Source organism: Brachycentrus maculatus, unplaced genomic scaffold (assembly GCF_059751285.1).
Source record: "Brachycentrus maculatus isolate JH-2025_06_01 unplaced genomic scaffold, ASM5975128v1 h1tg000055l, whole genome shotgun sequence".
Lineage (NCBI taxonomy): Eukaryota > Metazoa > Arthropoda > Insecta > Trichoptera > Brachycentridae > Brachycentrus > Brachycentrus maculatus.
Window position 1 is genome coordinate 592843 of NW_028280809.1, and position 144179 is coordinate 737021.

Genomic DNA, 144179 nt, shown 5'->3' on the forward strand with positions numbered 1-144179 from the left:
ATTTATAAAGTATGACAAGACGAATAAGACAAACAAATAAATCTTGATTGATATAAGATATTTAATCCATTGTATCTGTTGAATTGTTTCTAGGAATCAACCGTATTCATTTACCATATTTTTTATTTTACCCATTCACTATCATTTCTAACATATCTTAGTCATACAGGAGAAAGTGACCAACTGCAGTTTTTACAAAAACGTGATTATCAACTATTTGACATCTTACTAGCTTAATACTGCCCTGAAAAAAATTCCCAGAGCGATTTTAAACTTGGAAGTATAATATTTTGACTTGTTAAAAATGACTAACTGCATTGATGTTTATTTTCTTTACAAGCAAAAGTGACCAAGTGACAGTTGGACATTATTGCTTGTTATAACAATTTTCAACGCCATGAAGTTAGTTAAAGTTCTGTACGAAATAATTGACATTTAAATGTTTCTAGAGAAACAAAGTGACTAAATTCGAAGTCAAATGGCCAGTAGAGGTAAATTATTGATGAAATTGTGTAAAATTCAAGAAAGAGTGATCCATATAATGTACATGTATTAAGATTTGACGATTTGTTAGATCTCAAATCTTCTTCTAACCCTTATCCGCACCTAACGGTGCATAGGGCACTGCGTCGTATTAATGCAGTGTTATCTTGATCGTTACTTACATGAAGGCAAGGTGATCACTCCTGCGCTTCAGGGGCCAGTCCAGGGTAATATGAAATAAATATTATAGTGTAAAATCACTAATATTTATTTTCAACTCCCCCTGGGAATCAAACCCGGGACCTCCAGCACGGTAGCTAAACACGCTTACCATTACACCACGGAGGCATACACAGATCTCAAATCACAAAAAAACCGATAAAAATTAAGACAGCGAAATTGTTTCATGGCTGCAAATTAAATGCTTGCGATATAAGTACACTAGACCAGGAAAAAATATGTATTAGTTTTAGTATAACGAAGATTTTAAAATCCTGTCAGTATTTGGGTGAGGATGTTCAGTAATTTTTCCTCCATTAAATTATTTAAACAAAGAAGAACTAAGAAAAAGAAGAACTATTTGCTGGTGATACTGGTGCAATTCCACGGGAATAGTATGGGTGGCACAGATCACATTATCTAAATATTAAAGAAGACAGAGCACCAGAACCAAACTTAGATTCTGAATCTGAGTCAGAATAATACTTCTTTACTTTTTGTATATTTCATTTAAAAAAATATGTTATTTAAAAAAAAATATGTTATGTTACCAGCTAGTTTATATTCCAAAAAAAAGTTTCTTTCTTAATATAAATTAATAAAATAAAATGCTTTGAATTCAACTTTTGTATCTGTAACTAACGTTTCCAAGCTCATTCTAAGAATCAAAAGTGACTATCTGCATTTTTTTTCTAGATTTTTTACTGGAAAAAGTGACCAACTGCTTTAAGTAATTTTAAAAACTTTAGGATGAAAATTTTCTAAAATATTATTAACTCATTCAATATTACCAAACATCTCTTTTCACACAAAAATAATCACAATCGTGAATACATTATTTCTTTGTTTTTAATTGATGACAAAAGTGTAAAAACGGTTAAATGGCCCTCCTGAACATTTTACGTTTTGTCAGTTGGTCACTTTCTCCTGTACGACTACGATATATAAAATGAATATTCTATAAATCCTTGTGCATAATAGGCAAGGAATTTTTTCCTAGGGAAGTAATAAATATTATAAAAAATAAATTAAAAAGGATACTTAAAAGTAAGAAAAATAAGAAAGGTGTACTGAGATGGTTTGGGTATGTGAATCGAATGAGTGAAGCTTTCTTTCCTATTTTCAAAAAACGATATAATTGCCACATGAAGAAATAATAGTCTGAAATAAGTAACTGCCGATTCTTTATTTAACGTGAAAGTGAAGCATGGAACTGCCAAAAGAAGAATGAAAGTAGACTGTATGATGATAACGATGTATGATAGATGTACGAATGGAGATATAAGGAAATAATGCAATGCTGAGATAAGCATTATCGATAAAAAATAATGAAAGGTGTGTTGGGCATGTGAATCAAATGAGTAAAGAAAAAACAGTGAAAAATATTTACGAGGTGAATGTGGTTGGTAATAGAAGCAGAGCCTTCTTCTTTTGTTAATTCGATGCATATATGTATTTGTATATTCTATATATCGCTCACTCTTTTCAAGAACGTCATATATCAAAAATAGTCAATTTTCAGTTGTGCATGTTTTCGGAATGCCCAGAAAATGTACTATATTCCAGCAAAAGAGGCATATTTTAAACTTAATATTTACCAGCTACAGGGCAGAAAGTGTTTTTTATGCATTTTGAAGAAAAAGCATTGTTTAATTATTTTTTCAAATGTACTAAATATTTTTCAAATGTAGAAAAAACGTTCAAGTTTTACCTAAAAAAATCTTGATCTGCTCTGTGGCTTGATATTTATTTTTAAAACATTTTATTTTATTCTTAAACTTTAAAAACGATCTCCTGAAATATAAAGTTTTTTTTTATTTTACGTTCTTGAAAAAAGTGAGCGATATTTGCTTTCTTTGATAGTATTTCAGTATTTCTAATTTCGATCCAGTTCGCCCTGTGCTTCGAACAGCCTCAATCTAAAAGTATAATACATAAATATATAAGTGCACAGGTGGCGTGGGAATGAATTTAATATATCCATATTATATTTGATATTATCTTACATTACGAGTGTTTTATTTTGTCACTAGCCGTAGGTAATTACAATAATGTATGTAAATTGTAGAATGTTCCAGGATCTCGGCGCGCCTCTGGGACGATAAATTATTTCAAAGGTGATTTACAATAATATACACCACGTTTGAGTTCAGGTTTTCTATGATAGAACTGAATGCCTTTACAAGACCCGCTGCTATAAATCGGCCGTTAGGAGTTAGAAGGCGTGTGTTCCCACGGGAATAAGGAACGCAGGAGTAAGGACAAGTCTTCAACTTGGAGCTAGATTATTCGATTTGCCACCCGCATAAATACCTCATAAATCCTAGGTACGATTCCTGTTCCTTCAGTTATCTACGTCTTGTCAGCACTTAGCTAGCTACCCGAAATCTCTGTAAAAAGTAAACATCCTTTCTAATGAAATATTTTTTACATGTATAGAATCTTCATGAGTCGTTTATGGGATTAACTAGGAGACCCATAAATAATCTACATATTATATATAAGTTAGGCTCTCACATTCTCTTATTTCTTTTAATCTCTAACGCGAATAGACCGACAGTAGCCGGTTGTGATTTCGATCGAAACTCTAGTCGAATTCACTGTTCTGTAAGGCTCTTCCTCTAGGTAAGCGGTTCTCAAAGTGTGCTTTGCGAAACCTTGGGGCTCTGGGAGGATTCCGTCGCGGCAAGCAGTGTTATTAATCTACATAATATAAAAAGTGCAAAACAAATATATGTTACTTTTTCATGCCTGATATAAAACAGTAGTTACAAAATAAAAATAAAACAACTTCATGTTCCCTATTAACTAAATTTAATTTGGTCAATTTACCAGTGAATTAATATGATATTGAAATAAGGAAAGAATACAAGGCTGAAATAAGCATTATCGACAAAATGAAGAAATATGTGTTGAGAAGGTTTGGACATGTGGAACAAATAAGAGAGGGCAGTTGATTAAAATAAATTTACGAGGTGAATGTACGTAGTTGGAAATAGGAGCAGAGAAAGACTGAGGAAAACTTGGCATGATCAAGTATGGCTTGGGTGGGACATGACTAGGGTGTGGTCAGGTCAGGGGTCGGAATAATAATAAGGCGGGTATGTATGAGGAGATGTATAAATGTGGAAGAGGCGAATATAAAGACAGAGTGGTGTGGGCAAGTTAGTTTTATAAATAAATTGATAAACTGCAGCAGGGTTGGCCAATACACGACCGAAGAGCCATTCCGAATCAGGGATACTTTTCATAAATCTTGTTGAAGTTTTAACCCTAGAATACTAACTATCGTAAAAATTACGACGGCTAAAAAGACGATTTCTGGAAAAAAAAAAACATTATTCGCGTCATTCCCGCGCTTCACAATACCTTCCTAATGCATCTCTATTTTTTTCTCATTATTACGTGATTTTTTAAACCCAAACAAAGGTTACTAATTAAAATAAAAGTTCTCGATTTTCTTATTTCATCCGTTATGTTATGCTCCACATCCCTTGCATTTTACAGTAAAAATATTTTGACTTCTATCCGTAAACAGCAATATTACAATTTAAATATTTTTTATATTTCTACAGCGACCTTAGTGTAATTTTTCGACGAATCATCCTCATGTTTAAGTGAATAAAAACTCAGGTATGTCATGTTTTTTTTTCGTTTATACGAATAACATAATTTGTATCTGTAATTATTGAGTTATGGAACGTAATGGATTTATGGACATAATTTTAGACGGTTACTAATTGTATGTTTTTCGTGGTCTAGCGTCTAGTACGTAGTAGGTACGAGTATAAACATTTGAGTATAAACATCCCTTTTAAAAAAATCACCGACCGCCACTGGTTTCTATGTCGTATTTTTTACGAATGTTTAGTAATCTAGGGTTAAAAATACTTATAATATAATACTTAAATACTTAAAATATCAACGAAAGGATACGTATATTTCTAAATTCAGTGGCGAGTAGCAAAAATTAAAAGTTTGCTCACCCCTGAGCGGGAGTAAACTATTCATTTAATTTGAAATAACAATAAATCAAGGCAGTGAGTGATTTGATTTGCGTACAATTATAATGTGTTGCCAGAGTTCTTTTTGAAAGCAATAAATATTAATATCAATGACTATATTACGAGTTATACGCTGCCGACGACGCCTTAATAATAATTTAGTGTATTTTAAAGCCCGCATTTCTAAAGCTCCATGTTGTATTACTCGTATAAACTTATAGGCAATGGTAAATTATTCACACTACTTAACCCTTTAGACCGACCAAAATAATAAATATTAAAAAGTTTATAATTTATATTTGAACCACTAACTTTGTGATTTCCATTTTATAATTAAAATGTAACTTTATTTAAAAATCACTATAAATATAATTAACTAACTACTAACTAACCATCACGCCGCTTCCCTGCAGGGGTAGGCAGAGAGAATAGAATGCCACACCCCTCTGTATTTGCAAAAATTCTTCGCCTCTTCACTATAAATATTTTATTATTAACTTAATTATAAAGTCTACCGGTTTCGAAGCTAACCGCTTCTTTATCAAGACTGATACTTCGAAACCGGTAGACATTATAATTTAGTTATAATAAAATATTTATAGTGATTTTGAAACAAAGTTACATTTTAATTATAAAATAAAAAGTTTCATATTATATTTTTGGCACCTCATCAAAGATGAAGAAGAGTATGGAAGTCTGGGCATTTACGGTGCTAACAACCGTCATAGGCTAGTTTAAGTGATCACTTTACACACGTGTAACATTCACCAATTCTATCCATTATTGACAACCACACTACTCAAATTCTTGGAAGTTCTATATATCGCTCACTCCTTTCAAGAACGTCATAAATCAAAATACTTGATTTTTCAGGCGAACGTTTTTAATGTTTAAAAATATAATACAATGTATTAAAAATAAATATCAAGCCACTTATTGAACTTTTTACTATGCAACAGATCTTTTGAGGTAAAACCTGAAGGTTTTTTCTCCATTTGAAAAATATTTAGTTTGTTTAAAAAAATAATTAAACAATACCTTTTCCTCAAAATGCAAAATCAACACTTTCTGCCCTGTAGCAGGTAAATATTAAGTTACAAATATGCCTTTTTTACTGGGATGTAGTACATTTTCTGGGCATTCCGATAACATGCACAACTGAAATTTAACGATTTTTGATTTATGACGTTCTTGAAAGGAGTGAGCGATATATGAACCAATTTCGCAGAGCCGCAGTAACGCGTCGCCAAGAGAAACAAGTAAAAAATATTTATGTCAGAAAAACGTATCTACCTATTCTATTTGTAAATATTTTTATTAGTTATCGCCTTAATTTTAAGTTTTCGGTACAACTGAAAATGGATGTTAATAATATTTTTGGTTGGTATAGTAATTGTATACTACTACTACTACTACCATCAGCCGTTTCCCCACAGGGGTAGGCAGAAAGGATGGAACGCCATACTCTTCTGTCCTGACATACACTCCTCGCCTCCCTCACATCCATACATGTAGTCATACATGCTCTCCGATTACGCAGACTTTTGACACCACCAGACTTTAGGTTCTGATTGATCTGATCGTGCCGAGTCTTTTTCGGTCGTCTTCGTTCTGTTTTCCCGCTCACATTCGCCACACATATTTTCTTAGTCATTCTCTCGTTTTTCATTCGCTCCACATTTCCATACCACCGTAAAGAAATCTTCCTAGTCTTTTCAGTTATTCCTTGTTCAGCCAAGCTTATTTCTTTCGTAATTGTATAAATAGTCCTAAAATACGGGTGGGTAGTGTTGCTTGCCTGCAAGTGTAGTTGGTGTCCTGACGAAGTGACGCCACAAAACCGATGGACTTAAATGGTGAGTGGTTATTTACTTTTTTTAAACCCTTATCCGCACTCCAATGGTGCATAGGGCACTGCATCATATAAAACAGTGTTATCTTGATCGTTAACACATGAAGGAAAGGCGATCAGCCCTTCGCTTCAGGTACCAGTTTTGGGTAATATTGAATAAATATTACAGGGAAAAAAACAGTTAAATGTATTTTACCCCCCCTGGGAATCGAACCCGGGACCTCCAGAACGGTAGCCGAGCATGCTGACCATTACACTACGGAGGCGGACAAAAATAACTAACATTTTAATATTAATTGTTAATTTTTTTCATGAACATTCTAGAATGATCAAGATGAGTCAACCACTGAGGTTATAGTATTATTAGTTACCATTGAATATCTTAACAAGGTTAAAGATTTATTTCGTTGATGAAATATGGAAGTCTAATCGCTAACAGGGATAACGACTTGTCATTGGCTGATTTAAATGATTTACAAAAAAAAACTTTTTCGTTTCTCTTGAGATATCCATTATATCTCACAAAAACATGGAGTTATTACTTTGTCTTGTCATAATAAATATAGGTAACCTTCAGAACATATTTCGATGTTTTTTTTCTCATTAGATGTATGCCAGAATTTAAGCATGATCTTAAAATTTAACCTTGTCACAAAAAGTCAACACAAAAAAAGTAGTTAGGCCGATCAACGCTTCCTGTATTCCGTCTACCCTCATCCTGTCGAAATCATCATATTTTCTAGTAAATAAATAGCACTCAAGAGTCGCGTATCAAAAAACCCATAGCAAACGCATCTTTATTATTAATTTTCGTTTAGTAAAATTACCAATGATAATTTATATCCGTACTAACTCGAGCAGTATGTCATGAATTACCTTTATTTTATTCGCTTTTCTATTATTTATTTCCGAGTAAGAAATATCGACATTCGAAGCATGTGTAAGATGGAGGATATCGTGAGGTGGGGACGACAACGAAGGCGATACTGGAAGGAACATATAAACAGAATGTCAGAAGACAGACTTCCACGTATCGCCCTCCAAGGCAACCCTGAAGGACGCAGACCCCCAGGCAGACCTCCGAAAAGATGGAAAGACAGCTGGGAGTCGACATCCCAAGAGCGACATGCGGAGGCACAGACAGATCCCTAGGATCTACAAAAAGAAGAAGAAGAAGAAGCTCTTCTATTGGTCGATGGTAAATATCACTTAACGCGTGACTAGATCTTATTTTATTATTGATTATTGTTTCGATTTTACTGTGATCATTAAATTTCGTCTAATTTACCATTTTTCAATTCATGAATAATTTTCATTTTTCAATTCTCAATACATATAACATTGTCAGCCATAAAACGAAATGACAACAGTATCAGCTGACTAATGTCACTTTACGCATGATTTAACAATTTTACATATACTTATGTATTTATTAACATATACAAATACATATTTAAACATAAAATAACATATTAATCGAATTTAACGTCGTGAATAGAAATAAAAAATAAGATTTTCTTATTATTGTTTTGAGAATAGTATGGTAATTTTATATGAATATGCACATTAATTTATTCATTTTTCTACTCCTGGCCAAAATTCTATTTAAAAATCATTATATTCTCTCAATACATAAAACGTTTACAGCCTCAAGACGTATTATAAAAATATAATAGTCAACAGCTATTGTCATCATCTAACTGTAGATTAACAGGACGATAATACGTTTGAAAGGATTTTGTTTTGTCAAAAATCTATTTATTGTTACAGCAGACAGTTGGTAGAATTCCATATTGAATTGTTGGGTAATACATCCAAAATTGAACACGGTTATTGCATTTAATTCTACTTTTATTTACATATATGATATGTGACGCGTTTCGTCTTATTAAGACATTATCAAACACTGACTAAAAATATTTACTTAATGCAATAATTGCTATTATTAGGTCTAGGTCTAGGGGTACATATAATAGAGGATATTTCAGTGGGTAATGTACCCCTAGACCTAATAATAGTAAATATTGTTAGTATTATATATAAGGACATTTTGTAAACATTTTTACTCAGTGTTTGATGTCTTTATAAGACGAAACGCGTCACATATTATATTTGTAAATAAAAGTAGAATTCAATCCAAAATCCGTGTTTAATTTTGGATATATTACCCAACATGTCGAAAATCATTCGTTAACCCTGTTTTGTGAATTGGCCTAATAAAGCGAATGGTCCTTTTTTTGTAGCCATATCGTACTGGAAACCAGTTCACTATATATATATTTTAATCAATTAAAAAATGAAGGTTAGATTTCCATTTGAATTAACGTATCTCCTTCGATATCTTTATCTTCGTTAGCGAACGCCTTCGATTCTGTTCTTCGTTCTTTTGTTCTTAACTAGCGAAATAAAGCCGTGTTAATTTTAAAATACGATTAAAAAGGCAGTTAACACTGTCAAAAGAAACAACTTATGATATTTATTGCAATATTTAAATTTTGACGAAATTAATTAATCAACTCCAGATCATTCTATATCATAATAATTAACCTAAATATATATTGACACTCCCCTGACTGACTTTAGCAATTAACATTTTTATTTTATTTAAGCTTCATGTACATAAAATAAATAAGTACTGTCACACACTTAAATAAGTACACCCTCTCTAAAAACTTTTAAGAAACGTCTGAGACATTACTATTTATCATTAGAATCCTTACTGTCCATCAAACCTCATCCCTTAGTTTTTTCTCTCTACCTCCTTCCCTAAACTCCCTTTTTCCTTTGCCTTCCTTATTATCATCAGTTAGTAATTTATGTTTTTTTTTTAATATTTAAGTACTATCTACCCTCTGATTGCTGAATAGCTATATATGGTACTAACTGTCAAAACGTTTAGAAGGAGGTAGAGAGAAAAACTAAGGGATGAGGTTCAATGGACAGTAAGGATTCTAATGATATACAGTAATGTCTCAGACGTTTCTTAAAAGTTATTAGAGAGGGTGCATTTTTACAAGGAGAGGTAATTCATTCCATAGTCTAACCGCTTGGACATAGAAGGAATTACTGAAAAACGATTTTTGGGGATTTTAATAAATTATTTTGTGCACTTGCTCACCAAGTCTCCTGCTACTAGTACTGACCCTTATCCGCATCCAATGGTGCAAAGGGCACCGCATCAATTTGATGCAGTGTTAAATTGATATGATCGTTATTTATATGAAGGCAAGATGATCAGTCTTACGCTACATATGACAGTCCATTTTCTTCTTCAAACCATCATCCGAATCAGATGGTGCATAGGGCACTGCATCATATACATGCAGTGTTATCTAGATCATAAGCATACGAGTTAAGTTGATCAGACCTCCGATTCAGGTACCAGTTCAGTATAATATTAAATAAATATGAGAGTGAAAATACCATACTAGGACCTCTAGTATGGTAGTTAAATGTGCTAACCGCTACACTATGGAGGCGGACAAAGTGTCATACCTACATATCTGGTACATACTAAAAAAATCATGCATGTTTTTTTTTAAATCAATGTTAACTTCAAATAATATCTTAGTTATATACTATGTATTGATAAACATAGAAATTAAATATTTTGAAAATCTGCTTTTGAACGCATAATTCACATTTTAGATAAATATCCCGAACACAAAAAAACTGTCTAAATTATTACTGTGATTTAGCTAAAATGTGGGGAAAGAGTCGTTTTAAATTGAATAAAAATAAATTATTTTTGTGAACACTCCCATATCAAGTTAGTTATATTTAGCCGATTACCGGGTTAACCCTTTGACGTCTAGTGTATTTATTTTATTTATCTTTTTTTTCAAAGCACCCAAAATTGAATTATACCTTATAATATGTAAAATTTTGTAAAAATATTTATTTTATTAAAACCCTTATCCGCACCCCAATGGTGCATAGGGCACTGTGTCTTATAAACGCAGTGTTATCATGATTTTATCACGTTTTTACACATGAAGGAAAGGTGATCAGCCCTCCGCTTCAGGTACCAGTCCATGGTAATATTGAATAAATATTACAGTGAAAAAATTACTTATATTTACTTTACCCCCCTTGGGAATCGAACCCGGGACCTCCAGAACGGTAGCCGAGCGTGCTGACCATTACACTACGGAGGCGGACAAAAAAAAAATTTATACTTATATTTACTTACATTACTAAAAATATTTTTTCCTAAGGTAGAATGAATACAACGGTTGACGTATGGCGATATCAGTATTTTTTGTATGGATATATATTTTTTATTTTCTACAAGGTTAAATTTTAACAGAATTTATGAATACAATTACGAGTGCTTATCAATATTGAACTAACTAAACTTACTAAATTACTATCACGCCGCTTCACCGCAGGGGTAGGCAGAGAGAATAAAACGCCGCACCAATCTGTCTTTGCACACAATCTTCGCCTCTTCTACATTCATACATACTCGCTGATTATTCTGACTCCTAACCTGACCACTTTCAAGATTTGTATTATTGAACACAATCACACAATATTCGCCTCTTCCACATTCATACATTATCTCATACATACTCCCCCAATATATTTGACTCCTGACCTGACCACTTTCAAGTATTTAAAAAAAGAGAAATACTTGCGTTTTTATTATTTACAAAAATATTTCAATTTCATAGTATTTCTGTGAGCCTAAGCGGCTCATTATTATAAATAGGTATCAAATTGTGGTAGAGTGGGTTCGAACCGAAAAACTCTCACTTAAGAGTCCGCGACACTAACCACGGAACCACGGAACCACAACCCGACAAGTATTTAAAATACTTAATAGTATAGCTTTTTATTTAATGTAATTATTTAAAGAACGGTAGCTACAAATTGTTACCAAGCCTTGTTGCCAAGCGGTGAGCGAATGTGCAGGTTTGAAAGGGTTAGGCCGATAGCACCTTGAAATAACCATCTTTATAGGCAGCTGCTCAGACTTAGTGTAGGTCAGCAAGGAATAACATCATGACGATGTAGAAGATATCCTTGGTGTTAACCGTAAATACCATATGACACCTCAGATGAATCTTGGCCTAATTCTGCAACTGGTAGACATGGTGCTGTTCCGTTGCAGAGAGCCTTCATTGACCAACCAGTGTAACTCACATTTTTTTCTAAACAGGGCTTATGACACCTAACACATAAAACTTAGGCATTCTTCAGTTGTGAAGAGTAAATGATTAGTTCACTAGACTGTGTACTTGGTTTAAAAACCTCTACTATCCCAGAAAAGAAAATCTAACACTGTAGTTCGTAGCTCCACCTCAAGTCATTATTTATCAAGATATATTATGAATACCTCAACAAAAACAAAGTTTATGTCTAGAAATCTGATGAGATATGAAATAAACTGTGAGAAGTTATGAGAAAAATCTGTACTTTCTTATAGAAGACAATCTAAAACTGTAGTTTGTATATCTGCCTCAAGTTTTCATTTATCAAGATATATTATAAAAACCTTGACAGAAACCAAGTATACTTCCATAAATCTGATTAAATATGAAATAAACTATGAGAAAAACCTGCACTATCCTTTGGAAGAAAATCTAAAACTGTTCTTCTTATCTCCGCCTCAAGTAATCTTTTATCAATATATATTATAAATACCTCATAGAAACCAAGTGTACTTCTAAAAATCTTATGAGATATGAAATAAACTTTGAGAAAAACCTGTACAGAAGAAATTATAACCCTATAGTGGGTTTTTTTGCCGCAAGTCATCATATTTTACGAGTACAAAAACCTCAACAGAAACATAGTTACAGGGCTTACGACCTATCATTGGCTGGCTTAGAAAATCACTTCATACACTCGTGTAACGTTTACCATTTTGCCCATTATTGAATATCATCAAATAAACTGAAATAAAATGTTTTTTTCTTGGCACAGTTACCTCGTCAATGACGCTTTCAGTGAAACGATGAAAATAAAGCAACGAAAAACTTATAACTATATAAGTATACTAAAAAATCAAAATTACCACTACGCAACTTCTCTGCAGGGGTAGCCAGAGAGAATAAAATGCCATACCAATCTGTCTTTGCAAACAATATTCGCCTCTCATTCATGCATCTCCTCATACATACCCGTCGTTAATTCCGACTCCTAGCCTAACCACGCTTAAGTATTTGAAATACTTAATCATGCTTTTAAACAGGATTTTTTATGTGAGACTGGTCAAAATAATGAAATTAAAATTCAAAAAATGTAAATTAATAAATTGGTTGACTCTAACATGATTAAGATTCTAGGAATGTCACCTGTTGATGTGCATTATATAAAAAAAAAATACGTTTTATTTAAAAAATTACATAAAATGTCCTTTAGTGTCCTTCAAACATGTAGGTTATCCTATTATGCGACTTAGCTATGGTATTTAAAAATAAAAAACCCGCACATTTAGAAAAAAGTTTCTTTTTATCTGTTCAGTATTTCTTGGACTTACACGGATTGACTGATGCAGCCTCCGATTCGACCTCCTCGAGCCAAATCAGTTCAAACTTTAAAAATGTCACAAAAGCTGTTTTTTATTGTCGTAAGTTATTATAACAAACCACGGTCACTGCCGACAGCTTTGATCGTTATATGTAGGAAGTAACAAAAAAGATGTTGAATCGTAAAAAGGCTATTACTTTTCATGCCTTCTTCCTAGTGGCTTCTAAAATAAGATACATTATAGATTTCTCAATACAGACGAAAAAGTTTCATACGAAAATATGGTCTGGGCATTTACAATGGCTACAATCTATCATCGGCTAGTTTAGTGTCTCTGTTAGTGTCTGGGTGTGTCTCACTCTATGTGTACGTGTGTGTGTGTGCATGCGTGCGTCTGTGTCTGTGTCTGTGTGTGTGTGTGTGTGTGTGTGTGCGCGTGTATGTGTGTATGTAATAAATCTAGATCAGTATACGAAACAAACTAACTAACCATCTTGCGGCTTCCCGCGGGGCTAGGCAGAGAGAATAGAACGCCATACCAATATGTCTTTGCAAACAAACTTCGCCTCTTCCACATTTATGCATCTCCTCATATATGCTCGTCGATTATCCCCACTCCTGACCTGACCACTTTCAAGTACGAGTATATGGAAATTAATATTTTAAAACATTAGTCAAAATAAAGTATACCTAATAAAATATGTCGAAATATTTGTGATATCGCTCACTCCTTTCAAGAACGTCAAAAATCAAAAACTTGATTTTTCAGGAGAACGTTTTTAATATTTAAAAATATATTACAATGTAAGTATTAAAAATAAATATCAAGCCACTTATTGAACTTTTTACTGTGCAACAGACCCTTTTCTCCGTTTGAAAAATATTTAGCATATTTAAAAAATAATTCAACAATACGTTTTCTTCAATATGTAAAAACAACACTTTCTGCCCTGTAGCGGGTAAATATTAAGTTAAAAATATGCCGCTTTAGCTGGGATATTTTTGGTACATTTTCTGGGCATTCCGAAAACATGCACAACTGAAAATTCTCGATTTTTTTTATTTATGACGGTCTTGAAAGGAATGAGCGATGTGTGATTAAATAATCAAAATAACAGCCGATTAAATTGAATTGCATCATACACGTCACATCAAATAATAATAATCTTGCATAATTATTTTTTTTAAACAAATTATTTCATTCCGTAATTTAAAAATAATATCAATTATATCAATTATATCATATCAATTATATCAAAAAATGTATCACTACGTTATCAATTATTTTCTCGTACCAAATCAGATTGCAAACCGTTTCATAAGAATTTTAATTAATTTTAGATGTTTTAAGTAAAAAGGTAGCAAGTCCGCAATACAGAGAGCGTGAAACATTATTTGGCTGTAACATTACATGACAATTCGCTCACTCCTTTCATGAACGTCATAAATCAAAAATCGGCCATTTTAAGTTCTGTATGTTTTCGGAATGCCCAGAAATTGTACTATATCCCAGCAAAAGCGGCATATTTTTAACTTGATATCTACCCGCTACAGGGCAGAAAGTGATGTTTTTGCATTTAGAAGAAAAGGTTTCGTTTAATTGTTTTTTTTTTAAATATGCTTAATATATTTCAAATGGAGAAGTAACCTTCAGGTTTAACTTAAAAAGATCAGTTGCACAATAAAAAGTTCAATAAGTGGTTTGATATTAATTTTTAATACATTGTATTATATTTTTTAACTTTAAAAACGTTCTCCTGAAAAATCAAGTTCTTTGATTTATGACGTTCTTGAAAGGAGTGAGCGAATTGTGAAACAATAATTTTATGAATTTAATATAGTTTTAAAAAACTGCGACTTAAAGTATGATAAATACAAAAATATTAAATATATTTTACAATATTTTTTGACATCTCAACAATGATGAAGAAGCATATGGAAGTCTGGACATTTACAGGGCTTACGACCATCATAGGCTCTGTTAAGTGGTCACTTTACACACGTGTAACATTCACCAATTCTACCCATGATTGACAACCACACTGCTCAAATTTTTGAAACTTCAATCATGTGTCGAATTGGTGAATGTTACACGTGTGTAAAGCGATTACTCAACCACACATATGACGGTCGTAAACTCTGTAAATGCCCAAACATCCATATTCTTCTTCATCTATATTGAGATTTCAAAAATGTTAAAAAATAACAAATATAACAATAATAATAATAAAGTCTCGGGTTGTGGTCCCGTAGTTAGTGTCGCGGACTCTTAAGTCAGAGTTTCTCGGTTCGAATCCACTCTACCACAATTTGATACCTATTTCTAATAATGAGCTGCTTAGACTCATAGAAATAGTGTGAAATTGAAATATTTGTGTAAATAATAAAAACATAAATATTATAATCAACACAGGCCATGCCTAAAGAGCCGTAATACATATAGTAAATGTATATATGAAATAAATATGTATAATTAAATGTATCTATGTATTATGAAATAAATAATAAATAATAATAATAATAACGTCAAAAAATAAGTCCTAATTGGAGATCGTGTAGATTTGTGAACAAGTATTTGGACACACTTAAAATGTTGTAATATATGTTCCTACTTATTATCATAAGATAATTATTTTAGTACGTGACAGAACGAACATGTTACAAAATAATATCTTCCTTAATCGTTTTCCAAATCTTTTGATTTGATTATAACTCAAAGTGCGTTTTTGTAATAGTTGATAAATAGATACATTTTCATTGATATTATTTATTACATCAGGCACTGGAATTCTCTCTTCGGATGACATGTCAACATTACAGGTATCTCAACTTGATGCAGTCATACTTACAAATCTATCAAATTGTATTACAGTACCTAGCATGTGGAATGTAATCGAGATTATTGCATTTATCGCTCACTCCTTTCACCAACGTCATCTATCAAAAATCGTCAATTTTCAGTTATGCATGTTTTCAGAATGCCCATAAAATGTACTTTATCCCAGCAAAAGCGGCATATTTTTAACTTAATATTTACTCGCTACAGGGCAGAAAGTGTTGTTTTTGCATTTTGAAGAAAATGTATTTTTCAATTATTTTTTAAATATACTAAATATTTTTCAAATGAAGAAAAAACATTAAAGTTTTACCTAAAAAGATGTGTTGCACAGTAAAAAGTTAAATAAGTGGTGTGATATTTATTTTTAATACATTTCATTATTATATTATTAAACTTTAAAAACGGTCTCCTGAAAAATCAAGTTTTTTTTTTAATTTGTGACGTTGTTGAAAGGAGTGAGCGATATGTACGAGTATAAAGAAAGAACTCTTTCCATTCCTCGCCATAACACATCATTCTTCAGTAATTCCTTCTATGTCCAAGCGGCCAGACTATGGAATGAATTACCTCTCCTTGTAAAGAATGCACCTTCTCTTATAACTTTAAAGAAACGTCTGAGACATTACTATTTATCATTAGAATCCTATCTGTCCATCAATCCTCCTCCCTTAGTTTTTCCCTCTACCTCCTTCCTTAAACTTCCTTTTTCATTTGCCCTCCTTATTACCATCTTTTCTAATTTATGTTTTTTATATGTTAATTTGTAATTTATGTTTTTTTTTTATATACAAGTACTATCTACCCTCTGATTGCAAACGACTATATTTTATGGTATCAAACGTTTTGATCAATATCACTAGTCTGTTTTTGGTTGGTTGGAAGTCTGTTTTTATTGCTTTTTAGCAATAATAATAATAATTTAGCTAATATACTCATTTATTTCCTGTACATGAAGTTTAAATAGATACAGATTTACAGATTTCAAAAATTAATGCAATATGAAGGTTCAATAATGGGTACAATGGTAAACGTTACACAAACGTTACACAACGTTACGTAAAGTGATCGCTTAACCCAGCCAAATGCCAGGTCGTAAGCCCTGAGATGCTCAAAACATCCTCTTTCATGTAAAAATAAAGATAGGAGTTTCATATCAAGTTGAAATACCTCTAATAATAATACATTTTTACTGAATACAAACTACATAACCTAGAAATAATAAACGTTGATTATAAAGTGTTGAAATATATTAATGTACTTACATAAAGTAGAATCAATCGTGTCCAAGTCAACTACACTTAACAGAACTTAATTACACATATTTGTTATAAAAACAAGTGATAATATTAATTATTTATTTATATATAATATATTTTTAAAAGGTATAGATCCTTCACATAAACTTTAACCTCAGCACTGTCCGGTTTGATGAATATTAACTAACCGTTTGTGACTGAATTATTGTTACATATTTATGTAGATACAACAATTATTACATTTATTTGTGTCGAATATATTCGCCTATAAATATAGTTGAACCTCAAGTTACGACCTCAGATTGGTTCCGCAAAACTGGTGGTAACTCGAAGCAATTTTTCCGTGAATAAATAACGATGTAAATGGATCACATCAATGTTCATGGAAAATCACCCTTTATAATATTAATTCAAGATAGAAATCCCATACAAAACATGAACATAATGAAAAATGACGGGATTTATTTGTCTGAAAGAAACATCAATTGTGTTAATTTGGCGCATGAGATAAAAATAAAATAACATGGAAGCGTTAGACTAAAACGTCCAGCAAGACTACGTGACCATAAGACGAAAACGAGACGGAAAAAATATAATTTTGGTGTCAGTATTTGACCGCGACTTTCAGCTGGTCTCTATAAACCTGTCAAAATTTAATTAGTTTGCGCTGCATTCTGTCTAGCCAAAAGTCATTTTTTGTCATTTATAAATTAAAATATTCAACGCGATGCGTCACCCGTGTCAAGTTCGTGCATTGCATAGCACACTGATCGCGACTTCCCCAAAGATATTATTTTCATATTATTTTTTAACATCTCATCAAAGATGAAGAAGAATATGGAAGTCTGGGCATTTACGGGGCCTACGACCTGATATTATTTTATTATTACTCACTAACTAACCACCACGCCACTTCCCCGCAGGGGTAATCAGAGATAATATGTAGAACACCACACCACGCTGTCTTTGCGAATATTATTACCCTTTTCCACTTCTTTGCATCTCCTCATACATACCCGCCGAAATCGGCGGGTATGTATGAGGTAAATACCTAATAGAAATAGGTAAATACCTAATTTGACAAAGATTTCCTTGGTCTTCCTTTATTTCTGTTTCTAATTACATTCGTCTGATATAATATATTTGTTAGATTGTTCTTTCTTCACTCAATCATTCTACATTTGCAAACCATCTCAACTCACTTTTCTTCATATTATCGATAATGCTCTTCTCAACCTTACATTATTTCCTAACTTCACTGTTCGAACATGCATCATACTTCGTTTTGAAGCACATTCATCTGAGAGATCGCATTTGGACTGCATTCAATGCACTTTTCTTTCGATAACTCTATGCTTCACTTCAATACGTTAGGGTCGGTACCAGGACTCTTAATATAACCGCTGTAAAGCATTTAAAATACTTGATCATGCCAAGTTTTCTTCGGTTTTCCTCTGCTTATGTTTCTTACTACATTCGCCTCATAAGTTTGTTTTACCGTTTTTTCCTCACTGATTCGTTTTACATTTCCAAACCATCTAAATGCCCCTTTCTTAAGTTTACCGATAAAACTTATCAAAGCCTTGCATTCATTCCTTATTTCGTTATAAATAAGATAGCAGAATTACAGTTATCTACACTATGTAGATAATTCATCTACTTTGCACTGTAATACCAGTCTAGGAACGCAACTATGGATAAAGGGGAAGAATCCATAAACATTCAAATGTTTTGATTTAGCGGACGTTTTATACTTTAAAATATCCAATATATACATTCACAAAGAGCAGAGGTACAATACATTAGTGACACGGAGTTTAAGCTGGGACATACCTACACATTCCTCGCGTACAATAACCGTAGTAATAACAGTTGACCCCATAAGTTGGATCTAAACCCTTTGACTACCAAAATCCGAAATACAATGCTTTCGGTATTCAAGCAAGAAATACCGGATCTGTCGGATCTAATGGCGTGATTTATAAAAGTATCAAATACATTTTGGACAGTATGTAAGGGATTCCTTCAGGTTTGTGCAATTTTTATCTTATTAAAATTACTGGCAGTACATAATGGAGTTCTGGTTCCAACCCTTATGTATGGAAGCGAAGCATGGAGTTTTTGGAGAGTCAGCCCCGTAAATGGCCAGACTTCCATACTTTTCTTCATCTTTGATGAGATGCCAAAAAAATAATTATTTTTATTTTTATTAATTTTTTTATGTACATTTATTCAACTAAACTTCTTCAGATATTTTCATCTCGCAGAAGATGAAATTAAAAATCAGAATGTATAAATTATCCAACACATTTTACTTTTGAGTTATGTGTGTTTAAATCGCATTATTTTTGGCAAAGGAACTCCAAAAGTCCTGGTGACCAAAGGGTTACTTGTGTTTGTATGCAGATGCACCCAGATCATCCAATTTATTATGGGGCATACCGAGTCGTACATTGTTGCAGGGTTCAATTGATTCATTGGGGGACACTGATCTGTCTGTCGAATGAAATTAGTTACTTTCTTATTTGAGGCCTGTGATCTGCTGCTATGGTTTGATGTCGAAAATATCCATTCTCGTACCTACATACGAGAACCAAGTACCAACATTAATTTATAAAATTGACACTAATGCAACGTCCAGACTTCTCCGTGGTATAATAATCTGGAGTTCGAATTTCTCGTATCGCCGGTAATGCGAAACCATCCTTGTCATTATATTGTATTTGAAACAACAAAGTAATTTGATTTTTTTTTCTGTTGGACAAGTATTTTGTATTTTTAGTATTTTATTAACACTTTTATTCTAGTTCTAGTTCTTAAAATATCTATTGTATTCTTGACAGTGCCTTTAACTATGACCTAAATTATATTGGATACCTACACACAGGCCATGCCTTTGTGGGATATTTTTTTATTATTTATATATGTATATATATATATATATATATATATATATATATATATATATAAACATAAATTGTATTTGTATTTACATTATATTGTTTAACGCAAAAGAATTTAAAATAAAATTAAAATAAAACAGTAGACGCTCTCTTAACCGGCGCCGCTTTAAACAGCCTCTTTTTCAATTCAATTCAATCTTAATTTATTTATAATTAGTTAACATTCACATTACAGACTAAAATTTAAAGCGTATACATTGATAAAAAACGAAAATAAGCATGAATATCCTTGTTAAAGATGTAGAAGAATCCCACATCGGAATACTCTTTCAGACATATGGAACAGATCAATATCCAGCGTGATATTGTTCAGCATAGCGGTAGCTTTTCCTACAGGCATAACCATCGGCAGGTTGGTCCTGTATAAAGGAATGTGAAACAATATATGCCGACTGTGTCTTAGGTAACTATCGGGAATATACAGACCAATGCTCCGGATAATTTCGGGATTATCTATCATACATTGACAATCATAAAAGCCAATTAAATAATTCCACGTTTTACCACAAAGTTAATGACAAATAGTTAAATTTTTCCTTGTTCTTCCTCTGCTTCTATTACCAACCATATTGGCCTAAATTTGTTTATTATGCGAATGTGTGGTGGAATGGGGAAAAACTATCCTTTCTTCATTCATTCGGTTCACATGCCCAAACCATTTCATCACACCTTTCTTAACTTTATCGATAATGCTTTTTTCAGTCTTGCATTCTTTCCTTATATCACCACATCTATCATACAACGTTTTGAGAACGCATTTCAACTGCATTCGGATATTTATATTCAATCATAACCGTATTCCAAGCTCTGCGCCTTAGCTTTTAATATTTTAATATGAGTCTAATTACATTCAGCTCACTCCTTTCAACAACGTCATATTTCAAAAATCGTCAAATTTCAGCTGTGCATGTTTTTGTGGAATGCCCAAAAAATGTAGTATATCCCAGCAAAAGCGGCATATTTTTAACTATATACTTACCCGCTCCAGGACAGAAAGTGTTGTTTTTGCATTTTAAAGAAAAGGTATTGTTCGATTATTTTTTCAAATAAACTAAATATTTTTCAAATTGAGATAAAACCTTCAGATTTTACCTAATAAGATCTGTTGGACAGTAAAAAGTTCAATAAATGGCTTGATGTTTATTTTAATACATTTTATTATATAATATACTATTAGATTAAAACCAATATTTTTAGCTTTTCCACTTTATTTTTATTTGACCAGCGACCGGGTTTCGTCGTTACCGACATCATCAGACTGGTGATGATGATGTCGGTAACGTCAGACCAGTCTGATGATGTCGGTAACGACGAAACCCGGTCGCTGGTCAAATAAAAATAAAGTGGAAAAGCTAAAAATATTGGTTTTAATCTAATAGTATATTAAAAATGCAATTCCATCACGAAGTGTCAGTGGATAATATAAATCTATTTTATTATATTCTTAAACATTAAAAACGATCTCCTGATTTTTTGATATATGACGTTGTTGAAAGGAGTGAATAGTTTAAGAAAATGTATATCTTGTGATGTACATGATCACTGTCACGGAGAGAACAAGAAAAATAAAAAATAAAACGTTATGGCGACCTCCATTACACGCAGTCGTTTCAGGTCGCATTGCTGAAGTAATGATATTTTGTTTAGTCTGCAGTTTGCAATCCGCAGACATTCGGTCAAATTAACCTTCCTGGGCCTAAGAGGGGAATTTGACGACCCCCGAACAACCCTTCACTCGATAACCATCCAAGTAATTTGATTCACATTTATTGTATTCTTTATAACATCTTTAAAATAATACTTAGGATTACGATAAAACTAATACTTATAGGACAGGCGCTGTAGCGTACTGGGTAGACGCTCGACAGCAAAATTAGCGTTGCGGGTTCGATTCCCACCAATTGCAAAATCAATTCAAGAAATATTTATTTTCAATTGGTCTGGGTGTTCCCACTACCTATCTACCTTACCCACCCTTACTCTTCTTCCTGCAGACAAGCATTTAGAATAGAAGCATTACGGGTTATTCTTTTTTTTAAAGTCGGAATTTTTGTTTTAAAATATCCAAAGCATGTGATCTTCAGTTTATTTTTTTGATAAATGTTCAGTACGGTCAAATCCATCGATACGAGATCCAACGGTCTAACGATCTGTGTCATAGTGTGTTGTTTATGTTTATTCGTGATATTTTATTTATTTCACTCTAACTACTGCGCGCTACAATTGTGTGGAGGCAAGACAATAATAATAAACTGCGTTCTTTCGATCAGTCGTTCTGTAAACATTCTACAGATTCTACGTGGTTTGGCGCAAACTTCGTATTATTATTACATACCTTCTCACTTCTATGAATACGCCTATGTTTCTATGAATACGCCTGGGGTCTTTCAAATACCATCCTTCGAAGGATGCGTAATTTTTAGATACTTCAGCTTAAGAAGGTTAAATAAAATTGCAGACAATGTACAGTACCTAACTGGCGCTGCTTGGGCATTCGAGGTTAAGGTCGCTCTGCAGTTTCAATACAAAAATCTCACTTTTGTGAGAAATAGAATGACCCGACCGCAAGTACTCCAAGCAGCCGGTGCGTTTCTCCTGTAATGCTGTACATCAATTTTTATTATGGGAAGACGCCACATCTCATGGTCACACTGTGGTTTGTTATTTCTGCAGCCTTTCGAATGCAGAAACCTAAGGGGTCTTATAAGTTGCCTTCTGGAATCAAAATAAGAATTAAATTAAAAATGTATGTATATTTATATAAATATAACAACATATAGAGTGTGTCTAAATTATCTGGTCAAATTATAATCTTAAATAATAAAATAAAAAGGATGTTTTCTGGCGTTTCTCATGTATGTGATTATAATCAAGGATTCGGACCTCAAATGCAAATAAAAGAGATTCTGTTCAATAAAAAAAGCTTCTTCGTCTCACCAATAGATATCTCTCGTGAAGTTCTAGTGATTCGAGCACTATATTTCGAAATTGAACCATAAATATAGAAGTTCCAAGAATTTGAGTAGTGTGGTTGTCAATCATGGGTAGAATTGGTGAATGTTACACGTGTGTAAAGTGATCACTTTATCCAGTCTATGACGGTCGTAAGCCCCGTAAATGCCTAGACTTCCATATTCTAATTCATCTTTGTTGAGATGTCAAAAATTAATATAAATATTAAATAAAAATACAATTTTTCTTATAACTTTGTAAATATAGGTACCTATGTGTATATATAAACCGAAAAAAAATATCCTACATTAATTTAACCCTGTATGACTACACCGCCATCTCATCTCTATAATTTATAATAAATATTTGGCAAATAAGGCGACGACCTTTCTAGCGATATATTGGTGTAATATTTCAATAGACAATTTGACACAAATAGCTTCCCAAGGCTGTGAACTTGTACATCGTCCTCACAGTGTGGATAGTTCGGTATGACCGTCATTCCTTATGTCACGTCGCCCATAACCTTGACCTTCCTAATTCACTTACATGTGTTGATCTGGAAACGTATTCGGTTTGGTTAATGTTCTAGTTATGGCGTCATACGAATTGCCTCATAGTTCCGCTGCCGCGACAATGACATTGGTTTTAAATAAATTGACATTTCATGTGTTTATAGGCATGCAAAGGTTGGCTCATATGTGACGGATTGGAAACCATAAAGTTCAATCAGAGAAAATGGTCGAAAAAGATGTTAAATACATATTAATATTTGAGGCCCAAAATACGATAAATTGCAACTTATTTTTTTAAAACCCAGGTAATATTTGACGTAATTGAATTTTTCGCTTAAAATACCGTTTTTGTATTGAAAATTAAAGTTTTTATTCAAAATAAATATATGGTTTTCAAGAAAAAGAGTTGATGAAGAAATGATAAAAATATGTTTTCAATATATTTTATTATTTTTAAAAAGTGCGTGCGAAAACATGTCCGGCCCCTAGCGCGGCCATTCGCATTCTGAACGTCCTGCGTTGAAATACACCACTCGAATTGTGTCCATATAATATACATACATACGTATATACTCGTTTACATTTTTTTTCATACTTTATTTTTTTTTATAAAAACTGAAAAGATACTGTAAATTTACGGGAAATTTTGACAACTGGACATACACATTAGGTACATAATAAAAACAGTTCCCGCAGAAAAAAATTAAAAACAAAAAAAAAACTATGCAACAAATAAACATATGACTGACTGACCACTTTGCTTAAACGCAATTTACAATCAAGATAACGCTGCGTCGATGAGATAAAGTGCACTATGCACGATTACAGTTAAAAGAATAATTATACTAACTAACTAACCAACAAGCCGCTTCCTCGCAGGAGTAGGAAAAGATAATAGAACACCACACCACTCTATCTTTGCAAACATTTTTCGCCTCCTCCACATTCATACATCTCCTTATACATACTAGAAGAAGAATTAGCTTGAAATAAAATACGATAGCTGGAATAATACATATATTCAGGGGCGTGCTTTCCATATAGGCAGAAAAGCAGTACCTATCCTATCTTACCCGCGTGATATATAAAAAAAGTAATTAGTACCAGCTTACCTTACAACCTACCTCTACTGCCTACCCTAATTAATTCTCTGTGCACGCCACTGCACATATTAATATATTTTCATAAACATGCATAATCAGCAAAAGGTTTTATTCATTGATTTCTCTTATTAATTTTTAATATTTATTTTTTGTAATTCTATAAAAATAAGCGATACTGTGTGCTATTCATAGTTTCTAATCTTAATATTGTTTTTACTCTTAAATTTGCAACAAACATAAAAGTTGAAGTTTTATGAGTAAGACATTTATTTTTTACTTTATTTAACAATCCGATGACAGACTGCTTGAATCGTAGTTGAAAAGTTTTTTTTGTTTGTAATTTTTATTTCGCAGTAATTTTTTTAAAGTTATGCAGATTGCATAACGGCAGGCGCAATCTTTGTATCACAAATTGCCTGATCCAAGGTGCATGTCTAATGGCATCAGTGTTACAGATTTATCTGTATTGATACAGATTTTAGGCTGCTAATCCAGATGACAGATTTTACTCTTAGGTAGTACTTTTAGTTTATACAGATTTTTGGAATTAGACATAGTATATGATAAAACAGAAGAATCAAAATATGTATAGATTTGAGCATGATAAACATTTGATAATAAGTACTAAAACGTTTGAAGGATTAGTACTTTCAAAACAACTACAATGATCCATGCTACAAACTAAAAATAGAAAAGGAATTGATTTCTAAAATTAATAAAAATGTGTATAAAAATACATTTTATATTTTGGGTTACTGATTCTATACAGATTTCTAGACCGTATGATTCAGATTTTTTGGTTTGGCATATGGCAACACTGAATGGCATAATTACATTGCACACACTAAATATTATACTATGATAGAATAATTCAAGGGGTAACACACTAGCTTAAACAAACTTGTAAAAGTACATTTATAAAAATTCTTAACTCTACATTCATTCTTCTTTTCCTCGACCAAATATCCTTCCAAAAACAGTAGTAAGGCTCTCGCATCATATCAATTTCATTTTACTTTTGGATTTAAGAATCAAGAGCACAGGTTTGATCACCTCGCCTTTAAGTAATTGGCAAATAAGTTATCGTATCTCATTCCGACCCGGTGACCTATGCGCCACTGGATTCAAATAAGCGTAATTATATGAGTACCATTTGGTACAACAATAACGTATTTACACTTGTTTTTAAACAAGTTAAATATGTCAAAACGTGCGGAAAAACTATTTAGATCGGGAGAAACATTGATAAAATTGATTTTGTGGTGAAATGCTGCGAGATGGCGCGGGTGTTATTGTAGAATTGAATAAAATGGCGCCATTTCTCTTGCTACAACATCTGAATGGCATCTCCTGTAATATTTCTAAAAGTGCACCTAATTACGTCATTGTTGCACCAAATGAGCGATATATTAAAATATTGAACTATGGAAATAAAGCTTACAACCTCTCATGTGTATAACATTCACTTTTCTACCCATAATTGACAACCTAATTGGTACAATTTCAAAAGTTGAATATATTTTAGGTGAAAAAAACAATTCACATATTCCAATTCAAAATTCAGTATAGGTGCGACATCTATTGTTGAAAAATTAATGATAAAAATACAAATTGAAATAATAAAAAAAAGAAAGGTAAAAATAATGAACACTCTTTTTATTTCACATTTATTAATAATGGACATTTACACAATTACATTATACATTATTTATATTCTTGATTGTAATAATGAAACAAATTAATACAAATAACAATAATAAAAACAAATAAGCACTTTAGAAATATTAGACAAAGGAACTGAAGGTCTCATACATATCAATATGTTTCTCATTATTATCCCTGTTATACACTAAGCAATTTCTTTGCATCAATTAAAAAGTTATTATTGTTGACAACTGGTTTTAAAAATTTTCAGATTTACTATCCTAACAGCAAATATATGGAATACGATTTACATACAAAAAAAAAATAGCAATAATATAATAATACAGTTTATGTTATTATAGTATCCCATACAAATAAAAAATTTAAAAAAAAACAAAAGCAACGAAACCACCAATGCGTCTCAAAACTGCTGCCTTCCCGGATGATCTGATAAAAGATGGAAGATAGTTGGGAGTTCAAATCCCAGGAGACACCATCATCCCCAGAAATAACAAACCAATCTGTCTTAACAAAGTAGAAAAGGAAAAATACTAAAAGTGCTCCATCGTAGGAAAAGTTTGGCAAAACCTGCTAAGGTGGAGACTGACCGGAGCATTTCATCGTAACATTGCTCGTGGCGAGCATCAGCGAGCATCCAAAACTATGGATGGAACGCTCGGCTCGCTGTACTGACTATACGAACGCTTGCATCGTAACATGTTACGTTACAACGAAATGCTCCGGTCAGTCTTCACCCTTACATCCCAAATTCCAAAGTAAGAAATGTTTTTAACATAGTTATCATTTTAAAAGTATTCAAAAATATTTTGACGATGTCGCATAGTATATACGAGTACATAAGTAAGTAATTAGAAAGCGTAGTTAATAGTCTTTCCTGTTCCTGATATGTAATATTTCAGTTACATATTACATTACGTGCTTACATATCATAATTATAAGATGTAAAACTTACAAGAAATAAATAAAAACAAATGAATGTGTATTATTTTCTTAAGGCGATTGTCCCTTACCCGGAATTTACCGTCCGGCAGTCCGGTTTTGAAAAATTAAAGCGACTACGACAGTTTAGCATGATCGAATTTACGCGCAACGTGTTCACGCACCGATCAAGAGCACCGATCTGAAAAAAGATGGACTAAAGCACAAGCCTATCCAAGCCAATCGTTTTATTAAAACGCTAACTGACGTGCCGGACAGTAAAATTCCGTGTAGTGGACAAACGCCCTTAGAGTGTGAGATGATTGATTACAAATGTAATAGCTATATCGCTATTATTGTCAAACTCTTAAATATTTTGAAAAATTTGCATTATAAAACCAACAAAACAAAATAAAATATCAAGGCAAGTTATTTACAAGTTGTCTTTCATAATATTATATACAAAAAATATTTGTTTTCTGACAATCAATTATTATACTAATGTTTAATTCGGTTTGTTGTTACTTTCATTACATTTAAAATAGACCAATATCAACTAATTACCTTTTTACAGAAAAATTATATATATTTTAAAAGAAAATTTCCAATGTAACGTAATTCCCAGAATTGAGAATACATTGTAAGAATGGACATATAGAATTTTGATTACTTTATGTTTATGGCAATTTGTAGTTTTATACATACCAATGTTTATATAAACCTTTTTAGGGTGAGACTCTAGAGAATTTTGAAATACAGTGCAACCTCTGATAATGAGCATAATTTGTTACAGAATCTTATTTGTTAAGTGAAACACTCGTTAAGCGAAAAAAAAATGTTTTGATTGGCGCGGAAGTCCCGGCTCACAAGTGAATGTCTACTTGCCCTTTCTCTATAACTCATTATGCATAATGTCTCTGGTTAAAGGAGCAACTTTTCCATGTTTTTTTGTTCATTTTGCGAATTCTCGTTATGAGAGGTTCCACTGTATCTTTAAAAAGATTTTTTATTTATATATTATCGCATGGTGCCTTAAAATGCACTGCTGCGAAATTAAAGTAAGTACGAAGACAAACAAAGCACTGGAAAGATAATATTGATAGTAAAAGTAAAATTTCAACAATGAATTTGATCATAAAATCCTACAGTATGAACATACTACAAAAGACTTAAAGATGGGTGCAGAGGCAACAATTTTTATTTTGTAGATTTAAAAAATTGTTATTGCTTCACAATTTGGTACAATTTATTAAATTAACAGACGTGTGCACCAGTCCTAAAGAGTTACGCTACAAATGTATTATTAATATGTAATGTATCTATAAAGTGCATAAAGTGCGCCGCATGGTGCATTCAAATCATTTGTATTTTAAATTCAAAATGGTGGTACGAAATATAATATCTTATATTAATGTATTAATTTTTAAATCAAACACAGATTTTTTGAGTCTACCATGTTGTATTTTATTAAAAATTAATATTGTGACAGTTGTTTCGCCTAGTTATGGCATTTTTAAACTAGTGACAATTTGTTTGAAAATGCTATAACTAGGCGAAACAATTGTCACAATATTCATTTTTATGTTTTTTAATAAAATACAACTTAGTAGAATCAAAAAATCCGTTTGATTTAAAAATTAATACAAAAATTTAAATGGAGTTTTACAAATTAAACGCCAAATCAATAAATATATAATATCTTACAGTTGCAGTTTTTATTGTACCTGTATTAAAATTACCAACCTAGTTCATCAGAGTTCATCAGTTTTGAAGCATTCCATAGAAACATCAATGTTGATTTATTATTCGATGTTTTTTGTTAGTACAAAAACAAAATTCAGTTTCAATCTTTTTAACAGTTCCAAATCAGAAGAGTTCCTGTGAAGGAGATTTAACACACACAGGAGATTAAACAATGGTAGTGAATCAGCAATAACCCATTATATTCTTCTACTCTTCTCTGTCTTCATTGCTTAGGGTCATGACCCACCTCTCTCAAAACATTTTGTGTAGTTGTCCTCCACTTCTCAAGACACACTGCCATCGGCATTGCTCAAAGCACTGATGAACTTGTGGCAGCCTTGATTTGGTCTTTCCAACTAGTAGTGGGCCTTCCTCTTCTACTACTACCTTCTACCCTTCCCATTACCACTAACTTTTCAAGGCTTACATCGTTTCTTCTAACGATGTGTCCGAAAAACTGAAGGACTCGTCTTAAACAGACGGATGAAAGTCTGTCATCAATATTTAGCTCTTCTGAAATGGAAATGTTTGTCTCTCTTGCAGTCCAGGAAATTTGGAGCATACATCTCCAACACTAAATCTTGAAGGCATTGATTATTTGCCTTTCACGGGCTTTTATAATCCATAATTCTCCACCGTACAGGAATAAAGGGAAAATTAGTAGCCTAAGTAGTCGAGTTTTTGTGGCCGTGGAGATATTATTATCCCTCTAAATATTATCCAACTCGGTCATGGCATTCACATGGGATGCAATTTTTATTTAGAGAAGATATTTGTATTTAAACAAAATCACGTCCAGATCAAATTTTGGTTTAATACAACAAATAAAGGTGCCAGATGATAAAGTACATACATTTTTTTAAAATAATAATGCGTGAAATCAATCAACCTGTCCATTTTAATATAAATTCTAAGATCTTAAAAGAATGTTATACTAACTACATAAATCCATAGGTATTTATTTTTAACGTACTGATAATCCATTCCTTTATTTAATAATTCAATGGATGTCATAAGCACCAGGTACTAAATATTTACATCACAATAAAAGGATTACAATCACAGTATCTTATACTAACAAATATTTATGTCCATTTAATTTAATACATTCTGATTATATTTTTTGTGTAGAAAATAAAGTATTTCTCTTTGCTGCTGACTCAAGCTCATAATCAATTATTTTTAATTGTAAATAATGAAGTAATTTCAAGTATAAAATAACTATTTTTTATTCAAATGTGAAATGTAATAAAGCTTCCAAATGTTGGGTTAGTGTGATCCAAAGTTTCTATTGCTTGTTTCTGTTTATTTAAAGTGAAATAGGTATCTGCTACAAATTAAAAATATCATTATGATTTCACAAAAACAAAAAAAGTTTTACATTCTAATTGGGATACTATTTTTCCAAATCTACAGTAAGTGATGAATTATTTTGAATACAAGTTGATATTATGCACCACAGACAATAAACTAGTACTTCTATGTTATTTAATTCTATTTAATTACTTGTGAATAGAGCCATACGGGTAATACATGTTCTAAAATCTAAATTCAATAAACTGAAACCTCTATATTAGACATTAATCCATTTTCTGTCGCAAAAGATGGTACATGTATCAATAAATAGGACAAATAAATATAGTTTACAGTAGAAGTGGGAAGGGGGAAAAAAAGTATTTTTTAGAAGGAGAGACACAATTATACCATCCATCAAATTAACATCAAGTGATGGTTTTCATTTTGCTATGGATAAATTGCACTCTGGAGTTAACAAGGTAATTTTGCGACCATATAGTGAACAGAAGTGACAAATATTTAAAATACCATATAATATTTTTTGGCATCGAAGTGTCAATATCAAATCTAATATAGAGATTCCACTGTATTATAAAAGAGACTTTATGAAGATGAGAATCTTAATATCCTAATTAAGTCTTCATTTTCTAAATGTGTGATTAATTATCCATGTTATTTTTTAAAGTATGTTATATAAATTAGTACTGATTAAAAATTGTGTTTTTTTCTTCTTCAAATAGCCCAAATTTCATAAATGATGAATATTTATGTACCAGAAAGAGATACCCAGAATGGTTTAAAATTATACCATATTTACGATCGATATGGATCATGTGTGAATGACTGGATGCACAAACCGAAAGATGCAGATCCCAGTTTCGAGTGAATCTCTTTCACAAATGAAGAAGTTCTTTTGTTGATTCAGTCACGGCTTGCTAGTCAATAAAAACACCTAGAAGCCCTGAGTCGCCAAGAACTTTTGGAGGAAAAATCAAGGTTTTCTGCTGACCTTTTTCGGCTGACGATACTGATCTGAGCAAAGGAATTGATGAACGAATGACAGTGAAAAGATCCATCATTCAATTGGTCCAATCTTAATGACTGAATCTATATGCGGATATTCTCAATTACCAGAACTTACCCATCTCCTATCTACTTACACTACACACATTACGTATTTTAAATAACATAGCTACGTTTTTACTGAAAATATTGACACACCATTTGCCACAACAATTGCAATATCACATAAGAATGAATACCTAATAGTGTGCGTTTGACAAGATTTCATAAAAAATTTATTCACAAAATTATTTTAAAACAACAGATTTCATTATTCTTCAACTGTATTATTTTTTTTAATGTGATGCTTAAATATTATAAATGCAATAAATGTTATGTGCAATTAAAAAATATGTATGCACAAAGCAAAAAAATACACCTAAACTTATTTTAAATAAGTTTGCGTAAATAAAAAAGGAACCTACAAGTAAGCTAAGAACTCACATTGTGTAAAGGTAAGTTTATAGGTACATTTTTTTTGGCAATGCATCCATAGCAATATTTTACATTAAAATGGTGGCAGACCAAATAATTCTGGTTTGAAGTCTTCAAGGGACTGAAGTACGAGTGTCGCTTCTTTAGTTAAGGCTTCATCCAATTGTTTATCCGGGACCATGACCACTTGCATTCCAGCCGCGATGCCCGCTGTGACACCATTTGGCGAATCTTCAAACACTAGACACTGTAAAAATAGTTGAAAATCTTAAAAAGTGACATTAAGCACACTTATCACATTATTTGCAGGAAACGCTTAAAGCGTCTTTTACATACTTTTGGTAGAGAGCGAGAGACGCTTATGAGCATTCTATTTGCTTAATATTGGTAGAGCACGAAACATCCTACAGATCAGAATTGGGTTTGCGGTTACTTGTGATTAGTATACGACCCTTATTAGAATGATGAACAATGTGTTAAGAAATAAAATTGTCGCTTAAAAAATTATACAAATGAGTTAACTATAGAGAAATTAGTTATAAAGAAGTATCTGATGGCTACATGTAATCTTTCTACATAAATCAGTAATGGAACAACAACAAAAAATTACATATCTGTTTATAAAATGCGGTAAAAATATTTTAATAACAAAAACTAAAATCAACATACTTTGTTAGGTTCAGGTTTATCCGGGAATTTGGATGCGCAAACTAAAAATATATCAGGTTCTGGTTTTCCCTTTTCAACTTCAGGATCGGATGTACCAAATATTTTATGGGAAAACAAGTTAAACAAGTCCTGATGGTTTACAGTCTTTAGGTCTGCATTTTCCTTACTGGAACTTGTCGCCAATGCAATTGGAATATTATGGTCCGTCAAATGCTGAATAAGACGTTTAGCACCTGAAACACATCATCATTAAAAGTATGTACATTATATTTATTATATAAATGCAACATATTTCTCTTGGAACGAATGTCTTTTAACATGTTTGCTTTCAACAATTTACTATACCAGGTACTGGATTATTCACCCTATAGATGACATATTAATATTAAAGGTGTCTTAATTTGAGATGAAATGCCAGTCAGACTTCCATCTTCTTTCATATAAAAAAATATAGATGTTTTATCTCAAGTTGAGATACCTATATGATTGGTACCATCTACGAATAACCGCCATGAAAAACCGGCCCCATAAAAATGGTTGCCACGCATATCCACATGATCAAAAACTTATTTCAGAATTTCATTTTGGCATTTATTTCCTATCACTACGATTTAAATATTCAATTTAATATAAATAAAATGTTCTATACAAATAAAAAATCAAAGTATGACAAATAACAGTAATTTTATGGTGACATTCACACAGTATTAGGTGGCAATTAACATATTTATGTATTAATTTTAAATCAAACACAGATTTTTTGAGTCTACTAAGTTGTATTTTATTAACAAAAAACACATAAAAAATTATATTGTGACAATTGTTTCGCCTTGTTAGGGCATTATCAAACGAATGTGAAGATCAAATCGACTACGGTCCTTATGTAGCTATACAATTCTATGTGACAGTTTTAACAGTAATAATTTAGGTTTTTCTGCACTTAGAATAATGACGATAGGGGAAGAAGGTAAGATATTGATCATAATGAACTGCAGAATCTTCCTTTGGAATTATGTAATACTGATTTGTGCATTTATGAATAACAACAAAAACATGTGCCTTTGGAATTTTTTTAATATCCCTGTGAAATAACGCAATTATAAAAGTATTATTTTAAACCACTTTATGGCTCAATCGAGAGTATACTGTAAAATACAATAAAATAAAAATTAAATACAAAAATTAAAATACAAGGGCATATGATAATAAATTATAAAAGAAGAAATTTTTACTTCAAAATGCAAACAAAAATACATGGATACTAATGAACAGTATTAAAATAGTAAAGGTAGTTCGAGAGATGTCACAGGGTGACCACGGTTTTATGTCAATTCTCATTACAGATTACGTAGATAGTTTTCGTATCTAAAATTTAGATATTTGTTCTCCAACTGAAGTTAATAAAATATAACTTAATTAAAATGTAACTTTGTTTTAAAATCACAATTTTAAAACAAAGTTACATTTTAATTGATTATAAAATGGAAAATCACAAAGTTAGTGCTTCAAATATAAATTATATAAAATATAACTTGTTTAGAAATAACTGCTTGCTTCAATATTAATGGAATTTTAAAAAAGGTACATTTTTATCAAAAATGAACATACCTGGCATCAAAGCAACGGTGGGAAAAAGATCTTCAAAATGTTTGTGAGTTTCGTAAATGAACTCATCGATAGTCATTGGCAGATCTAAGGCCTTTATTACAACATCCGCACACTCTCGACTTTGTTTTCCCATTAGTTGAACTTTCAGGTCCCAGGTATAATCTTTTCCAAATGTTCCGACTACATTTTGATATGCTACAGTGTACAGCGTCTCCGAATCTTGAAAATAAAATTGATTGATAAAATTCAGCTATCCAATTTGCATCTGTGTCCTTTAAAGTATATTTTACTCCTAGATCTGGCAATCGGAAGGGCGCAACTGATATATCATGTACATATCTTCTCAACTACATATCTTCATGTAGTTGAGAAGTTAACGCAAGTGCCCTATGCGTCATTAAGTGCGGATAGACGTTTAAAAAAATATATTTCAAAGCATACTTTTAATGATAAAATGAAACTTATTAATCTTTTATTTAAGACAAAAATCTGATTTTTTTCTTAGTTTTTCTTTCAAAAATTAATTTATAAAAATCAGAAAAATTAAACATATTAAAAGATAACATTACAATTATGTAAATTAACAAATGTAAAATTTCTTATATTTTTAAATTCTGATTAAAAAGTTTAGTTGACAGTTGCATTTAATTATAATGATAATAATAACTGTTAATTACAGCATGACTAAGCATTATAATATGAAAAAATAAATTTACTGGTGCTTAACAAAGAAAAATATTAATGTCAAAATGTGGACTTAAGGGGTATACCCCCGAGTCGCAGAAATCACATCTGACATGACTATTAAGAAGTTCAGTCGTAAAACTTTGAATATTTTAATGGCCTTTGACATGCAACTCCGCGAAAATCAATACCCATCAAAAATCTAATTTCCTGTTACGAAATCTCATACTACCTTGGAATATGGATTATGAAAATGCTGAAATTTTGTTTCTAAAAACAAATGATAAAACACTACGAAGTCATATAAATTTCTCATTAAAAATACGAAGGACAAATAAATACTTTATTTCAAATAACTCACCGATGATGAGACCATCCATATCGAAAATAACGTGAGTTATTTTTTTATACAGCATTGTAAATAAAAAATATCAAACAAAAATATTAAAAAAGCAAGCGATTCACTGTTAAATAAAAATTTATAATAATACTTTAATATTATTATGCAACACTAAATAACATTTCCTAATTTATCTCATTTGACCATCATTTTTCATAAATAAAAAGATAAGAGCTTCGATCACACAGCTACTTACGGCTGCGCGATAAAAATTTGATTGGCTTTGACATTTGACGTTTCGTTTCTGACATGTGCCCTTCAAGTGTTGCAACAACGAAATATGTATTTTTAAATGGTATTTTGGTAATTGGTTATTCGTTCTCAAATCATGAAATAAAAATCACTCTTGGTATCCAATATCTGAAATTTACAGTTAAATTATTGAATAATACCAAATTAATCATGAAAAAATTTACATAAAAATAAAAATAAAAATATTTTTTTATATGGCATCATTAATTCATAGAAAAGGCAGCAAATAGAGATATCATAGAAAATACCAACCAAGGTCAAATTTTTGTTTACGTTGTCGGTTGCCGCTCATATTTGCGAAATGCTTTGTGACAGTTCGTAATATATATATTTCATAATTTAACCAATCGTGACTGCATAACAAAACCGGTTTCGAAGTGCATTGTAAATTAAAATTATATGGTTTTGTGTGGTTAGAAAGTGTCATGGTATCCGCTGTAATATTAAATTAAAAACATGGAGGGTCCAGGAATGAGTTTATTCAATGGTGCCGGTAGTATACATTTAAATACAAGCGGCCAGCGTCTGGAAGAGGAAGAAGCTATTGAAGATCAGAAAAGGCGCAATGAGGAGGTATTTTTGCTCTTTCCGTAATATTAAATTGTTAAAAAAATGTTAATTTGTAAAAATAGGTTTTTAATCCATGTTTTATTGTTGGCAGTTTTCAACACATTTATGATTCACATATTCTGTTTCGGATCTAGTTATCTTGCCTTGCTATATGTCATTAATTTCACGATAAAACATTTCAGCTCCAAAATGACCTCAAGAATTGTTTTGATGATTTTATTGATGACGATGATGAATCAGTCAATGACAGCTCCAATTTTATATCCATGAACAACGCTTCTCTGGCACGGTCATCCAGAAACAGTATGTTACCGAAGAAAGGTATAATATTTAATAATCTTTTACAAAAAAAAAATGCTTTTTGTTATCCAATAACTCCAATAATGTAAATGTATTGAACTACGTTTAAATATTATTATATTTTAATTTACACACTTAAGTTTTAATATTATATGATTACATAAGTTTACATACTTTTTTTAAAATACATTTTAATTTCCTCAATTGGGATAAGATGTTTTACCCAATTAATTTAAAGTGCGCCTCCGTAGTGTAATGGTCAGCACGCTCTGCTACCGTTCTATAGGTCCCGGGTTCGATTCCCAAGGGGGTTGAAATAAATATAAGTGATTTTTTCACTGTTATATTAATTCCATATTACCCTGGACTAGTACCTGAAGCGGAGGGCTGATCACCTTTCCTTCATGTGTAAACGATCAAGATTACACTGCGTTTATATGACGCAGTGCCCTATGCACCATTGGGGTGCGGATAAGGGTTTTATTATTATTATTAATTTAAAGTGCTCATATAATTAATTAATGAAACAATGGTTCTCGTTTAATTATTGAATATGGTGTATATTTGCAAATTCTTCATCAAAAATATTAATGAAAATAATATAATAAACTCAGTGGCTAGAAACAACAGCACTTTTTTTTATATTTAAGTGCATAGGATCGTCCAGTATAAGCAGGAATGCATCATGATATGCTCTGTCTTTTGTTTTAAATTTTCCCTTCAAACTCACAACAGATATTCAATTTTTTGAGGGGTAAACAGCAAAGCATTTTAAATGGTGTCAGTTTTCTTAGGTTGGCAATAGTTAGCTTTATTGGTTGCTAAAGATAAACTTTTCCCAGATACGTATAATTGAATTGGCTAATTTCAGTTCAATCCTAAATGTATATTAAAGCACTTAAAAAGTAAAAAGTTCAAACCGGTAAAGCAAAATCTTCTCTACAATACTGAAAATCTGATAGAAGTATTATATTTTTATTTAAGAGTTTCAATGAAAAAGATTTATTAGTAAATGTGTCTCCTAAAACGTGGATGTCATAAAACATCCATTATCCTTTCGTCCGCCTCCGTAGTGTAATGGTCAGCATGCTCGCCTACCGTTCTGGAGGTCCCGGGTTCGATTCCCAGGGGGGTTTAATAATATAAGTGATTTTTTTACTCTAATATTTATTCAATATTACACTGGACTGGTACCTGAAGTGGAGGGCTGATCACATTTCCTTCATGTGTAATCAATCGAGATAACACTGCGTTTATATAAAGCAGTGCCCTATGCACCATTGGGGTGCAGTAAGGGATTTATTATTATCATTATCCTTTTTTAATCCGTCGTTTTGGGATCAATATATTGTAAAAATATATTGATCCCAAAATTAGATTATTGTATAATCTTTTAGCTGCATTTTTTATATCATGATCAGTATTACCAATAAAGGTGGTGAGTGATTAAATTAGTGGACATTGTGAAATTAGGGTAAATAATAAACCTCAGATTTTAAAATTTAATAACAATCTTAAAGCACACATGTAGGTAAAACTACAAAAAAAAGAAAAAGGTTTTCTTTCTTTTTTTAAATTATAAAAAAAATCATTTACAATGTATCTTATGATAATAATAAATACGTTGTAAATACGCTGTGATGTCAAAAACCACAAAAACACCCTCCCCTCATCACTCTCATAACCTTTATCCACACCTGATGGTGCATAGGGCACTGCATCATATAAATGCAGTGTTATCTTGATCGTTAACATATGAAGGAAAGGTGATTATCCCTCCGCTACTGGTTCCAGTCCAGGGTTATATTGAATAAATATTAGAGTCAAAAAATATTATACTCCCCCCTTGGGAATCGAACCCAGGACCTCCAGTACAGTAGCCGAGCTTGCCGACCATTACCCTACCTAGGCAGACACTTCAGCGGTTAATATAGGGGCTACAAAGCTGGAGGAAAAGGGAAGATTGTTTTAATTTCTTGTTTCAACCCCTTTCGATTCCAGGTTTTGAAAATAATGCACCGCTAAATTTACAAGCCGAGCTCATGCAATCGGAGATCGCTAAAAATTACAAGACCAGCGAACAACGAGTCATCACCAATCACAGTGGAGAGAATGCTGATGTCGGCAATGGAGGCATGCACCAGATGAACTTGGGAGGTCACCGATCTTCCCAGAACACTCTGCGTGGTCACAACGGGTGCGGAGAAGGGAACAGAATACCGGTGACCAATTCACCAGTTTACTCGTCACCTCATACCGGTCAAGAGCACTTTCAGAATGAAATATTAACAGAGCACTATCAGCATTGCTATCAAGCCCCCATTACGGGAGGATATGACAGTAAGATCTATTTCTTATATTATAATTATTTTTTAAGCTGTCAATTTTTTTAAATTTAAAATAAGAATTTTTACAGCCATTTAATGTAACAAATTTCTCCTATAATTTAATTTGAAGCACTAACTTTGTGATTTTCCATTTTATAATTAAAATGTAACTTTGTTTTAAAATCACTATAAGGTGAACTTATTTGTTGCCGACGGATGTTAGAGGTCAAAATAAAATATGGAACAAAGGCAAAATAAAGGAATGGGTAAATGATCAAGAGTTAATTTTATGAAAATTGTAAAATGTATATATTCTTAATTTTTCTCTCTTTTTTGTGTGTATATTAGGTTAAAATGGTTAAAAACAATAAAAATGTATCAAAAAAGAACTCCAACGACAAGACACACAAGAGGGGCTTGGTCTATGCAAAAAAATGTTAAAAATTAAATATGTAAAAAATTATGATGAATTTAAAAAAAATATATGAAGTTACATTTTAATTATAAATATCTCCTATTCTATTCTAACCCTTGTCCGCATCCAATGGTGCATAGGGCACTGCATCTTATAGAAGCAGTGTTATCTTGGTCTTTAAATGCACAAAGGAAAGGTGATCAGCCTTCCGCTTCAGGTACCAGTTCAGGGTCATGTTAAATAAATATTAGGACTGAAGATTCACTAATATGTAATTATTTAGACGCTCTTGGTAATCGAACCTGGGACCTCCAGCATGGTAGCCTAGCACGCTAACCACTACACTATGGAGGCAGACGGAATGTAACAAATAAATATGAAAAATCTATATGATAATATAATATACAACATAATATATATAATATAATATATTTTTTCCCGTGATATGAAAAATTCATATTGTAATATGTAGTGATTTTTCTCTCATTGTGATTAAATTGAATAATTTTCATTTTAAGTCTACAAAGATTTGAGAATATTGATTAATATGTGCTTTAGGACTAGACAACTTCAAGAAAAAATTTAATGTAGTAGAAATCATGAAAAACTATAGTAACTGTTTTTTTTTTTTTTTACGAAATATGCAGTATCTTACACTGCAATGACACGTTGCTCTAAGTTCATCTCTGTTCTTTATAGAGTTAACACACTAAGAACGGGAAAGGTATTTCTACCCATTAGGTCGATTGATACTTAAGGATGGGAATGGTATTTTTACCTCCTGCACTGGCATCATTTCAAATTCAGAAAAGAAGTAATTATTTAACGTTTTTATATGAACATTATGTACCAATCTATTTATATTATCCACTGACACTTCGTGATGGAATTGCATTTTTAATATATTATTAGATTAAAACCAATATTTTTAGCTTTTCCATTTTTTTTATTTATTTGACCAGCGACCGGGTTTCGCCGTTACCGACATCATCAGACTGGTCTGATGATGTCGGTAACGGCGAAACCCGGTCGCTGGTCAAATAAAAAAAGTGGAAAAGCTAAAAATATTGGTTTTAATCTAATAATATATTAAATGTACCAATCTCTTTGTTAAGGTCTTAACTATATGTACACGATTATAAAAACACCCTTCCTTAGTGCGTTTGTGCACTACACGGAATTTTGCCGTCCGGCACTTCAGTTAGCATATAAAACGGATGATTGCCTTGGACTGGCTTGTGCATTTGTCTTTCTTTCTTCGGATCGGTGTGCTTGATCGGTGCGTGATCACGGTGGGCGTAAATTCGATCACGCTAAACCGTCATAGTGGCTTTTATTTTTCAAAACCGGACTGCCAGACGGTAAAATTCCTTGTAGTGCACAAGCTGCCTTAGTGTGTTAATAATTCCGAACTTTATACAAATGTCTGTTTTTATAAGCATTTTTTTACTTTTTATTATTTATATTGTTCTATTATTTAAATTATATTTTTTTGTCATTGATGTAAATATCTGAAAAGAATTATTTATAATAAACTCCTAAAATTGACATGTTTTCTTCATTCAACATGAAGTTTGATTCTTTAGAACAGATAGTAACTTGACTCAAGAACTGACTATGATTAAAAATTTTTTTTTTCAGGATAAGAAATCCCATTTATTCATTATATAATTTAACCATTCTTTTTATAGCTTTGCGACACCTTCTTGCTCAAAGCAACTCCCATCTTGTATCTGAAAACCCGAGGCAAAATGAGGACCAGTTACATGTTTTGTATCAGGTGAGAGATTTAATCTTTCTTATGTTGCATGCTTTCACATTCACCATAATATTTTTTGTTACGTCAAACTAACTTGTGCAACGATAAGGATGCATTCATGGGAACTTTTCTGCATGTGCCCTTGTGATAAGAAAACCGCGGAAAACACATCAGGAGAAGATGCACTATTACTAGCTTTGCAACACAATACCAATTCTTCCACTCCAATTTAAAGTGTTATGTTATTGTGTGTCATGTTAAGTAGGTTTTTAAGAGATATTGTTTTATAGATGAGAGTCCAGGAGGTCCAGAGGTTGAGCGAAGAACTGGCAGCTTGTCGGAGAGATGCAGCTGCAGCTCATGATGGACTGTATGCCAGACTGGCCGTAGCCGAAGCGGAGAGGGAGAGAGCTCAACTCTCCCTGCAGCAATCGCAAGAACTAGTCGGTGAGCAAACAAAACAATTTTTTTTTAATGTCTCTGTCACTACCAGCTTCTCAAGACTTCTTCCTTGTAATATGGCAAAAATAGAAGAAAATTGTCTTTAATACTGATCTAAATTTGGAAGCGTGTAGACCAGTTCCTCGTGTCTCGCAGTCAATTACTGAAATGTTTTCAACACATTGCTTACGGCGTGCACATATTTATGCATTTCAGAAACCTTATGTTGCGGCGGTGTGCACATTTTTGTGTATTTCAGAAACTTTATGTTGCGGCAGTATGAACATTTTTGTGCATTTCGATTACTTTCAACTTCATATATAAAAAAACACGTAACGTCTAATTCCTTGTCATGTTTGCTTTGCTGTTTAGCGGATAGGTATCGCTTTAATACAAAAATATAATTGATATTATTTTTATTGATTTTTCTGTTATCATTCTTTCAATGCGACCTTATACTGCCTTCGTCAAATTACATTTCTTTAACAAACTTCATCTGTAACCAATGTGTTACTGTAGAACGGGGCTACTTGAACTTTGATGTGTTACTTGAGCCCAGTACAAAAAAAAATGAAATCTGTATTTGGTCTACAATAATGAATGTGAATTGTGACAATAAGTGTCCCCTGTCAGGGAAACAATGAATCATGTCGATACGTTCAATATTGTAGACCAAATACAGATCTAAATTTTTTTTTTGTACTGGGCTCAAGTAACACATCAAAGTTCAAGTAGCCCCGTTCTATGGTATGTTAATTTTAACTGGTAAAAGCATCTCAAATGTTACACATTAACGGTAGTTGAATTTCTTGATTCATAATTTTTGTCGGAATTAGAATTATGTATGATTGCATTATCGTCCTCATAAATCTGTTACTTTTGTGTGTTTTTTTCCAGCCAACGGCAAACACCGTATAACCGAACTGGAACACCAAGTGTCCAGTCTGAACAACAAGTTGGGTATGCTGACGGCCAGGAATGAGGAACTCAATGCCGAAGTTACCGCCACTACGGCCAGCCTCATGGATACGCAGCGGAGACTGCAAGCTGCCAAGATGAATAAAGACTCCACTCAGTCCACCGATGCACTGTTCAAAGCCCAACAAGAAAGGTAAGCTTGCTTCCGCTTTGGTCGACTCGGATGTAAGATTGCATTTGCAAAATGCATTTTTATAAGTAAATAAATATTTTTCTTAAATTTACTTTATTTATTTTTATTCTTCTAACCCTCATCTGCACTCAATGGTAAATGGAGCATTGCGTCGTGTCGATACAGTGTTATCTTGATTGTTAATTACGTGATGGCAAAGTGAACAGTCCTGTGATTCAGGTTCCAGTACATATAAGGTTATATTGCTCACTCCTTTCAACAACGTCAAATATCAAAAAACTTGATTTTTCAGGAGAACGTTTTTAAAGTTTAAAAATATAATACAATGTATAAAAAATAAATTTCAAGCTACTTATTAAACTTTTTACTGTGCAACAGATCTTTTTAGGTAAAACCTGAATGTTTTTTCCCCATTTGAAAAATATTTAGTATAATTAAATACATTTTCTATAAAATGCAAAAACAACACTTTCTGCCCTGTAGCGGGTAAATATTAAGTTCAAAATATGCCAGTTTTGCTGAGATATATTACATTTTCTGGGCATTCCAAAAAGACGATTTTTGATATATGACGTTGTTGAAAGGAGTGAGCGATATGTAACGTTATGTTCTTACTTTTTTTTTTAAACACTTGTTTATTCTTCTGTTTCTAGGTACAAAGAAGATACAAACCAATTAGAAAAGGATCTAATGAAGGTTCGAAACAAATTGCAAGAGAAGGTAACAAATTCTGATGGTCACATCGAAATACAATGATTTTCATCCAAATTCCCATTTTATTTTATTGGTATTTTTCTGTATAGGAAAATGATAATCTGGTATTGGAGTCGCGCTATCGGGACTTGGAGAGGTCAAAAGAAGAGCTGCTCATTGAGAAAGGGTCCACAATCAACAAGTTGGCCATGGAGCTGGAGGAGGCCCAGAACAGGTTGGCGGCTAATGAATCCGCCGAACTGAAGGAGAAAATCTCGCAGCTAATTGTGGAAAGAAACACGGCTAGAATGCAGTTTAAAGACATGGCGGTCAGTATGAACATATATACTTTATAATTAAAATACAAGTTTCTTTTAAAATTACTATAAATATTTTGTTCTCAATATTATTAATATTTAAAGCATTTACTTTGTGGTTAGTCATTTTTACTTTTTTTTTCACAGAAATGTTAATTATATTATCATAAAATAATATATTAAAATATAATAATATTAATATAAGTATATAACGGTGAGTGGTTATATACTAATATTATTAACATTTTTGTAAAAAAATAAATAAGTATAAATATTTTATTACAACTTAATTATAATGTCTACCAGTTTCGAAGCTGACCGCTTCTTTTTCAAGAGTGATAAATACTAAAACACTATCTACTTAACAAAATTCTAAATATTTTGGCCGCTAGGCAAAAGGGGTATTTGATTGCATGTCATAAACAATTTTATTTTATTTAGTTATATAAGTAAGAATCATAAAATGTGCTCTTAGTCACGGGAAAACTGAGTGAAGGCGTTTTATTGTAATTTGAAATTATTCTGTATGATGAAATGTGTAAATAAATATATAAATATAATTCCAGGAAAATTCCATGAAATGTGTAAATAAATATATAAATATAATTCCAGGGAAAGCTGGAGGCGACGGCAACAGAACTGGTAGATTATAGAACTAAATATGTCAGATTACAAGAGGAACAATCTGAATTAGAAGCCGTTTTGGAACAACTATCAGAGGGAAAGGAATCCGACTCGTTTGTTCAACTCAGATCTTCCAAAACTGGTAAATAACCGGCAAAATTATTTATTGCTCTAGGAAAAATACAGTGGGACCTCTCATAAGGAGTAATTCGCATAATAAGCAAAATAAATGTGAAAAGGTTGCTCCTTCAACGAGTGACATTTCGCAAAACAAAATACAGAGAGAGGGAAGTCCCTTTTTCACGATATGTATTCACTTGTGAGCCGGGACTTCCGCGACAGTCAAAACAAAAATGTTTCACTTAACGAGTATGATTCTGGAACAAATTATGCTAGTTATGAGAGATTCCACTGTAATATGAGAGATTCCACTGTTTGATTCTGGAACAAATGCTAGTTATGAGAGATACCTCTGTAATATCAGAGATTCCACTGTATGATTTTGGAACAAATTATGCTAGTTATGAGAGATTCCACTGTAATATGAGAAATTCCACTGTTTGATTCTGGAACAAATGGTAGTTATGAGAGATATACCTCTGTAATATCAGAGATTCCACTGTATGATTTTGGAACAAATTATGCTAGTTATGAGAGATTCCACTGTAATATGAGAAATTCCACTGTTTGATTCTGGAACAAATGGTAGTTATGAGAGATATCTCTGTAATATCAGAGATTCCACTGTATGATTTTGGAACAAATTATGCTAGTTATGAGAGATTCCTCTGTAATATGAGAGATTCCACTGTATGATTCTTGAACAAATTATGCTAGTTATGAGAGATTCCATTGTAATATGAGAGATTCCACTGTATGATTCTTGAACAAATTATGCTAGTTATGAGAGATTCCACTGTAATATCATTAGAAATCAAGTTTATTTATTTTACTTATTGTTTTATTTCCAGGCAGGGGTTTTTCTTCCCAAGCTGACAAAGTAGCGTTACTCCGTAACGAGTTGTCTAAAAATGTAGCCGCACAAAAACTCAAAAAGGAACATATCGATAAATTAAATAAAACACTTCAACAAAAGTAAGTCTGTCGTCTGTAATGAGGAAAATAACAATCAAAGAATGAAGGGTTCACCAAACTTATAATTTGAAATTGAAAAAATAAAACTACGCCGCTTTCCCACAGGGGTAGGCAGAGAGAATAGAATCCCTATACACTACTTTGTCTTTACAAATATTTCCTTGCCTATTTCACGTTCATACATCTCCCAAACATACCCGCCGATTATTCCGACTCCTGATCTGACCGCTTTAAGTAATCAAGTTTTCCTCGATCTTCCTCTGCTCCTTTTTTCAACTACGTTAGCCTCATAAAATTATTTTACCGTTCTTTCCTCACCTTTTTAAAATTTTATCGATAATACTTATCTCAGCTTTGCATTACTTCCTTATTTCACCATTTGAACATCTATCATACATTGTTTTGCTGCTATTTGTCTGAGGGATCCGATTTCAAGTGCATTCAGTTTATTTTCATCATTCTTTTGCCAACTCCATGCATGAGTAATTTAACTCGTGTGTGTTTCTTATCGTTTGTAATATATACTTGCTTCATCCCCCTGTAAATGTCATATTCCCTTCTCAGAAAACTGCTCTGTCTCTGTTAAGATATCTATAAAAGTCCTGAATCATTTCTTTTTATTCCTCCTACAGGGATCAGTTGATAGAAACCTTCAAAGACGCAGAATTAAGGTTCAAACGGGAGATTGAAAATTTAAAGGATGCGGAGCGTAAGAAGTCGACTCAGCTGAAATCTTTACAAAGGGAATTTGAAGAACACAAGTCCGATTGCCACCCGGAACTCCTGGATGACCTGAAATTGAAATGTGCCGAACTAGAAACGGAACTAAGCAAAACAATGTCTGAACTATCATCTGTAAGTTAGCTGTTATTTTCATTATCTTATATCTAATCCTTAGCACTGATTGATAATATAAAGAGCGATATTCATGGTTTGTCGTATTACTGGAGTTCTGAAAAAAAGCTTTGTTTTTCAATATTTTTAACCTGTCCGGTAGTGAGTTTCTGCACACAAAACTGTATCTGAGGAGTGAATGTCAGAATTATCACCTGTAAGTTAGCCGTTACTATCTTTTGCTTATATCCTAATCCTTAGCACTGATTCATAAAATAATGGCAGTATTCATGGTTTGTCGTATTACTGGAGTGCTGAAAAAAAGCCTTGTTTTTCAATATTTTTAACCTGTCCGGTAGTGAGTTTCTGTAGACAAAACTGTATATGGGGAATGAGTTTTTTTTTTTACTTTTTGTAATTTTTTTGTCATAGTCAATGTTATAAGCAACATATTTTACAACATTTTTAGTGTGTCCAAATACTTTTCACAAATGTGGATTATCTTTGCTTAGGAGTTATTTTCAACATTATTGCCATCTCAACATAGATGAAGAAGAATATGGAAGTCTGGGCATTTACAGGGTTTACAACTATCATAGGCTCGGTTAATGATCATTTTGCACACATGTAACATTCACCAATTCTACCCATGATTGACAACCTGGTGGTTGTTGATTATGGGTAGAATTGGTGAACATTACACATGTGCAAAGTGATCACTGCACCTAGCCTATGACGGTCATCATGAGGCACCAATATTTAAAAGAATGAATTTAGGTCTGATTGGATAATATTTTACTGATAAGTATTTTGAAAACCACGAAGTTGAATGAAAACCTGAAGGATAGTACATTTTATTATTAATTTATATTAATATATCATTGAGTTAAAAGAAAATATATGAGATAAAATACAACTTTGCTTTTATTTTCTATCGATTGGAGCCATTTTCTAAAAAACTGAATTTTTTAACATAACGTGGTTTGTAAGTGGACTACTCATATAGCTTATTTATGTTTTTAGCTACTCTCCAAGCACTCTAGCTTGGAAGCAAAGTATGAAGAAATAAACTCTGACATGAATCGCAAAAAATCCTTAGATAGAATAACTCACATGGACATTGTCAAAGAAAGAGACAAACTTTCCTACCAACTCAAAGACGCTCAAAAACAAATAGATGAATTCAAGAATTTGTATGTTGAGGTTAGTATTAGGTATTTTGATACGCATCTGCTAATAGGGATGTGCCATCAGCTCTGATGATGAACAGTGCAGTATAATCTGGAATATTGGATAAAAGTATTGTAGCACACATGATACAATAACTCTATCAGCAAAATATTTGTGATATTTGTGTGTATTACTAGATATTCATTGGTGTCGCAGACTCTTGAGTCAGAGTTTCTGGGTTCGAACCCACTATACCACATTTTGATACCTATATTTCACTATCAGAAATTGTATGAAATTGAAGTATTCTGTAAATGATAAAAACACAAATATTTCTCTTTAAAAAAATACAGGAAGATCCAAGTCTAGATATGTATTTACATTGATTATGACCTGTCTTAACTTGTTCATGTGATTGCTTTAAACACTGTAATATTCACCATTTTACCCATCACTAAAAACTAAATTTGTTTAAACTTACCAGATATTTCATAGCATGCCTAGATTGTTTGCAAATCTTTGTAATGCTTTTTTATGTCTTTTTTTATGTGCTAAATAGCATAAAAATTTAATCAAAATTTTCCATATACAAAACATTGAAAACTGAGTTTTTTTTTGTTTACAATACTTTCATATTACTGTTTTGACTCTATAAAATATGTTTCTACTTTTTTTTCTCAGATTTGCGGGGTGAAAGATAAATTAAACAAGGATCTGAATGATTTGAAATCTCAAGACATTTATGAAGATCTCAAGAAAGAGCGTGCTCTTATCGAAGAACTTAAAATTCTCTTGGAAAAAGAGAAATGTAAAGTTACGGAACTGGAGCAAAATTTATTGGAACAACAAGTCAAGCAGTTTGATGACCATTTTAAAAATTGTAATGACACATTTCATTTTAAGCTATTCCGTGAATGTATTTTATTTAGGTTACCGTAGAACGAGGCTACTTGAACTTTGATGTGTTACTTGAGCCCAGTACAAAAAAATATTAAATCTGTATTTGGTCCACAATAATGAACGTATTAGTGTCACCTGTCAGGGAAACAATGAATCATGTCGATACTTTCATTATTGTAGACCAAATACAGATCTAAATAAGAAAAATGTACTGGGCTCAAGTAACACATCAAAGTTCAAATAGCCCCGTTCTACGATACATCAAATAAACAGTCTAGATTATATAGTTCTTCTTCATATTTAAAATCAATTTCCTTTTTTTCAGATCAACAATCTATGGAAGCTTCAAATATGACATCAAAGGAAAAAAATAACATTACTGAAAAGCATTTAGAAATAACAAATCAGGTAAATATTTTTACAATATTTATGGGCAACATATCGCGATTCCAATATCTGTTTTATTATTAGTATTTATCCGCCTCTGTAGTATAGTGGTTAGCACGCTTGGCTACCAATTCTCCGGGAGGTCAAAATAAATATGAGTGATTTTACAAATTTTTATCTGATATTTTGAACTAATGTCCCAAGCACAAGACTTCATGTAATTAACAATCAAATTAATATTGTTTCCATTTTCAATTTATGTTTTACTTTGTGAATACATACCACTATGTCTTAAAATGTATTGTGATTTATGTTTCGATGCATTCCGCATCATTTTCAAGTATCTTCACCGCATCAAAACACGTGTCGCAATAGATTTTAAGAAATAGTGATATTTACCAAGTAAAACTTTAATTTTTAAATAAATATTAGAGAGTAAATTCACTTAATTGTTTTATTTTCACCCCTCTCTGGGAATCGAACCCGGGACCTCCAAGCACGGTAGCTAAACACGCTAACCATTACACCACGGAGGCACGAACTTGTCCCTGAAGCGCAGTGATAACCTTCTCTTCATGTATGTAACAATCAAGATAACACTGCGTCTATATGATTAAATTGAAATGGATAGATATTACCACAAAGTGACTGCCGAATCGATGAAAATAACATTGTGTCTCCTGACCCAGTTCCCTATGCACCATGGGGTGCGAATTAGCGTCTGAAGATGTTTTAGTATCTGGTATTTTTAATTGTTTTTTTTTCAAAGTGAAATCTCAATATATGTTACTTTTTTTCAGTTTAAAGAAGAAAATAAACGCCTCAGAGAGTTGTGCGAAGAGCAAACTCTTCAGTTGAATAAGCTACTTCTTGAACTAGAGGAATCTAAAAAAATGATCATAAAATTGAATACAGAAGTTGGTAAGTCAAAAATGCTGTTGTTAGACTATTTATTTAATTTTCAAGGTAAATTCTTTGCATAATAAACTATGTACTAAATGTTCTTTATGTTTCATAACTTTTTCGTCTAATCGAGGCCAAGTTGCCGTACCACACCTAAAAATGTTTCACTTCAAAAATCTCATAAATAAACTTGTTTATAAATCAAGCCTGCGATATGTGCAATGTAATGCTATATGTACATCAATAATGTTTCTTTTAATATGTTTAAGAGAAATATTGTTGATGTTTATTTGACTAGTTGTAAAAGAAAATCAGTATTATTTGATAAAAACATGTAATGTAAGTTTATTATGTAGTTATACTTTTATATTATTTATTGATTCGGCATTAACTTTGTGGAATGACATGATTATTTTAATAAAAATTAAACACTTGAATAATCCACTGAATTGAGTTTTATTTTTATTTACGACTAGTTTCGAAAACGACAATTGTTTTCATCTTCTGGTACAGATTAAAACTCAATTTAATTTGTACCAGAAGATGAAAACAATTGTCGTTTTTGAAACTAGTCGTAAATAAAAATAAAACTCAATTCAGTGGATTATTCAAGTGTTATACTTTTATGTACATGACAGTTTATTTTTATTTTTAGATTACTTTAGTGAAAACCTCTAATTGGAATGTTGTTTTTAAAATTTTATTATATTATGTTATTTTTGTTAAATATTCTGTTGGTTTTCCAATAAATAAATAAATAAAGTGATATGATCTAGACTTGCATATTCCCATCTCAATATATTCATCTATTTTTAGAAATTCAATAAATTATTTATCATCTTTAATAAACAGTAAAGTCATGATAAAAGCCAATTTCATTTTCATTTTAAAATTTGATTTCTTTCAGAATTACAGAGCGAGAGAGATAAACTAATTGCCGATCTGAAGGAGAAAGGGAAACAGTTTGAGCAGTACATACAATCACAGCAGGCCAAACTAATGAACAAAAGAGACAACAGTACTTCGCCAATGCCAGTTGTTAGGGATGAAATCATAATTACTACTAACCCTACCGCAATCAACAACCTCGGCAAAACTAATATCACTCAACAGGTACCTAAAATCAATTTCATTTGTTTTGTATTATTCTTTTTCTTCTTAATGAGCCCTCTGATCTCCACTGCTGGATATAGGCCTTTCCCTTCTCTTCATTTCCTCTGGTTGGTTGCTGCTTGCAGCCAGTTTTTACTCCCCACAGCGACTATGTTGTCGGACCATCTCTTTTGGGGTCTTCCGACACCTCTTTTGTTCTCCCAAGGTCTCCATTGTAGAATTCTTGGGGTCCATCTTGTTTTGCATTATAATCTTTAAAAGGTTTTGTGACCTGTTTAATAAACATCATCTGTTTTAATCCTCAGGTCAATGTGAGAATGGAAGAAATAGTTAGGGAAGAAGTCGCCCAACATTTTGCCAAGGAGATTAAAAAAGCAGAAAATCACTTCAGGGAAAAGCTATCCGAACTAGAAGAACAATATAGTAGCAATGTCACTCAACTCGGTGATGTGTTAAAACTCAAAACCAGAGAAGTGGCTTCCCTACAGGGTGTCATTGTAACCGAGAGAGCAAAACTTCAAGAAGTTTTTGCTAAATTAGAGGAATATGAAAGTATGAATATCAGAAATGAATTGGTAAAAGAGGAGTACAAAAGAAGTTTGGAAAAATATCATCAACGAATCAATACCCTGAATACCGATATAGAAAATATTAAAAATCAAAAGAAGAATATAGTTGAAGCTACACAATTAAAAGATAAGTTTGTAGAAACTCTTAGAGATTTTGAAAGGCTGAAAGAAAAATATAGAATATTAAAGAAGACAGCTATTAAATATAAGGTACTGATTTTTAAATCTACATTAAAACCATTTATATATATTGAAAAATTTATGCTTCAATCTTTTAACATTAAAAAACATAAATTGAATGATTATTGATATCTGGTATTGGACATAATTTTCAAGAAGGTTCAGGATTTGGGTAAAGCGGTGGGTCAATCCAGATATGATAAATATATTGTACATAGTTAGTATTATTAAAGGTTAGTATTATTAGTTAGTATTATTGAGTTAGTATTATTGAGGAGAGTGTTGCACTACTTGCTACTTAGTGAAAACCGTTTCAAACATACTTTGAAAGGCTGCTCATTTAGTGCTGGTAATAGACAATATAAAACGCCCAGAAATGGTTAACACAACTCCTCTGGCAACATTGATTATCACGGCTAATGATGATAGCATGTAGCAAATGGATGGCATAATGGATTTGACAAATGTTAGTAGATATAAAATAACAGTAATCGTAAATTAATCCCTTTCACTGCCTAAACACCGGGGTACTTTTAGAAAATTTGGTGACAGATTTACAAAAGTGTATTTATTTAGATTGGCAGTGACAGGTATATTGAAAGCTTTTAAATGTAAATTCACAGTAAAATCGGGATACAATTTTATATTGTTTCACATTTTCAATAAATTTCGCAACTTAGTTTTTTTTTTAATTGCTTAGCAAGAGCAGATCTGTCAGGAAGCCTAGATGCTTCTGTATCAGATCTGGGCATGCGGTGGGACAGCTTTCAATATAGTAAATTGAGGACTCGCCATATACAAATTTGATAAACAATTATCATTAGTATGGAGAACTTCTTTTGCATTTTTTTATTATTATTAATCTCTTCATTTTTTGTTTTTAGGAATACATTACAGAGAAAGATAAACACGTGGAAAGTGAACTAAAGAGAATTAAATCTAGTTATGAAAATTCATTAAGGAAAATGCAAGAAAGATTAGAAAATTGTTTAAGCGAAAAAAATGAAAAGGTTTCTATCACTCACTAAACGTATTCATTATGCACAAAAGAATTAAATAATGAATTTATTCTTCTATTTTTTTAGTCCACGCTGATGAAATTGGAATCAAAACATTCTGAAAAAATGCTTCAATCTCAAAATGGAAAAAAACAACAATTTAGCTGACAAAGGACTTTAATTATCGAGTGTTTGATACATAAACTATGTTTGATTTTGTAGGTTATAAGTTTTTATTTAATTATATACATTAATTATTTAACAATGGTTTTTATTGCTTTTTCACATAGTACTTGGCTGGTACAAAAGGCATTTTAGAGATACGACATTGAGTGTTGGCATTTCGAATGCTCACTGCTATTTTTGTGTTTAATTTCTTGAAACTCTCTTCGACATATCCCATTGCGATATTTCCCCCCAGAGAAGGGCTAGGACAACCGCTGGTTACTACTCCTATGACTTCAGAGTTGGACGGATTCAAGATTTGAGCCCCTCGACGAGCCGGGGGGCCCGTTTCTAACCTCAAACCCACCCGACGCTTGGAGACTCCATCCCGGATTTGCTTCATCACAGTTCCAGCCCCGAGAAAATCACTCTCTACTCTCCTCCTCTTTGCGACCAGCCATGCGAGATTAGCTTCAATCGGTGTGACTGTATCGTCAATATCGTTGCCATACAAGCATAATCCTGCTTCTAATCTTAGTGAATCTCTTGTACCTAACCCTGCAAGTCTCATGTTTGGTGATTTTAATAACAGCTCACAAATTGGCGCTGCATTTTCAGCCGGGATAGACACTTCGACGCCATCCTCTCCTGTGTATCCGCAACGTGTAACCCTGCAGCCTTCGATTCCTGCCACTTTCATTTCGAGAGAATTCATGAAGTACAGGTTGGAAAGATCTTTAGTGCACAAATTCTGGAATGATTCAACCGCTTTAGGGCCTTGAATCGCAATCAGCGCTCGCTCCGAAACATCTAAAAATCTCACATGGACATCTTTGCCTTTAGCTTTGAATATGTCCAAATATTCTGTCATGTGATTCTTGTCATGTTCCATCCGCCCGGCATTCGATACGACATACAAATTCTCCGCGTCTACTTTTGTAACAATAAGGTCATCGAGGATTCCGCCACTTTCATTTAGGAAAACTGTCAAGGCGCTGGAACCATTTTCCATACCTTTTAGATCCACTGGACACAAGGTTTCAAACCAGGCGAGGCAATCTTTGCCTTTGATGAGGGTTTGCAACATGTGCGAAACGTCAAAAAGTGAAGCATCATTCCTGGTGTAAAGATGAGAAGCAGCTACTCCCATGTCAGAGTATTGTACAGGCAGAAGGTGTCCTGCAAAATCCACCATTTTACCACCATTTTTTATGTGAAATTCGTACAGTGATGTTTTCTTAGATTCAGCGCTACTTGTTGAGTCGCACAATACATTACTTGTATTTATTAATCTCGAGAGGGGTCTGAATCCCTCCTTTTTGGATATAATTTCAAAACACTTCCTTCGGATGAACATATTGTGTAAGGAGAATGGTACATTTAAGACTGTTTCCAAAAACTAGTTGTGTATGTTACATTGATTGATAAATATATATCTCGGGTCATGGGTTACAAATAAACATTGTTATCTGAGGAAACGAGTAAAATATTCAAAATATAATCATTGAGCCTATTATTTAACTATTTATTTAATAATGTATCAAACATAATATGCAGAAGTAATTTATCAAAACTCATCAATATATAATACCGTACATTTTGGGAAATCAATAAAGACTTGTGGGTTAGTCTCTTGATTAGATCCTCACTTTATTAAAATAAAAGTTGCTGGACTTTTTCGAAATTAGTAGCTAATTTGTAAATTTATTTGAATTAGAAACATCAATTTTAATGAAAAGAAAAAAACACATTTTTTAATTGAATTTTGAAATTAATATATTCGTCATTCTCTAAAAAAATAATCATTATACTAGGTGTAGATAATCGAGTATAAGGCATATATATGAAATTCCTACGTTTTCTTATAAGTAGGTAGGTAGTTCTGGTCAGCTAAATTTTTAAACGAAAATAGTTCTGGTCAGCTAAATTGAGAAAAAAGATTTTTTATAAATAAGCTGTATGGGGTTTTGTCCGCCTGCGTAGTGAAATAGTCAGCACGCTCGGCTACCGTACCGGAGGTCCCGGGTTCGATTCCCAGGGGCGGTAAAATGTAATATTTATTCAATATCATCCCCGGACTGATATCTGAAGCGGAGGGCTGATTACCTTTCTTCTTTCGTTATCGATCAAAATAACACTGCGTTTAATGGTGTAGTGCCCTATACAACATCGGGTGCAGATAAGGGTTTGAAGTATGGGGATCTCTTCCTAGTTCATTAACATTTATGCCGCCTCAAATAAAATTCAACCAGCTACAAATAAAGTTTACGCTTTTCACGCCAAACCACTCCAGTAGGTACCTTTAATAGGTTATAGTCGATTATAGTCTTTGGTGATAAATATTATTGTCTACTTGTCTATGATCAATTTGACAGCATTATTTTTAATAATCGTCCGTGGTGACGTCTATCGTGGAGATATCATTTTTTTATATTTCTGCATGCTCTTTAAGTAAAGAAAATAGTAATGCATACAGATTTATCGCTGCACTTGCATACTGAAGAGTGCAATAAACTCATACAAGCCCTAAGCCAATGCCACAAAGATGTAAGTAAATATTTCGAGGTTATGTTATTGTCAATATATGTCGTAATACACATTTATTTTGCTTTGCCCGCATTTTTTAAAAAATTAATTAGAAAAAATTAACATTGTATAAATATTATTTATTCAAAGTTATATTTAAATGACAAATTTCTGAAAACTTCATGGTATCGATTTTTTTTCTTTTTCCCGCCTTATGTGCATGGAATAATGAATAAATCAAAGAATAACATAAAACTATTTAAACCAGTATTCGATGAATCGCAACTTAATTTTCTTTAAACCCAGGTAACATTTGACGTAGTTGAATTTTTTTCTTAAAACACAGTTTTTGTATTGAAAAAATAAGTATTTCATCGAAATAAATACATGGTTTTGAAAAGAAAAGAGTTTTATAGAAAGGAGTTTAAAAAATATGTAAAGTTATTTTTCCAATATTTATTCTAAAAAATAAAAACAAAAAATCCAATGCATATTTTTTTTTAAATTTGCGTGACCTTAAGTCCGACTCTCTGCGTTGCCGGGCGCAAACTGAATTATATTATTGTAAACAAGGCCTTAGGTGAAAATGTCATAAATTTTGTTCATCCCAGCGATCCTGAAACTTTTATACAACAGGCTAAATTTGTTAAAATATTATCTTCCATTGTTTTTTTTTTCCAAATGTATTTAACCTTGTCAAATGTGTCGAGTAATACCATTCTTGTAATTTTTATTCCAGAAACAATTTCTCAGATTTTTAGGAGCCTGTAACTCAATTGATGCTGACATGGTCAGATGCTTAAAACAAGAACGAATAAGAAAAAGAGATAAGAACTACGAAGAGTCGATAATTCGCCAAAAAGCCATACTTGAACGCATGAGAAATCATATGAAAGACACTGTTTAGTATCAAAAATTTTCCGCAATGTCTTACCACAGTGAAGAATGCTTAGATGATCAAGTCAACTGTGAAGTGCCCAAAATAATGGATTCGATTGACGTCAATAATGTATATAAATCCGTAACAGATCGTTATTTTTCTCGAAGGTACTGTACTAATGTTAAAAACATTGTGGGCAACGATCATCTCTTATTGTTTCATTCGAATAAGATTTGCGTCATCACCTTGGCCCCCTCTCATCCTATTTTCAATAAAGGCGAGTTTACAGTGGACTATCTGGTCGGAAACACGGACAGAGCCAAGAATGCAGTCAAGGGAAAGGGAAAAAAGGGAGGCCAGATTTTAGACGTGAATTCTACACTTTGCAAGATTAAATGCAAAGACGGGGATGAGTTTGTTGTGTCCAGCTGCATTCGAGGCAAACTGATAGAAGTGAATGAAGCCTTAGTTCAGAATCCCGACCTTCTGAGGACGGATCCAGATTCCTGTGGTTACATCGCCGTAGTACTCACACTCATTTCGACTAATGTGAAATCCAAAGATGAACTTCTTTCCTCCGAGGAATATGACGCTATTTTAATGAATAGAAAATCACAGTAATTTTCGTTTTTTATTTTATTGAACTTATGTATATGAATAAAATGATTATTTGAGTGCTTAAACAATCTGAAGTTTTATTTTTGATTTTATATGTATATATTTTTTTAAACCCTCATCTGCACCTGATGGTGCATAGGGCACTGTGTCATATAGACGCACTGTTATCTTGATCGTTTAATACATGAAGGAAAGGTCAGCAGCCCTGCAGTACCAGTCCAGGGTAATAAATAAATATTTGAATGAAAAAATCACTTATATTTATTTGACCCCCCTGTGAATCGAACACAGGACCTCCAGTACGGTAGCCGAGCGTGCTGGCCATTTCACTACAGAGGCGGACTAAGAGAATCTAAATATTTCAAATGCAGGCTACACACGGGCAAATGTTTTCATGAATGCATATCGGGTTGAATTCGTTCTCTCTATCTTATAGCATTATCTATATTGTTGCCTGTCAACCATGCATTTTGTAATGATTCATTCATTTTCAGTTTGTTGGTGTTCATCAGTGTTGGAGATCAATCCATATACATATGTCATGTCATGTCACTGCGAGTTTTCGTTATATTTGTTTACAATTTATCATGCGGACTCAGGCGTAGTGATCGCCAGGTTGGTAATTCTCTTTATCCATGGTTGCCAGGCTGTAATTCTAAAAATATTTGGCAGTCAGCTTTCATGAAGTCATTTGTGTGTCTGTACCAACCATTGGACTAAATAATAAAAATGGTGTTGATCAAAATAAGATATCAGAATCTTGGGAATGATAGGTAAAAGGAATAACACAATGGGCCCATTTTTCATTTTTTTTTATTTAAAGGTTGTAAACCTTTTGTAAAACTTAAGGTATTTACATAACAAATATACATAATATAAATAATATCTTGGAAAAATCACTGATGTATTTGGTGGAGGAACAGTTACTTACTATCTACATGTAAATAATAAGTGGTTCATAAAATGCTGGTATAATAAAAAGCAAATTCAAAATATAAGTAAAAGCTTCAATAGAGTGAAAAGTATTAATTTTTCTTTATGCGAAAAGGATGATGATGAAATGATTTTTGGCAGATGATAATTTGTATTCGTTTTTAAACATTTTTCTCTTTTTATTAATATCTTACATATTAAATTTACGCATTTTGTCAACTCAAACATACCAATCAAACAAAGCAATGAAAAGGAGGATAACAGAAATTAGTTAATAAATACTAAAGTTAACGTAAAATATATATTCAATAAATAACAAAAATATCTATTAGGCGATAGTGATGTCTAGACTTCTTTACAAAATACAACTTTAACATTCTCTTTTTATGCTTTAACAACCATTATTGACTAGACGTTGTGTAAACATGTAAGTATTCAGTTTGTTGGGAAAATCTAAATTTCGAGCAGCGAGATGAATTTTAGCATTAATACTTCATTCGAACTTTGACGTTTTGAAAAACATTGTTATCGTACTGCGGTTCACACATTGTAGTTTTTTTTACGATAGCAAGTTTTCACATTTCTTCGTAGTTAGATCAGCTCTTGGGCATCCCTTGTGGGGTGGACGTTTCCACCATCTTCTTGTACTTACCGACGAGCTCCGGCAAGTCGTACGCAATGGCTACATCTAATCTGTTGATGGGGCAGCCCCGGAAGTACGTACATGTGGCAGAGAGTTGCTGGAATTCATATAGAGGATTCAATCTGAAGAAGTCGCGATAGGTCTCTGGGTCAGGGAGATCGTAGCGAGAGATATTGGTGAGAGTGCTCAATCCCTCGTAGATGTGGTAGTTCTGGGGGTGCTCGATAATGGCTTCGGCCACCACCCTTTTGTTGCCGAAGATGGTTTTGTGATTGTAGTATGTAGTCAGATAGCAATCCACCATCTTCGCGTGGTTCCTTACTCTTACCTGTAAAGTGAATATTCAATATCAGTTGTATTTATTTGTCATTTTGTTAATAACCCAAATAAAAATCATAGTTTTGGAATCTATGTTTTAAAACTTAGATCTGAGGCTTAAACTTCAGATATAAAGTAATAAATATTATACCACTCTTATGTGACATATACTTATATGTAGTAAGATTTAAATCAACTAATTTCTTGTGCCATAAATCATGTTATGGAGAGGTCTCGCTCCCACTTATGCACCTCATAGGCAGGCAGTTGATAATAACACTACAAAGTTCATAAATGCAATTGAGATCTTCTATAACATGTTTTATGGACAGAGATATCAGTTGATAAAACTTCATGGTAAGTGAGTTCTCGTGAACTGAATCGTATCTGAAGAATGATAGTTTATAACACAATTTAGATTATTAATAAATTTACAAATATTGTGAGTAAATAAGTGATATGTATTGATCAATTTGATAAAACTGATAACTAGTTTTAGTAGCCAAAATAAAGAGGCATTTGATCGAAATTTTAAATGTGAAGTTAGTATTATAGATAATCCTTCAACAAACCATTATGAGAATTTCATAAAGTTACTACAAATCTTATTTATTTCTTAAATTTAATAATCCTTGAATTATAAGTACAAATTTAATATTTTTCCTACATTAATTTGGTGCTAAATATACTTTGATTATTAGGATTGGCTTTATTATCAGGAAAGTTTAATATTACTATTACACAAAATATACCTTATTATAGATTCATCAGTTAAACACTACACAAGTATTTACTTACTGCAAATCTCCTTGCGCTGGCAATTTTGTTCTCAACTCTCCTGTCAATAGCGGTTCTGAGATCCTTCAGGAAGCTCCTCTCCTGGGAAAGCAGCAAGCGGGCGGGGGCACCAGCCTCGTAAGGCAGAGACCACAGTGATGTAGTGTACATAACGGGCGGCTGCGCTGAACTCATCAGGGGAGAGATGTTCCATATCAAGGCACTCTGGACCCTCATCAATTCTTCTGGTTTCACTTGGTCAGCCTTGTTGAGAATGATTCTCGTCTGCAAAAAAGTATCATTGTAGTGTGGTGAATTGTTACTAACATATCGCTCATTAAGATTAGCATTGCATCTCAATATCTATGATTTTTCAGGAGTTGGCATTTTAAATAACTTGATAGATAAATGTTTTGGTAACATGTTAAGGTACATGCAAAACCTATCAAAGCTATAGTGATTCTAATGTGTCTTGTAAAAAAATACATATTTTGAGTTGTTACAAATGAGAGATATGTGAAAATGAGTTAATTTTTCAAACTGTGTAGTGTATTCTTACACCCTACATATGCCAAAAAAGATTCAGTGTCAAAGTCTCCCTTTTGCAATATTTACTAAGCTAGTTTTTATTTTTTGAAATACATTTTTTGAAACAAAGAAAAATAATATTTAAGTCACTTTTTGCACTACTGTGACGATATACAAATCAGCTGCAGAATTAATCAAACAAACAATAATAGCAAAAAAAAACAATGGACACATATGACATAATTTTAACAAAAAGCCATCACTGGGACCCAATGAACTCTTTTTTTTTACCCTAGAAGGTGAACAACTGAAATCTGTTAATGTAATTTAATATTATAAGACTTTCATAGACAGGTCTAGTGAGTGAGATAGAGAAAATAGAGGATTAAGCTTGCACGGACTGTGTTATGTATCAAGAGTATTGTTTACCTGGGCTTCCCTTCCCTTAAGTTGGTCCAAAATGGCCTCAGTCTCTGGTCCCACATCCAGTTTGGATGGATCGTATACCAAAAAGATCACATCAGCTCGGTCAATGAACCACTGACAAGCATCGTTGAAGGGGAACACACGAGATACTTGCTTGCGGACTTCAAGGATCCCAGGAATTTCCACAATGTTTACCTGTCAACATTAGAAAATTATCAATTATTATTTTTGACACTTGAATTTGATTGTAAATCTCCCATATCACATTTATTGTTGCCATGGCGGGTGATATAGTCACAGAATACTGAAAATAAACTATGTGACTATACATAAGTATGCTTTTTAATTTAAATCGATTCCGAATTCCATTTATTATCTACAAAATATTTAATTTTGTCATTTATACTAAACACAAGTCATGGAAGTATGTACATAAAAACTCCATTAATTCCAATAACATAATCATTTATATATTATTCAGTTCTTATTATTCCAACGATGTTTTTTAATAAAACAATATACTACACATAATATAATCAATATTTTAAAAAAATATCACTATTATTGAATGAAAAAATAAATAATAAAAAATGTCCCTTTCCAAGCACAAGAGTCTGTGCTGACTCTTTTATGGAGAGGCACAGCGAATCGAAATATAAAAGTTCTCCATATGTATAAATGATTCAAATGTATTATGTTATAAATAAAAATGTAAATATATTAAATGAATAATAAAAAAATAATAAAAAATGTCCTAGAAGGGAAAAGTGGATTTTTTTTTTAATTCATTAAAATACCAATTTTATTCATGATTTTAATATTTATTCATCAACAAAAAAACAATTTCATTTGAAATATCGCTGGCCATCAATCAGTGTATAGTTTAGTTGAAAGAAGATATTTTTAACAAAAAAATACTACACAGTAAGTATTAAAATATCTACCAAATTAATGTTCCGCCACTACCTTTTCAGCAAATATAGTAGAAAAAACTCTTACTGTGGAATAATATTGTCTGTGATTTATTATGGAAAAATAGCAGGTACATATATTATACATACACTAAAATGGTTTTCACTTAATAAATAGTGTGAGTCTACCTTTTCTAGTAATTTATTGGGTAATCTGAGTCCTCTAAGCCGTTCCTCGAGGCCTTGTCCAAACTTCTGCAAGCCAGAGAAAGTCCAATCAGCAGCTAGTTGAGTTCCATCCAATACTTCGGGCTCAGGTCCATGCATCAGAATATTGAAATAAGCTGGCGATGGTTCAGCACCTATTCAAATCAAAATAACTTCACTGAATTTAAACCAAAGACAGTTTCCAGCTAAGCGAAATGTTGTCGGATGCCAAATAAAAATGAAATTTCTTTACCAGTTCTCAGAGACCACTCGGTGAATTCATTGTCAGTCAAGTAGTTGACCAGAGATGATTTTCCACCACTCCACGGTCCCATGAAGAGGACCAGGGGCTTGGAGAATATTTCTGGGTCACCAAAGTGCCGGTTGCTCAGGTCGCGATACTTGTACAGTATTTCCAATGGCTTGATGGCAGTATCGTAAAGCCTTTTGAGTTCTCGCAAAGTGATGTCGGCGGATTTTTCAACTGTCAGCTCTGCTTCCGTAGATTCTTCATCCAAGCGCAGTAATTGAGAAATATGTTCACGAGATCGTAAGTTATCTGGAATGTCGATTTCCTGAAAATTTATGGTAAAAATTAAAATAGCAGCGAGTAATAGTTCATTTAAGTTGTGATCCTATAATAAGTTCTGCGGACTTAGAGACTAGGTTCAAGCCTACATATTTTGTCTTACGAAAATTATGTAAATACATATATTTTAATTCTTAAAAATAAAAATGATTGTTATGTCTGTAAGTTGCGATTTGAGACTCTCCCTCCAAACAGAAAACATACAAACAAAAAGCTTGAGTAAAACATGGGTCATTTTTTTAATTATACTAACCTTAAAAAAAATTAAAATAAAGCCTTATGTACTATGTCCACCAAATTCCATATTACTCTTAGGAACAGATTTACAAATAATACAGGTTCCAACTTGTAAAATAGTTTATATTCTTAATTTTTCTCTCTTTTCTGTGTGTATATTAGGTTAAAATGGTTAAAAACAACAAAAAAAATCTTTTCAAAAAGAAGTCCACCGACAAGACACACAAGGTGGCTTGGTGAGTCTCTGCAATTTTTTATTTTTTTTAAATATGATTAAAATTGTTCTTTAAATAAATGTATACAATTTTTGTTAATAAAAAAATATAAATAATCGAAATTTTAAAAGATGCTTACCATTAAAAGATCTTCTTCAGGCATTTCACTAGATTCTTTATCATCAGCCTCACCTTCTCCCTCTTGTTCTGAGCTAGAAGTATCTTCAGCTTCAGCGTTCACTTCATCAGCCTCTTCCTTTTCAACTGTCTCCTGCACCGGTTCATCTTGTTGTTCGAGAGAGTCTGTTTTCTCATCTTCTGTATCAGCAGCTTCTTTGGAATCTTCAGAATCTTTAGAATCATCAGCTTCTTTTGAATCATCAGCTTCCTTTGAATCTCCAGCCTCCTTTGAATCGCCAGCTTCCTTTGATGAATCGTCAGCTTCTTTGGAGTCATCACCTTCCTTAGATTCAGATTCGTCTTGTTTTTCGGATTCCTCTTTAGAGTCAGTTAAATCTTCAGCGGAAGTTTTGTCTTCTTTAGAATCATCACTTTTTTCTCCAGAATCACCAGCCTCTTGAGAACTAGCCCCTTCCTTTGAATCGTCTTGTTGTTCTGCTGATGTTTCTTCTTTAGTTTCATTATCATCTTCTTTGGAGTCATTCTGTTCCGTGTCTCTCTTTACCCTTTCTGCACTATCATCTACTCCCTCTTCCTGTGCTTCTTCCTCTCCTTCACTCTTTTCGCCGCTCTCACTAGATTGGTTCTCCGCTTCTTCTTCATTTTCACCCTCTTTTACTTCCACAGAAGCACCATCATCTGATTCGGCTGTAATGAATATTTAAATATTCTGAGTACATCACTTCACAAATCTCAACAATACTCAAATATTACGGTAGATATATGCATTTATTTGGTAAATGGTAAAAAAATTCATGTAAATTTAGTAAATAATATTATATTTACATTTTGTTTAAGCTAGCGGTTAATACTAAATATATTGTACAATACTATAATCCATTAAATATTTACTAGGCCTACTAAAATCAGTTATGATGTACTCATATTGATTTAAATTATGTGTAAAAAAAAATCAAGCAAAAAAGTGTGGATAAGTATGTATTATATGTTGTTTCTTTATATTTTTATACTACCACACATAGAAAATTTCTACTTGGGGAAATTTGTTCATTATTACTATTGTTATTTATCTATAAAGTGCTACAATCGCATCGTACTGTGATATTCCCAACAGTACTAACTAAACAATCATATTAATGAGTTCAAAATAATGTATACAGAATTGTATTTTTTACGGATGATATTTTGATGATGATACAATACAACTGGGTAATATTTTGTTTTAGATACTAACCATCTTCGGCTTTGGTATCTTCAGCTGATGCTTCGTTGCTGTCTCCGTCTTGGTGTTCAGTTTCCTTACTGTCATCCTCCTTGCTGCTATCGTCTGAGGCGGCTTCGTCTCCCTGAACATCTTCTGCACTGTCTTCCTTGGAGTTTGAATCATCTGAGGGTGCCTCAGCTTCATCAGCCTCGACAATAGCTTCATCAACATAGGGTTCATCTGCCAACTCGACGGAAGGTTCGTCCTGGCTCTGGTCTTCGCTGGAATCCGCGGCTGCTGGTTCATCAGACAGAATTTCTACACTACTATCTTCGTCTACGACCTCTCCTTTGGTGTCTTCTTCTGAATCGGCATCAGTGTGTTCTGATTCTTTACTATCTGATTCTGTTGATCCTGAAATAGATACATGAAAATATTAACTAAAAATTATGGGTACATTTTCCATCAAAAATAAAGACTAATTTACTAACTAAAACTTCTCTATTTTGAAAAAATGGTGTTTTAAGTACTAAAGTCTCTTTTTGTTTGGGACTTATAAGTATAAGCACAACTTTTTTTTCCATCTAACGGTAGAACGGCATTCCGGCACCTTTTTCCAAGGATATATTTCTTTTTAATATTTAAAATAAATTTGTGGAAACAATGTTTGCACTTACGTAATTACAATCTATATTTATATAATTCGTTAAAATTATGAAATGTGGTTTTGTAATAAATATGTTAATGATATTTAAATATATATTTGTTTTAGTACTTGACATGAAGTGAGTTCCGGGACATTTTTTGTTTAAAAAAAAACCCTGATTGTGAGGATCATAATCATGTCGACCTATAAAATGAGCATTGTGAACCGGCTGGAGGCATTTGAACTAGGACAGACATGGTCAGCAATGCAAGAGGTCTCCAAAGTACCAGAGTGAATAGGGAACTAATATCGAATAACAAAACCCGGAAAGTATCCTATTTGGGACATGTGCTCAGAGAAAAGAAGTACAAGTTACTGCAACTAATCATCAAGGGTAAGATCAAGAGTCGAAGAGATGTCGGAAGTAGGCGGATCTCCTGGCTTCATAATATACACGAGTGGACAGGTGTACAGAGCATTGAGAAGCTGTTTCGAACTGTTCAAAATAGGGACACATTCTCACAAGTGATAGTCAACGTCGAAGAGACCCGACACAACACGTAAAGAAGAAGATATTTATGAGGTATTACAGAAATATTCTTTATGAAAATAATAAAGTAAGTATGTTTTAGTAGATTGCCAAATGTAAGATTTTTTAAGTTTCTAAGATTTACTGACTGACAGAAGTAACTAGAGAAGTTGTTTACTTGTTGCATAAAATAATTTTGAGAGAAACTCAAAGACGTACGTAACTTAAAATATCTTATTTAAACATTATTTTTTTGACATTTTCGACTAACATAATTGTAAATTTACAAAATGTAAGTTGAGAAATGTATTATAAGATACTTATTTATAGCAGTAGGAAGACCTTCAATGAGCAATTCATTGATGCAAACTCAAACCCCCAAATTTCTAATATCCTAGATATAACATATATTTTTTAAAGGAATGAACGGGAAAAATATAGCGTGTTTTACCTGAGTGTCCTTCTCCTTCTAAGTCTTTGAGTGCTTTTTCAATGTATGGTCTACATTGTGATTCTGAAGGAATATCTTGCTCGTCAGCGCTTACACCTGTAAAATACACAATTCAATTTAACAAAGACAATGATTAAATATATGAGCGTGCAAAGAAATAGGTTTTGATAGACAAAATGCAAATAATTATGAATCATAGAAACGCTGTTTTTTCATAGAGATTATTACAATAAACTCTACTTGCAAATGATATATTTACAAAATAAGATTCTAACGAATTACAAAGATTCCAGATTGCAAAGATTACCGTGGCGTCTAATTTCATTAACATACTACTAGGTACTAAAAACCCACCATTTTTATTTTATTTATAGAATAAGTATTAATTAAATTTAAAGGTTTTTGATAGCAGTTAAGTAATGCAATAGATTTACTAATAGATTTACGACTATTTAATAATAGATTTACGACTATTTAATTTGTTTAAAAATTAAGTATAATTTTACAAATAGGTCATTCGTAGCTTTAGAATATATTACTAAATAAATATTTATGGCATATTACTTTTAGATGTCCCTTCACATGTAAGTAATAAATAGTAATTATAAAAAATAAATGTGAAATTTGAGATTTTTAGTAAAAAGTAGTTGATATTTTTCATATTATGTCTTCATGCTTTTAGAGTACTTATTTATAAATTAACTTTATTCAATCGAATCCACTTCAATCATATTTATGTTTTGCAGCTAAAAAATTCTAGAATAATTATTAATTTTATATATAAGTAACCAGGGCTTTTTTTCCCATGGAACGGCGTTCCGGTACCTTTTTTCACGGATAAATAAAGAAAAATTAAATTAAAAATTTGAGAATTGGAAAAAACTTTGGAAATCACTATAAACCTTTATTCAAGTACATAAGTATATCTATGCATATATTTAAAATTATGTTTTAAATTTAGTCTTATTTGTACAATATATTTCAAGTAAAATGTTTGTATTTGATTGTTTCTTTAACTTATATCATGTCTAAAATAAAAATCTAAAATATTTTTTGTGAGCTTCGTGTCATAGGAAAAATTGCTTTATGTTTTATTTAAATGAAATTTGAATATATTTTTTAAAGTAAAAAGCTTGATATGAAGTGAGTTTTGGAACCTTTTTTGTTTAAAATAAAACCCCTGTAAATAACTAAAGTATTATAATATATAGATATATATATATATATATATATATATATATATATATATATATATATATATATATATATATATATATATATATATATATATATATATATATATATATATATATATATATATATATATATATATATATATATATATATATATATATATATATATATATATATATATATATATATATATATATATATATATATATATATATATATATATATATATATATATATATATATATATATATATATATATATATATATATATATATATATATATATATATATATATATATATATATATATATATATATATATATATATATATATATATATATATATATATATATATATATATATATATATATATATATATATATATATATATATATATATATATATATATATATATATATATATATATATATATATATATATATATATATATATATAACAAATAAAACCCCTGTAAATAACTAACTATTTAAAATAAATTTAACATTTAAACTAAAGATTCTTAAGCATCCTATTTTAGAACAAAATTTGATGAATTTGAAGTGTGAGAGTAGATAAAACATTTATCAAATCAGGACAAAAATAAACACCTTGTTCTGCCTAACACACTAACATATTTAATGTAATGGTCTTGTGACTCGTGACACATTGCTTGGCGCCTACACACTTGAGCACCGCAATCTTACCAACACAATGTCGCGAAAAAGTTTTTTCAAGTTTTACTCTGGAAATGAAATATTTTTAGATTGATGATTCTCTCGTTAAATAATATTACATCAAATCCGAATGCGTTCGTAAGCAGACTGAGGTCTATCAATTAAACGTTCATATTGTATTATCAATATTTTATTATTTTTTTTAAGGAAAGAGCGGTTAAACAAATTTATGAGGCGAGAAGAAGCGAATCTCACAGAAGCCTAACTAATGGTTCACAAAGGAGAGGAGTGCTTGTTCCAATACCGATGTATGCCTACACCTGGGTACTTCTAGAAAATTTGGTGACGGATTTACAAACTTGTGTTTATTTAGATTGGCAGTGACAGGTATATTGAAAGCTTTTAAATGTAAATTCACAGTAAAATCGGGATACAATTTTATGTTGTTTTCACGTTTTCAATAAATTTCGCAGCTTAGTTTAAAAAAAATTGCTTTGCAAGAGCAGATCTGTCAGGAAGCCTAGATGCTTCTGTATCAGATCTGGGCATGCGGTGGACAGCTTTCAATATAATACCGATGTATGGAAGTAGACTGCAAGACGTTGCAATTTATTTTCCTCAATGCCAAATTTTATTTTCTGAAATAATGTAACCCCTCGCGGATGGAAAATTCTAATTAATAGATAATCAACGATTAGAAATTAAATATTAGATAAGATAAACAGTTAGGAAGTTATTTTTCTATTTCATTATTATTTTCTATTCATTTCATTTATCTCAAATCATTTCATCGTTGTCAAGTTATCGACTTCACTGTAATTTACATTAGTATTTTGTTGGTAAATTTCTCAGGGTTTTTCGCAAATATTTTCTCGTTTATTTATGAAGTAAAAGCATAATTAAAACAAATTAATCTCGAACAACATTATTTAGAAATAGCAGACGGCGCAACTCTCAAAGATATCAACTAGTTATATAAATATGTTACAATAATTATTTATACATAAAGAGAATTTCTTTTACAACTAAAGTTAAGTACTCAAGTACAAATCCATCGAAGTATGAGGGTCGTTTAGATTGAGTCAATGCAGTTAGGGCTCCAGAATATCTAAAAGAGCTGTGTATTCCAGATGAATTGGTCTATAGACGTCTCACGCTTCGATCGGCTACAACAACTGCAATGGGCAAAGTGATCTTACCAGCTCGCAACCAGCGCACTAAATTTGGCGAGCGTGCCTTTGCTGTTGCGGGACCGATGGCGTGGAATGCTCTTTGCCACGAATGGTTAGAAATAGTGAGAGTGAGATGATCTTTAGAAAAAAACTAAAAACACATTTGTTTGGTAAATCATTTCCACCATAATATTTTCCCCAATTCATTCACAGTGAAGCGCCCTTGAGGTAGTATTTTACGAAAATGGCGCTATATAAGTTATTAATTTTTTTAATTTTTTTATTATTATTATATAAAATAAATTTTGTCGATTACTAAACCAAACATCGGATAACAAAGCGTCTTCAAATTTTTAAGTCATTAAATTAAGCCCGATTAGAGTAGACGCCAATCAATAAATTAAAATTACAAAGCACGACGATGATTCGAATGAATATACTGTTTAATCCGTCGACATCAAAGCTAAATGGGATGGTATCTGCTCCCAATTGTTAAACATTCAACCGTTCAGCCATTATGAGGTAGTGAGGAACAGCTGATTAAATTGAAAGTTTCATATCCAATCTCTCTAGGAAGTTTGCCAACTTCCAAATGACTCAAACGCATATTATGTCATTACTCTGTTATGTGTTGTGACATCAACATGAGACTAATGCAGATCCGGAATTAGACTTAGTAAAATTTAAATTAAAATAAGTGAAAGAACGATATTGTTGTGAACTTTATGAAATAAAACAACTTTGTTTTAGCCACTTTTTATTGGTATACTTTATCCAACCGGTTTCGACAAGAACCTTGTCATCATCAGGGTCTATGTACTTAATTCTAAAACATTGAAATACTCATAGTTAATTACCCTTCCCTTACCAAAAACAATGCTTTAAAATAACTTGCCTTACTTTCAATGTTTTAGAATTTAATACTTATGTATTTTATCAGGGTTTATACCCTGATGATGACAAAGTTCTTGTCGAAACCGATTGGATAAAGTGTACAAATAAAAAGTGGTTGAAACAAAGTTGTTTTGTTTTATAAAATGTGCCACAAGATATCTGCGAAAATCTGATATTATTGTGTTTTAGATTCATTTCACAAAGTGTCTGAAAATGTAATACATTAGTTTTACATATTTTTGCTGATTCTATATCAATTTTGTATTGAACTGAATGATACATGAAAAAAAAATCGTGAAAAACACAGTTCGTATATTTGCCTTCCTTAACTTTAATTTTTTATTCGTGCATCTATTTTTAGCGTTTATTGTAGTAACATTTCAATGAAATATTTTTTTAAATGGCAGTTTTATAAAATAAAAAAAATACTAAGATAAAGCATTAAATTCCACTTCACACGTCCGCCTTATCACTGTAGTGGTTAGTATGTTTGGCTGCTGTGCTGGAGATCCCAGGTTCAATTCCAAGGAGGATCAAAATAAATATAAGTAGTTTTTCACTCTAATATTTATTTAAAATTTCCCTGTACTGGTACCTGAAGCGCAGGGCACATTTACTTTGTGTATTTAACTATGAAGACAACACTGCTTCTCTTCCTTTTTTCTCTCACTGCGAGCTTTCTCGCATCTCTTTACAAAAACATCGCCACAAATTCTTTTTTTCCGAGAACAAGAGTTCATTTCTTATGTTTGTAACCTTCATAAATGAAACGTCGAGTTTAATGAATTTATGAATTAAAAATAACAATAAGTTATGGTATTTAATATTAGTAGTCAATCCTTCCAGTGGCAGCGTAAAAATTTACAATAATTATATTATCATATCGCTCACTCCTTTCAAGAACGTCATAAATCAAAAAACTTGATTTTTCAGGAGAATGTTTTTAAAGTTTAAAAATATTATACAATGTATTAAAAATAAATATCAAGCCACTTATTTAATTTTTTACTGTGCCACAGATCTTTTTGGGTAAAACCTGAAGGGTTTTCTCCATTTGAAAAATATTTAGTATATTTAAAAAAAATAATTAAACGATACCTTTTCTTCAAAATGCAAAAACAACGCTTTCTGCCCTGTAGCGGGTAAATATTAAGCTAAAAATGCCTCTTTTGCTGAAATATAGTACATTTTCTGGGCATTCCGAAAACATGCACAACTGAAAATTTACGATTTTTGATTTATGACGTTCTTGAAAGGAGTGAGCGATATGTGAGTTAAGGGGATACAATGAAACACAGGGAATACAATGATCTTTAAGAACAGTGTCCGTCGATGGTTGCTTCTCGTTAGAATAGACAAGGTAGAAAGTGAATTAATTAAAGTCCAGGTGTAATTATTTCATTGTAAAACCTTTAAACTGGAAATTGTTATTGTATCTATCGTATGTAATGTGTTTGATCTAATAATAATAATAATAAACAAATAATAATAAAAATTAAAATTGTATTAACATGTAAGTATTTCGGCTCAACACAGACCGTGCCTAAAGAGCCGTAATATATATAGTAAAAAAATTGTATGTTTCTATGAAATAAATAAACAAAATAAAATAAATGAGTCACGAGAGTTAAGGGGATACAATGAAAGACAGAATTCAATTAACGGCCGACCGCCGGAGTGGTTATCCGCCGAAAGCCATATAATTATGTATTTCGAAGAAACTTATTTTGTCAATGCAAATACTGTGTTTTAAGAAAAAATCCATTACATAAAATGTTCATATATTTTTGTTTTGACATCTCATCAAAGATGAAGAAGAATATGTTAATAAATCCTGTAATTGGAGATAATCCAGATTTTGTGAACAAGTATTTGGACACACTCAAAATGTTGTACATAAAATGTTACCTGGATTTCAACTTACGTGCAAAGGTTACTTTCCTACCTGCCTAGACTCTGAGCCAATAGCACATTCGTCACATGGAGATCTATATATCTCTGTGAAGTTGGCTATAAGAAGCGACAGTGGAGAGAATTAAGATAGATTTGCTCATTGACTTAGTGGATAATTTATATGATAATGAATTATTGTAAAAAATAAATATAAATAAAACTATAAATTATATTTGATGCACTAAGTTTCTGATTTTCCATTTTATGTATGTATAAATAAAACTGTTGGGTAGACGCTCGATTTCGAAACTGGCGTCGTAGTTTCGATTACCGCCAATTGCAAAATGAATTTGAATAATATTTATTTTCAATTGGTCTGGGTGTTTGTTATGTAATTTTCAATATCCTTAAATAACTTTTCTCAATCTTTTCAATTATCCCTATTTTAGCCTTAAATTCGTTCCTTTTATTATTTATTTGAAGACGCCTAATTTATAATGATTTGTTATATATATTTATTAGTCATAAGAAGAGATCTATTTTTTTATAATTTCATTTTTTTAAATGAATTGCCCAGATTGAGGGGGAACTCACAAACTGAATTATTCAGTAAGCGATCGGCTGCGTGACAAGCTAGACGTGTTTCTGCGCACATTAAAAAAAATATATTGGAATTTGATTTTTTAGGATATATATTGAAAAAAAATCATATTTTTTTAAAAAACTCCTTGCCATAATAACTCTTTTTTCCAAACTATATATTTTTTCATTTTTTTTCAAATTTCTTGCTATAATAACTCTTTCTTCAAAACTATATATATATAGAGAATAAAAACTTATTTTTTCAATACAAAAATGGTGTTTTAAGAAAAATAAGTTCAATAACGTTGAATATTACCTGGATTTAAAGAAAATTTTGGTGCGGGCCATTGATTACTGGGCCTTAATAAATTAAACAATAAGAGGCGATGGGTAGCAGACATGCAGCTGCTATCAGTGCAATCTGTCTAACAATTTGGCACTGAATGATATGCTGCTGACCAGGTCTTGGATCTTGGCAATAGAAAGGGGGTAACTGCCGTATTATATAAATAGGTATTGTCGCCAAACACGCATTACGAGAAATGGTACACGTCAGCACCGGTTTGTAGTTCAACAGCTGAAGTGTCCAGTTCGGGTTGCCCGTGTAGTCTTTTGGATTACAGATGACGGCACAAAATGACAACTCAATTAATGAAATGTATATAATTAATAGTCTCAGACTCTAAGAAGCTCCAAATAAAATATTTTTGGTACATCATACGCTTAGTCATGATTATGTTGCATCTTCGAACAGGGATTAATAACGGTTGCAATATTCGATAACAAGGATTAATGACGTTATGTTGAACAATATCTCATTGGATATTGATCTGTTCCATGTGTCTAAAGGAGTTATCCGAAGCGGGATTCTTCTACACCCTTAGTAATAGTATTCTTGCTTATTTTCTATTTTTGTTAATATATACAATTTAAATTTAAGTTGGTAATGTGTATGTTAATTATAAAAAAATTAATTGAATTGAATTGAATTGACTTGTATTAAATAAAACTAAGCTAACTAACCACCATCACGCCGCTTCCGCAGCGGTAGGCAGATAATATAGAACCACATACCACTCTGTCTTTGCAAAAATTCTTGGCCTTTTCCACATTCGTGCATATCCTTATACATATCGCTCACTCCTTTCAAGAACGTCATAAATCGAAAATCGTCAACTTTCAGTTGTGCATGTTTTCGGAATGCCCAGAAAATGTACCATATCCCAGCAAAAGAGCCATATTTTTAACCGTATTTACTTAATATTTTTTGTATTTACCCGCTACAGGGCACAAAATGTTGTTTTTGCACATTGAAGAAATTTTTCAAATGGAGAAAAAACCTTTAGGTTTTACCTAAAAAGATCTGTTGCACACTAAAAACCTCAATAAGTGGCTTGATATTATTTTTTGACATCTCATCAAAGATGAAGAAGAATATGGAAGTCTGGGCATTTACAGGGCTGACGACCGTCATAGGCTGGTTTAAGTGATCACTTTACACACGTGTAACATTCACCAATTCTACCCATTATTGACAACCACACTACTCAAATTCGAACTATATAGAACTTCCAAGAATTTGAGTAGTGTGGTTGTCAATAATGGGTAGAATTGGTGAATGTTACACGTGTGTAAAGTGATCACTTAAACCAGCCTATGACGGTCGTCAGCCCCGTAAATGCCCAGACTTCCATATTCTTCTTCATCTTTGATGAGATGTCAAAAAATAATATGAATATAACTCCTGTAATTGGAGATAATCCAGATTTTGTGAACAAGTATTTGGACACACTCAAAATGTTGTAAGTGGCTTGATGTTTATTTTTAATATATTGTATATTTAAACTTTAAAAACGTTCTCCTGAAGAATCAAGTTTTTTTTTATTTATGACGCTCTTGAAAGGAGTGAGCAATATAAACCAACCGATTCTTCCAACTCCTGACCTAACTACTTTTAAGTATTTGAAATACTCGGTTTTCCTTGGTCGTTCTCTACCTCTATTTTAATTTTATTCGCCTCATATATTTGTTTAACTGTTCTTTCTAACATAACCTAACAAGTATTAAACATACTTGATGATTTTAAGTTTTCCATGGTCTTCCGATTGGAAATAGGAGCAAACTCCTATTTCCAACCCCTCAAAAATTTGTTTTACGGTTATTTTCACAGTCATTTCTTCCACATGTCCAAACCTCTCGTAATTTTATCGATAATGCTTATCTCAGTCTAGCAATCTTTCCTAATGATATCTCAAATGTAAAAATAATGTATTGAAAATAAGTTTGTAAAATATATACCTTATTTTACATTTAATTTTAATGTCTTTTCGTTTCCAGCTTCGATGTTTATTATAAAGTATTATTGCCTACTGATAGGTATTGGATACGATAGATACGATTTATCTTTCAGGAAGTTATAAATTATTTTTAAGTCAATAAATAAATTTTGTTTAACTTGTAACCAAACACGCGTCAAGCTAATAATGTTCTCAAGCACACAAACATCCCTGACGCAAATAAAGTGTTTTATTGGGAGAATATGATGAAAGGTTCCTATAACGTGGGTTGGCGGACGTGAAACATTTTGTGCGAAGTTATTTATTTCAAAGTTTCTTTGTGCGAAGTTATTTATTTCTAAACAGTTACCTAAATATAGACCATTATTAATTTGATTCTTCCGTTTTATATTCTTCAGTCAATAATATTTTTATATTAATTCATTCGGCAGTCAGTTTGTGGTAATATCTATTCATTTTCAATAGTTTTACTAGGTAATACCACTAAATAGTGGTACTTACCAAGTAAAACTTAAATTAAAAATAATAATTTTACTGTCATTCTAATTATGATGGAGAGGTCGATGTATTTTTGTATTTTTAACTCAATTAATAAATGTCTTTGTATTTTTAACTCAATTAATTTGTCCGCCTCCGTAGCGAAATGGTTACCGCGTTTAGCTAACCTAACGCGCTGTAGGCCCCGAGTTCGATTCCCAGAGGAGGTCAAAAGAATTATTTATAATTTTTCTCTCTAACATTTCTTTAATATTATCAGGTTTCGTCATCTTGCCTTCAGTTAGCCAAATATATAATGAAATATATAATAATGTAATAAACATCGAAGATAGAAAACTTTAAAATATTTTAATTGAAAATAGTGTATTTAAAATAAATACGTAATTTAAATATAAGATATCCTTAGCAAAGGTTGCAAGGCCGAGTATAGAGTTGGAAAAAGAAGGATGAAAGTAGACTGAATGCTGTCCCTTAAACAGATGTGCGGCAAAACATTATATGATGAGTGTTCGAATAGTGAAATAAGGAAATAATACAAATCTGGGGAAAGCATTATCGATAAAATTAAGAAAGGTGTGTACCGTGGGCGTGTACCTCTGGGGCTATGCGAATCACTAATTAGGAAACACTGATATAGTTACATTTCTATCTACCCTTCAAAAGTATTACATTGATTTTTTTCCCGAGACAACACCAAATCTACCTAATTCAAAGATGCATTGTATGTTATGTCGCCTGAGGTCTGGGCTTGCTAATTGCCTGTGCATCTCTATAAGATAAAGTATGTTACATCATATATCACAATATTGCGGATGTGGACAAGATATAGGGGATGCAAACCATACGTTCTTTCAGTGTCCGCTCACAACAGACAAGGAGAACTTTCTAAAAAGTTTAACACAGGCAGGAATCCAACTCCCCACTCAAGTATCCACCCTTCTTTATGAACCTTATTCTAGAATTGCGGTCATAATTTCTAAAATGATAATGCTAAACGCATTTAAACTATGATATTTGGTATTATTATTTTGTTTATAAAAAATACTTGACACTGGTAGAAACATCCTTTCACTGCGTGATTGTCAAATATATTTTTTAAATAATAAAAGATTAAAAACTAAATAATTATTTGAATAAGAAATATTTTATATAGTAAAGGGAATAAACGCCGAGTATATTACGCACTACACTGAACTGAAAAGCGATTTAGAAAATAACCGTAAGTCAACTTGTCTATATGTTATGTTAATATTTTACTGCATTTTTTTATTAACAGTTTATAACATACTTTCGGTGGTAAACATCCTTTGTAGTATTTTTGTACAAAATAACAAGTTGAAGGTAAAATAATTTTTTTTTTATCAGACATGCTTTGGGAACGCGAAAATATTTACAAGAAGTAATAACCGACACTTTAAATTACGGAAAATATGTACCAAACGTTGCGAAATTTCACAGAGCTTCCAATTTTACGACATCGGCATGTTAATTAATATTTTTGCGCCAAGCTTTTCTTAATACAGGGTGTTTTAAAGTTCATAAGCACTAACGTAAAAAATACAAATCCATTTTATATAATGAAGTGCATAGTAGTAAACAAGCCTTACATTGATTTATCTTAGGTCTTTATTTGAAATGTATAAGCTAAATATCAAAACACATTCTCCATCATTGAAAACATTGGTTTGTTTTTTGACATCTCAACGTTGAAGAAGTAGAAGAAGATGGAGAAGAATATGGCAGTCTGGGTATTTACAAGGCTTACGACTCGTCATAAGCTGGTTTTAAGTGATGGTTGTATAGTAGTTGTGAATATTACACGGTGCATAAGTGATCACTTAAAACCAGTCGTAAACCTTGTAAATATTCAGACTTCCATGATCTTACCTCAAAATAAACTTATTCATGTATGTATGTATTTCTCATAAAAATTATAAAAATCTTTATAATTTAAATAAATTGATTAAATTGAAATAATATATATTAATGGAGAAATATTGACAACCACATTACTTAAATTTCGGAAATTGTATTTATGCTAAAAATGTAAAAGATCGACTGCATGTTACTTCTTCGGCGACATTTATTGGTGTTTCATTAAATTTTTTTATTAGCAGAAACCTATATAAAATGCATGTTATGTTCATTCACGAATTTTCATAAATATCAGGAGACACTCAGAAAAAGCAACATCGTCTTAAATTTTTGTTTCAACCGCCCTACACATTCGAACGTACGTGATACGCGCGGTTTTTCTTCACCATTCCTCGCTTACCCGTATGACCTACGCACACGAGAAAAGATATCGGTTCCAAAAATATTTAATGCGTACCGGATACACTGACAATTTTTTGTCAGGTTTCACTCCTGACAATATTATGTGACAACAAACGTTGTGTTTTTTTTTTGCTTATTTATAAAGAATATGCCTGAAAATAACCCGAAGGTAGGGTGGTTAACATTATCTCAAAAATATAATATAAATTATTTTAAAAATCATTAAGGACATTGGCGAACGATACCCTGACCAATAAAACTAAAATTATGTCTTTAAAATACGTACATATTTTGTAGACACTATCTATATTCACGTATGTAATATAAGTACTTTAATCAATCTAGGGTGTTTTAAACAGTCAAATAAAACCATGTCTTTAAAATACATAGTTATTTATATATTTACGTATTTAATATAAATATTTCAATCAAAGATTTTTTTAAGCAGGCAAATAAAATGCGTTTTTATTTTGTAGACACCCTATATTCACGTATTTAATTTAATTATTTTAATCAATTCAACGTTTTTTGCGCAGACGGTTGTATACAATATGAAAATCATATTCATACATATTTTTGAGAATTTATTTCAAAATAATGTTTTTTTTTAAATGAAAATAAAATACTGAGAGTGATGTATTATTTTTTGACATCTCATTAAAGATGAAGAAGAATATAGACGTCTGGGTATTTACGGGGCTGACGACCGTCATAGGCTGGTTTAAGTGATCACTTTACACACGTATAACATTCACCAATTCTACCCATCATTAAAAACCACACTACTCAAATTCTTGAAACTTCTATACATATGATTTCGAAACATTGTTCTTGAATCACTAGAACTTCATTAGAGACATCTATTGGTGTGATGAAAAGAACCTTGTTATTGAGCAGAAACTCTTTTATTAGTATTTGAGGTCCGGATCCTGGATTTGTAAACAAGTATTTGGACACACTCAAAATGTTGTGAAAATTTGGACACACTCAAAGGGATATACGCTATTTGGGGCGGACGAGGGAATACATGAGATAAGATCATATCACTTTTTTAATAAACTATTTTTACGAACAAGTCACGTTTTTACGAGAGCCAAGAATATTATTTCGATCCCAAATTTAATATATAGTTTTCATGAAATCAATTCTAAAGATAATCCTGAATACGCAGAGGCGCTTTGTACATGTCAACTTGGATGAAACGTTTGACGTCATAAGTGTTCTCCAAAAGCTATTTAGTTTCGGCAAAGTTCGTCCGAAATGGGTCACGGTCTCGACGTCTGCTGAGGACATTTGTGTATTAATCGAGATAGTGAAACTAATTAAAGTTTAAAGTTTTTTTTCTTTCACAAATTCATTTATTCGTTAAAAATATAAACGCACATATACGCACATACATAATTTTTTTTAATGCCACCATGCCGACCTTTTGTGTGTCTTGGTCGTTCTAAATTTCTATTTTTTTTTCAAAACTGCATTTATTTGCTAAAAATATATACGTACATTGATACATTCATACGTACACTTAACCAGAAAAAAATAAAGGTTAAAATAAAGATTTTCATTACTCAAAATATAGTTTTTTCATTTAATAAAAAAAGTTATTTAAAAACAAAATTGGATGATTAATTTTGCGCCACCCTAAATTTGTTTGTATCCTGAAGCTATCTCTAGTTCACAAATGTCAAATATGATTGACGTACGACACCATTTGCAAAAAATATAACAATTTCCGATAGAGTGATTAATGTTGTGCCACCCTGTATTAAAATATTCTAATATATAAAATAAACAAGTTGTAAAAATAAAATTTCTGGATTTACTGTTTGTTTTGTGATTTCAGTGTTCCATTGCAGAAAATGTTTGGGAAACCCTGCCGTAAAGAAAATTGTGGTACCTTTCACGGGGTGGTTCATTCCATAACTATCGTAGCTTGAACGGAAAATGAATAACATCGGAACATCACGTATAATGTGCTACAAAATGAATCTTAATATTTTATTCTTATTACTTGTGACGTTATAACCACCTTCAAATTATTAAAATTAGAAAATGTTTGGGAAACCCTGCCATAGATAAATAGTGATTTTTCAGAAAATTATGGTACCTTTCACGGGGTGGTTCATTCTATAACTATCGTAGCTTGAACAGAAAATGAATAACATCGGAACATCACGTATAATGTGCTACAAAATGAATCAAATTATTTTATTCTTATTACTTGTGACGTTACAACCACCTTCAAATTATTAAAACTATAAAAAAATATATATAAACTATTAAAATTATATAAACTATTAAACTGTATTATAGGGACACATAGATGAAGAAGTTATACTCTGAAGCGACGTGAAGACAAGGCAGTATACTATCCATCACAAAACACAAATAAGAAAGAAGAAAGAAAAGTATTTATAATTAAAATATATGCATTTGCTTTATTCAATAATAAGTTATTAATTTGTCTAGAAAAAATTACAATGATTTTTAAAAATATTATAGGATGTTTGTTATTCTCAATAGACATATGAAAATTTAATTTTGTCTTGTATATTAATGAGCGTAAAATTAATCAAAAATATAGAAACATTTTCAGAAAAACTTGTTAAATGAAAATCACAGGATTTCTAACTGCCGACATTATTTATTTTCCCGCATGAATTAATCAGTATGTAAAACATTTTGAGTGTGTCCATATACTTGTTCACAAATCTGAATTATCTCCAATTAGGAGTATTTTTTACATTATTTTGTAAGCCCTGTCAATGCCCAGACTTCCATATTCTTCTTCATCTAGACGTCAAAAATAACGTTATCAGTATGTACATTTATACATAGTGGGATTATTTTTTATAAATTATGAAATACAATAAAACAGTGAAGAAAAGTTCGAAACAATATTATTGGGTGCAAGGTTAGAAAATGTAAAAAGCTGCGGATATACGAACAGTCGTTTTAAATAGGTTTTGATGAGTTATCCCTTTTTACTGGCACATATAATACATGTATCGCGTTTTCGCGGGCATTGAGATTGAGTTATTTCAGTACTTCACGCGCGATTCGGCGCTTGTGAAGGTTCATCTAAAAGTGACAGCTAGACAAGCTCATTGTTAAATGTCACTTTCGTTCATCCTTCGGCGGGAAAGTGATTGCGAATTCTTTATTAGCTCGTAAAGTACGCCTACTTGGTTCGGGTCGCCCTCGAACGCAGTTGCCAGGCTATTACAGAATAAGCGGAATAATCTGGCAACATTCGTCTCCCAGGCGCAACCGAAGCGCTAGTAGGTACCGAAATAAAATGTCTTTACATAATTTCATTGCGGGATACCTTAAAAATAGAACCACGATAAAGTTTCAACGCTCGATATTTTTTTTTATTCTTCCACAAAATTTTAAAAAAGTTTTGGATATTTTCTAAAAATTAATAGACACATGATTTGATTTATTTCCAAATAAATACACTGAACTTTAGGAAAATATCAAATTTTCTATAACACTCACCTTGGAGACACACTGCCAAGGTCCCCACGACAAGGAGTGAGCACAAAATAAACCTCCATATGGTACACTTCTTAGTCCACATTGCCATTTTGTAATTATTTCTTGGTCGTCCGACCAACACTACACACACTCACTCACTCGCACGGCCGCCTCAAAAAGCGCTGGGTTAACATTTACAGAAACCAAATTCCCCCAGAATAGCCAGACTGCAATATTAATAGGAAAATTTCTAACTTCGAGAGTCTTAAAAAGTCGATTCGTAATTGCAGTTTGTCTATTCCGAAAGAATTTGTTTTAATGGACAGATTAAAAATAAAACGGTAAAGTTTAAAAAGCGATCCGATTTAAATCAGCTGGTCGAAGTGCGCGCATGAGCGGTATTTTCATTCGGCCATATTTTGATTTCCCGCGCGTTACGCAACCGATAATGACAATTTGCAAGATGGCGGCCGATGCCAATGATATTTAATAGTAAATACGCCGGGGTGGGTAATAAAACGATACGCACTTATATGCGGAGACAGCTCTGCATCGCTGGTCGGACATGTACTGCTTCTTCCCGAACTCGGATACCCCCCGAGACTCCCTTCCCACGGTCCATTTCTGTTGCGAGAGTTTTCTCGGCCGGGCGCCGCAACGGTTATTTACAAACAGGCAGTAAACCGAATCACTTCGGATGTCCATCATTTAAGACAATTATTCACTTCTGTCATAATTCCCAACAATTTATACAATCAGGTACTATATAATAGTTCAAATTAAATTTTACGTAAAACCGTAAATTTTCCTTCGTCGATTCACAGCGCCTTAAACGAGTCGTCTTTTTACAAAAGCCGTCTTCACCGCCTCGTTTAAATAAAAAGAAACTAAAATTGAAAAAAAAAGTTAAATTAGTTGTGTTAATTTATTAAAAATATTTTTCAATTAATTTGCCCTCTCATAGGTGCAATACCTAGTGAGAGAAGCCCAATAAATAACATCGTTAATACACTCCTTTTTCTTCTCAAAGTAACAACTTTCAGAATTATATTGAAAAAAATTAAATAAGTTACTAATATTTTTCTATTGAATAAGATATCGATTAAGATTTATGAAAATAAGTGCGCTTGTTTTTTGTTCACTCGTTTTGACATCTCATGTATCTTACAAATATAATCTTAACGACATAAATATAATCAACTTTAGAGAGTGTTTTTGCCTAGAATTTTCACTCGTGAATTACGTGAAATACTAGTAACTTTAAATATAAAGAGTAAATCCACTCCCGGGTAGGTATAGGCTACAAAACTTATAAAGTTTAAGCCTAAGTAGGGCCAAGATAAGCGGTGTTGTAGAAGCCGTAGCTAGATTTCAGAGTCACCACGACATTAGGTAATTAAAAAAATATAAATAATCAACTTTAATTTATTTGGTATGTTAAAATTCATTGCCCATGTTGATGTTGAAATATATTAAGTATGTTAATACTCAACATCAGCATGGGCAATGAATTTTACAGATATTAGAGTTAAAATAATGGACATTTACGCAATCCACAATTTCAGATTTATAATTGTGTGGGGTTGTGGTCCCGTGGTCAGTGTCGCGGACTCTTAAGTCAGAGTTTCTTGGTTCGAACCCACTATATCACAATTTGATACCTTTTTCTAATAATGAGCCGCTTAGGCTCACAGAAATATTTGTGTAAATAATAAAAACAGAAATACTACCCTTTTTTTATTAAAATTGTAATTAAAAAATTACAGAAATTTGCTCAGACTTGGAAAGGTATATCGACCGGCAACACAAAATGTAAAAAATAAATCAATTATTATATAAATCAAAAATATCCATAGCACCCGTCAGACAGTAAATTGTACAAAAAACTTTATTTAAAGCCTTCTAATTAAAGCAGTAAATGGCTTTTAAAAAGGGCACACCTCAATATCTTAAAATTGTTGGTACCTACCTTTATATTTTTACTGACTTGTAAAACAGTGAGGTAAAATCAACACACTTTGTGAAAATAAGAGTAATTTTATACCTTTCAAATTTACTGCGATCTTTATCCAAAAAAGGGATTTTAAATTTTAAAGAAAAACAGAAGAACAAAGTGCATATATCGTGAATATTTGTGTATTTTATTTAAAATTTGTCATAAAAACCTGACCTATTTTTTGTGCTCTAAACTGGGTTAAAAGCTATCGTAATCCATTACATAAATATTGAACAACGCCTTTGCCAAATAATTGCACTACGGACTTTTGTTGGAAAGCTTGATCTTGATGCATATCACAGATTCTCAGCTGCGAGACATTAATTTGAAAATATACATATAATAATACATGTATATGGTATGTATTAAATTAAAGGCACCATGTCGAACCTGACTATTTTTCCATTAGTTTTTTAATGTCACTTCCCGGAAACGATGTTAAAGACGCACATGAACAAACATTATATTTTAAGGGCTCAAAATCAACAAGAGATATGTATGTCTCAAAATTTTGAATAGCTTGCGAATTATACAAAAAAATGTATAAAAGTATTACTTGATTATAAATACGTATATGTTATTTCATCTTTATAACTTTAATCGTAGAACATTTCTTTATATATTAAGAAAGTATATTTGGCATGAAAAAGGCATGGCACGACCAGATAAATCAGAACCTTAAATATGGTGGTGTCAAAAATCTACGAAATCGGAGGGATGTATGACTAGATTTGTGGAAGTGAAGGAAGCTAGCTAGGGGTGTATGTCAGTACAGAAGAGTGTGGCGTTCTATCCTCTCTACCTACCCCTGCAGGGAAACGGCGTGATAGTAGTAGCAGTAGTAGTAGTCAAACATTTCAAACTGTGAGTAACCAGCATTTTAAATATTACAATATTTTAATGTTCTGATGAAATACGTCATTGGAAACAAAAACTGCATAATACGATGTTCGGGAATGGACGGTTCTAGAAACCAAAGTATGCGATAAAGTCGAATCATCGGATTATTTTAATCCCTGATATTTTGTTGTTTATAAATCTCTGGCCAAACAAATAGTTTTTTTTTATTGTTTTTTTATTATTTCTTTAGTTAGCTTATATTACATTTCATACAAACTTTTATTTACACATCATTTACATCACATATATTACAGCTTCTTACAGTAAACAAAACATTTATTTTTAAATTCTTTCAGACTCTTCATTCTTCATACATTCAGGCATCTCATTATACATTATCAAACCCTTATACATTAAATAATTTTACGACTCTGTTTTTTTTTAATTGCAGTCTTATTTTATCCTTATTTCTAGTACTATGAACATGAAAATTTTTGTTTATAACTATTTTATCCTTAGAATATTTGGGTAATTTATCGTTTAAAAATTTATATATAAAAATAAGCATATTATATATTAGTCTCTTTTATTTATTAGTCTCTTAATAGTTATAAAACTACCCATCTTCGTCTTGTCCCTTGTTGCGTACATCGTAATCGATTTAGATAATTACTAAATAAACTGTGTTTTTGTATAAAATCCGCATACTTTAATATTAAACAAATAATATTGCGAAAAAACTGATTTAATGAATGGAATAAAGAATTTTCAAGATCTGTAGACCGAGGTGCGACCTTCTTCAACTAAAAATACTTCAGTAAGATAAATTAAAAATAATTATTTTTAGTTACGAAGGTGTGCAATGTCACCTTAAAGAATTTCGTTATTTTAATACGACTTTTTTCTGTAACCATTCAACAAGCTTTCTTATTAGTTTACTAATACTGTATATCATCAAAATATATTCACCTAAAAATATTTTTTACACAGTTTCATTGCAGTGAAATGTTTTCCAATATTACTTCTTCCTTCTTCAAACCTTTATCCGCACCCCAATGGTGCGTAGGGCACTGCATCATATAAATGCAGTGTTATCTTAATCGTTAACACATGAATGAAAGGTGATCAGCCCCCCGCGTCAGGTACCAGTCCAGGATAGTAGAGAATAAATAATAGAGTGAAAAAATCACTTGTATTTATTTGACCCCCCTAGGGAATCGAACTCGGGACCTCAAGAACGGTAGCCGAGCAGGCTGATCATTACACTACGGAGACGGACTCCAATATTACAACAAAATAAAAATATATAATGAGAGAGTGTTATTGTATTATTATAATAAGTAAATCATATATATTTATAATTACGTTAATAGCGAAATATTTCGACGTGAAATATGAACCGCCCGGAAAATGACAAAAACAGTAAAAATAAAATTAAAAAAAAACGTACTACTACTTGGGTAAGGTGGGGAGAAAAGTGCCATTACATTACGATATTTCAATTATTTTAGTAAAATGATTTTAAAATGTTAATTAATCACTTAATCCATTAAATCCATTTCATTATTTTCTCAATATTATCAATAGTTGCAACAAATTAACAATTAAAAGTGACTTTATTTTTCAAAAAGCGCCTGGAATGAAGGTGATAATAATTCTAGACGCGAATTCCGATTTACTTGACAAGCACTCTATTTTCGGCGACGTACAAATAAACTTGTATTTATTGGAGGTCACAGCGCGCACTTTTCAGTTTCAGCAAATCGGCGAAAAAGCTCAAAGCTGGCACAAGGATTTAACGTAAATTATCGAAGTTTCACTCCCGCATCAGCGACGTCTACCGATCTTACACGTCAAATTAATCAATTTAACGAGATGAACGCGCTTTAAATCAGAATTTTAAAAATAATATATCTCGGGATAATCTGTCATGCTATTTCTGTATCCGACGTCATTACACGCATAAAAAGAAAACCGATTACACATTGTAGTTCCGCTTTAGTATTATGGTACAGGCTAGACATGGGCAATCTTATTTAAAAATGAAATAAATAACAGCTTATTTGAAATTAGTCGTTATTTACTTCATATTATTTTTTGACATCTCATCAAAGATGAAGAAGTATGTGGAAGTCTGGGCATTTACGGGGCTAATGACCGTCATAGGCTGGTTTAAGTGATCACTTTACAAACGTGTAACATTCACCAATTCTACCCATTATTGACAACCACACTACTCAAATTCTTGGAAGTTCTATTTGGTATATATATGAACCAATTTTGAAACATTATTCTTGGATCACTAGAACTTCACTAGAGACATCTATTGGTGAGATGAAAATAAGCTTTTTATTGAGCAGAAACTCTTTATTAGTATGTTACATGTTAAAAAATAATATGAAAAATAACTCCTATAATTGGAGATAATCCAGATTTGTGAACAAGTATTTAGACACACTCAAAATGTTGTTATTTACTCCGGTTTTTGGAATCGATCAAATTAAACTAATCACGTTTGGTTGCGTATTTCTAGTTCGTGATATATTTGACAATTTCACATCAAAAACATAATCTGAAAAATATATAAACCGAGAAAAAGTAACGAATAACATTCAGATCGGAACAAGTAACAGTTTTTTTTTTTAAATTTTGAATTGCTCTTTTTTTCTCTTACTAATTATGTCTGCCTCCGTGGTGTAATGGTCTGCGTGTTAAGTTTCCGTGCTGGACGTCCCGGGTTCAAGATCAAGATATCAATATAACACTGCGTCAACCCTATGCGCCATTGGGTGCCGATAAGGGTTAGAAGAAGAATTATGTACAAGGGCTGTTAACCCTTAAAAATACAATAACAATAAATAAAAATACAATAATAATAATGAAAAGTAGGTTCGTTAAATTGCTCAGATCACTATGTATTCTGATAAAACTGATCCGACGGATCCTCCACTTATATTTATTATATTTTATATTCATTTTGACCCCCCTGCGAATCGAACTCAAACTTCCTGCGCGTTAGCCAAATACTTACTGTATCCAATACACTTTAAGACGGACAACTTTTTGGTTAAAAACCAAACTGATAATTTTATTTGATTTTATGTGTTATGTTATAAATTTCACATTTATGAAACATTCATGTTTAGAATATATGAATACATTTCAAATTACCATCAGCATAATATTTTTAAATTAAAGCTATTATTTTTTGGGTGTTTTTCAGAAAAAAAACATTATTAATAAACCATCAAGTTTGGAAAACTACGTTTCTCTATCTTTAAATGCCAAAATAAACAAGAAATCTGATTAATTTGAAAAAATAAGAAAAACATATGTATAATACTTTTCTATTTCAATAAATTGAGGTGCCATTTCGCTATTAAAATAAAATATTCAAAAAAGAGAAAAGCATTATTAAAAACATTATTTTATGGAAAAAAATTGGACCACATTAAAACAAATGTGAAGTTAACTTATTACTAATGTCAATGATTGATAAAAAATACCATATATTTTATGGCCACACTATTTAAAATCGTTCATCAAAAACTTTATTTATCCTTCAAAAACCCGGTTTTCTAAGTTATGCCGTTTTGACATTAATCAGTATACATGACAAATACGGCTCGAGTCTTTCTTTATTAAGGGTGTACTCTTAAATATGCTAAGTCAGTACGCAACCGGCTGCGTGAAGCCACACGTGATGTTTTTTTTAGAATATGGATGGAATTAGGCGAGTATTTTTTTACCATTTTTTAACTCATATTTTCAATAAAACTTTTCTTTTCAAACCATATACTCATATTTATTTCGAAGAAGAACTAATTTTTTCAATACAAGAACGGTATTTTCAGGAAAAAATACAATTACGTAAAATTTTAAGTGGATTTAAAGAAAATTCAGTTTTAGGCGATTATCCATGATGATGCATAAACAAAAATATATAAAAAATAATAAAATGGTGTTGATACGTGTAAGAATGAGAAGGATTGTGATAAAAGTTTTTTTTTAATTTCTATTAATACCAATGATTTATTTAATATATAAATATGTTACGTCAATTTACTATCAGCTATGATGTAGGGGAAAACCTCTATGAACTGGACCCTAAACATATTAAACTAATAATAAGATTATACTAAAGTATTACAATGAGAGTCGATATCATACAAACCAATCAATAATATAATGATATATAGTATAATTCTTTTTTTATCATCTTTCAATCATAGTATGTTTTATTATTTTTAAATCTGACATGATTTTGTAATAGAAAATACAAACTTTAAATATTATAATAAAACAATTTTTTTATTATTAACTGTCTTAATCAATATAATTAATTAGTATTTTTACAAAAAGAAACGATCGTTATCTCATTTTACAAATAAATTTCTGCGGCGTAAGATCGTCACTTTACAAAACCCAGTGGACAAATTCATCTTATTTTTCGAAGTAAATATTTATTAACACTTTCTCATGTCGATTATATCCTGAGTGTTATTTTGGTTTGTTTTTAACATCCATCGTTAAATTGATCTGTTATTAATGTCATGTTTAAAAAATATTTATTTAATTAAAAAAATTTTTTCTTTACTCCAGCATTTATAAATTGGTGATTCTTTTCAAGTTATAGAAAAAAATCTATGTAACATTCGTTATTTTATACCATCAATCAATTAATTCATTAATCATTGACATAGAGATTTCTAAAAAAGGACACATATTTTTAATTTACGTAGGATTTAAAAAAAACAATGTTGCATTGTTTTTATTTTCGAGTTAAGCCTTAAAAAGATACGAATGCAGTTTACAGTTATTAAAAAAATGTTTTCATAAAATGTATCGAACGGATTTTATTGTTTGTTTTAACAATATAGGCTTGTCAAATGTATATATATTTTTTAATTTATCTTTAATATTGTTTTGTTAGATGAATGTAATTAGGTATTAAGGTTACGATTTTTTTATGTATATGTCAAGCGAGATACTCATATACAAACATTCGAGCAGATTTATGACAACATATGTGTAAGAAGGAGATTAATGGGGGGGTTTTAATATGAAGTTATATATTTATGTTTAAATCAGCCTAACCGCTGTTAGTTGAGTTGTTGAAATCGAAATGTTGAAGTAATTCGATAATTTTATTCACTTTATTGTGAGAATGTTGGATGAACACGAAAGTAAAACCTCTGTTTTAAAATGCAGACTGGGTGTAAAGAATGCCGCGAAGATCGCGCGTGCGGGAAAACGCGGCTACTGTCACGCCGCTAGTTTATTCCTGGCGCCGCCATATATGGCCGCCCAACACTGAGCGGTCGCATTTCCCCTATCAGAGATAACTACTCACTCTTAATAATAATTTTAATTTATTTCAATATTTAATACTTACGATTTTTTAAATGCCTTATTAAATACTACAATAAAATAAGACTGAATTTGTACAGATAGTACGTACCTACCAACTAACATATATAAGTATTTCTTTCCAATATCATTTCTCAAATCTTAGAAACCTTAGAAATAAGTAATTCTTTAATACGTACTTAACAAAAAATATTTAGATTTACAAAAAAGATGATTGTGATTGTGCTTTAGCTGTAGCTCCTAGTTGTTATGCTATCTTTTTAACACTCAAGTTAAAAATAAATTGTTACAGGCGCTTTACAAAAATATAAACTCGCAAAGAAAAAAAGTAAAAATCCATATGATGGATTGGGTGGAATACACATTTTGTCCCAGAACTGTAAAACATCAACAACAAAAAAACTTTTAACACTGGTAAAGGTTGACTCACAACTTAAAGATTCATAATTTTGTTAAAAAAAAATTTAAGCTGGAATATTTCTTTTTATTGATATTGAAAAACAAAAAAAATGGGTATTTATGTATTTTTATAAGTACCTTTTTGCCATAAGTATACAACTAACCCCGAAATTTAAAAAAAAGTTCTCCATAAAAAATCTCAACGAAATTGTTTACAGCTGTGATTGTTAACCTAAAAATTTTGACACTGACAGCTTTCTATATAAACATTTTTAAACCTGTAATAGATTTTTTTGTTGGATTGTATCAAATTCCAGTTTGATTTCGATATTAAATATAAATGTTTTTACAATGGCATTTAGATCTATGTTCAAATTTTCTAATTTTCTAAAACGGCAGCTTAATTATGTTTCACCTAAATTTTATACTCGCTGTATCAGAATATCGGCATTTGCTTTTACAATAGCAAAATGCGAAACTACACCGCATAATTTTAATTGGGATCAAGAAAGTTTGGGACATGAATTTTTAATAAAACAAGCATGCACCGCGAATGTAAATTCCGCTAGTCAATTATTAACTGTGACTATTGTGGCAATTCAAGATACAAGTCAAAGGTAAAAAATACTTTGGTTAACATTTAAATATTAACGGCAACACCTCTTATCGTGTTATTTTTTACCCTTTTTTTTTTAAATTACCTAACGTCCAAGTGACTCTGAAATCTAGCTACGGCTTATGCAACACCGTTTATCATGTCCCTACTCAGGCTTCAACTTTATAAGTTTCATAGCCTATGCCTACTTGTGAGTGGATTTACTCTTTATGTTTAAAGTTACTATAATTTCATGTAATTCATGAGTGAAAATTCTAGGCAAAAACACTCGCGTTATTTTTTACCCCTTCTGATGTGAAAAGCGACAGCTTAATTCGTTAATTTTAAGAAAGTATATGGATATTTTTCACAGAATGCGGGAATCACTTAGTCGAGAAATTTCATTAGTTCGCCAAGCCCTCGAGTGGGGAGATAGTGGAACACCTGATGAACATTGGGAACGACTTGTTGCCGTGAGGGGAGACCTTACAGATCTCAAACACAACCTAACTACACTTACAAGTAAGATTTTTTTAATGCTTCAAGAAACTTTACAATAATTTTAGTTAGTACTCATCTTTGGTAGGTACTGTTCATCACAGATATGAGCAAAAACCATCATTTTACTTCCGAGATTAAATGAAACATGAATTTTGAAAATGTCTTCTTCTTCATGAGCCCTCTGACCTGCTGGATATAGGCCCTTTCCATTTCCTCCAGTCGGTTGCTGCTTGCAGCCAGTTTCTACCCCCTGCAGCGACTATGTCGTTGGACCATCTCTTTTGGGGTCTTCCTACACCTCTTTTGTTCTCGTTTGAAAATATGTAAACACACTATCTGCGGGCAGATTCGCGCTCATAATAGAGATGAACATCTCTGAAAAGAAGTGATAACATTTAACCATACTGTATACATCGATACGAGATCAAAATATGCCGCAAAAGTCATTCGTAAAAATAACTTACACGCAATTTACGATGAGTCGAGTGAAAAGGTAAAATTACCCTTCCCACAGATAGTGTGTTTAATAATAATAAAAGTGATGAGCATTAAACACGAATCTTTTTCATTTTGAAAAATTGAATTAAATTCAACTGTTATCTTCAGTAGGTAATCAAAATGTTTATTGAATTTTTCAGTATTTTGAAAAGGTTAGTTCTATCATACTCCTTACTGCTGAGGGTGGTGACTTCTGGATTGTCCCTGTATCCTTGATATCTCTTCACACCATACAATCCTATGCCCCTAAGAATCCTTTTACACAACCTAACTACACTTACAAGTAAAACTTTTTTTTTTAATGCTTCAAGAAACTTTACAATAATTTTAGTTAGTACTCATCTTCAGTAGGTATGATGAACAGCATCACAGATATGAGGAAAAACCATCATTTTACTTCCGAGATTAAGTGAAACATGAATTTCGAAAATGTCTTCTTCAGGAGCCCTCTGTCCTCCAATGCTGGATATAGGCCTCTTCCCTTCATTCCATTTCCTCCGGTCGGTTGCTGCTTGCATGCAGTTTCTACCCCCCACAGCGACTATGTCGTTGGACCATCTCTTTTGGGGTCTTCCTACATCTCTTTTGTTCTCGTTTGAAAATATGTATCAATAATAAAAGTGATGAGCATTAAACACAAATCTTTTCCATTTTGAAAAATTGAATTAAATTCAACTGTTATCTTCAGTAGGTAATCAAAATGTTAATTGAATGTTTTAGCATATTAAAAAGGTTACTCCTTACCGCTGAGGGTGGTGACTTCTGGATTGTCCCTAAATACTTAAAAGAGATATCTCTTCACACTATACAATGCCCCTAAGAATCCTTTTACAATCGTGTGTAATCAGTTGTGCATTTTAGTACATCACTCATTGCATTGCAAGTGTGCATGACCATTTTCCCTCCGCAATTAGCTCCTTCAAGGCGTCATTATTCAATGTAGCCGAAAAATTAAAAGGTGTATAACTGTGTACGATGATTAATTTTCAATAATTGTTTGCACACTTTGATTGGTTTTCACCATCGAAAATTACAAAACATGTAGTATATTTTTTTTGTTCTGATGAAAAAAGTTCTACGGATAAGTTTGTTAAAGTGTATATTAAAATGAACTAGCTATTAATCAGGACTCGGACTTTAGTGTGGACTGAAGCAAATTTAGAATGCGCTCTAATGCTGTTTTTGTTTTCCCTCTGACTGTATAACACATTTGGAAGACAAGATGGTCACCCTACACTTCAGGTGCTGCTCCAGCATATTCAATAAATATTCATGTGATTTTTATTTTTATTTATTTTTACCCTGTCGAGCATTGAACCCAGGGTCCCATCATCATCTAAACACGCTACCTCTACTCCATATATAGGTGGCCATACTTTTTTTTATATCATAGATTTTTAGGTCTTAGTTCAACAACAGAAATTAATTTATATATTAAATGTTAAAAATCAAACACTGATTTTTCGAGTCTACAAAATTTCATTTAAAAAACTTTTAAAAAAATATTGTAACAATTGTTTCGCCTTGTTATGGCATTTTGCCAAGAAAATGCCATAACAAGGTGAGATAATTGTCGCAAATTAATTTTTAAGTGTTCAAAAAAAAAATTCCAACATAATTTAGTATATTTTGTATATTAAAACCATTGTAAACTTTGTCTTTTTAAAGTGGTATTACACAAAGTGAACGATGAATGATAAGGAGTGTTACAATTTAGTAGACTTAAAAAATCAGTGTTTGATTTCAACATTTAATATGTAAATTAAAATGGAGTTCTACAAATTAAACGCCAAATCTATAAATAATAGAAATTAAAATGCAATGGTTTGTGTTTTCATTTATTCCATAAGAAAATTTGTATTCATATTAGTGATACATACATACATGATTATAAACTTTTATTACACACCCCTCTGACAATTAAAAACAAATTTCTATCCCGATACATTTACAGAATGCCACATTTTTAAGCTAACAAAACATAAATTCTACTATGCTTCACGCAATATCCGTTATATCTTAAACGCTAACTTTTAATAAAAATATTTACATAATACAATATTTTTACAAATTCAAGTGACAAAGAAAGATCAAATATATTTTGTTTTTACCAAAAGATTTCTCCAAATTCATATAAATGTAACATAAATTGTAAGAATCACAGAAATATCTCTATATTATAATTTTAATACAGAGAATGTAACAAAAAAATATGTATCACACAAATAATAATACTTTTTTTAACCTTTCCGTAGTACAATAATATGTCCGACTTTCTCTGGTGAGTGGGTTTTTTTACATTAAATATATATATTTTTTAAATAAAATCTTTGTATTATGACCATAGAGATTATGTAAAAATAATTTAAATAAAAAATAAAGCTCACCATCTCTAGGTTTTATCTTGTGACAAAGTTAAATACAAATATCCACAGATGTCATTACTATACAAATTACATCTTACCAACTGACAGATAGACTTCGACGTTCATTAACGTCGATACTTCTTTAAGGAAAATTCGCACCGACGCTCATTTATGTCCATACTCCCGGAAAGGTTAAAATTGTATTCAATTTGAAATCTTTCTGCTATTTCTCTTGCCCTCTACATGTATTGCATTTGGTTCAGTAATGCCACATCCTTATGTTAATGTTTGTATGTAGTAAATAGATTTAAGTTTTCTAATAAAAATTGTAATAATATATTCCCCTTAAATAAAACTCTTCTTTGGCATTTCTGAAATCAATTTTGCTGGGTAATCGGAAAAAAATGTATTTTTTATTTATTTAGAATGCCCTTTCTGTACTGGAATAAGAAATATACACAAGAACTGATGAGGATGAAAGTAGACTAAAGGCAGTGAAACCTGATCTCTTAGACGAATGTGCGGCAAATGATGTAAAATAGATGTTAAAATGGTGTTATATAAGGAAAGAATACAAGGCTGGGATAAGAATTATCGATAAAATTAAGAAAGATGTGTTGAGTTGGTTTGGGCATGTGAATTGAATGAGTGAGGAAAGAATGGTAAAACAAATTTATGAGGCAAATGTAGTTGGTAATGGAAGCGGAGGAAGACCGAGAAAAACTTGCCATGATCAAGTATTTCAAATACTTGAAGTCAGTCAGGTCAAGAGTCGGAATAATCGGTGGGTATGTATGAGGAAATATATGAACGCGGAAGAAGCGAAGATTGTTTGCAAAGACAAACTGGTGTGGCGTTCTATTCTCTATGCCTACCCCTGCGAGAAGCGGCGTGATGGTTAGTTTAGTTTTGAGATTATTGCAGATGTATTTATATCATCATTAACCATCCAATATTTTATGGATAAATAATGTTCAACAGCAAAGAAAATTTATTTAATTTTTAGTCTATACCCTAAAATGACACAACATTGGTCACCAACCAACGATATGTAATTCATTGACTTACAATTTAAAAATCCAATTTCTAAAAGCTAGAAAAAGTTACCCTCCTTTTTGCACATTAACTTTTATGAAAACTTTCAATTTTATATTTGTGACAGTAAAAAAGATCCAATCTCATTGGTTAGCCGCAGTATACTGCTATGAAATCCAAGAGACTCATTTGTCTGAAAGATAGATATTGATGATTAAAGTTTTTCTTTTTTTCTATTAATTGAAACTGGAAATTAATATTTAAATATTTATAACATTAATATATAATTTTGTCCGCCTCCGTAGTGTAATGGTCAGCGCGCTCGGCTACCGTTCTGGAGGTCCCGGGTTCGATTCCCAGAGGTGGGTCTAATAAATATAAGTGAATTTATCACTCTAATATTTATTCAATATTACCCTGGACTGGTACCTGAAGCGGAGGGCTGATCACCTTTCCTTCGTGTGTTAACGATCAAGATAACACTGCGTTTATATGATGCAGTGCCCTATGTACCATTGGGGTGCGGATAAGGGTTCAAAAAAAAAAAAAAAAATATATATATATATATATATATATATATATATATATATATATATATATATATATATATATATATATATATATATATATATATATATATATATATATAAATATCCTAAAATGATAAAATGTTTTATTATTATTGTATATTGTATTATATATCCATGTTACTTTACATAATTATTTATTTATTATTACAATAATAAAATAAAGGGTAAACATAGAAATAGAATTACATTACGGCATACTATTACGTATTTATAAAGGTTATTGATAAACATACAACTTATTTGTATACATGTTTTTTTTAAATAAATTTCACAATAAATATGTATATGCTACATGCATATCATAAAATATAATATAAAATACAAATCATACACTGCAATCAATAAAATAAAACGAAACAACTGTCTTTTAAAGAATAATATTTAGTATGACGCATGCTATATACATATGCATTAGATGGTGGAGTTAAATAAAATAAAATAAATAATCCCAAAAACAAACAAAAAAATTAAGAGAAGAGCAAATTATTATTATTAATTATTTGATATAAATTTCATCACTACTTTTGTTATGTTGACAGCAAAAACAGAACTTTCTTTGGCAACATTGCCTCGCAAAAGTTTGTGCGTGATAATTTTTTTTTTTCAAATGTAACTCAAAATTCGAAAGATTTCGAATTTTGATCCTTAAAATTTTCCTTCAAGGGGCTTTAAATGTTGGTTTCTTCACTTAAATTGTATTTTTAATACAATTTACTCTAACAATAAAGAACACTTAATCAGAATACATTGTGAATTTAAAAAAATTATATTTGCGACATAAATCACTAGTATGAATTAATTAAACATATAAATCAAGAAAAATAGTAAAAACTATACAAGTTTTTAGAAGGTTCGGTATTGGGAAACATAATGTAATATTAATCACATTAAAGGTATTTTCAACTTTTGGTATAAAATTACAAATTAATATTATTGATATAAAATTTTGTAACTTTCACAAAATTTGAAGCAGTATAATTTTAGCTTAACTTTAGAATTCTGGAGCTCTATATTAAACTTACAGAAGTACAAATTGGAAAATAAATGTTCCTAAATCATCTCAATATTAACAATGGTAAAACAATAACAAAATACTTATGGGCCCAAAAAAAACTGAACGTGGATTTCATTTAAAAAATAAAAGCAATTCAACGATACAATAAAAAATATCAGGAACAAAATAAAACATTTTTTTATTAGTACAAAGTGAAATTCTTACGTCATTATCACAGTTTGTTAAGATTTTTTTTGGACCCACTGTACATATAAATGCCAAACATTAAATAAATCATACAAATTATTGTTTGGGTCTCTTTAATATACAATTTTACAATATATTTTTTTAATGTTTATAAAGCTCTATACTTACTTACTAATATTTAAAAAAAACGTATAAAACTTATTTTTTCTCAATTTTGACAATATCTATCTTTTCTATTCAGATAAACACTATTTTTTTAATTAAAATTTGCTAAGAGACTCGTCATCGTTTTCCTTCATATGTGTAATGACATCTACGTACATTGAAAAATGTGTTTTATGTACAAAAGCAATACAATATAAAATAGAATTTCTTAGATACTCTTTTAAATAAGCGCCGTCGGTTCCACCCCGCTCCGCAAGCGCCCCGAATCTAACAAACCGGAAGGGTTATTATGTCTATTTGCGAATTTATTTGCCTAATATTAAGCAACAATTATATGAGGATAGGTATTCAATCTCTAGGGAAAATGACCACAAACGGCATATGAAGGTTGGTATGATTATTATCAATATAGTTGTGACATTTATTTTTAAAAATAGCGACAACCAGGGCTTTTTTTCTCATGTAACGCAGTGGAACGGAGTTCCGGCACCTTTTTTCACAGATATATATATTTTTAAATTTTCTACATCAATTATATGAAACAATGTTTCCGCTTACGTAAATACAATCTATATTTATATTATATAATTCGTCAAAATGATAAAATATGGTATTCTAATGAATATTTAAATGATATTTGAATATATTTTTTTTAGTAAAAAGCTTGACATGAAGTGAGTTCCGGGACCTTTTTTGTTTTAAAAAAAGTCCCGACGACAACCAAAACACATTGGAATTTTATCACAATTTCCTAAATCTTGCGGATAAATTTTCAGGTTACATGGAGTATGCCGAAAAACTTGCAACGGTGGCCGCAGAGATCTCCTACCTTTCTGGCAACACCGCCGCTTCGGACGCCATCTGCGAGCGCATCGATCAGGCCACCAGAGTGTACAGGAGGGAGTTGGAAGCCAACCGCGTACTCCAAGCGGAGAGTCTGGGACTGCAGCAAACTGCCATAGCTAACTCGCCGCAAATGGAAGAGATCATGAAGGAAAAGGATGACCGTCCTGAACATCCACACCCTAGGAAAAAAGACAACATTGCCAATAGTTCTGTAAAATTGAATGACTGATTGTTTATTTAAAAAAAATCATATATTCTTAATAGCATCTATTTTGTACTTTTAGTGCTAATAAGTCTTAAAAATGATGATAATACATATGTAATAATATGAGATATGATGTAATAATATGAATATAATACTTTAAAAAGTATGATAATATATCGTAGTTGTACAGGAGAAAGTGACCAACTGACAATACGTAAAATGTTCAAGAAGGGCCATTTAAGTCACTTTTGCTTGGCAAAAAAAATTTAACATCAATGCAGTTAGTCATTTTTAACTAGTCAATATATTATACTTCCAAGTTTAAAATCCTTTGGGATTTTTCAGGGTAACATTAAGCAAGCAAGATATCAAATAGTCAATGATCACATTTTTGTAAAAAAATGCACTTGGTCACTTTCTCCTGTATGACTACGATATGTTTGATAGCATCTATTTTGTACTTTTAGTGCTAATAATTGCAATTAAAAATTATGATAATATGTAGTAATATGAGATATGATGAAATGATATATGTCTTTAAAAAATGCTTGAACAGATTTCAGAAAAAATTCTACGAGTGTTTATGTAAATTAATTTGATTGATATCCTGAAAAAGTAATCATACCTGTATGGGATCGGTCATTACCGCAGTTAGTATGGTTTGGCATCGTTACTGAGATGTGTTTCAATATCCACCCTGCATATGGGGCAGTGCTTGTTGGTGGTCAGCCATTGGTCGACACACTCCATGTGGAATAGGTGCATACACGGGAGGCGTCTGAAAACATTGTTCATCGTCAGCATTGTTTATTCTTCAATGCAAGATACTCATCAGATAAAATGAGGAGCATCTTGCTGCATACTATATTAACCCTTTCCACTCCGACCATTTTTTCTCATAACGGATCAGCTACTCTGATCAAAAAAATGTGACGTTTTTCTACCATTAAAATAAATATTTTGGTTCCCTCATTTTAGGACACTCTGTCTGGCAATTCGTATGACCATGTTAATTAAGATTAACTGTATTTATCTGAAATATTTTTTGGTAGAATATACTTGGGTGATAGAGAAATCAGTGATTAAAGTTATACCTGCGCCGGGCCAGACGTTGTGGCCCACGTAGCTGCCTACTAGAATCATACGGGCCAGAATGTCTGGCCTACAGAGAGGTATGAGTTAATTATATGATCGTATTAATTTTAAATGTTCTTATTTCCATTCCTTTCTCAATAACAAGACGTTAGATCCGTCACTGGCTGTATACGCTTGTCATTAGTTGAAACATATGTACATAATATATCTATCACAATAACAGCACAATGACTGACTGAAAATCTGACATTTGAGGTGCAACAACCTGATAACTGAAAATTTTTGTACCTACTTACTCCAATAATTATGAGGGGGATAAAAAATTTCAATATCCCCGGGAGTTCAAAGTAACCAAATCGATTGTTTGTCTACAATTAATCAATATTTAAAGTATTATTTCACAAGATTTATTTTACCTTTTTCATTAACTTGTTGAGTGACAGTAATTTTATAACATTTGGAGTGTGTCCAAGCATGTGAATATAATCTCGCATACAAATCAAAACGTCTCTGCTTAACACATTTCAGACGGAGTTTTTTTACGCCTGCGGACTGCTGGCGACCGGATTTTATAATTATGTACATATAGTAAAGACCTTAATAACAATATTGATTTATAATATCCATATAAAAATATTGGATAACTTTTTTTTTCTGACTACGGAGAAATATAAAAATTCTGAGCTAGTATGTATTATATTTTATATTGATATTCTCAATTTGTAGTAAATACATATCACCGGGAGGGGAAGGTTAAGGCAATAGTAAGGACACGGCATGTTAAGGTGTACCTGCAATCGTTGTCGTTCTCGAAGACAGACAGACAGATGGTGCACTTCTCGAGGGCGTCGTCCTCGCTGAGGCCCTCCGCCACGGTCCTCCTCTTGTACTTGTGCGAGAAGGTGTTGCCCTCGATGACGTCCCTCGTGGCGCCGTGGTGCGCTATCACCGAGCGGTGCGAGTGCAGCACCCGCATGAAGTGGTGCAGGCGCGGGTTGTTGCTGCGCGGCAACAGCGGGGGACTGTTGCCCGATCCCTGGAATTCACAACATAACGTTGGCTTAGGCTTTCCGCAAATTGAACAGTTCCACGGGAATAATTTTTGGGATACAAAATTCACATTTTGAAATTTTTGAAATTTTTGTTAAGGACTAACCCGCAAAGCTTTTACTTTTAGAGGCATTGTCATTCGCGCATATATCGTAGTCGTACAGGAGAAAGTGACTAACTAACAAAATGTAAAATGTTCAGGAGGGCCATTTAAGTCACTTTTGCTTGGCAATAAAATAAATATCAATGCAGTTAGTCATTTTTAACAAGTCAATATATTATACTTTCAAGTTTAAAATACTTTGTGATTTTTTCAGGGCAATATTAAGCTAGTAAGATATCAAATAGTCAACGATCACGTTTTTGTAAGAAATGCACTTGGTCACTTTCTCCTGTATGACTACGATATGTAAATATGATATCTCGTTTACTTATTCGTATTGTTCAATTATTTGCACCGTTGTTAAAACGCATCGCAAGGTTCATGTGAGGAATTTGGACAAGTAATGAAGTCACATGTAGAGATGTCACAATTTATATGCATTTTTTTTAAAAGGAATATCCCGCAAAGCCTTTATTAGAGGCTTGTCTGCAGGTAGGAAAGTAAGAATGGGGAAGGTAAATGTGAAAAATACATCACTAACACCCGCACCAATTGAAAATAAATCTTTCTTGTATTACTCTGCAATTGGCGGGAATCGAACCCGGTTGCGCCCGGGCTTATTACATATTATTATTATCTAAATTTTTAAGTTTTCCTACAATTATCTGTGATGCCGACTCCACAATCTATATTTGAATAAAATACCTATTTGCTTTGACAAGAGAGATATATAAATCATGTTATTACGCAAAATAATTACTTAATGTATAAAAAAAAACTCACTCCTCAAATACAGAACAGTTGGCAAGAACTTAGTCATCGAGAGAATTATACATCTGTCACTAGTGACTAGAAATAACCAAAAATGGAAATGACTACACATTTAATCAAGTAAAATATATCTTACCATTCGTGTTGGCTGTATGGAGATATGTAGGTGGTGCGGCGGCGCAACATAATGATACAGGTGATGATGAACATGTTCACTAAAAAAAAATTACAAATCTTAGTTCATTTGCAATTATAAAACTCAGTAAAATTAAAGCATTTTATAAACAAAATATTGTTATTTTCATGACACAAAATTTTATGTACATATAAAAATTAGTTATTTTGGGGCATATTACTGAAAACTTTTACATGGGTAAAAATAACATGCATGGAGTATTTATTTTTGAAATACATATAAATATTTATGAGTTATTTCATTTTCACTGTTATCTATTTTGAGACTAAGCACACATCAACTGCTGAGTATACATTGGCCGCGTACTGTGCACTTAAGGACCGATATATACATTAAAATGCAACTTAATTTGGCATTTGACGTAAATTTTTTTTTAACACCGTTTTTATAAGTGATAACATTACTAATGATAAAATAAAAATATTTTTATTTCACACATGTTTTCGTTTAACCTGTCAAGATTTTCTTTTGATATATTTTTACAATGAAAAAGTGCATTTTATTTTGTACATTCACATTATATTTTTAAATTGTCTAAAGATTTCAAAACATTCCGTAGATATTAATGGCATGCTAATCTAGAAACAAATTACCAGTGCTCTTATGTAAATACATATTCCTTTAAAGTACTACATAAAAGATTATGCCTCAAAGTACACTCGAATGGCTTAAACTAGTGAATTTGTATTTATAACATAAGTAACTTACTTGAAAGTAGACATTGGATTTCTGTAAGCTCCTTCGTTGGAAGGATTCATTTCAGATTGGTCCATATTTTCCGGAAGCTGGAAAATACAAAATTATTTTAAATGATATCGGAATGCTGAAAATATAGAAGAGCGGGATGTGTTAATTACTGGGATAAATAAAAAATGCGGTGACTCATTACTTTGCTTGTTTCTTTAGGTACATTATAGTCACGAGTAGGTAACTAAAGAAACAAACAAACCCACCAGGTTGCCCGCACTGATAAATCTACCAAGTACTAATAGGTTATTTCCTGTTTATTTGTGCATGTTACTTACCGTCATCAGGGGATGAACAAGGTCGGGCCGGGTGTGCATGATTGGCTGTTGATGTCCCATAAGGGATGCGGAATGGGCTTCAATTGTACACGGATTGGTGTTCACCATACTACGACGCTGTAGCTCCTGCAAACATAACGTGTTATGTTAGTTATTGATCATTTGCAAAGCGTCCATATTGAAACAGAACACCACCATATGTAGGAAAAGCTCATTAATTACAAATTGAAGGAATGCAAATTTGAATAACATTTCAAATTAGTTCACACTTTTCACATACAAATTAATGCGCAATTGATTTTCACAAGTAATTCAGGTTTTGTCAAAAATATACCAAAAACTTATTTAATCAGTTCCTAGTCTAGCCTGAGCGCTTCTCAGGCAAATCGTATTCCGTTTTGTCAGTAGTGATTTGCCCGAAACAAATATTTTGATGTATTTGTTTTTATCCACTAATCCGAACGGTATTTGCGCAGTCTTGTATCGACTTGATGACGTTTTCGTGTAGTGACAAATTTTCTCGCCTAAATTCAACTGTTAACACACTTCGGACGCGAAAGGACCCGTTCGGTCAATTGATGATTTAGGACGGCAGGAGTATTTTTACCTTCAGCGCCTGCCTCATTTCAAAGGCAGAAACGAAGGAATTTTCCAATGTTTTTTTATGAATATTATATACCAATTTCTATGTGAATGCTTAACTTAATGTACATAGTTATCAAATCCCGTCGCCAGCGGTCTGCAGGCGTAAAAAACACTCCAAAGTCCTACCATTTAACATAGTGATAATTCGTATATTTTTTTTATTCTAAAAACATTTAAATGCAATTATCTCAGCTTGCCAATCTGTGGGTTGGATGCTTTCTGCATAACTAGGTCCATATCAAATTAGCTCACACTTTCGATATACAAACTAGTGCCCAGTTGATTGTCCCGAGTAATTCAAGGTTTGTCGAAAATATACCATAAACTTATTCAACCCTTTGCACTTGAGACTTATTACAACTTACGTTTTTAACTTTTTTACAACAGGAACACACCCAAATGCTAGCAAGGACATTGAGCAACTGGCGGGACAGAATTGTACCTGCGTTAGTATGTATCCCAGCCTTTTATTATTTAAACATAACGGTGCATAGTGGCAACATATAGTCTCCAACCGATTTACAGGGGAATTTACTATGACGACATATTATCGCCATTCAAGTCCAAAAGGTTAAATCTATATCTGCTCACTATGTGCCGCAGAAGAAGATGTTTTGTTGTCATCCACGGGTGATAATTACCTGCATGTGCTGCTGCCTGTGCCACAGGCGCTCGTGCACGGCGTAGGGGGGCACGGGCATGGCGGGCGGGGGGCTGAAGCCCGAGCGGGGCGCGGTGCGCGCGGCGCCGCCTCCGCCGCCCATTACCGAGTGCCCGATGAGCGCGGGCAGCCAGGGCGGCGAGGCGGCCCCGTGCGAGTGCGCCAGCGGCGGCCCGTGCAGGCTGCGACGCCGATCTGAACACAACAGATATATATTTTTCTCATCACATCATAGATGTTTCGAGTTCCGTGTCTGTCTGCTGCGCTGGTCGGGGTTGTGGAGGTGTCTCAGTACCGGCCAATGTCGGATCGGAATCTGATCTAGCTAACTAACTGAACTAAATTTTTGGGTAATATATCTAAAATTAAACAAGGTTATTGGATCGAGTTGTACTTTTATTTACATATATATGATAATATGTGACGCGTTTCGTCTTATTAAGACATTATCAAATACTGCTGTTTGAGTCACATATTATCATATACATATATGTAAATAAAAGTAGAATTCAGTCCAATAACCTTGTTTAATTTTGGATATATTACCAAAATTTTAAAATGGAATTCTACCAACTATCTGCAGTTACAATAAATAACTAAACTACTAATCACAGTCGTACATAATAATAATAATAATAAAACCCTTATGGTTATTACCCCAATGTTGCAAAGGGTACTGCTTCATATAAACGCGGTGTTATCTTGATCGTTTACACATGAAGGAAAGGTGATCAGCCCTCTGCTTCAGGTACCAGTCCAGGGTAATATTGAATAAATATTACAGTGAAAAAACCACTCATATTTATTTGACTCCCCCTGGGAATCGAACCCGGGACCTCCAGAATGGCAGCCGAGCGTGCTGACCATTACACTACAGAGGCGGTAATTGATAATAATAATAAAGGCTGTAACTTACCCAAATTATGGTTGGAATAGTGCGGGGGGTGCGTGAACACGTGCATCCACGTCCTTTGCGGGTGGTTGGTGTGCGCAGGGTGGAGGTTCGCCCCTCCCCCACACGGCCCCCCTACCGCATTTCCACACCCATGTCCCACATACACACACGGGGACAACCTGACCCTGGAACCATCCCATTCACTTAATGCAATTTCACACAACGTTACAGATGCAAAACCTACACTGGCAGAATCAACAGCAAAAGCTGCATCTTAGGGCGCTTATGACCGGCAATTCATTGATAAGCTAAAATTAGTTTACAACATTTTGAGTGTGTCCAAATACTTGTTCACAAAATCTGAATTATCTCCAATTACAGGAGTTATTTTCATATTATTTTTTGATATCTCATCAAAGATGAAGAAGAATATGGAAGTCTGGGCATTTACGGGGCTTACGACCGTCATAGGCTGGTTTAAGTGATCACTTTACACACGTGTAACATTCACCAATTCTACCCATTGGTGTGGGTTGTCAATAATGGGTAGAATTGGTGAATGTTACACGTGTGTAAAGTGATCACTTAAACCAGCCTATGACGGTCGTAAGCCCCGTAAATGCCCAGACTTCCATATTCTTCTTCATCTTTGATGAGATATCAAAAAATAATACTAAAATTAGTTTTATGTTTTATGAGTGACCATGTTATCGCTGGTTATATTAGTTTGAAATAGATTTGTGAGATTTGATTAGTGGCTAGTGGCTAGAATATTGTACGTATTACAGCGCCATCCATGTATCATGATATAATGATCTCTTGACGTATCACAGTATTTGTACCTGTGACTGATATACTAGGAACACCTCTATTTGTAAGGGTGATGCAATGGGTTTAAATGCAATATTTATTTATAAGCCCCGGAGGGTTTTATAATAAAAATGTCCAGAATAATAACATTGACAAAACTCAGACGGATGGTATCTTTCCCCAAGTTTTCGTCGAACTATCTTTCTGCCGTCTGGACCAAAAAGGTTGAATTTTGATTCATCGGAGAAAATAACATTTTGCCAATCCTCCAAGGTCCAATTCTGGTGCTCCTTTGCCCAATCCAGTCTAGCCTTCTGCATTTTGTTAGTCAGTAATGGTTTCTTTGCGGGACTTCGTGCTTGGAAACCATGCTCCAACAGCCGCCTGGACAATGTTTTTACTGAAAATGTTGATTTGCTGGTAGATTGCACCTCTGCGTGTATTTTAAGTGCCATTAAAAATCGATCGCGCGTAACAATTTTTTTTATTAAGCGATCATCTCGGGCAGATGTCGCGCGTCCTCATCCGCTTCCTTTTTTCCGTTCTATGGATCCAGTTTCTTGGAATTTTTTTAATAAAAACCTTACTGCACCTTCTGAATACCCAACTCGACGAGATATTTTACAATTAGATATGTTTTGTTGCGACAATGTGATTATTTTGGATTTTATCGCAATCGACATTTGCTTTGCACTTTCCATGATTGTTGTGTTATGTTCACTCAAACGCGGGTAAAACAAAATTGTTGAGACATTTTAAAATGTAAATATTGTAGAAAGGTGACACAAAATGTCCTTAATTTATTGAACAAAAGAAAGAGGTATCGAAAAAGGATTTCTTAGAAAAAGAGTTCAGTAAAGTCAAGGCGTGCGGTAGCAAGTAAACTCATAATTTTTTTTGTCCTGCGGTGTACAATCACGTAGTATAAAGTTATTCATTTGCAGGAACAGAAATAAATAATTTGTAAAAAAATTGGGGATAGAATAACTAATACACAAACGTTTCTCAGTGTGTGCGTGTGTACCGTGCTTTGCGTGCACACGCACACGGCTTGACACTGTTTTCGCCAACCTCTTTTTAGCAGCGCACAAATCATCCTTCGGGTGGTTGTGCAACTACGTCAGCTATGGCAGCTACATGCAATGTATTTTTTTCTCGTTTTCAGATACTAGAGCTAACATTACAAAATTGTGACATTTCTACTTCAACTATGGTCAATAAAAGCAACATATAGGAATATTCCCTTTTTTAAATCAGATTTTCATGTGGTGTACAAAATACATATCACCGTTGCACGTAGAAGTTTTTAGCACCATAAGGGAAAGGTTTAATGTGACATTTTTAAATCACATTTTCATATGGTTTACAAAGAACATATCACCGCTGCACGCGGAAGTTTTTAGCACTGTAAGGGAAGGCTAAACATGACATTTAAGTATAACATCAACAAGTTTTTACCATGTCACACAGTACATGGTAACAACCAACATGATTCTGTATAAAGACCTGGATCGCTGGACATTCAGGTGGGAGGGCAGGACCACTTGCGGGGCGTGGCGGGATGGGCGCGGCGGGGGTCCCCTGAGGAACTCAGGCACCGTGGGGCTGCCCATGACCCCCCGAGTGGAGCTCGGAGAGCTCGTCTGCGCGGGATGTTCCTCATCTGGCTCATTTGTGAGATCTACAATTGCCTGAGCCAACTAGAAATAACACCAAAGGTATTCATTATATGCATCAAGATTAGACTAGTACCTTCAGTACGGAAACGATTACTCGAAGCGTACTTGACTTACCCTAGGTGCGAGGTTTTGTATAACTTGCACATCGTCATCATCGTCGCTGGAAGCCACGTCAGATACCCAGTCCAACTGCAGATCGGGGGCGAACAGTGCAGCGCTACTGGCCTCACTTTCCGGAACCACATTACCCTACAAAACGAGCAAATCATTATGCAAATGTTCACTTAAAGTGTCACTTTTCTTATTAAGTAGTCAAAATACAATCTCACATTATCACAGCATCTTCCTGCGCAGGAATTAAGTGTGCAGACTCCTCTACTTGTGCCTGGAGTGGCTTCGATGGCCTGAGATTCTTGGGTGGAGTGGGTGTGTTCCGGGCTTACAGCCGGCTTGGGACTCTCTCGCTTGATTCTTGCAGTATTATCACATTGCTGACTGACCGACGGGTTGGCGTCACTGTCTACCTCTTGCTTCACATCGACATCCATCCTTTCTTCTTCCGTATTTTCCACATTTGACATCTCCGTTTTGACAGCGCTTGTCGATGGTAAGGCACTTTGGAAAGGCATTTGGCATTTGTTGCAACAGGTCTGCGTCGATGGTGAAGATTCAACTTCTCTTTTTATGGAAGTCGACGGACCAGCCGTAGGATTGGGGGGAGAAGATAATCTCTCTTGTTTTACAACAGGTATTTTATCTCTGTTGGGTTCTAATTTAACTTCGTCCGGTTCGATTTTAATGTGAGGCGCGTCACATCTATTGACAGAGGTAAATGTAGGTGGAGAAACACGGTTGGATTCCGAACCCTGTAAAATATTATTGTCTGACCGAGTAGAGTGCTGATGACTATCGAGCGATTGGGGATTGGTTTCTAGATTATTATTCTGGGATGTGGATGATTGATTTAAACCGCAAGAGCACATAGTCTCGTTAGAAGCGTTGGGCACATTCGCATAAGAGGGGTAACGATGCGTGGACAGGCATTTCCCGTTAGCGGAGTCTAGAGGTAAGAGGCCGTGTTCTTGTTTCACGACAGGTTGGTTGTCTTCACCGTTAGAGGTGAGAGCCATCAGAGGTGCGTGAGATCCCGAGGAGCTCGCGGCGGCAGAGTCCGTAATTCCGTGAGAAGGTCGGGAGTTACGTGCGGAGCTAGGCAAAGAGGGAAAACATCTTTGGCACTTGCAAGGCCTTTCTTGGCAAACGGGGTCTTCGGAATTGTGGCACTTGTGAGATGCTTCTGCGGACCGGCGACGTTCATGAGGCGGATGTCGCTTACAGCTGTGTTTCCATTTGTTGTTGCAGCAATTCAAGGGCTTCTGAGCAGTTCCTTTGGAGCCCACGCGAGGCTCCTGTTTAATTTTAGGAGCACTTTGGCGAGGCGGAGTGTTTCTCTCCAGCTTGACCTGCAAATCTCCTCCGTCAGAAGGATCAATAGCGCCAGAAATTCTCTCCATTTTGTTAATCCTAGCCGCGATCTTCTTATTGTGGGGCTCGCGGAGAACTCTCTTCCTGGGAGTGAGACACCTCTCGTCTTCCTCTCCGGAACTGACTTCGATGGGAGGGAATAAAGTAACGATGTTACTGTCTGCAGAGGGCCCGGAATTAGCCGTCTCGGGGCCGGGTATATCGGCGAGAGCGTAGGGGTTGGTGAGTTCGTCGTTTCTGCGTAAGTAATTAGTATAGTTGCTGGGACCGGCGTAATCGCCGGCGGCATCTCGCAGGCGCGAGTTGTTACTCAGATTGAGAATGTTCTCGTTGTGATAGGGCAGGGGATGGACTCGGCGGCGAAAACGGTCCGAGGAAGGGTCTCCGTAGCCGATTCCGGCGAAACGAATCCGACGCGGGGACTGATTCATCCAAGGATCCGGACCCTCGGTATCGGCGAAGGCTCGACTGGTGTAATCGGCATCCAAGTCGTCCGAGGGAGGATAGTCCACCACTCGGGTAGTCAGGAAGTGCACGGGATTGCCACGCGGGGGGGCGGGGGGCGGGTGTGCAGGATAGAGGGAGCCGGCGGGCACGAGGAACTCCCCGCTCGCGTTGCGTGGCAAGTTCTGGTAATACAGATGAGAGTTGGCAGCGTCGAAGGAATAGGCGTTGGGAAACTGGAAGATAGGGGTGGTGTCCGCAGGAGTGGTGAGATTGCAAGGAGCCCTCTGGATGGGAGGCTTGCGGCCCGTGGAGCCGGCAGTGTGCTCAAATACCTCGATGTCATCGTCACTCACCGCAAACAGCGGTTCACAATCCATATCAACTGTAAAATAAATTATACATCATCACAAACTAATGAAGAGTCATTACGTAACTCTATTGGTATTAATAATATTTTGGTTCTACTGCCACTTGATGAGACAAACATGGCTGTCATTGGAAATTTTTTATGAGAAGAGAATTTGTGAAACTACAAATCAACCTCTGGGTAACCCCTCTATACGAATACATCTTGTTTTTGTTGTTGACAAAACAACATTAATGACAATAATTGAACATTTTGGTTATATTATTTATATTTTTAATGCAAATGAATGATTAGTATTTAATGGAAAATATAATATTTTGAAGAAGCACTGATAAGGTTACCATCCAAAACCGTATGATTATAAAAATAATTAATATTCAGAATACACTATAAAACAGGGTTTAACATTTTTTTAAAATTTTATACTGATTATTAGCAGGATTCAGTAATATTTGGCTTCCCAACGAAAAGTCAATACAAAAAAGATATTAGGCTGGTCCTCACTCTCTGTATACTACTCTCATCCAGTAAAATCTCCTTTTGCTCTCAGTTTTAAAGAGGTCTGGAGCACTGGTACGTAACTAGAGTTTATGATGGCTTTAATTAGACGAGGGAAGCATACAAGGGGTAAGAACCAATCTAACAAATTTTTACTGCAAGACATTTGGTTGCAATGTCAAAATTCAAAAGCAATTATGAATACGCGCATATCAAGGGCAAAGTTGACATTTGGAAAAAAAAATACGTCTAGACCAAACTTTTGCATAAATACTGGTAGCATCTAATTATATTTTAAAGAATAGCGACAAAATAAGCAGACTAGAAAACAGAACAAAGGCTATAATTACCCGCTTGCGGAGCCTGATCAACAGTGGACGTAAATGCAGTGTCAAATATGTCTGCTAAAGACGAATTTCCCGACATGGACCACGAGCTGCTTTCGCGAGAATCATTTTTGTTATCCATCTAAAAACATCGAAACATGTCTACAAGTACGAAATACCTAGCATTAATAGGTTTTTTTCAGTATAAAAAATATCGACTCACTGTTCCGCTGTAAAAGGAAAAAAACACCTAAACCAATTGTCAAAAAAGCTTCAAGGGCAATAAAGCCATGTACATTTTGTAGATTGTGCCGCAGACGCACTCAGGCAATTATATCTCCGGGCATTAGTCCCAATCGCGGAAAATATAATAAACTCACGATCCTACTAACGCGCACATCTGACACATACAAATAGAATATCAAAGACCAAAGACTAACTAATTTGTAGAATATCCTCAAATCGCATACCATCACAGGTTCCCAAAGTTGACTGGGCTCCAACCCATCTAACAAAAAAATCCAATCTTGGGACCCACCCCTTAGCTGTCTTAGAGAAAAGAGGGCATAAATAGCTGAATTAAATACCAATTTATCACTTCCTATTTTTTAAATTCATGTATGCAGTGGCGAGGGCCCACTCAATATTAGCTCGCAACCCACTGGTCGGTCACGACCCATAGTTTGGGAAACCATGGGTATACCTATTCACAAGTCACAAACCATCATGAATATAGGAGATGGTTACGAACATAATAATAACGCCTGTTCATAAATGTATCTTTGTTTCTCAATCCGCCCGTCGCTTAATTTTTAAGTTACTAAGCAAGTACTTATCACATACGTTTAGTACGCGGAATCGCTTATATTTTGAACTTTCCACATATTATGTCAATATTATCACTTGAACATATCTGAATAGAATTGATGGCATTTGTGATTAATTAAATTACACTATTGCGTTGTATTTTTTAATTGGGTTATGGCATCATAACAATGTTATGTGTTTTATTTTTTTACAAAGGTTCTAATTTTCAGCTAAAGCTTTAGCTTACACCCCATATATACCATGAAAATATAATTATTAAAAAGATTCCTTAGAAATATTAATTAATTTTACAAAAAAAAAGACTACACGTAAACTGAAGTTTTTTGAACAAAAGAAAGCTTTAAGTGCAAGAAATGTAGAGTTTCCGAATTTCCTTTATATCGCCGGTGGAAATAGCTTTTGTAATTTTGAAAAAACATGGGATACTTAGCCATGATAATTTAAAAGGATAGTGGTAGGATACAGGGGGCGGTAATTGGCATAAATCCTTTTAATATAAACTTTTCGTTACAAGGTTAAATATTTGCGTTGTTTCTAAATACTGGTATATTTTTTAATTTTTATATTTATTCAAGAGGGACAATAAAAATGATCTTTGCTCCTTGATAGCAGCAACTGGCAACATTCTCCAGTGACACAATCTGTCACTCGTCATCTGTCATTTTTACAAATTCGCGTTATTTGGGTTCAACGTTCAATGTCAAACTACGAAGTTTAATACAAAATAAAACATTTATATGATCATGACGCTCACGTCAATGGTGCGTTAGAACTTTCCATTTGATTCTTTATATTTTAAGAACATATAATGTAATATTCCTTTATATTTTAGTTCACAAAAATGGCTTCAAAACATTTGCCGTATTTCGCGAAAGGAGAAGTAATTCAAGGCTTCGGTAGAGGATCTAAGCAACTAGGATGTCCTACAGGTAACCAGATATTGTAACGAATTTTAACTCTTACTGCATGTTCCCTTATCTCTATATATATCTTATATGAGCTCATAAATGAGTGTCTTATGTCTTATATGAGGCGGACTAACAGTCCGTGGCGCATGTTAATGTTACAATTTGTAGCGCGTGTTCTGGAAGGTCAATATATGAGATAATACTCTCAATATTCCATGCAAAAATCACATTCTTCCATGATGGTAAAAAGATTGTTAAGACGGTTGAAGGATCACTTTAATTTCTTGAGACTTGAAAACAATAAATAATACTGTTTTATAGATGTATGAAATAGCGAAACATAAGAAACTAACTGAAGAAAGTAAAATATCTGAATGTCAAGACCTATACTAATTCTGTAGGACCTATATTAATTATCTTTTAGAAAAATATTATTCAAATAAAATTCATTGAATTTTCATTCAAATTTATGTCAATTTTTTTAATACTTCTTGACATAATATTTTTAAGCAAATATATGAAGACATGATCAAATTAAAATCTAATTTTTATTATAAAAAATTTAATACTAAACAATTTTTTGTTGTTGCATCACTCTATTACTAGTCAGTAATTCCACATTCATCAGCAACAAATTTCAATCAATGATAATCAGTTGATGTGGTAGCAATATATATATAATAATCATATTTGACTTATGTATTTATTTTTAAATCAAACACAGATTTTTTGGGTCTACTATCAATTAGTTTTTTATTTAATCTAGTTTTTGAGTTTTTTAAATAAAATACAACTTGTAGACTCAAAAAATCTGTGTTTGATTTAAAAGTTTATACATAAATTAAAATGGAGTTCTACTAATTAAAAGCCAAATCAATAAATAATATTTTACGATAGCTTTATTATTGAATATGTATCACCGTGTATTTTCAGCGAATTACCCTTTAAATGTTGTTGATGCCCTGCCGAAAGATTTTCCTACTGGGGTTTACTTTGGATTGGCTTCGGTCAATAACGGACCCATTCATAAAATGGTCATGAACATTGGTTGGTGTCCATATTATAACAATGAACATAAATCTATGGTGAGTTATGATTAGATAAATAAAAAAAAAAATTATGGATGACTTATCTTTTGGCGTTAAATTGTTAATATGTTTTATTTCTTTCACCCTGATTATAGGTAGTAATGTTTATAAATTAGGGAAATACTCAGAATCCTAGCTCAAGAACGAACCAAGATAGCCCTTAAAGTAAGGGACTCAATAATAAAGCTAGCAAAAATTTATAGACTATACACACCAAACTCAATTTTGGTCTATGTGTTACTAAACCTTACAGATTAACTTAATTTATTGGTTCAAACCAATTCTATATTAGTTCTTACAAATCATTTCATCCAAAAATAAGTTTATTTATAAAATTTATATATGTACTTAAATATATATTTTATATTATTTTTTGACATCTCAACATAGATGAAGAAGAATATGGAAGTCTAGGCATTTACAGGGCTTACATTATTCTTTATCTATGTTTTTTTTACCCCCCTGCTTATAAATACAAGGTCATGCCACGAATAAGGGATCGTTACACATTTACTGTAGTGTTTTCAAATATACATTATGTGGGAGAGAAAAAAAGAGGGTAGAGCAGCGTTCAGCTGCTCCACTCCACCACACTTTGGCTCCATAAATACTGGTAATAGTTGTTCTACATTAAGTTTTTTTTATTCTTCATCTATGTTGCGAGTCAAAAAATAATTTTAAAAATCTACTACTACTACTACTACCATCACGCCGTTTCCCCGCAGGGGTAGGCAGAGAGGATGGAACGCCACACTCTTCTGTCCTGACATACACTCCTCGCCTCCTTCACATCCATACATCTAGTCATACATGCCCTCCGATTACACAGACTTTTGACACCGCCAGATTTTAGGTTCTGATTGATCTGATCGTGCCAAGTCTTTTTCGGTCGTCCACATTCTGTTTTCCCTCTCACATTCGCCACATATATTTTCTTAGTCATTCTCTCGCTATCCATTCGCTCCACATGTCCATACTACCGCAAAGAGCTCTTTCTAATCTTTTCAATTATTCCTCGTTCAGCCTTACATTCCTTTCTTATATCTTCGTTTTTAATTCTGTCATACAATGATTTTCCACACATTCGTCTGAGGGAGCGCATTTCAACAGCATTCACTCTGCTTTCATCCTTCCTTTGCCAGTTCCATGTTTCGCTTTTTTTTTTTAAAAAATAACTCCTATAATTTAAGATAATCCGTATTTGTGAACAAGTATTTGGACAAACTCAAAACGTTATAGATATAATATGTTTATTGAAACATAATAAATGGTATTAATATTTGTAGCATTTACAAAAATGTTAGTAATGTTAGAATATACATATATGGTGAGCGGTTATATACTAACATTCTTGTAAAAAAAGTAATAAACATGTGTTAATTTCAGGAAACTCACATTCTTCACGAGTTTGATGAAGACTTTTATGGATCTGAATTAAAAATTTGCATTCTTGGATATTTGAGAGGTGAAAAAAATTTCGCCTCTTTGGATGAATTGATAGACGCCATTAAAAGTGACATACATAATGCAGATGTGGAACTAGATAAAGAAGAATATACAGAATTGAGATGCCACAACTTCTTCACGGAGAAATAACACTGAATCTACTAGATAAACTTGAAATTTCAATCAACAGTACTTATTTTATTGTACAAATAGTTACCTAGACAAATTTTATCATGACAATATGGATGTATTTTTATTGAACAAAGTAGATATGTAAGAAGTATCTATGAAAAAATTAAAAGTGCATTTTTTTAAATATAGCAAATGTTTTACAAGTGCCTTGTTAAAACACAAAGATGCTAAGAGTCAAATGCAACATGCACATATTTGAAGAATGAATTAATTACAAATCAGAGTAAAAATAGAAACATGCGATTACTAAATTTAATTGAAATAATGAGAGTAGAAAGTAGTGCTTAAACCTGAGTTATGGTTGCTCAGGTTTTTTTCCTCTCAAATATTCTGTAATTATGTACTGTATGCCTGATTTGTGTAAAAAAAATATATTAAATGTGTAAGTACTTAATAATCATATGCTCATGTATGATATAAACTGCCGTGCTAAGTAAAACTATATCTCCAAAAAGTTAACGGTTAAAATTATTTAAAAAAAATTATTAATAAAATTACTAAAAACATTAGCAGTTTTTTAGTAAAGATGGCAGATTCTATTATGACTTCTTACATTGTTACAAATCTACTTATTTTATTGTTAAACAATATGGGTAATAATCATATAGTACCCACCATTTTTTTATGAAATTTTTTATAAAGTAAATATAATTTATTCCATTAAACATTACTTTATTTTTATTTTTAAAGATTGACTTAAAATGTGTACATAAAATATTATTAAAATAGCTTAATGTTATTCCCATGATATTGAGTTATTGATAACCCAATATTATTAACTAAACTTCTACAATTATTTATTTGTGATCTAATAATTATTGTGTAAAATAGCCAAACCGTACATTGTATTGTGCTACAAAAAAAGGTCTGAAAACAATGCCAAATTCTAAGGGAAAGTCCTGAGCTTACCACAAAAAATTCAGACACAATAAAATTGTTTCTCTATGGATAGAGTCCTTTTCTAACCTGAATTATTACAATGCACCTTTCAAAGACATTTTGTGTATAACTAGGCATATTTTGACTTTTTATGAACTGTCCCTGCATTTTGTTATTTATTTATGTTCTGTTTGTAGAGTTGATATTATTAAATAAGTACATAATAAAAAAATAAGATTTCTCCCTTTAGAAATAAAGACAAACTTACCTGTTTTACAACTAATATAACTTGTATGTTTTTGTTTTTGTTGTCTGTTTTTATCATGTAATTTTTGTTAGTAAATTTATTTACATTATTTTATTTGAAAAGTTAAATTATGAGATTGTGTTTAATTCAAGGCTGTTATTAAAATATATTATGAGTGATTGAAAATTCTCTTGATTTATTACTTATTATCCCTTTACTGAGAAGAAAGCTAGTTTTGAATATAAAATAGTATTTTCCTTATTTTATGGTATTAAGCTATACCCAAGCATTACTGGTGTTTAACGCAATTCACGAAATTGCACCAATGTATGTCTCAGAGCTGAGACCATCAGCAGAAGACAGGCAACCCTTCAATTCAAAACGTTATTCCAATACAAATTTTACTGATATGGCCTTCATCGTAGTATGATAGAATTAAAATCGAAAATATAAGAAAGGAATGTAAGACTAATCATTGTATGACAGAATTAAAAACAAAGATATAAGAATTGAATGTAAGGCTGAACAAGGCATAATTGAAAAGATTAAGAAATGTTCTTTAAGGTGGTATGGACATGTGAAGTGAATGGATGACTAAGAAAATAAATGTGAGGAATGTGAGCGGGAGAACAGAATGAGGACAGCCGAAAAAGACTTGGCACGATCAGATCAATCAGAACCTAAAATCTGGTGGTGTCAAAAGTCTGCGTAATCAGAGGGCGTGTATGACTATACGTATGGATGTGAAGGAAGCGAGGAATGTATGTTAGGACAGAAGAGTGTGGTATTCCATCCTCTCTGCCTATCCCTGCGGAGAAACGCCGTGATGGTAGTAGTAGCCTTCATCGTTGTAGGTCCCAAAGGGTGTAACAACTTACAAAAATAGGCTTGCCATTAAGGGGGCAGTTAAATCGATTATTAATATTTGTTACTGAATTTTAGTCCAAAAAACATTAATATTATTTTCTTATAGTGTTTCCCACGTATCTGGGTTGGGATTTTCTTTAGAAAGATAGCAAGTTTTTTCATTTTTCTAGAAATTTTACAAACTATGTATAATTTTAATATTTTTTTTTAAAATTATTTAAACCATATCTGCACCCTAGGTGGAGCATATAGAGTCCACAAACTGTCTCCAGGTTTTTCTGTCGACTGCCAGCTCCCTTGCATCATCCCAAGTCAGATCCGCGTGCGAAGTTCTAACGAGAACTGCCGACGAATTGTCAGCAGTGGTCGTCCTGGGCGGCGCGAACCTTATACCTTGTAAAAGAGACAAGCTTGATTAAGGCTCTCAGGAAGCATGCGGAGTACATGGCCAAGCCAACTGAATCGCCTTTTCTTGACGACTTTAAAATGTACTGTTAAATCTCAACCAAAGTTTGCTATAACAGTTTGCTCAAAGAACCTGAAGAATTTGCTACATCTTTTGGAATTAATAACCTAAATCGTTAACTAATTTGTCGGTAATCATCCAGATTTTAAAGAGTCAAAAATAAAATTAAGCAGTTTGATAGCACTAGACATGTTCACAATAAATTAATAAGAATTAGAAAAGCCAAAACCTTCATTACAAATACAAAATTAGTTTTTTTATGCATTACTGTGTATTTGAAATTAATTTATATTATAACATAAAAATCGATTTTTAAATATTGAAAAAATCAAAGAAAATTTAATTATTCTTTAATCTTGTGTCATTAATCCAATGTTTAATGCTGGTTATTCAACCCTGAAATTTAAAAATGAAAATGTATATATGTAGTGCGGTCTTACCTAACCTTCAAACTGATAATTTTAAAAGCAACATTTTGAGTGTGCTCAAATCTGGATTATCTCCAATTATAGGAGTTATTTTTCATATTATTTTTTGATATGTCATCAAAGATGAAGATTCAACTTGAGATAATCCAGATTTGTGAACGATTATTTGGACACACTCAAAATGTTGTAAATAAATTAACTGGTCAAATTATAAGCTAAAATAATAAAATTATATTTTCAGGCGTTTCTCGTGTATGTGATTATAATCCAGGATTCGGACCTCACATACTAATATAAGAGTTTCTGCTCAATAAAAAGCTTCTTTTCATCCTCCCACCAATAGATGTCTCTAGTGATTCAAGAACAAGGTTTCTAAATTGTTTCATATATATAGAACTTCCAAGAATATGAGTAGTGCGGTCAGAGTGTTTTTGCCTAGAATTTTCACTCATGAATTACATGAAATTATAGTAACTTTAAACATAAAGAGTAATATTCTCAATATTATTAATATTTAAAGCATTTACTTTGTGGTTAGTCATTTTTACTTATTTATTTTTTTACAAAAATGTTAATAAAATTAGTATATAACCACTCACCGAGATTTTTACGTCTACCGGTTTCGAGACGTACCCGTCTCTTCGTCAGGACAATCACTAACACAGCATGCAAACAATACTACCCTTCACCACCATAGCACCATTTACACACTCAAAACTACACAAAATGTCTAACACATGCGATTTTTGGTCGACCCGAAGACCAACATGCACTATAGTTTTCAATACAGACATGCGTTACGAGCCGAGGTTAAACGTATATTAGAATTAGACTAGGAATCGAATCTACTTATATACTTGTAGGATGAGAGGAGTGGGGGGGGGGGGTTCGAATTGGATATTGACGAATCGTGTTTAATCGATGTCGAATCAAATAATGGACTATATGTAAAATTTATTTGGTTGTTAATTAGAGGAATATTATTTTTAAGTGCTTTCCTAATATAAAAAAATCTCCATATTATTTAGTTTTAACCCTTTATTATTAGTGTTTAATATTTTTACTCCCGTGTCTTTTTTGAAGACGTGATTTGATTCTATGTGGTGATTGGCAAATTCGGAGAAGTTATTATTGTTTAGACATCGTATGTGTTCTTTTATTCTGGTATTAAAATTACCCATTGCTAAGCCTGAGGTTTGATTATAAACTTTATTATTAAATTGAAAGTAATTTTGGTTTAAACAAATGTTGAAAAGACGACTTAAATCATTAGAAATGTTTTCAGGTAATTCTGAAGTATTCAGAATATCTTTTATAATTATTTTTGATTGTTCTATATTTACGTTCGTAAATAAGTTGACGACATCGAATGACACAAATTTTGCATTTTTGGGGAGTACCAGGTTTTTAAGTGTGTTTTTAAATATTTTCCAAACTAAGTATACAATTAAAAACTCATTAGAACTAATAGACACAGTACACGGCTTAGCAATGGGTTCTCCAATAAGCCCATTAGTTGCGGACATATTTTTAGATAGTATTGAAAATAGTATATTTAAATCTAATAATCAATTAATTAAAAACATATTTTTATGGAAAAGATATGTAGACGATATCTTTTGCATTTGGACAGGAACAGAACGACAACTAACTTCATTTTTAAAATTTATTAACACCTTTAACGATAATATTAAATTTACGCTTGAAATTGAAAAAGACCATAAATTAAATTTCTTAGACTTAACTTTAACAGTACTAAATAACACTATAGACTTTAATATTTTTCGTAAGCCAACTTATACAGATACGGTCATTAATAATATTTCCAATCATCCAATTTCCCACAAACATTCCGCTTTCCACTCGATGATACATCGCTTAGTGAATGTCCCGTTATCCAAATCTAACTTTGACACCGAGCTTAATACGATCAAACAAATTGCGTTAAATAATGGTTATAATGTAGAATTAATTAATTCTCTTTTAAATAAAAAAATTAAACAAAGAACCTTAAAACAGTTTTTATATCCCAAAATAATTAATGATAATAATAATAATAAATGGAGAAGAATAATGTTTATAAATAATATAACGAATAAAGTAACTAAATATTTACCAAAAAATATAAGACCGGCATTTTATACTAATAATAATATTGGGAAAATCCTTTTAAATAATAAAGATAAAAATAATATCCTAGACAATTCTGGTATATACCAATTAACTTGTGATTCTTGTCCTTCGAAATATATTGGTAGAACGTCGCGTAATTTTAATACCAGAATAAAAGAACACATACGATGTCTAAACAATAATAACTTCTCCGAATTTGCCAATCACCTCATAGAATCAAATCACGTCTTCAAAAAAGACACGGGAGTAAAAATATTAAACACTAATAATAAAGGGTTAAAACTAAATAATATGGAGATTTTTTTATATTAGGAAAGCACTTAAAAATAATATTCCTCTAATTAACAACCAAATAAATTTTACATATAGTCCATTATTTGATTCGACATCGATTAAACACGATTCGTCAATATCCAATTCGAACCCCCCCCCCCCACTCCTCTCATCCTACAAGTATATAAGTAGATTCGATTCCTAGTCTAATTCTAATATACGTTTAACCTCGGCTCGTAACGCATGTCTGTATTGAAAACTATAGTGCATGTTGGTCTTCGGGTCGACCAAAAATCGCATGTGTTAGACATTTTGTGTAGTTTTGAGTGTGTAAATGGTGCTATGGTGGTGAAGGGTAGTATTGTTTGCATGCTGTGTTAGTGATTGTCCTGACGAAGAGACGGGTACGTCTCGAAATCGGTAGACGTAAAAATCTCGGTGAGTGGTTATATACTAATTTTATTAACATTTTTGTAAAAAAATAAATAAATAAAGAGTAAATCCATTCACGAGTAGGCATAGGCTATGAAACTTAAAAAGTTGAAGCCTGATTAGGGTCATGATAAGCGGTGTTGCATAAGCCGTAGCTAGATTTCAGAGTCACTTGGACGTTAGGAAAATTGGTGAGATGAAAAGAAGCTTTTTATTGAGCATACTAATAAAAGAGTTTCTAGTGTTTCAAGAACTGTGTTTCAAAATTGGTATTTAGAACGTCTAAGAATTGGAGTAGTGTGGTTGTCAATAATGGGTAGAATCAGTGAATGTTACATATGTGTAAAGTGATCGCTTAAACCAGCCTATGATGGCCGTCAGCCCCGTAAATGCCCAGACTTCCATATTCTTCTTCATCTTTGATGAGATGTCAAAAAATAAGTCATTAACCTTTTCATAGCCGCAAATAAATTACGCCGCAGTGATCAACAGGCCAAGTATTTTTTTGAAAAAAAAAAGTTGTCTAAAGATTTTTTTTTTTGTTGTTTTTATTGAATTATAATTTACTTACCAAATATTATATCCCGCATCGATTGTTAGAGTTTTATTCTTGAAGTTAAACCAGTTTCAAATTTTCAGGGTTGTCACACAAGTCGCACACGCAAGTTTTTATTAAATTTAATATTAACACACAACTATTATTTATCAATGGAATATTTTAAAATAATAAGAAAAACACAAAAAAATTGAGCAAAATAAAAACCCCTGGCGTTCAAAACAATCGATTAAAATAATCAATATTTCAAGTGGTTTGAGTGGTAGCCCTAATGACATCTGTCAACTGTCAGCTGAAAGTGATACTGATAAATCACTTAAAAGTATTTAAAAACTTTATAAAATATTTTGTGACAACTTCAACTGATGGCAATGTATGTTCCGTTTTTGACAGATTGTCAATATGAGTTAAAACTGCGGAGTAATACGTCATCAAAAGTACTGACGAGATATCTCGTCTCTGGCCATACGGGCACTCCGCCATTTGCCGAGATATCTCGTCTCTGGCAACCATCGGGTTAAAAACAATGTAGAACTGGTTTTTAATTATAATCTACTTCTTTAGTGTCTTGCAGGGTCCCCCGACATTGACGATCACTTGAGAGAAATCTTGTCTGTCCTGGGCAACACGAAACAGCTCCTTCACACCTCTCATCCCAGTCCACTCTCCAATGTTATTATATAATATAATGTTATTATAATTTTCTTTTTTGGTTAAGATTCATGTTCGAATAATAAAATCCATAAAATATCAAACATTCGGCTGTTGGGCTCAGTTGATTTCAGCTGACCCATATTTAAAACTAAATTTTTAAAATTGTCAAATTATAAAAGTAAACAAGAGTCTTGTAGTAAGGTTTTATTGTGATTTTAAAAATGGTACACATCTTAATAAGATCTGCTTAAAAAAACACTTAAATTAAAATTATATAATATTCTTTTTACTTATTGATACACTAGACAAAGAAAACCGGTTTTTGGAAGTTTAACATTAAATAATGTTTTTTTTTTCATAATGAAAGTCGTAAATCTTTCGGATGAGCCTTTATTACTTTTTTTTACATAAAATTGTAGAGTAAATCAAACATACAATGTATCAACATCACATTCCTTCCACCTCCCTCTCCAGGTAGGCTTTTAGTGTTGCTTTTTTCTGAAGGAACATCCTGGAAAAAAGATAAAATATTTAGCAATTTCGATAAGTAAATTTGAACTACCCTTATATACACAATATTCATCCATTTGCGCTGACAGAATTAACAGAATTATCTTAATTACATGAAAACAAGGTGATCAGTCTAATTCTTCAGGTGCCAAGTCTAAAATAACATCTATAGTTCGCCTATGTAGTGTAATGGTCAGCACACTCGGCTACCATACCGAAGGTCCCGGGCATAATATTCATTCAATATTAATTACCCTGGACTATTAATTACCTGAAGCGGAGGGTTGATCACCTTTCCTTCTTGTGATAATGATCAAGATAGCACTGCATTTATATGACGCAATGCCTTATGCACCATCAGGTGTGGATAAGGGTTTGAAGAAGAAGAATAGTGAACATATAAGAGAACCAGACTCATGTAACACATTAACAGATGTAACACATATGCTAATGTGTTTTGTTTCAATATTTGGATCAATATATGATAGTAAATCGAGATATGTATGTATGTTTGTGTCCATCCTCCTCTTTCACCACAAATATAGTGCACAGGGCTTATTATAACGCTTAGATTAACTAATTACTTGAACCATATTTCACATCTGGTTTCAGTCTATAGTAATATGAAAAAAAATACAGTTTCCAATTGGCCTAGTTAGGTATCAAATCCAAGACCTCGTGCTATCCTAATTTCCTAACCATATTTTGGAGTCTATAATTCAGTGTTTTTATTTTTTGACAATACAGAAAAAATGTGATTTCTCTTCTAACTTGTCGATTTATATCAGTTATATGTACCATTATTGTCCGCCTCTGTGGTGTAATGGTTAGCGTATTTGGCTACCGTGCTGGAGGTCCCGGGTTCGATTCCCAAGGGGTGAGGTGTGAAAATAAATATTGCTGATTTTACACTCTAATATTTATTTGCTATTACCCTGGACTGGTCCCTGATGCGCAGGAGAGATCACCTTGCCTTCATTTAAGTAACCATCAATATAAAACTGCCTCAATACGATGCAGTTGCCTAAGCACCTTTGGGTGCGGATAAGGGGCATTTGGCAACTATTTGACCATTAACACTATGCTGTCCGATGACAACACAATGGCGTCACTATCGAGAACAAACAACAAAACTATCGAGAAAAAAAATCTTACATATCACTCACTCTTTTCAACAACGTCATATCAAAAAACTTGATTTTTCAGATCGTTTTTAAAGTTTAAAGTTAACTTTTCACTGTGCAACAGATGTTTTTAGGTAAAACCTGAAGGTTTTTTCTCCATTTGAAAAATTTAGTTTATTTAAAAATAAGATAAAACAATACCTTTTCTTCAAAATGCAAATACAACACTTTCTGCCCTATAGCGGGTAAATATTAAGTTAAAAATATGCCGCTTTTGCTGGGATATAGTACATTTTCTGGGCATTCCGAGAAAATGCACAACTGAAAATTGTCAATTTTTGATACATGATGTTGTTGAAAGAAGTGAGCGATATATCCTCGAAATTTTGTGAAAATAGATGGACAGGATTGAGAACTAATGATAAGATTAGTAAAAATTGACAATTTATCATCCATTCGAAAACCTCGAAAAACCGCCGGCGACAAGGGAAATGATTTGAACCAGTTCTACCGGCCCAAAACAACAGACTTCCAATTAGAAGTGCAGATGGCTGAAGTTTTAATGGTGTTAAAATATTACGCATTAAGATTATTTTTAAATGTATTTTTCCCCCCCCAATATATCATTTTATTGAGTTCATAATCAACAAATGAATACCTTATTCGCGATAATCTTTTTATTCAAGAAAATCAGCTGTTGGGCTGAAAATTATTGCACCATATTTTGAAATTTCATCTATCACCCATATTGCACAAATAATAAGAAATGCAAAAAAATACCAATTTTTATTTAGCAACAATAATGATTAATCTAATATATCTTTAATTTATAATATTATATGTAACTATTGCACCATATATTGAAATTTGAATTGTCAAGTACTACAAAATACAAAATTATGTATACCAGTTTTTTATTTGGCATCAATAGCGATTAATCTAATAACATATTATATATATATATATATATATATATATATATATATATATATATATATATATATATATATATATATACATATATAGTAGAAAATCAGCTGTTCATACTAATATAATCATTTTATCAAAGGCTAAGAATTGCACCATATATTGAAATTTTTATTGTCAAGTATAACTAAATACATAATTATATCTGTTTTTATTTGGCATCAAAAATCATAATCGTAAAAGATAAGAGTATTCCTGATATGGGAGATACTGTTATAAGCCTTGAAATAAAAAAAAGATGTAGATTTAAAAAAAAAATACGTGATAGATGAGTCTTGTTTAAATAATATATATTATTTTTACCTTCTGTTAGTCTGGCTCGTCCTCCAGTAGGCTGGCACAAGATGGTAGAGCATCCTGGGCAGATTACTGCGTTCTGTGCATGACTAAACACTGTTGTGATTTTGTAGCATCCTGGGCATTTGACATCCATGAAATAGGAATTGGGATGCTGCACAAGCCTCTTCAGCTTGTGTCGCCTCTTCTCTGCGGCCGGCGAAGGGTGCAATAGATCTACAGCGAGCTAAAACAAAAAACGTTTTCGTCAATAAAACTCGGGACGTAAGGTTAGGATTCATGAGTTCGTTGTCCGACCAGACAACAGCTTCATCACTACTAAACAAAGCACAAAAACTATAAAAATGCAACACCACTTAAGTTTTTAACTGGATTCTATTAATATTGACACTTTTTTTTCATAAACGCAAAGGCATGTCAAAAACTGCCATGTGTAAAGACGGGGAGATAAGGAGGCCTATTATAACGTTAAAATTGTGCGCGAAGATGGATTAAGTACTAATTATTTTAGAAGACGTGCAGATTGATAATTAAAAACACTCTAATTCTGAAAAACCTTGTATTAAGTACATTATTTTTAATAAAACGATATAAGTCAACACGAACCGGCATGGTCTCAGCTCAGTTGCAGAAACGGAAAAGGAAGTACGATTGGTCATAGAGAAAGTGGACTACTTGTTTTATTTGGATGAATTCCATAGATTTATACAATTCATTTTGTATGTCAAAATGTCAATATGTACTATCATAAAAAAATATAAAAGTAGGTACTTCTAACTAAATGTAGAAGCTATGAAATCAAAAAACACCACCGTACAAAGTATTAAAGTACTTTGAGGTCACAAAAATCATGACCAACATCAGGTTTTTGGGGTGCACTTGGATAGTATGACTCTACGACATTTATTAACTTCTCTGAGTGTCCTACAGAAATTGAAGTCTCCTCCTTTCCTATACCCCGAAGATGAATGCTGCATCAAGACTCGATTCCTCTTACTACGGGCGGCCTCGTTAAATAAAAAAAATTACTATTGCCTGGATTCCGAGCCACTGCGGCATAGAGGGAAATGAGAAGGTGGATACCCTGGCAAAGGAGGCCGTCCTTAGCGGGGGCCCAGAATATATGAATGAACTCAGCATCGATGACCTCCTCGTTATTGTAAAGAAAAGACTTTTTCACTCATGGCAGGAATATTGGGATACCTCTGCCCAAATAAAGGGTAAAAATCTGTATTAGGTTAAAATGATTGAAAACAATAAAAAATGTATGCAAAAAGAACTCCACCGACAAGACACGCAAGGTGGCTTGGTGGGTCTCTGTATTAAAAAAATTGTGTTTAAAATTGTTCTTTATAAATGTATACAATTTATGAACAATGCATACAATTTTTTTTATTTTTTTTATTTTTTTATTTGAGATTTTTACAGCCACTAGAAAACAATATACAACAACAATTAACAAATTTACAGCCAATTAAAAAAAATCCACTGATAATACTATTCTTATGAAAGTTATGTGAGTGTGTGTGAGTGTGTGTGTGTGTGCATAGTACCTATTCCATGTCAACATAAATCATCCAACAAACAGGGACTATAAACAGTTGGCTTGTTGAAAAAACGCCAACGATCAATCATTCACCTAATTTCCTGCTTAGTTCTTTTTTATGGAATCAGTGCTTTTCCCAAAAATATCTAAGTCATTAAACATTTTATTATAAGTATCCATAATGCGGTTAATTGTAGTATTTCTGGCAAAATTTAGTATTACATTTAGGTACGTGAAAAAGTTGATTAGACCGCGTTTGCCTTTGCGGTACCCTAAAATGGATGCGGGTAAGCAGTTCTGGTGAATCTATTTTATCAGAAAGGATATTAGCCAGTAAAACCATATCGGCTATCGTACGTCTATCAGCAAGAGTTTGGATTTTATGGAATGAGCACGCTTCGCGGTAGTCGGCAAAAAAAGATGTTGTTTACGATTTAAGATTTTTACGATTTTTTTATATTCTTTCAAATTTATCCGAGTGATTTTTATGAGAAGGATACGTAAACTACGCACATAAGAAAAATATACAGTTTTAAGAGAGATCCTTTTTTAAAAAAAAAACATAAAAAATAAAAAATACAACATAATTATTATTTTTAATTTTCTTCGTATATGCTCCTAGTATTTTATGAAAATAGTGCCATATAAGTAGCTCAAAACTATGATCATTACAGGCCAAATCTTTCCTACTGGGGTAATGGTCTAAAACTTTTCCTTACCTAATTAAATTCCTAAAAAAACCTTAGACGTTACCGAATTTGATTGCCTCTTATTTTTTGTCAAAATTAATAACTGAGAACACATGCTTTCTCCACTTTCAGAATTACCCGTACTGTTCTTTTTTCCGCACGGAAAATATTTCAAATTTGTAATTTTTGTGTGTGGGGGAGGGGCTTCATTAGTTTGTAATTTTAAATTAAAAAAACGTGCGAAAATGCATATTTATTTTATAATTATTATCCATTTTTCTATATTAAATGAATATTTGATACAGAACATGAACAGCTTTATACAAGTAAAAGATTCGCTCTTCATCTAGGTCTAAAGCGACTTGATTCGATCTGCTCCGATAGTGAACGTACGACGAACATATAATGAAGATGCTGCAGTTGTACAGAATAGTTTATGTTCGACAGACTATTTTTTTATATCTGATTTTTTTTCGTTAGTAGGTAATAATATCTTAATTATCTTTGTAATGACAACATTCTTCCATAATACCAACTTTTGAATGGTTGAATTGAATTGTGTCATGAACTACAAACTGTACAGAGAATTCCTAGGAGGCGCCACGATCGCATTTTTAATACAAAACTGATTTTGACTATCCAAAAAGTTAAAAAAATAGTATGACATTCTTTTAGTTCTAAGGGATATCGTTTTTCAGATAAGTTTGTCAAAGTGTAATTCACATCAGTGAGTGACAAAGAGGGACAAAGAAGAAAAAGAAAAAAAGAGTAGTACATTTTGTATGGGCACGGGTATTATTGTATTTACGCAAATTACAAATTACGTTTCGGATACGGAGGCAAAGTAGATCGAAGGGGTGATTCGGGGTGACGGGTTGGATTTTCGGTAACTTTCAACCTTTTTAAAATTGCAACCAACCTGTTTAAATATATCGGTTGAAAATTGTGTTTACAAGAATACTGTCAAGTGAACCAGGATTTCTCGAAAAAAATCTACCGTTGAGTTTTTTTGTATGCTATCCAACGAACTTCAACGATATCAATGTCTCGATATATGTTCTGGGGATAAATAAATGTGTTGTATTTTTGTATAAGAAAAGTTTATGGAATCCAGAAAGCAAATGGGTAAGATATTTTTTCCTCATTTATAATAAGTTACTTGTTTTACCTATGACTTGTTGATTCATCCGCTTATGGTAATTATTTTATCAGATGTTGTCTAGGCGTTCGAAACATATTGAACATTGTAATAATTGAAACGATGAAAAGAGATACATACAGTATTAAAAAAAAATATGCAGTATTTTTCGTGAAATCTGTAAAAATATTGTTTTTTTTAAAGGTAATTTTCGGCGCTGTCTTTTATCAGTTTTAAGATAAATCAATTAGTTTTCGAAGGTCTTTTATACGTAATTCGCGTAATTAATACTATCAGCTGCTAGAATTTTATTGTATGTCAAAATCGTTTAACCCCGAAGGCCATTTCACTTCGTGTCTGGCACCGACGAGTACGGCAGTTTGACATGTGAACTGGAGTGGGTGGCGTCATATGAAATTACTCAGCTCACTATACAGATTACGTCTTATTTTTTAATGTTAAATACTGCTTTGCAAAAATATTCTTATTAAATCACTAGTCACTGCTCAAGCTAGTCATTAATTATTTTGTGGTAGCTAGTATTTTAAATTAACATCACAAATATAATTGAACTCCCAAGTAAGGAAATGGTTATGGATTGAGTGATTAAAAGACTTGTTTGGTACAATTTTATCTCGCTTTTCTTTTATTGTAGTTAGACTTATTTAACTTCATCATTTATCTCAGGTAAGCTTTAACTAATAATTTAAATGAAATAGTACTTACTGATTGCTCACCTTTGTAAATCTAAATATTAATTAATATTTTATTTTTATTTACCTCATTCTCAGTTTGAAATTTAAAAAAAGTTGTTTACATAACATGGCATGTAATACATAACTGTTAACATACTCAGACTTGTTTTAACAATTGTATATCACGCATTTCATTGCTTTAGAAAATATATAAATATTTAGTAAAATGAAACAAAAACTTATCACATCATCCATTTTTTAAAATCTATCATATTTGTGCCTTAATGATGAATTACAAATAAATAAAATTTATTGCTAGAATGTCATTCAATGTTTCTATGACAACCTTGTACTAAAGAATCTAGATTTAATATATTCTGCCTATAAATATAATATAAAAAATGTTTATGAACTTCATTTTGGACTGTCACAATTTTCAATAATAATATAAATTATATTAACATGTAAAAAAATCATTTTATAAAAGATTTAAAAAAAATTCTTTTCAAGACAAATCAAGATACGTTTTAGTAGAATCATATCGACGTGCCCTGCGCAAAGTGCTCTAACTGCATTTTTGTAAATTTTGAGATATTTGGTGTATGTTATCAACTGACCGTTATCTACAAATATAAAAAACAAAAAAATATATATTTAAAAAATGAATTACGCCTATTTTTCAGGCGTATAAGACGTATATCTACATCGAATTTTCGAAATGAACTGAACTCCTAAAACGCTAACTACTTAATTTTGACAAGGCATAAAGTTTTAAAACGATTTAATAATTTTTTTATCGTGTTTTTGAATGAATAATAATAGTTTAAAATTTCAGTTTTAACCGTTAATTATTAAAAAAGAATGTGTTGAAAAAATCTTCTAAGCTCTCTCCTGTAAAGTAACAGATTTGCAGATAGAGTACTTTGCGTAGGGGCCGTCGATGTATGGGTGCATAGCTAAAAATAGAAAAAAATCTCTTTTCTGTTTTGACCGGGACTGGCACGAAAGGTGGACGGTGCGGACAGCATCTATTTGCCCATACCCGTTTAAGTTTAAGGAGTGCGAATTTCAGTTCTTGCTCAGAGATATACTTTGCTCGATGACACCCCCTTTTTTTCTTGATTTGCTACAAAAAAATAGACTTTTTTTTGAGGTCAAGGAATCTTGCATCCCTTATGTCACTGCGACCATATTAGGTCTATTGTGACCTCCCTCTGTATTACAGCTCACTGCCAAGACCTATGTGAGTCATGTAACTCACGACCTGTCCTGGTGGTAGGAGCTTCACCTTCTCGGAGTCCAGTAGAGGTCCTCCAAGGATGTGACTTCGTTTGCGAGCGAGTGCGTCACAATTGTAGAGAATGTGGATTGGCGTTTCATTATCCTCTACACAAAATCTGTATACTGGGGAGTCATGAAGTGAGATTATGTCATGTGTTTCCTCAGTCTGCAGTGTCCTGTCAAGGTCCTGGTTAGGATCCTTATTTGTTTTTTGCTAAGCTTTAGAGCTTCTGTGGTGAATTTCCGCGAGTACCCTAAGATAGAGACTTACTTAACATGTGTTATTTCAGACATGAAGTACCCTTCGAGAGCCGCCCCGCCACCCCCGATCTCCAAGAAATCCCCCTCGTCATGGGAACAAGATTTGTTTGCCGACGATCCTTTTGGATCAACGAATAATCCCATTCAAAAGAAGAAACCGCCACCCAGACCTCCACCGCCAAAGTTTGTAAGGAGCTCTGCGCCCAAGCCCGATGTCCCGCAGAGACCGGCACACTTTAATAGGAAGCCTACCATACTATCGAGTTTGATAAGTCGAAGGCCGAAGTACAGTACGACGGAATCGGCTAATAGTGAATTCCAGTCCCATGTTATATTACCGCCCCCGAAAAGTAGTCAAACCAATAACACGGCGGCATTGATCGATTTCTCTTCTCCCCCGAGTTCGCCAACGTTGACAACGAGATCGAGCAGCGATGGAGTGAGCGTCGACAGTTTCGGCTCAGATATAACCACTTCAACGGGGCATAACAATCTCAATGGAGGCAACACATCACAAGCTGAAAGTGGATTCGAGGACGATTTCGATCTTTTTTCAAACTCCAAATCTCCAAATAGTGAAGATTCTTGGGTCGGTTTCGACCCTTTTTCGCCTCCGAAAAATGTTCAGAAAACAAATGTTCCGAGACCGATTTACGACTCTGACTTTTTAGACCCTTTGTGCAACGGTAAAACAGTTCAATCGAGTGTTCAGACCCACAAGATACCAACCATAATTCGGGCTAAACCCGCAAGGCCGAAAACCCCAAAGAACTCGGCCCTGTTATCTGGCTCTCTTGCTGGTCTCAAGCCTCCATCTTCCTCCAGCAGTAACAGCCTGAATATCCAATCTCCAATTGAGGTGAGTCTCATTTCTTTTTATATTCTGATTTAAATTTCACTTGGTCTTCTTCTTCTTCTTCTTATTGTAGGCCTTACGGCCTGTTTTTAAGAGGGATTAGCCTCCTGCGACGTCGATTCCCAGCTATCGGCCCATCTCTTTGGTGGTCTGCCCGGGAGTCGTCTACCATGGGGTTAGCCGTACAATGCGATGTGGGGGAGTCTGGATGGTTCCATTCTTCTCATATGCGCATACCATTGTCTTCTTCGTTGCCTTCCCCACCTAACGACATCTTCGATCTCGCATATTTCCCTGATCTTGGCATTTCTCAGTCTATCTCGAAGACTCTTGCCTGTTATGCTTCTCAGAGTCTTCATTTCTGACACTCTAAGCGTGTTTTTTGTGGCAGCGGTGTCTGCTCTACTTTCACTTGGTAAATATCGATATTTCTAAAAATATATTTTTATATGTGTTTTAAAGCATTCCGGATCATTTTCAACACCATAGTCTCATTTACTCTATATTCTTGTGTGTCTTAAATTTCCTGCTTATAATACTTATTTTGATCAAATGTTTTCCATATAATTTATATTTGAAGCACTAACTTGGTGATTAATTTATAGTGATTTTAAAACAAAGTTACATTTTAATTATAAAATGTTTTCCAATTTATATCTTTAGTGAGTCGCATATCTTTGTCTTCCTATTTTTGAACTCTAAATGTGCAATAAGAACAACAATTTTTATTGTTTTAAAACAACAGATACCAAATAATTACACTCTGTTTTAAAAATATATTTCTTTTAATAATTAATTTTGATACGTTAATAAATTGACACGTTTTGTCATGCCATACATTGTTAATTTGATTTCCTTTTTATTGTGATAAAAATAATGATAAGATAGTCACGATTTTTGATATCAAACAACATTTCAATGGTTGCAAAAAATAAATAAATACAAGCATAGTTCTTATTACAATATAATATTAAGTGTTGAACACATATGAACTTAACTTATCAACATATGAACTTAAAATTAATATGTACTTTTTCTTTTATGTAGACTTGAATATGTCTTCTAACCCTTATCCGTACCCAATGGTGCATAGGGCACTGTGTCATATTGATGCATTGTTATCTTGATCGTTATCACAAGAAGGCAAGGTGATCCTGCGCTTCAGGGACCAGTCCAGGGTATTATTAAATAAATACTAGAGTGTAAAATCACTAATATTTATTTTCACTCCCCCTGGGAATCGAACCCGGGACCTCCAGCATGGTAGCTAAACACGCTAACCATTACATCACTGAGGCTAGAGTCGAATTCAAAAATATGTATCTGGAAAATGGAACTCTCCATATTGGTCTACATACTGTAAATGTTTTCCACTGTGAAAATCTCATTGGTTTCATATTGTCAAAGTATTTTAAGTAATTTTACCTGTTTAAATAATCACGTGGTAAATATTTATTCATCCACTTTACACAGTTGTAATATTCTTTTGTTTGTGAAGTGCTGGCGTTTGTTTACAAGTATGACCAAACATTGGCACGAGAATCTGTATTTTTGGCCTGCCTACTTGCCAAGAAATTGAACTTATTATGGACATGTAGCGGAGTAATTATGATATTCAGTCGAAGGAAACAAAGTAGTGGCAAAATATATTTCTTTTTATTATAAGATTATTAATAATTATTTTCAATACTGTCTACCTCTGTAGCCTAGCTACTGTTGCATTTTAGCTATCGTAAGGGCCCAGGCAGTGCCGGATCTACATTATTTGGCCCCTGGTGCAAAAAATTTTCCATTCCGTTTTAATTAACTAGCAATGAATAGTACAAATGTGGACAAAAAAAACAATATTGAACAAAAAGCACCAACGGGGTTGAGAATTTTTATCACAAATAATCTTATCGATGTTGGCAGTCAACAACCTAAAAAGAACATTACAAGAACAATATCAAATTTAACAAAGTACCAGCAAACGGCTTCCCGGATTTACCGCTAAGCAGGTTATTTATGTTGAATCAATGCTGCATAATCAGTAGATAGTATTACACCCCATTCCATTTAGGCCAACATACTTTTTACCGCCGATAACTTTTCAACTTGTAGATCCAAACTCTGCCTCCAAAGTGTAATGGTCAGCACGCTCGGCTACCGCACTGGAGGTCCCGGGTTGGATTCGCAGGGAGGGGGAGGCAAATAAATAAAAGTGATTTTTCCACTCTAATATTTATTCAATATTACCCTGGACGGTACCTGAAGCGGAGGGCTGATCACCTTTTTTTCATGTGTTAACGATAAAAATAACAGTGTTTATATGATGCAGTGCCCTATGTACCATCGGGTGAGATTGAGGGTTTGAATGAAGATCCAAACTATACAAATTTTAGTTTGGCGAGTCATACAAAATCTAATTAATGGTAAATCTTGTGAGTGTTCCTGCAATATTTTTAAAATGGCAATGCATTTCATGAGATTTGCTGCGCATATCTTCTTCATTTCAATATAATGATAATAAAGAATGTCTAGAAATGTATTCGTAGTTCGGTTCCACCATGTTTAAGGTTCTGGTCCAATCTCTCGCCGTGTTAAAATAATTGGTGCCTTTTCTTTGATTTGCATGTGAAGTTTAAACAGATTACCTCACCTTACAAACATAATCATATTTTAAATTAATGTTTTACTTAGTAAATACCGCTATATCTTAAAATCTACTGTGACATGTGTTTGCACCGAAACACGTGTCATAGTGGATTTTAAGAAATAGTGGTATTTACTAAGTAAAACATTAATTGAAAATGGATAGATTTTACCACAAAGTGACTGCCGAATCAATTAATGAAAATAATCATTTACTAACAATAAAATTTTAAAAACAAAATATTTTGATGCATCATCAGATAACATTATATTATCATCTAGTGATAAAAAAAAAAACAAATAAAAAAATCCACATTTGTTTTTTTATTATGACTAGCTATAATGTATTTGCTTATCATTAAAATGAAAACATTATCAACAAAAGTTTATTATGATTTTTATTCTAAAATATCTTCAAATATATGAATATTTTTTTTTACAATTACAAGTAAAGTGGCAATTAGATTAAATTACAATTAAAACATAATAATACTCCCACCATGATTGTAAGGTTTTCACAAAACACGAATCCGCCCATTCACCAGAATTTGCTATCAGCTGTGACGCTGTGACTCTTATCTAAAACTATGGCGTATAATTTACCAAACAATCTACACATGTCCGCATTTAATTCAAACCATTTCCTGATTAACAATAATGATGGAGCTGTAATACGAATGTGGCTACATAATATTTATGGAAAGATTTTCTTGTTATGCAAAAATACTATTTTTCTTCACGCCTAATAAAGTCTAATTTGCATATTCAATATTTTGCAAAATGATGATATGAAGCATTCTATTTTTTTTTTGTTTGTAAAAATAAAATAACAAGTAAGAAATGTTTACATGTTTTAAATTTTGTATCCTTATTCTATATGTTCGCTTCGAACAATAGACTAGCCTATAGCGGATGTTTTTCGCGATTAGCGCAAAAATATATTGCTTTCTTAAAATTTATACAATTTTTAAACCAAATAATATTTTCGATTGAAATTTCAAAGAAATCATAAATGACATTTGATCATCAAAAATAAATTATAATTGCTTTGATTACATCATAATTTTTAATTAAGTATTGCGTATTTCACAATTTTAGAAGCATTGTCTTCTTCTTCTTCTTCTTCTTATTGTAGGCCTTACGGTCGAAGCATTGTAAAGTCTAAAAAATAATCTTCCCCTCCGAGATATCATTCCCCATACAATGCTAATATATTCAAATAATAAAATATCAAACAGTAAACAAAATAATGCGAGCGGTATGAAAAATAGTCCAATGCCTGAAATGACTCAAACTAAACTGGAGATTGAGATCGCATAAAAACGCTACATTTCTGGCGACGCCTTTAGAAGCGGCACACTAGCCAATCCGGATAAATAACTCAAATAAGACATCTCAAATAACGTCGGCAGACTATCGCCTAGCACCCAGATAGCAAATAACCCTTCAAGGCGTTTTATTTCACGCTGATAACAAACCCGTATATTGCCGTTTCCCGCCGAAAACCGACAGTCGACAAAAACGGCATTTGCCGTGTCCTGCAGTTGGCCGACAGTCCGCGAAAAACGGCAAATGCCGTGTCCCGACTACAATGTGTTAATATAAATTAAATGAAGCAATTTAAATGTTAGTATATAACCACTCACCGTATATTAAATACTAACATTACTAACGTTTTTGTAAAATAAATGTAAAAACGACTTGTCACAAAGTAAATGTAATAAATATTAATAATTGTAGTTTGTAAGTTTAAAATAAAATCCATCTTAGGCCACGAGAAAAGTAACTAGTGATAATTTTAGTAACATTTAAGAAAAATATATATTAAATTAGGGAACCCATGTTAAGCTGGGATGATTTTTGTAGTATCAGTTTATAACGGTCATAAATTTTTCATAATAGGGATATGTTTTCATTAATTGATTTGGCCGTCAGTTTTTGGGTAAAAATCTATCCATTTTTAATTCAAGTTTTACATACTAAACACCACTACACATTTCTTCAGAAATAGTGGTATTACTAAGTAAAACTTAAAGGGTATGTGTTTCCTTTAAAATTTTATAAACAAATTTAATGATGTTTTTATATGATGCCCTTAAATGTTCCATAATTTTTTTTTATTGAAAATTGCTTGAACACAAACTCTAAACAGTTTCTAGTGATATCTTAAGTAAGTTTTATGATAACAGATCTCTAATTGACTGTGAGATTGATGAAAAGTATATTTTTCTACAAGGTGTGTGCAATGTTTTTGGATGGCTGCTGCTTTAATACGCTAAAAGATGCGATAACATAGGTTAGAATCTAAGGTTTTTGCAAGCTGAGTTTTGAGTAATAAAATCAACACAATGACTGACTGAAAATACTATTTGACGATAAAATATGGTAGGGACTGAGTGATTTGTTATTTTGTATGGAGCGATAGAAAAAGGTAACTTATAATGCAGGAAAGAAAAAAAAAAAAAATTTAATATTAATTATTAAATTTAAAAACATACTACAAATGTAGATTGATATGTTTTTTTTCCATATTAAGATATTGAAGGACATTCTACCTTAAAATATTTAGACCTGTATCCGGATACAGGTCCTTTGTGCTTAAATTAAACTTGAGGAATTTTTTTAAATTATGCATTGACACACTAAGGACGGGAAAGGTATTTCTACCCGTTCGGTTGATTGATGCTTAAGGACGGGAAGGGTGTTTTTACATTCAGCGCTGGCCTCATTCAAGTCAGAAAATAAAGAAATTACATATTTAATTTTATAAGAGTATTATGAACCAATTTCTTTGTTAAGGTTTAACTATATGTACATAATTATCAAATCCCGTCGCCAGTGGTCTGCAGGTGTAAAAAATACCCCTCCGAAATGTGTTAATACTTTTTTGGAGTACGTATTTTCTACACTGGCAACCTGTGCCTAGAAACAAAACATAATAATAATCCAAATTTAAATTTTCAGGAGAGCTATCCGGAGAGAAGTATATTTGAAGACGGTGATTATTCCCCTCCAATGCCGAGTGTGCCTCCTCCCCCCCCTCCGCCCATAGTCCAGTGTTCCGAGGATCTGGTGGATGAAGCATCCTCCCGCGAATGGACTCCCGATGATATCGCCGTCCCTGTGCAGCCTTCATTCGACAGTGTGACTGTGACAGAAGAACCGTACGGAATCGCACTTTACGACTTCCCCGGGACGCATGAAGACGATCTTCCGTTCAGAGTGAGTCGTCCTTATCCTAAATATATTTATGTACCTTTTATTCGATCAGTAAAGTTACAGATGTTTTCTTTATCTTGATAGTGAAAAATAGACACGGATGATCATATAAAAAAAAAAAAAACATCTTTAACCTTTCACTCCCGGTGATATGTATTTACTACAACTCGACTTTAAAAATGAGAATATCAATATAAAATATAATAGATACGGACTCAGAGTTTTTGGATTCCTCCGTAATATAATTACGTATTACATAAAGTGTGTTTAGAAGCGACAGTGTTGTCTTGCGCGGCAGTCATGTCGTTACGCCAGCTATGGCGGCTACTTGCGATGTATATTTTTCTCATTTTTTCAGATACTAGAGCCAACTTTACAAAATTGTTACATTTCTACTTCAACTATGGTCAATAAAAGCAACAGAATATTTAAAAAAAATTGTTTTTTGTTTTTTAATCACATTTTCATATGGTTTACAAAATACATATCACTGTTGCACCCGGAAGTTTTTTAGCACCATAAGGGAAAGTTTAAATAAAGTCATTTGATTTAAAAACATCCATGTTCAAGTAAATTTTTCAGTTTTGTTATGGCTTCCCTCATTCAAATGTCAATTTTAAATCTCAGGATTATCAATCGCCATTGCGAGTAAATACAACATGTGTTGTCTGAAAGTGTTTTTATTTTTTATACATAAAAGAAATGATGGATTATTAGTTAAAAATGTTTTTATGATTCTTCGTCAGTAAAGTTTGTTAGCTTTGTAATCTGTCACATTTTAGTTTACGCAGATGTTATAAATTAATAGCCACCAGGTTGCAAATATTCCTCACATCTTGCACTACTAGTCATGTATGAAGGACATCTTGTTTGCAGTGTTCAGTATATTACATAAACATATTATTGCAATTATTCGCGCATAGATTACTTTCTGATATACGGGTTTCTTAAATATAAAACGATTCAAATATAAAAAAAGTTTTTTTTACACTGTTTAAAAAATATCTTAACAAGGCTAAATCATTCATTGTTTATTATCCTATTTAGTCCTATGTATGCACTTAACCTTTCCGGGAGTAAATTTAATTGATGTCCGACTCTTTGGAGACTGGATTCTATTAACATGAATTTTTTTTTCACAAAATCCATGTATAATGAAGATAGAAATTATTTAAAAATATAAAACTTACCATATCTAGGTTTTATTTTATGACAAAATTACATCCAAAAGTCCACAGATGTCATTGCTATACAAGTTACATCATACCAACTGGCAGATGGACTTTTGACGTTCATTAATGTCGATACTCCTTTAAGGAAAATTCGGAACGACATTCATTTACGTCCATACTCCCGGAAAGGTTAAAAATACTGGTTTTGCCAAATGTGTAAAATATTTTAAAAGTAAAATACTCAATGGAGCGATTCAAAATTGTGCTATAACGATTGCAATGCTAATTTGTTTGATTTTCAAGGCGAACGATAAGATCAGACTACTCAAAAAACTCAACGATGAATGGATGCAAGGAAAACTTCGCTGCGGAATGGAAGGCATGTTTCCGGCCAATTTCGTCCAAATTGTAGTCCCGCTTTCCGAGGCCTCCGACCAACCTTCAGTACCATTGCCGCAAGCCAAACCGCAACACTGCACGGCCACTGCCATGTACGACTTTGTACCTGAACAGGAAGGGGACTTGGGACTCTCAGCTGGCTGTCAAATAATTGTCATCTCTAAGGTAAACGACTCCTGGTTGTACGGACAAATTGGAAATAGACAGGGACAATTTCCAGCCAATTATATTGACAACGTTCCGTCTGATTTGCCAACTAAACCTTGAAGTCGTTTATTTGATTTTGTAACATATTAAAATCAACGTTTTTATTCAAAAGGAATTGAAATTGCCTTCTCGACTTTTAATAATAACTTCATAACGTACCAGTTTTTTACCAAAAATTATTGGTCTTATTACATTATATTGTTTTAAGTCTCTTGGTGAATTACTTACCTCTCTTTCAAAGAAATAAATTGTTAAAACTATGAATTTAAGACTTTGAAGTTGTTATTTGATAACATATTAAAACACCAATAATGTTTTTATCCAAAAGGAACTGAAACTGCCTTCTCAATTTTTAAAGATAACTTTAAAACATCCCAGTTTTTTTTTACTGAAAATTATTGATTTTATTACATTAAATTCTTTTTTTTTTAAGTCTCTTGTTGAATCACTCACCTTCCATTCAAAGAAATAAATTGTTGAAATTATGAGTTTAAGACTAATTAATTAAAGGCATAAATGCAAAAACATAATATGTTTCAGTTTAATGTTAATACATATTTATTTGTAAATTTAGTACTTGTATATTTTAATTTGAGCAGAGTGAAAAATAGTTTGCTTTCTAGTAGAAATAGATAAAAAAATGTCTTGTGTATTGTAATAATCTGATATGCATTCCATTTTCCTTCTCATACCTTTTTTAATGAATAAAAATGCATATTGTTTTAAATGTTTCTTGAGATTTTAATTTTGTAGATCATATATAAAATCTTGGGCACAATTTAATGGAATCCAAATGACGATTGACACTGTAAAATTCAGTCACTGTGCCTCTAAAAATAGACTGAATCGTTATTTTCTTTTAATATCATAATTTTTATAAACAGTTCATTTCAATAGGGTTTTAGACCCCTGTCAAATAGCAAAAATGTGAATTTTCTTGTCAGGCAATAATGAATATTGCTTTATCATTTAATTCTGTTTATGTTATCAGTATGCGTATGTTTTAGTTCACTGTTTATAGGGTTTTGAAACTATTGTATTAACACATTAAGGACGGGAAAGGTATTTCTACCCGTTCGGTCGATTGATGCTTAAGGACGGCAAGGGTATTTTTAGCTTATGCACCGGCCTCATTTCAAAGACAGAATAGAAGGAATTATCCAATGTTTTTATATGAATATTATATACCAATCTCTTTAATAAGGTCTTGACTATATGTGCATAATTATCAAATCGCTTCGCAAGCATAAAAATAACCCTTCAAAATGTGTAAGTAGATGGGTATACTTTTTCCCTAAAGCACTTTTTACTACAGAAATATCTAATATTATATAGCTTCTTAGAAACCTGTGACAACGACCTGAAGATTGAATCTCTATTTGCTATGGCCACATAACTGTTTCCACGTGGATAAAAATATTCACATTGGTGATAAATAAATATTAAGGCATGTAAGGAAAACAATCCAAAATACTATAAATTAATGCTGAAATAATTATAAATTTAATGACACTTTTTTTGTTGCTTATTCACTGAAACAACCAAGCTTTGTATGTAAAATGACTTTTGCTAGTATTAATAATAATTATCTTTTTAATTTATAAGTTTGTAAAAATTAATGTTTAAGTTATAAAGCTGTTTTTTAAACATATCGCTCACTCCTTTCAAGAACGTCATAAATCAAAAATCGACAATTTTCAGTTGTGCATGTTTTCGGAATGCCCAGAAAATGTACTATATCCCAGCAAAAGCGGCATATTTTTAACTTAATATTTACCCGCTACAGGGCAGAAAGTGTTGTTTTTGCATTTCGAATAAAAGGTATTGTTTAATTATTTTTTTAAATATACTAAATATTTTTCAAATAGAGAAAAAACCTTCAGGTTTTACCTAAAAAGATTTGTTGCACAGTAAGAAGTTCAATAAGTGGCTTGATAGTTATTTTTAGCATATTGTATTATATTTTTAAACTTTAAAAACGTTTTCCTGAAAAATCAAGTTTTTTTATTTATGACGTTCTTGAAAGGAGTGAGCGATATATTTTTATTCTATTGTCTATTTAGATTTTACATTAGTGCTAATGAAAAAAGTCTTTTTTTGCTGGTTAATTTGAATAAATTAATTCAAATACCTTTTGCAAAATTGGATCACACATTTGATAATGAAGTCCTTATAAATGTCAAATGGTACAAATAATCTACCAATTTTATAAAGTACCAAGTAAAAGTTTTTTTTTTTGATACATAAGTAATTTTTGGTCAATGTTATGGTGGATACTAATTACTATTAAGCAATTAGTTGTTCAATTCTGGTGATAAAATAAAGTGGAGGGAATGTAACACGCTTAATAATTCACCTTTTAGTGCCTCACTGCTGCTCTTTGATGTTATGGAAATTTTCATTCCCACTTAGTACAAGCCACTATGCTGGTTCATGCAATTTATGAACACTTTATTCAAGCTTGGGTGCAGAGCATGATCATTAACCTTTTCATAGCCGCAAATAAATTACGCCGCAGTGCTCAACAGGCCAAGTATTTTTTTGAAAAAAAAAAGTTGTCTAAAGATTTTTTTTTTGTTGTTTTTATTGAATTATAATTTACTTACCAAATATTATATCCCGCATCGATTGTTAGAGTTTTATTCTTGAAGTTAAACCAGTTTCAAATTTTCAGGGTTGTCACACTAAGTCGCACACGCAAGTTTTTATTAAATTTAATATTAACACACAACTATTATTTATCAATGGAATATTTTAAAATAATAAGAAAAACACAAAAAAATTGAGCAAAATAAAAACCCCTGGCGCTCAAAACAATCGATTAAAATAATCAATATTTCAAGTGGTTTGAGTGGTAGCCCTAATGACATCTGTCAACTGTCAGCTGAAAGTGATACCGATAAATCACTTAAAAGTATTTAAAAACTTTATAAAATATTTTGTGACAACTTCAACTGATGGCAATGTATGTTCCGTTTTTGACAGATTGTCAATATGAGTTAAAACTGCGGAGTAATACGTCATCAAAAGTACTGACGAGATATCTCGTCTCTGGCCATACGGGCACTCCGCCATTTGCCGAGATATCTCGTCTCTGGCAACCATCGGGTTAAAATGTAGTCGTCGAATTTATTAAGCAAAACATGGATAAAATTTATTAAACAAAAATGTAAAGATGAGTTTATTGCAAATAATAACAGTCTTTCAATAGGAGACAAAGTGGAATATGTAATACGTATTGGCAGAATGGATAGTTCTGTTGTGATGACTTACTAAGACTTAGGAAACAGCGTGATATTTGTGTCTTCTAATAACTTAAATAGCTTTGTAATTTCAATTCAAACCCTTATCCGCACCCCAATGGTGCATAGGGCACTGCATTATATAAACACAGTGTTATCTTGATCACTAACACACGAAGGAAAGGTGATCAGCCCTCCGCTTCAGGTAACAGTCCAGGGTAATATTGAGTAAATAAATGAGTGAAAAAATCACTCATATTTAGTTGACCCCCCTGGGAATCGAACCCGGGACCTCCAGAACGGTAGCCAAGCGTGCCGACCATTACACTAATGAGGCGGAGGAGGAGGCTTTGTAATTAAGCAAGCAAAATAAAAATATTAAATATTCCGTCGAGTCATTGAAAGGAAAATATAATTATCCTGTGGTAAAACAATATTTTTCAATTCATAAACAAAATTAGGCAATTGCCCTTTTGATTCGCGAGGTCAATTTATTATTAGTTATTTATAATTTACTAAAAATAGACAATATTCTATGTAAGTAAATGTGGTATTATGGTAGGGACCAAAGGATTTGTGCCGGCAATTTTAGCCTGAAGCTTTGTAATATGTAAATATAATGTTCATAAGTACTGTACATGTCTTAAATGTACCGCCATATCTGAATTAGTTTTATATATTTTTACTAAATTTGTGAACAGTTTTTGTATATATATTGTGTTATAAATATACATAATTCATACTCCCATACTTTCGTCTTTTTATTTCAAGCCATATTACAAGTGTTGAATAGGATAAGTATTTACTAATAAATAATATATATGTAGAGATCTAACTACCGATTTTCCCGAGTCAGCAATTAGTTGGCCTAGCTGACTACAGAGTCATTGCATCACAATAAAACTTTATTTTAAAATATCGTAGTATTTTTAAAAAATATAAAAATCAGTACACATTGCTTTATTAAGGTGGAGACTGACCAGAGCATTTCATCTTAACGTAACATGTTACGATGCGAGCATTCAGGCAGTCAGTACAGCGAGCCGAGCGCTCCATCTATAGTTTCAGATGCTTGCCGCGAGCGATGTTATGACGAAATATTCCGGTCAGTCTCCACCTTTATTAAAGCAGCCAATTTTTTTTTAAATGTTCATGTAACTCCAAATTTTTGTGTAAACGATCAATTGGTTACATCAATGAGCGTCAGTGATGTAAAAAATTGCTAATTTTATTGATTATCTCCAGGCACTTCATGTTGGTCTTGGTTGAATGTATGTAATTATTTTTATTTGGTTATATGCAGGTAACCTTGGCTGGTATGCCTACATCTTGTACACTGTATTTTGTCAGCCGTCTTATAATATTGAAAAAAACACATTCAATCAGTTTTTTACTGTAATTTAGTAGACGACTAAGCCTGTGGAGTTATTTCAGACTGAAATTACATTCAGGGACAGGAAGTTTTTCTTTGGATGGAGGTGGAATGCAGGATAATAGTTTCCGTATGATCACCGATGTGCCGTTGTAACTTGAATGATTTGACAAGGTAATAAAACAAGAATGAAATATTTTTCAATGGTTATATTTATTTCAAACAATTTTTATTCATCACCGGATAAAACAACACATCCCTAACTGTTTAAAAAATATATTTTTACATCATCTGGAGCAGAAAATTAACGGCAAAGCAAAGGTTAATTGTGTAATGTTTCAAGTCTCCATTTCACCTAGGGCATTATTTGCGATATATCACTATTATTAATTCAACACCAGTCCCTCGTAATCTGGAGGTTCTACTTGGGTGGACGCGACATATTCGCACTGGACAATCTCAGGTACAATTCTAATTATTAACATTGATATGCAAATCCTAAACAGATAATCACCAGAGTTATTGTTCAATAAGATTTCTAAGTTTATCCGTGAAAACAGAGATCTTTTATCACGAAATAATATTTTTTTAATGTATACATTAGGAGTTAATTAGAAAATCGATTAAAGCCTCAAATAGCATATTAAATATATATATTTCAAACAAAAACACTCTTTTAGTGGGCTATGCTTAGAGAATAATCAAAGATTTACTTCTAATCATTAACAAACTTGTCGATTCCTATCACATTGTAGCCGTACTGATGAATTTATTTTATAAAGTAGACAAGGGTCGCTGGCAAAAGTAACAATACACATTTTAAAACATAGACATCTTGTGTGTATTAACACAATTCATTGTTGGCACACTATTAAAATAAATTATTTAGGAAGATAATAAAATAGTCATCTAATATTATAAATTATATTCAGTTTACTATACCAAATTAAAGAGAAAAATTATATAAAAATGAGCAAATGATTAATACATTATACGATAGCAAAATTGACACTAAAATAAAAATTAAATCACATACAAATTATATTACAAATTAAGCCCAGTCAACGAGAGATTGAGGGAGAAGAGCGATCTCGGTTACTTTAGTGAAATGAAATGAGTTTCGAGATAAAGTGAGCCTAAACATGCCGTCTAACTATTTTGTCAATAAACCAGATAGAATTTCAGCCATTTTAACCATAAAACAATGTTTCAAACTTAGTTCCAGCTAATCTTAAGTATCTAAATTAATTAAGCATATATACAAAGCGCTTGTCATCTGACAATGCGTACAGACATAATTATCACTAATATACAGATCAACCTAACTACTATTATTTACATGTCATATTATCGAAAGAGAAACCTGATTCACACAAGAGCAAATGTAAATTACGTGCAGAACTTTTGTCTTTTGAAAGCGTTATAAGCGGCGACATTAAGTCCACTTTGTTCAGAAATTAAAAGTGTTGTACCTATCTCTCACTCCTTTCAACAATGTCATAAATCAAAAATCGTCAATTTTCAGTTGCGCATGTTTTCAGAATCCCTAGGGAAATGAATGAAATTTTCTAGAAAATGTACTATATCCCAGCAAAAGCGGCATATTTTTAACTTAATATTTACCCGCTACAGGGCAGAAAGTGTCGTTTTTGCATTTTGAAGAAAAGGTATTGTTTAATTTTTTTAATTATTCTAAATATTTTTCAAATGGAGAAAAAACCTTCAGGTTTTACCTAAAAAGATCTGTTGCACAGTAAAAAGTTCAATAAGTGGCTTGATGTTTATTTTTAATACATTTTATTATATTCTTAAACTTTAAAAATGATCTCCTGAAAAATCAAGTTTTTTGATATATGACGTTGTTGAAAGGAGTGAGCGATATAGTTATTCAGATCTCCATCTAATTTGTATTTATCAAGACAACGAATTATATTATTTTCTAAACATGTGAAATAACAGTATTTTGAGTATGTGTAAATCTTTGCCCACAAACACTGGACTCAGCCCCCGAAGGATTTTTATCAAGACATCTTAACCGAAACAAACTCATTAATAGCAAGGTAATACGGAAGTCTGGGTACTTTACCCAGATGTCCATATTTCCTATTCAAGTAGTTTTGATTGTTAATAATGTGGAGTATACATTGAATTTTTTCATATGTTAAGAAAAAATATTGTTAGATATTCTAGTAAAAATGTCTTTAAATGGAGATGTTTGAATAACGCAGCAGGGTCATAATGCACATTTTATTAGCTCAGTGTTAATAACTATATGTCTTTATTGATTGAATGTTTTGCCAATGCATTAATACAATTTAGAGTGAGATTTGTATCAGCTAAGTATTAAAATCTCAACTGTGTGCTTTCGATCCATATATATAATTTCTAAATGGACAGTAAATATATACTTCATAGAAAGGACCGACTGGAAATCAATGTTTCGCTCCAACATAGTATGGTGAATAGACTACAGTAACATACTAAAAGTAA

At 32.4% G+C, this 144179-nt stretch overlaps 10 protein-coding genes and 1 long non-coding RNA gene across 19 annotated transcripts; 6 read left to right on the forward strand and 5 right to left on the reverse strand.

The window, feature by feature from the left end:
• Positions 1–29202: 29202 nt before the first annotated feature.
• Positions 29203–35409, reverse strand: LOC148311829 (pseudouridine-5'-phosphatase-like). Its single transcript, XM_088278047.1, has 4 exons — positions 35105–35409; positions 34060–34278; positions 32452–32684; positions 29203–32029 (listed from the first exon to the last, which is right to left on the reverse strand). The coding sequence occupies exons 1-4, from the start codon at positions 35157–35159 to the stop codon at positions 31856–31858; spliced, it is 681 nt and encodes a 226-aa protein (XP_088134173.1). The 5' UTR covers positions 35160–35409; the 3' UTR covers positions 29203–31855.
• A 239-nt stretch (positions 35410–35648) lies between these two features.
• Positions 35649–52352, forward strand: LOC148311830 (uncharacterized). Its single transcript, XM_088278048.1, has 19 exons — positions 35649–35968; positions 36148–36286; positions 38267–38605; positions 40699–40787; positions 41057–41213; positions 42105–42318; positions 42972–43038; positions 43122–43340; positions 43941–44094; positions 44924–45047; positions 45680–45902; positions 46905–47084; positions 47733–47931; positions 48277–48359; positions 49139–49259; positions 50149–50354; positions 50660–51133; positions 51988–52113; positions 52189–52352. The coding sequence occupies exons 1-19, from the start codon at positions 35852–35854 to the stop codon at positions 52267–52269; spliced, it is 3312 nt and encodes a 1103-aa protein (XP_088134174.1). The 5' UTR covers positions 35649–35851; the 3' UTR covers positions 52270–52352.
• Positions 52267–53694, reverse strand: LOC148311831 (aminomethyltransferase, mitochondrial). Its single transcript, XM_088278049.1, has one exon. It carries the CDS (start codon positions 53621–53623, stop codon positions 52373–52375), a length of 1251 nt encoding a protein of 416 aa, XP_088134175.1. The 5' UTR covers positions 53624–53694; the 3' UTR covers positions 52267–52372.
• Positions 53695–54639: 945 nt separating this feature from the next.
• LOC148311832 (COX assembly mitochondrial protein 2 homolog) lies at positions 54640–55699 on the forward strand. Its single transcript, XM_088278274.1, has 2 exons — positions 54640–54813; positions 55532–55699. The coding sequence occupies exons 1-2, from the start codon at positions 54733–54735 to the stop codon at positions 55697–55699; spliced, it is 249 nt and encodes an 82-aa protein (XP_088134400.1). The 5' UTR covers positions 54640–54732.
• An 18-nt stretch (positions 55700–55717) lies between these two features.
• On the forward strand, positions 55718–56358 carry LOC148311833 (protein Abitram). The gene has a single exon (XM_088278273.1). It carries the CDS (start codon positions 55718–55720, stop codon positions 56291–56293), a length of 576 nt encoding a protein of 191 aa, XP_088134399.1. The 3' UTR covers positions 56294–56358.
• Positions 56359–57085: 727 nt separating this feature from the next.
• On the reverse strand, positions 57086–80578 carry LOC148311834 (uncharacterized). Of its 4 annotated transcripts, none has more exons than XM_088278050.1 (10): positions 80536–80578; positions 80028–80177; positions 65046–65141; positions 63450–63833; positions 62214–62902; positions 61287–61608; positions 61016–61188; positions 59919–60110; positions 58983–59246; positions 57086–58194 (listed from the first exon to the last, which is right to left on the reverse strand). In XM_088278050.1, the coding sequence occupies exons 2-10, from the start codon at positions 80113–80115 to the stop codon at positions 57820–57822; spliced, it is 2583 nt and encodes an 860-aa protein (XP_088134176.1). In that variant the 5' UTR covers positions 80116–80177; positions 80536–80578; the 3' UTR covers positions 57086–57819. The 4 variants fall into 4 exon arrangements, with proteins under 4 accessions (XP_088134176.1, XP_088134179.1, XP_088134177.1 ...); XM_088278053.1 differs by having other exon boundaries at positions 80028–80188; XM_088278051.1 differs by having other exon boundaries at positions 80028–80233.
• Positions 80579–90471: 9893 nt separating this feature from the next.
• On the forward strand, positions 90472–96776 carry LOC148311835 (uncharacterized). Its single transcript, XR_015839301.1, has 2 exons — positions 90472–90488; positions 96339–96776. It is a non-coding gene; the product is annotated as an uncharacterized LOC148311835 (long non-coding RNA).
• LOC148311836 (uncharacterized) lies at positions 96449–109387 on the reverse strand. Of its 5 annotated transcripts, none has more exons than XM_088278056.1 (13): positions 109254–109387; positions 108691–108808; positions 105873–107857; positions 105658–105792; positions 105371–105564; positions 103076–103239; positions 102140–102354; positions 100854–100979; positions 100537–100613; positions 99769–99847; positions 98500–98744; positions 97239–97391; positions 96449–96587 (listed from the first exon to the last, which is right to left on the reverse strand). In XM_088278056.1, exons 2-12 carry the CDS (start codon positions 108806–108808, stop codon positions 97265–97267), a joined length of 3465 nt encoding a protein of 1154 aa, XP_088134182.1. In that variant the 5' UTR covers positions 109254–109387; the 3' UTR covers positions 96449–96587; positions 97239–97264. The 5 variants fall into 5 exon arrangements, with proteins under 5 accessions (XP_088134182.1, XP_088134183.1, XP_088134180.1 ...); XM_088278057.1 differs by having other exon boundaries at positions 103076–103233; positions 109137–109256; XM_088278054.1 differs by having other exon boundaries at positions 109137–109256.
• Positions 109388–110098: 711 nt separating this feature from the next.
• On the forward strand, positions 110099–114440 carry Rfk (Riboflavin kinase). Its single transcript, XM_088278275.1, has 4 exons — positions 110099–110255; positions 110327–110423; positions 111336–111487; positions 112877–114440. Exons 1-4 carry the CDS (start codon positions 110232–110234, stop codon positions 113084–113086), a joined length of 483 nt encoding a protein of 160 aa, XP_088134401.1. The 5' UTR covers positions 110099–110231; the 3' UTR covers positions 113087–114440.
• A 5997-nt stretch (positions 114441–120437) lies between these two features.
• Positions 120438–123623, reverse strand: RpS27 (ribosomal protein S27). The gene is made up of 3 exons (XM_088278060.1): positions 123588–123623; positions 122988–123207; positions 120438–120574 (listed from the first exon to the last, which is right to left on the reverse strand). The coding sequence occupies exons 1-3, from the start codon at positions 123591–123593 to the stop codon at positions 120546–120548; spliced, it is 255 nt and encodes an 84-aa protein (XP_088134186.1). The 5' UTR covers positions 123594–123623; the 3' UTR covers positions 120438–120545.
• Positions 123624–125986: 2363 nt separating this feature from the next.
• l(3)05822 (SH3 domain-containing lethal (3) 05822) lies at positions 125987–138546 on the forward strand. Of its 2 annotated transcripts, none has more exons than XM_088278061.1 (4): positions 125987–126341; positions 128621–129450; positions 135043–135300; positions 136773–138546. In XM_088278061.1, the coding sequence occupies exons 1-4, from the start codon at positions 126320–126322 to the stop codon at positions 137133–137135; spliced, it is 1473 nt and encodes a 490-aa protein (XP_088134187.1). In that variant the 5' UTR covers positions 125987–126319; the 3' UTR covers positions 137136–138546. The 2 variants fall into 2 exon arrangements, with proteins under 2 accessions (XP_088134187.1, XP_088134188.1); XM_088278062.1 differs by lacking the exon at positions 125987–126341 and adding an exon at positions 126699–127041.
• Positions 138547–144179: the final 5633 nt, after the last annotated feature.

What these genes read in the sequence shown, in the direction of transcription:
- LOC148311834 (XM_088278050.1), bottom strand. Translation starts at nt 80,115, where the DNA reads ATGGCAATGTGGACTAAGAAGTGTACCATATGGAGGTTTATTTTGTGC. An exon ending in CCAATAAATTACTAGAAAAG is followed by an intron (nt 60,111 to 61,015) that starts GTAGACTCACAC and finishes TAATGTTGACAG; the next exon opens with GTAAACATTGTGGAAATTCC. An exon ending in TTAAGGGAAGGGAAGCCCAG is followed by an intron (nt 59,247 to 59,918) that starts GTAAACAATACT and finishes ACTTTTTTGCAG; the next exon opens with ACGAGAATCATTCTCAACAA.
- LOC148311832 (XM_088278274.1), top strand. Translation starts at nt 54,733, where the DNA reads ATGCATACAGATTTATCGCTGCACTTGCATACTGAAGAGTGCAATAAA. An exon ending in TAAGCCAATGCCACAAAGAT is followed by an intron (nt 54,814 to 55,531) that starts GTAAGTAAATAT and finishes TTTTTATTCCAG; the next exon opens with AAACAATTTCTCAGATTTTT.
- LOC148311830 (XM_088278048.1), top strand. Translation starts at nt 35,852, where the DNA reads ATGGAGGGTCCAGGAATGAGTTTATTCAATGGTGCCGGTAGTATACAT. An exon ending in CAGTATGTTACCGAAGAAAG is followed by an intron (nt 36,287 to 38,266) that starts GTATAATATTTA and finishes TTTCGATTCCAG; the next exon opens with GTTTTGAAAATAATGCACCG. An exon ending in ACTCAGATCTTCCAAAACTG is followed by an intron (nt 44,095 to 44,923) that starts GTAAATAACCGG and finishes TTTTATTTCCAG; the next exon opens with GCAGGGGTTTTTCTTCCCAA.
- LOC148311831 (XM_088278049.1), bottom strand. Translation starts at nt 53,623, where the DNA reads ATGTTCATCCGAAGGAAGTGTTTTGAAATTATATCCAAAAAGGAGGGA.
- RpS27 (XM_088278060.1), bottom strand. An exon ending in ACGAGCCAGACTAACAGAAG is followed by an intron (nt 120,575 to 122,987) that starts GTAAAAATAATA and finishes TCTTTTTTCCAG; the next exon opens with GATGTTCCTTCAGAAAAAAG.
- LOC148311829 (XM_088278047.1), bottom strand. Translation starts at nt 35,159, where the DNA reads ATGCTGTATAAAAAAATAACTCACGTTATTTTCGATATGGATGGTCTC. An exon ending in CACCGTTGCTTTGATGCCAG is followed by an intron (nt 32,685 to 34,059) that starts GTATGTTCATTT and finishes GATGTGTTTCAG; the next exon opens with GTGCTAAACGTCTTATTCAG. An exon ending in ATAAACCTGAACCTAACAAA is followed by an intron (nt 32,030 to 32,451) that starts GTATGTTGATTT and finishes CTATTTTTACAG; the next exon opens with TGTCTAGTGTTTGAAGATTC.
- LOC148311833 (XM_088278273.1), top strand. Translation starts at nt 55,718, where the DNA reads ATGTCTTACCACAGTGAAGAATGCTTAGATGATCAAGTCAACTGTGAA.
- Rfk (XM_088278275.1), top strand. Translation starts at nt 110,232, where the DNA reads ATGATCATGACGCTCACGTCAATG. An exon ending in TCATGACGCTCACGTCAATG is followed by an intron (nt 110,256 to 110,326) that starts GTGCGTTAGAAC and finishes TTTATATTTTAG; the next exon opens with TTCACAAAAATGGCTTCAAA. An exon ending in GCAACTAGGATGTCCTACAG is followed by an intron (nt 110,424 to 111,335) that starts GTAACCAGATAT and finishes GTGTATTTTCAG; the next exon opens with CGAATTACCCTTTAAATGTT.
- LOC148311836 (XM_088278054.1), bottom strand. An exon ending in CAGGAAGATGCTGTGATAAT is followed by an intron (nt 105,793 to 105,872) that starts GTGAGATTGTAT and finishes CTCGTTTTGTAG; the next exon opens with GGTAATGTGGTTCCGGAAAG. An exon ending in AATCCAATGTCTACTTTCAA is followed by an intron (nt 99,848 to 100,536) that starts GTAAGTTACTTA and finishes ATTTTTTTTTAG; the next exon opens with TGAACATGTTCATCATCACC.